Source organism: Mesocricetus auratus, unplaced genomic scaffold (genome assembly GCF_017639785.1).
Source record: "Mesocricetus auratus isolate SY011 unplaced genomic scaffold, BCM_Maur_2.0 Super-Scaffold_100011, whole genome shotgun sequence".
Classification (NCBI taxonomy): domain Eukaryota; kingdom Metazoa; phylum Chordata; class Mammalia; order Rodentia; family Cricetidae; genus Mesocricetus; species Mesocricetus auratus.
In genome coordinates, this window is record NW_024429195.1 from 76,629,222 (window position 1) to 76,763,468 (window position 134,247).

The 134,247-nt window shown below is 42.3% G+C and overlaps 3 protein-coding genes, 1 non-coding gene and 1 pseudogene across 8 annotated transcripts; 3 read left to right on the forward strand and 2 right to left on the reverse strand.

Annotated features, from left to right (window-relative positions):
• Positions 1–3,513: 3,513 nt before the first annotated feature.
• On the forward strand, positions 3,514–10,981 carry Slc25a3 (solute carrier family 25 member 3). Of its 2 annotated transcripts, none has more exons than XM_040755065.1 (8): positions 3,514–3,650; positions 3,880–4,028; positions 5,105–5,229; positions 7,946–8,125; positions 9,029–9,210; positions 9,690–9,862; positions 10,450–10,560; positions 10,642–10,981. In XM_040755065.1, exons 2-8 carry the CDS (start codon positions 3,884–3,886, stop codon positions 10,800–10,802), a joined length of 1,077 nt encoding a protein of 358 aa, XP_040610999.1. In that variant the 5' UTR covers positions 3,514–3,650; positions 3,880–3,883; the 3' UTR covers positions 10,803–10,981. The 2 variants fall into 2 exon arrangements, with proteins under 2 accessions (XP_040610999.1, XP_040611000.1); XM_040755066.1 differs by lacking the exon at positions 5,105–5,229 and adding an exon at positions 5,404–5,525 and having other exon boundaries at positions 3,515–3,650.
• Positions 9,376–9,620, forward strand: LOC121143385. The gene has a single exon (XR_005880588.1). It is a non-coding gene; the product is annotated as a small nucleolar RNA SNORA53 (small nucleolar RNA).
• A 12,720-nt stretch (positions 10,982–23,701) lies between the features above and the next one.
• LOC101829778 (IKBKB interacting protein) lies at positions 23,702–40,916 on the reverse strand. Of its 2 annotated transcripts, none has more exons than XM_005067995.4 (3): positions 40,639–40,913; positions 33,153–33,270; positions 23,702–24,558 (listed from the first exon to the last, which is right to left on the reverse strand). In XM_005067995.4, the coding sequence occupies exons 1-3, from the start codon at positions 40,806–40,808 to the stop codon at positions 23,809–23,811; spliced, it is 1,038 nt and encodes a 345-aa protein (XP_005068052.1). In that variant the 5' UTR covers positions 40,809–40,913; the 3' UTR covers positions 23,702–23,808. The 2 variants fall into 2 exon arrangements, with proteins under 2 accessions (XP_005068052.1, XP_040611001.1); XM_040755067.1 differs by lacking the exon at positions 23,702–24,558 and adding an exon at positions 30,217–31,369 and having other exon boundaries at positions 40,639–40,916.
• Positions 40,917–41,167: 251 nt separating this feature from the next.
• On the forward strand, positions 41,168–119,540 carry Apaf1 (apoptotic peptidase activating factor 1). 3 transcript variants are annotated; one of them, XM_040755070.1, is made up of 27 exons: positions 41,168–41,264; positions 43,572–43,750; positions 43,877–44,066; positions 45,408–45,605; positions 54,308–54,491; positions 58,240–58,352; positions 58,479–58,610; positions 60,017–60,255; positions 61,080–61,247; positions 62,387–62,518; positions 65,956–66,069; positions 67,651–67,835; positions 72,855–72,981; positions 73,974–74,099; positions 77,833–77,964; positions 80,355–80,480; positions 84,988–85,149; positions 89,752–89,880; positions 93,245–93,370; positions 95,041–95,160; positions 98,220–98,336; positions 100,864–100,989; positions 108,486–108,605; positions 109,821–109,946; positions 111,521–111,646; positions 113,441–113,587; positions 116,946–119,540. In XM_040755070.1, the coding sequence occupies exons 2-27, from the start codon at positions 43,613–43,615 to the stop codon at positions 117,090–117,092; spliced, it is 3,750 nt and encodes a 1,249-aa protein (XP_040611004.1). In that variant the 5' UTR covers positions 41,168–41,264; positions 43,572–43,612; the 3' UTR covers positions 117,093–119,540. The 3 variants fall into 3 exon arrangements, with proteins under 3 accessions (XP_040611004.1, XP_040611002.1, XP_040611003.1); XM_040755068.1 differs by lacking the exon at positions 41,168–41,264 and adding an exon at positions 41,271–41,732; XM_040755069.1 differs by lacking the exon at positions 41,168–41,264 and having other exon boundaries at positions 43,476–43,750.
• On the reverse strand, positions 103,914–104,007 carry LOC121143428 (annotated as a pseudogene).
• Positions 119,541–134,247: the final 14,707 nt, after the last annotated feature.

The window sequence follows — 134,247 nt, forward strand, 5'->3', positions numbered from 1 at the left end:
GTATTCGTTTACTATTAAATGAAGGAAAAGAAAAGTAAAACCCTCCAAACATTACTAGGTGCTGTCTCAGAATTGAATATAGGTCACTAGCCTAAAAGGAGACTCCAGGAGTCTGGAAATCAGTAGCCTGTAGATGAAATCCATCTCATTGGGCCTCACCCCACAAACCTTGTAAAGCACATTTGGAATGTATGAACTCAACATTCGCAGAGTCTCTACATTGGGCCTCTGGTCTGTAGAATGAGGACTGTTGTCACATGAAAGCACTAGAAGTTTCAAAGAGTTAGACCAAAGCAGTGGAGATTAATGCCATGATCAAGGACTTTATTATTTATTTATTGTTTGTTTGTTTGTTGAGAATAAGTTTCCCTGTGTAGCCCTGGCTGTCCTGGAACTCACTCTTATAGATCAGGTTGGCCTTGAACCTGAAGACCCTCCTGCCTCTGCCTCTTGAGTGCTGGGATTAAGGGTGCCCACCACCACACCTGGCTAAGGACTTTATTTATTTATTTATTAAGATTCGTTTATATTTTTAAGTGTATGAGCGTTTTGTATATATGTATATACTTCATGAATGTCTGGTATTCACAAAGGCCAGAAGAAGGCACTAGATCCCAGGAACTGAGTTAGAGGTGGTTGTAAGACTCGGTGTGGACCCTGGGTACTGAACGCAGGCCCTCTGGAAGAGCAGCCAGAGCTTTTAACCACTAAACTATCTCATCTGCCCACATCAAGGACTTAAAGGATGCAGGGATAACCAGGTATGGTGGTGCATGCCTTAAGTCCAAGCATTCTAGAGTCAGAGGCAGGCTGAGGCCAGACTGCTCTACATAGCGAGTTCAAGGACATCCAAGGCTACGTAATAAAACCTTGTTTCAAAACAAAAATCAGCCGGCCGGTGGTGGCGCACGCCTTTAATCCCAGCACTCGGGAGGCAGAGGCAGGCAGATCTCTGTGAGTACTAGGCCAGGCTGGACTGACAGCCTCCAAAACAATACAGAGAAACCCTGTCTCGTAAAAACAAACAAACAAAAAACAACAAAAATAAAACAAACAACAAAACATCAAAGATGTAGGGAAGAAGAATCCTAGGTTGTCCCTGCACTGCACTGTGTGATCTGTGGTTTATAGTAAAGTAAATAAGGCAGCATATTCTTTGGGTCCTGGTTTGGAGATACTGAGGTGGTGAATATTTTTTCCTTGTTCCTACTATAAAGACCTTTAGAGACACTGTACTTTGATCTAGTAGAGATAACCATGTTTTATCATCATCTCTCTCCAGAGCTAATTAACTCTCCAGCTCTGTGTCATAGTCCTCAGTGACTTCGTTACCTCCCTGTGGTGACGTGTGTGTGTGTGTGTGTGTGTGTGTGTGTGTGTGTGTGTGATGTGTGTGTGTGTGTGTGTGTGTGTGTGTGTGTGTGATGTGTTTATGTGAGAGTGTGTAGAGGTCACAGGACAACTTTATAGAGTTGATTTTCTCCTTCCATCTTTATGTGCATTGTGGGAACTGAACTCAAGTCTTCAGGCTTGCACAGTAGTGCCTTTACCAGCTGAGCTATCTTACCAGTCCTGTGACTTATTGTTTTGTAAAGCTGTAACTGTATTTCCAAGAATTCTTTTCCCTACATGGTTTTGAGTTGGGGCTAATGCTAAGTAAAACCTGTGTCCTACTGGGGAAGCAGAAGTGAGACAGCAGCGCTTACCATATGAAGGGCACCTTGCTGGCAGGACAGATAAGCACACTTCTCTGCCAGCTAGCCATGGATGTCATCCACCAACTTCCGGGCCAGATGCATATATAGCACTGAGGTGAAGGGTGCCAGCCTTATCCAACTATAACAATATTATTTGGTGTTGGGAAAAGGGAGTAGAGGCAGGAATAGAATAAACTTTATAAGCATTTAAAAAATAAAGGTCGATTTATAAACCCTCAAAAATTCCTGTCTGTATGTATGAGATCAAGTTTTGTAGACAAGCTTGGCAATTGGGGGTCCAAGGCAGACAGGTGTCTGGATATGTCTCACCTACTCTGTCGCTACTTTCCTTCCTATACTCTCTCTACTCCTGAGACTTTTGCCGATCAGGAAATGTAGTGTAATGGAGCAGGAGGCGACCAAAGTTGCTAGGAGACAGCAGTGACATTGTGACCTTTCTTTGGCCAATAGAAGTTGCTTGTCTGTTAATTAACTCCCTCTTCCTGGAACGTCAGCTCTCACTATACACTTCCTGAATGTCTAAGTCCTACCTATGGTGTCAAGTTTAGGTCCGGTTGCTGTCACATCTGCGGAGGGACTGACATCACACGTGTGTTTGATGGTAAAACTTGGTTGACAAGCAATCCATTAATCTTGGAAAAATAAGTTCTTTCAATATTTCTTTGAGGCCTTGCTAATAAATAAATTAAAAATTCATATGTGTCTAATTAAGTATCTCTTCCTCATCCTTGTAATTTTTGTATATGGCATTGGACCTTGCTGATAAGTGCCACTTTACCTTAATATACACCCACCTGTAATATTTAGGTGGCAGCGTGTTAAATCAAAGAGTTTAGGAAACTGTTGAGTTGGCTCAGCAAATAAAGGTGTTTGCCACCAAGACTTGCAATCAAGATTCACATGGTAGGGAAAAAATCTACTGAAAGTTGTTCTCTAACCTCTATGTGTACACATGAGCACACACACATGCACATACACATGCACACACAAACATTCAATAATAACAATACATAAAATTTCAAGAAATGGGAGTTTTACTATCTTGCCTAGATAATTTTTTTTTGTTTTTCGAGACAGGGTTTCTCTGTATTGTTTTGGAGGCTGTCGGTCCAGCCCGGCCTTGAACTCACAGAGATCCGCCTGCTTCTGCCTCCCGAGTGCTGAGATTAAAGGCGTGCGCCACCAACGCCCGGCTCTAAAAGTACACATTATCTGTCAGTTACTGTCATTCCAGCGCGCATCCCTGAGCCTCCAGGAATGAAGCATCTATGGATTGTTTCCGTGGGATACGGTGAGGCAGAAGCTGTCTTGTGTAGTGCCTGAGTTCTTCCTGCACATTCTTTCCACCAGAACCTGGTAGAAAATTTAGACAGGCCTATGTCTAAAGTCAGTGAGTGGAATTTTTTATAAAACGTACGATGAAGGCAGGAATTGAGACACGATAAGATCTTGCAGTGATGGCCTAGCTTCAAAATTTAATGTATCACTTACAAATTCCTGCTTTAAAAAGTTTATGCCAGCAATCACTTCGAGACAAGTAAAAATTTCTGACGCCAAGGAGAAATACCTGAAGGTGACCGGACAAAGTGGGTAGGTCACCTGCCAGGCCAAGGCCAAGATTACACACTTACAAAAAAAAAAAAAAAAAGGCATGGCTCGGAATGTGCGCCTGCGCAGTACGAATCCTCCGGCGCACGGGTAGAGCCGGAAGAGCCGGGGGATGGACGGAGGCGGGGATAAGGTTGCTAGGAGGACGCGATGACGCTCGGGCCCCGCGTTCCTCTCCGCCAATGAGCGGCTCCTGGCGCAGTGACGCCGCGCGTGCGTCACGGTGACGCCTCGCGAAGGGCACAGATCTTCGGGCGGGGAGGACATTCGGCCTCTGTGAGCCGCAGCCTTGCCGAGCGAGCGGTTGGGTGTTCGCCATCTTAGGCAAGTGTGCGCCGGGGCCTGGCCGCGGAGGGTGCGGGGCGCGGGGCCCTGGGTCCCTGGTGGCCGCCGCCTTGGCGGTGGGCCCGGCCAGGCGCGGCGTCCCTGGGGAAGGAGCTGTGACCTCCTCAAGGGCGCCGAGCCGGGCGCGTCTCGCGGGGCTCTGGCTACATGGCCCGGGTGCCGGCCGGGTGTCTCACCTCCTCCCTCCATCCCTCCCTCTTCCCCGCAGGAGGATGTTCTCGTCCGTGGCGCACCTGGCCCGGGCGAACCCCTTCAACGCGCCGCACCTGCAGCTGGTGCACGATGGCCTCTCGGGGCCCCGCAGCCCCCCGGGCCAGCCCCAGCGTTCCCGCCACCTGGCCGCCGCCGCTGTGGAAGGTGAGGTCACACCCTGCCCCGTGCGAGCGCTGGGCCCACGGTGCCCCCGGGGCGCTCTGCCTCCCAGGCCGGGGCAGCGGGTGGGCGCGCCGGCCCCGGCTCGTAGGACCGCCCGGTCTCTGTCGCTGACCCTGGGATGTCAGCTCCGACGCCCTAGGCCGCTGTCGGATCCTTGGCCCTCCTCCCTCAAGGGCGTGGAAGGGCCCAGGCCCAGCGCCACTCAGTGACCTCTGTGTCCCCGAGGGAGTAGAGGCAGAGGCGATGACCAACTCCTTTATCACCCCCGTGAGCCCGCTTGGGCAGCCAAGTCTACTGGGCAGCCACAGTTGCAACTCCGTAACCTTTTATTTGGTTTGCCTCTCAGTTAGTTTTCCCCACCTCTGGAAAAAGACTCCTTTGTGATAATATTTTCCAATTATTTTGTTCGCTAATATGAGGTCCTCTTCGTTGGATTGTGTGTGAGGTGATGGGTGGGGGGTCTCTTGTTTTTGCTGCTACTGGTGATGAGGTGACTTGCAGATTATAAGAGGTGGGCGTCCCTGGGAGGTTCTATTCTGAGATTCGAGGTGGTTGATTTAATTTAGTTGTGCCTTAGGTGTGAACTGAAAAAAGTACTTCCACTTTTCCGATTTATTTCCTATCATTTTTCTCTGATTTAAGAAGCTAAAGCAAATGTTTAATGTTTTTGACTGCAGGAATTTGGCATATGGGGTTCATAAGTGGGTAAACGTTAAGTCAGCAGACTTTGTACATGTTAAGTGTTGCTTTTGATTTGTCCTTGGTTCTCATAGCAACTGCATTTAGTTGAAGTTAAACAGCACAGGAAGTTTTAGATAAGTCAAATTAAGAGGCAGTTGATATCTCACAGATACACGTCCTAATTTTTAAGTGATCTGATTTGACAGTGACTTTCTTGTAGTTTACCATGTATAAGAATTCATCTTTCTAACTAACTGGCATTCAAAGCTGCATAGTAGTCATATAGTACTGCTTCAAAAGGATATAGGATTTTCTTCTATTCCCCTGGATTTCCCAGTCGCTGAAGAGATAATTGATTTTTTTCTTCAATCAAACAGAGCAGTATAGTTGTGAGTATGGATCTGGCAGATTCTTTCTCCTTTGTGGAGTTGGAGGAATAATTAGCTGTGGCACAACACATACAGCGTTGGTTCCTCTAGATCTGGTTAAATGCAGAATGCAGGTTTGTGTTGCATGCTGGACTGAAGCATTGCTGAAGCATGGTTGCTTAGTTGAAAGATATAGACTACTACTAACAAGATGTAGGTGTATGGAATCCTAACAACCCAGGAGGTAAGTTGATGAGCACTAATATGTGTTTATATTAAAATGCACGGTGTGTCTTGTCTTATTACAGAATACAGTTGTGAATTTGGCTCCATGAAGTATTATGCACTGTGTGGCTTTGGTGGGGTCTTAAGTTGTGGGCTGACACACACTGCTGTTGTTCCCCTGGATTTAGTAAAATGCCGCATGCAGGTTTGTATTGGCTTGAGTGGTTTTATTCTTATTTTAATAGTGTTATAGTAATTTTTGTATGTGGGTGGGTGTGTATGGGGGTAAACGACAACCTTTGGGAACTGGTTCTCTGTTTACGTCACTTGCAACTTACTTGTTCCAGGTTGTCAGGCTTGCTGGCAAGCACCTGCCATCTTACTGGCCTGGGTGTGTTTTGTATTGAAAATTGTTTTAAACTAAAATATGTCACTTCCCTTTTTCTTGGTCCCAACAACCCCTCCCACTCCCATCCTCTCAAACTGATGGCCTAATTTTTCCCGTGTTACATATTGTGCTGGAGATGGAGCCAAGGACTTGAGTGTGTGCTAGGGCCACCCTCAGCCCCGAGCTGTAGTCTCAGACCTACTTTACTGTGTCTGTATGGCTGCTTTGCCTACAGGTGTGCTTATGTGCCGTGCCGCATGCCTGCCTGATGGCCAAGGAGGCCGGAGGAGGGCATGTGAGTCCTGGAGCCTGAGTTACAGATGGTTGTGAGCTGCCATGGGTGCTGAGAATCAAACCCAGACCCTTAGCTAACTGTGGAGCTGTCTCGCCAGCCCCAATTCCCAGCTTCACCAATGAGAAATGAAGGCATCACAGCTGCTAGAGTCAGGGAAAAGAATCTCAGTTCCTTTGAATTTTCTTTTAAAAATGTTTAAGTATGTGGATGAACAAGGGGTTGAGAAGAGGGTGTCATGTCTCGGAGCTGGAGTTGGCAGTGGTTGTGAGTTGTACAACATGTACAGCTGGGAACTGAACTCTGCTGGAAGAGCAACACAAACTCTTAGCCCTGAGCCGTCTCTCCAGTTTCCTTTGAATGTGCCCCTCACACATGAGGGGAGGTTGCTAATTGTTTCCTCTCTTACTGTAAGTGCATCTTAAATGCAGTATTTAGTTCTGGGCAGAGGTCTTCAAGGTCTACTAGCTTAATATTTTATATATCAGAATGGGCAATCAATCTTCATCTGTCATGTTATGTGAAGTAACTTCCTGTCCCTAAATATTGATAGGCCAAGGCAAAGAACATGTTGATTTCTCAAAGAAGCTCTTACTGTCTTTATAGGAAAATTTTGTGGGAATATTTTTATTATTTGAATATCTTATTAACTATTAAAAGTAATCAAACATTAAAAATTTATTTGTCCCAAACAGGATTAGAAGTCTCCTTACCTAAAAGAGAAAGGAAGGTGAAATATTAGGAGGGAGAGAGAGGAAGGTGATGTATACCAACCCTTCTAGTACTGGCAGAAATAGTGAGATAAGCTCCCCTTCCCCTATTGGTTATTAAGTGAATAGATGTGAATTGTAGCTTCTCTGAAACATGCATGTCTTTGGGAGTGAATATAATTTCTGAAGTAAAAGGGATTTTTGAATGTTGTACCTCTAAAAATTATAGTTTGATTACCTAATGTTCACAAAGGTTCACAGTATAGCATATGCTACATATTTAGGCAATAGTGTTAAGTTGTTTAAAAGTTAGTGTGTTAGGTGTGGTGGTACATGCCTTTAATTCCAGCAGAGGCGGGTGAGTTCAAGGCTAGCTTGATCTACAGAGTTTGATGCCAGCCTGGGCTATATAGTGAGAGAGACCCTGTCTCAAAAAAGAAAAAGGTAGTGAGAATGGTTTTATTTTTTGTTGTTGGAATTTTATAGTTTTGCCTATCCAAGAGTTAAGTATAATTTAAAGGACACTAGACAATGATGTAGAAATTATTTCTACTTACAAAAGCAATCCTAGGTAGAGCCTGGGACATGGTGGCTCATGCTTATAATCCAGCACTTAGGCAGAGGTAGAAGAATAACTATGAGTTTGAAGCCAGCCAGCCCAGGATAGAGAACCTATTTTAACTACTCAGGCTATCCCAGTTTGGCTGGGGAAATGGCTTAGTTGGTAGAGTAGCTAGTGTGAAGAATTTAGGTGATATTCCCAAGTATCTATCTAAAAGTTGGGCATGGCTATTATGCCAGCACCAGAAAGAATACAGAGAGTCCCTGGGGTTTGCTGGCCAGCTAGCCTGAGATACAGGTACAGTGGTGAAGATCCCAAGGTAGAGATGCTCCCAGCATGGACTCTGGCCTCTCCATGCATGTACACACACCACAGATTTGTAAAGGTCATAGGTGTTTAGTTTGTTTATATTAAACTAAGAACTGGTACATACCCTCTTTTGTGTGTTTGTTTATTTTGAGACAGGGTTCCTCTCTCTGTGTGACAGCCTTAGCTGTCCTGGAACTAGCTCTGTAGACCAGGCTGTCTTCGAACCTGCCTCTGCCTCCAGAGTGTTGGGTTTAAAGTTTTATTTTTTTTATAAAATTCATTGTAGAGAACTTGCAAATAGAAAACACTACATAGCTAGATTAACATAGCTCTTTGCATTTTATTAACCTTTCTCTTTTTAAAGGTGGACCCTCAGAAGTACAAGGGCATATTTAATGGATTCTCCGTTACACTGAAAGAAGATGGTGTTCGTGGTTTGGCTAAAGGATGGGCCCCGACTTTTATTGGCTATTCCATGCAAGGGCTCTGCAAGTTTGGCTTTTATGAAGTCTTCAAAGCCTTATACAGCAACATGCTTGGTGAGGTATGGGATTTCACTTTGAAACTGAAAGTTCCAAGAGTTTGGGATCAAAAAGGATCTTGTGTTTTTTATTTGACTTATCTTGCTTTGTAGCTGAAGACATGGCCCCAGAAATAGAGAGCAGCCCGTCTCAAGTCATAGAGATAGATGAGAAACAAAATGTATTCCATAAAATTTCTGTTCTTCTTAGTGTACTATGTTGAATTTCTAAGTAAGTATGGCTGATGTGTGTGTTAGTGTAAGGAAGGGTCAGGGGTTTCTTTTATGTAGTATAGAATTAGCTGTGTGTCACATAGGTATTCAGACCATGTACATTGTATTATGGTTAAACATTTAGTTCACGAGACTGAGACAGTATAAATTCATTCTGATACTGTTTTTTGTTTTGTTTTGTGTTTTGGTTTTAGGAGACAGGGGTTTCTCTGTATTGTTTTGGAGGCTGTCGGTCCAGCCCGGCCTCGAACTCACAGAGATCCGCCTGCCTCTGCCTCCCGAGTGCTGGGATTAAAGGTGTGTGCCATCACTGCCCGGCCTGATACTGTGTGTTATTCATGGACTGTGTAATAAGAATAGTTCAGATAGCCAGGCAGTAAGTTCAAGGCCAGCCTGGTCTACAACATGAGTTCCAGGATAGCCCAGGCTACCCAGAGAAACCCTGTGTCAAAGAAACCAAAAAAAAAAGAATAGTTCAGACAAGTCAGGTAAGGGTAGTATATATCTGTTTTCCTGTCATTCAGGGGTCAGAAACGGGTATATTTAAACTGGGATAGAATGATGAAGTTTGTCTTAAACCAAAAAAAGGGGGAGGAATATCTTTGAAGTATCTGTAGTTGTGTTGTCATGGAAGGTACATTGAAATAGCCAGTATAACAGCAGTTCACATCTGTTTGTGTTTTGATATTTTAGGAAAACACCTATCTGTGGCGCACATCACTGTATTTAGCTGCCTCTGCCAGTGCTGAGTTCTTTGCTGACATTGCCCTGGCTCCTATGGAAGCTGCTAAAGTTCGAATTCAAACCCAGCCTGGCTATGCCAACACATTGAGAGAAGCTGTTCCCAAAATGTATAAAGAAGAAGGCTTAAATGCGTAAGTGAGCATTTTCCTGAAACTAGCCATTGGGGAGAAAGTCAAGCCCATTTGTCAGTCTGAAAATGAGTTGATACTTGCTTAAGTATCTATTGACTTAGGTGGGTTGGGCTTGTTATAACACTTCTAATAGTGTTGACAGGTAATTTGCATGTTACATATACCAACATGCTTCCTTAGATCCACCTTTGTGGATGAATCTTGAATTGAGTTCTACTTGTAAACTTCTTGTTTCTTGTAGTTCCAGTCCAAGAAGCATCCAGCAACTTTGTTGGTTGTATAGTCGAAGGTGCTTGAGTCATTGGCATGTGAGATTAATATACCTGCATGTTAGTCTTTGGTTCTGATGGAAATGACTTGCATTATCCTGTCATATGTTACCGTCAGGACTCGACTGGTGTGCGGACACTTGTGTAGCTAATGGAAATCTCTGCTAGATTAATTTAGCACCTATGTAAACTAGTGTTCTAATTTCCCAGGTTCTACAAGGGTGTTGCTCCTCTGTGGATGAGACAGATTCCATACACCATGATGAAGTTTGCCTGCTTTGAACGTACTGTTGAAGCATTGTACAAATTTGTGGTTCCTAAGCCCCGAAGTGAATGTTCGAAGCCAGAGCAGCTGGTTGTGACATTTGTGGCCGGTTACATAGGTAGGACTTACTTATATACTTAGTTATATACTTAGCTATAGGCAGGGTCTCCCTATATAACCCTGTCTGTGTCTGTCCTGGAACTCACTATGTAGACCAAGATGGTTTTGAACTCAGAGATCCACCTGCCTCTGCCTCCCAAGTGCTGGCATTAATTTAGAGCACGCTTGTTCATGAAGTTAGGGGCAAATTGCGTCACTTCTGTTATCAGTTCCTTTTTTTTTTTTTTTTTTTTTTTTTTTTGGTTTTTCGAGACAGGGTTTCTCTGTGGCTTTGGAGGCTGTCCTGGAACTCGCTCTGTAGACCAGGCTGGCCTCGAACTCACAGAGATCCGCCTGCCTCTGCCATCCGAGTGCTGGGATTAAAGGCGTGCGCCACCAATGCCCAGCCCCGTTATCAGTTCCTTTATGAAGAAAAGTTGCAAAGGTTAAAATGCAGTTTAAAGATTTAAATAGTAGAAGTAGAGAAGCCCGTGTGATGACACGTCTGTAAACCTAGCATTTGGGAGGCTTGAGTGAAGCAGGACTTATCACTGTGAATTTATCTTGTTTTTTTTTTCCCCCTCTATCTCTCCGTCCCCCCTTCAGCTGGAGTCTTCTGTGCAATTGTTTCTCACCCTGCTGATTCTGTGGTCTCTGTACTGAATAAAGAGAAGGGTAGCACTGCTTCTCAGGTCCTGCAGAGACTCGGCTTTAGAGGTAAGACAGGCTTTCCCCATGGAGAAAAAGTGCCACTTGGGTAGACGGTCTCCTTCCATTGACGTTTCCTCTCTGAACCAGGTGTGTGGAAGGGCCTCTTTGCCCGAATCATCATGATCGGCACTTTGACTGCACTACAGTGGTTCATCTATGACTCCGTGAAGGTCTATTTCAGGCTCCCTCGCCCTCCTCCACCTGAGATGCCAGCCTCTCTGAAGAAGAAGCTTGGGTTAGCTGAGTAACTAGTACATCAAAGTAACATGGACTGAATCTGCTTGTTGATCAGTGTTGAAGAAAGTGCAAAGGAACTTTTATATATCTGACATTGTGGGAAATTGTCTGTTCCTGGTATAATTACTGTGGTACCCTTGCTTAAAGCAAGAGTTTCAAACTTACTGCTAAATAAAAACCCATCCACTCATGATGTCTCTGAGTGTGTTTTTTTAAAAACTAGTGTTGAGGCTGGGTGGTGGTGGTGCACGCCTTTAATCCCAGCAGAGGCAGGTGAGTTCAAGGCCAGCCTGGCCTACAGAGCAAGTTCCAGGATAGGCTCCAAAAGCTACACAGAGAAACCCAACAAGAACAAAAAAAAAGATTTAGTCATAAAATAGTTGGAAGAATTAAGATATCTCCCAGGAGAAAATGTAAACTAACCATTGGTATTATTCCTAAATTGTCCCTTTACTCAAGGAGGCCCTGTATTAGAAAATAATCTTAACTTTTCAAAACATGGTTTATTAAATATGGATAAACACTCGTTTATGGTTTTATTTTTACAGGCTAATTTTGCCATGGCAAATTTTTGTCTCCTGTCCAGTTTTCAATGCCTAGTGAGTTTATTGATCCTTATTTGTAAAAGGTTACCCAGATTAGGCTAATTCTTAGGATGATAGTTAAGGAACAAAACAGGATTTTTTTGAAAAAAAATCCTAAGGTAACCTGCTTTGTTTTATTCAGAAACACAAAAACTGATTTCTGAGCCGGGCGTTGGCCTCCAAAGCCACAGAGAAACCCTGTCTCGAAAAACCAAAAAAAAAAAAAACCTGATTTCTGTTATCCTGATTACAGTTTTGCCTTGAAGCCCTTGCTTATTTGGAGAGGGCTGACAGTCTTTTTATAAAATGTGTGTGGGTTGGGGGAGAATTCTGTTTTGAGACAAAATTCTCACTTTTGTATCTGTGGCTTCTGGTCTGGTCTGGAACTTAACTACAATGAGGCCAGTCAGGTGATCCTTTTGTCACAGTTTTCTGGGATTACAGATAAGATCCACTACAGCTTGCTTCTGCAAGAATTTTGATAGAAATGCTTGCATTATAATTGTTTTCTAAGAACATCGAACTAATGTAGGAGCCAGGCATCTAGTTAGTTACCTTTGTAATCACCTTATACCTTTCTGAAGGGAGGAGTGAAGGGTTACTAAGTGTGAAACTTGGGTGTTTTCTGGGTCTAGCCACATAGTCATGTGATGCTTAGCATAGGCAGTATGCATTCATTACTGCTATGTCACAAAACCCAAATTATGGCGCAAAGTCTCAAGCATTTTGAAGCTCTGCTCTGGGTCTTCAGCTTTTAATTCCCCTGGGCTAAAAGGTTTCCTTCCAGTTATTAGTAACTACCTAGAATGGTGGTTCCAGGGCAGCTGGGTTTGGTGGCATTTGAGATTTCCCGTACAGGCAAACATGGAGCTGATTTAGGTCGTGACCTTCAGTCAAAACTTCCACTGCTGACAAATCCCAGATAAGAGGAAAGTGTAACCCGAAGGATTTTTTTGTTTTTGAGTTTCTTTGTGGCTATGGAGGCTGTCCTGGAACTAGTTCTTGTAGACCAGGCTGGTCTCAAAACTCAAAGAGATCTGCTTGCCTCTGACTCTTGAGTGCTGGGATTAAAGGCATGTGCCACCAACACCCAGCCCGAATTTTTTTGAGAAAGGTTCTCCATATATTCTAGCTGGTCTTGATTTGACAGATCTGTTTTTTTTTTTTTTTTTTGAGGGCTGTTGTTGGAAGGTGTGTACTAACATTCCTTGCCTGAGACTGAATTTCTTGCTGGGGGTTGGGGTAATCTGCCAGAATATAAGAACAAGTGGGCTTGGAAATAGAAGTAGATTCGTACAGCCAAACCAAAATAGATAAAGGACCTAAAACTATTGAGGGTACACAATTAACCATTATGGAAGCATTTTTATTGCCAGATGTAGGATTCAAAATCAGGTTTTATTTGTGGTATGGGTACAAAGTATGCTGTGTTCAAGCTGTTGGGAATGGCTCACTCCAGTTAGAGGGTTCAGAGCCATTTCTGATCACTACACATGCATTTGTTCGTCAAGATCCAAGTAAAAGTCTACTTGAAAATTTATTCAATGGCTGGGTGGTGGTGGTGCAAGCCTTTAATTCCAACACTTGGGAGGCAGATCTCTGAATTTGAGGCCTGCCTGGTCTACAGAGCTAGCTCTAAAGCTACAGAGAAACCCTGTCTCAATAAATAAATTAATAAATGATTAAATAAATACTGTTAAATGGTGTGGGCCTGTGATCCCAGCACTTGGGAGATAGAAGCTGATGGATTGCTAGTTTGAGGCCAGTCTAGGCTACTTAGAACCTGTGATTGCAGGTGTACTAATAACAATTATACAAATCTAGTGACTTAATACATATGTTGGAGATTTTTTTTAAACATTTAATCACATGCCTAGTGTCAGTTCTTTAGAGAACATCCATGAGGATGTACCTAAGATTGTCAGGTCACCGTATCTCTGTGACCAGCCTGGTCTATAAAAGCTAGTCCAAAGCCACAGAGAAACTCTGACTTGAAAAACCAAAAAAAAAAAAGGCTGGTTACTAAAGGTGTGTGCCACCACCCTCAAGGCAAGAAACAAACTGATTTTAAATTTAGAGGAATCTATATTTCACAGTTGAGTATTGTGCTTTTTCTGAAATATCAAATATATATTAATAAGTTAGCTTTCTTAGGTTAATACAGTTCATCATGTTGTGTGACTCCCAACGGTTGTTTTTGTTGCTATTTCATAGCTAATTTTGCTACTATTATGAGCTGCAACATCTGTTTTCTAAAGGCGATGACCCCTGAGTTTGGAGTCATGTCCTACAGGTTGAGAACAGATGCCTCTAATGTGACTTGGCAAGTACCTATAGTGTAGCAATGTTAACAGTTTCCTTTTTTTTTTGCCCCAAGACAGGGTTTCTCGGCTTAACAGCCCTGGCTGTCTTAGTACTTGTTTTGTAGACCATGCTGGCCTCTGCCTTCCCACTGATCGCATTAAAGGAGTGTGCTTAGACTGTCAGGTGCTATGCATGCAACAGTCACAATAAAGTTCGAATATACTAAATGAAGTTTGGGTGGATCTTCTACATAAAATACAGTTCCTGTCTAATACTGGACAGGATTGGTGTAGAAATCGGGTGTAGAAATTGCATTGAGGGATGCAGTGAGTTGAAGATGGAACATAATCAATTTGAGAGGCAGTACTATTCCAAAACCCAACCTCACTACCAGGCACTTGCTAGTCAGTGTTAAGACTTGTCTGTCGCCGGGCGGTGATGGCGCACGCCTTTAATCCCAGCACTTGGGAGGCAGAGGCAGGCGGATCTCTGTGAGTTCGAGGCCAGCCTGGTCTACAAAGTGAGTTCCAGGACAGCCTCCAAAGCTACAGATAAACCCTGTCTCGAAAAACCAAAAAAAAAAAAAAAAAAAAAGACTTGTCTGTCTGCTCACCACTCGTGGATAAACTGTCGCTGGTTTTATTGACTGTACATCTGGCTTGATTTGAATTGTTTAAGAAAGGACATGCCACAGAAAGGGAAAGAATCATCAGGAGGGTATTGGTAAATATAGCCAGAGTACATGGTAAACCTGAATGGAATGTTTCTATAACCCACTTTTGTATTCCTTTCATTATGAATATATGCCAGTAAAACGTTTAAAAAGTAGACAAGTGGGGCTGGAGAGATGGCTCAGAGGTTAAGAGCACTGACTGCCCTTCCAGAGGTCCTGAGTTCAATTCCCAGCAACCACATGGTGGCTCACAACCATCTGTAATGAGATCAGGTGTATGCAGACATACATGGAGGCAAGATGTTGTGTTCATAATAAACAAATAAATCTTTTAAAAAAAAAAGTAGACAAGTGAAAAAAAGGCCATCTCTACAATAATTTTATTTTCTGATAGGAACTAGATCTGAAGGTTTTCATTGTCTCTTACTTGTCACAAAAGGTAGTTAACACTCTTTTCTCATATATACACTGATTATAGTATCCCCTTCCTCACTTCCAGTTTCTACCTCACCTCCAGATCATGCCCTTTGTCTCGCTTTGGAAAGGAACAGGCTTCTAAGAAATAACCATCTTAGTCAAAGTTCTATTGCTGTGAAGAGACACCATGACCATGGCAACTCTTACAAGAAAAAACATTTGACTGGGGCTGGCTTACAGGCACACAGGCAGACATGGTGTTGGAGAAGTAGTTGAGAGTTCTACATCTAGATTGGCAGGCAGTAGGAAGAGAAAACAGGACCTCACTTGAGGTTCTGAGACCTCAAAGCCCATCCCCAGTAACACTTTTCTTCCAACAAAGCCACACTTCTTATAGTGCCACTCCCTATGAGCCCATGGAGGCCATTTTCATCACAACTAAACATGACAAAATAAAAGAGCAAGAACCATCATCAAAGTTGACCAACAGGAGGAAAAGAGTTCCAAGACCAGGCACAGGAATCAAACCTACTCTGTCTCACAGTCAGGAGTTCTACAATAATACTAAACTGGAAGCTGTAATATATGCAGAGAGCATGATGCAGGCCCATGCAGGCCCTGTGTGGTGAGATATGATTTTTTAAAGCTTGCCTAAGGGTACAGAAAGCCAAGCTAGTCATAAGCTACAGAGTCAGGCAGTGGTGATACATCGTAGAGCTAGGTGGTGATGGCACACACCTTTAATCGGAGGACTCAGGAGACAGGCAGACAGATCTCTGTTAGCTCAAGGCCATACTGAGCTACATGAAATTGATCCAGTCCTAAAAAGATACAGCTCACACAAAGGTGATCTCAATGCTTGGGATCACACGCCTTTAATCCCAGGGTTTGAGAGGTAGAAAGAAGAAGCAAAGGGTCTCTTGAGAATTTGTCTCCAATCACGTTGAGGAGAGGCAGCAGTCCAGTTTGGTGGAGACAGGATTGCCATTTCAGTCTGAGGTAGAGGTAGGAGCTAGAGGCTTGACTGCTTTGCTTCTCTGATCTTCAGCTTGAAGCTTGAACCCTAATATCAGTCTCTAGGTCTTCTATTACTTGTGTTGCAGCCCTGTGCTTGTGGCTTCCGTCTCTGAGTTCATATGAACCTTGCTTAGTTGATTCAGGCCTTGTTCTCCTTGGTGTCCTCTCATGCTTTCTGCCTTCTCTTCCAAGTGGTTCCCTGAGCTCCTGGGAGGGATTTGATGGAGACCTCTCCTTTAGACTGGCTGTGGGTCACTGCATCTGCTCTCATCTGCTGCCAGAGGAAGCATTTCTGATGATGGCTGAGTAAGGCACCTATCTATGAGTATAGCAGAATATCATTGGGAGTCATTTTATTGATACTTTGCTCTCTTATTTTTTTTTTTCCTTTGGTTTTTCGAGACAGGGTTTCTCTGTGGCTTCGGAGGTTGTCTTGGAACTAGTGCTGATCTCGAACTCACAGAGATCCGCCTGCCTCTGCCTCCCGAGTGCTGGGATTAAAGGCAGACCACCACCCAGCTATTGATACTTTCCTTCCTTTCTTTTCTTTTTTTCTTTCTTTCTTTCTTTCTTTTTTTTTTTTTTGGTTTTTCGAGACAGGGTTTCTCTGTGGCTTTGGAGGCTGTCCTGGAACTCACTTTGTAGACCAGGCTGGCCTCGAACTCACAGAGATCCGCCTGCCTCTGCCATCCGAGTGCTGGAATTAAAGGCGTGCGCCACCAACGCCCAGCTTCTTTTTCTTTTTTTAAGTCAGTAATGCTTGGTTTTACCCTAGGTCTCTGGGCTACCTAGTGTCTGGATCTTGGCCACTCAAGCAGTCTCATGGAGTGGACCTGACATTAAATCAGACATTGGTGGCTACTCCCCCAAGTTCTGTGCTGCCATTGCCCTCACATATTTTGTAGGTGGGTCAAAGGTCTTGTGACTGGCTTGGTGTTTACATCTCTTTTTTGGTAGCCTGCTGAATACCTTCCATGACCAAAGGCACTAAAATGTAAGGGTGAAGGCTCTGTGTAGACACCAGCTGGACTTCTCGATGTTCAATGAGTTTGTGGGTATTGTCCTTGGCCATAGGGCTCCGCTGTCAGTTTGCAGAGATCAGCCTTGTCTTAGCAACAGCCTGGGTGTGTGAAGATTTTCATGTGAACCCCGCCCCTAGAATGCAACCTAGTCCGGCTACTGGAAGTCTTGTTTGGTAACAAGAGATGGCCAGTTGAATCTCTGTCTCCCCCATTATTAGGATACCTCATGAGGATCACCTTCATATATTTTAAGGTTTCTGCTGCACTAGGTTTCCATATCATCCCCCAAAAGCTCCTCAATTCCAGTTGTCTTTTCCAGAAGTTTCTCCCGCTACTGTTTCTCCCCTTCCCCTCCCTGCTTTGGTAGGATAGCTGGACTCTGGTGGAGATATATTACCCTGGCCTATTAATTGTGCTTTCCCCCCCCAAACAATATTTTTATTAATTATTTGGGAATTTCATGTAATGCACCCCAATCATCCTCACTTTCCATTCTTCCCAGACCAACTCCCCCAAAAGGAAAAAAAATCCAATTTATATTGTCTGTGTACTCACTGGAGCAAAGTCAAGGAACTGAGTCCTTCCTCACCCTCCCACCAGAAGCCATCAACTGTGAGGAGCTACTTCAGCATCTTTATCACAACTTTTAAGGACTCTCTTCAATGGTTTCCTATCTGGACTGTTTTTTTGGGGGGACAGGGGAGGTTATCACAGAAGCCTTCAATGTCTGTCATTCTCAGTTATGAGTCTGCAGTCATCAACACCACTGCCAAAGAAGCTTCCTCACCCATAGCAGGTGGCAGCAGCAGGGATTGTGGACATCAACATGGTCTCTGACGGCCACATGGGTGTGGGGACACCAGACCTTGAGCAGAAACCACTTCCCCTTCTCCCCTTCGGCCTGGGAGCAGGCAGCTGTGAGATAATGTTTACTGAAAACAATTCAGTGCTATAAAGCTCTTGATAGGGCTCAGATAAGGGCTTGCTCACTGAAACACCATGACTTTGACACCCCCTACGGCTAGATGTTCCTTCCTGTTCCCCCTGCTGTTTCTCCCCATTCTGGGGCCGGAGATTAAACCACCAGCCAGGAGGGTGAGAAGTCTGGGAGAGTTGTTGGAGAATTGTATGTAGATGGATGGCAGAAGTCCTTAAAAAGGGAAGCATTTTTTCTTGGAGAGACTTCTCTCCTAAGCGGACTTGGGGTCTCCTCCTAAGCTGACTTGGGAAGCATAAAGTTTTCTTAAAGCAACCGAACGGTCTCTGTGTCATCTATCCCGACCATCTCGCTACATTCTCGGATGCAGGCTGCACAGCAGGTGCGACACATGGGCCATTGAAGTCTTTGGAGGAGAACCATTCTCTGATATCTTTTTGCTCGGGCCAGGGTGACTGGACCTTTAGGCAGCATATCCTGGAGCAGTACCTGCTCCAGCTCCAGGCTGCTGTACATCAGTCACCCCTGTCAGCCCACCACTCTGTCAGCACTCAGGCCACGACCAATAAGACCTGCTGTTGTGGAATATCATTTTAACTGTGTAAAGGTGTAGTACACTTGTCTGATTAAATAAAATTAATCCCAGGGTCAGGAGGTTGAGTCAGCAAGTAGCTGACAGGAAGTTGACAGGGAGGAACTAGGTGTAGCAAGGGTTCTTTAGTGGGGGCTGAGCAGGACACCCCTGTGTCAGGAGACAGGAGCAAGAGAGAAGGTCAGCTACTTGTTATTCAGCCTAAGTTAGCTGAGTCCTGAGTTTGATAGAAGGATGGAGATTTAGATAAAGTTTCCTTAAGCTGCTGTGATACAGCCAGTGCCCGAGGGAACAGAACTCCCGCCTGGCTGTGGGCCCATGCTGGTGGCTGCTAAGTTGCAATTGCTGGTTGGTACAGCAATTGCTTAAGGTGCAGTCAACTGTATTGAATGCAAAGCAGCAACCTGCCTTATTTTTAGTTCTGGATATAATGCTCACACTGCAGACGCATCCTTGACCACCCAGTTTCCCTGTGTAGCCTCCATTGATCTCTCAGGGCCTCAGAGGGGCGCGTGGGTACTGGAGCCTACCACCATCTTCAATCAATTGTGTTTTTTCTCAGGCATCTAGGCATCTAGGCTTGGCATGATCATGGATTTATGTGCTGGTTTCTGGAGCTGTCTTTGTTGGGTGGGTGATTTGTTCCTTGCTTTCTGTTTCCTCCCTGGATTTGTGGATCACATGGTGATTGTGTTGCTTGTTTTCCCGGCCTGCTAAGTCGGTGTGCTTACAGTGTTCCTGGAGGCTAGGCTGCTAGGAGAGTTGGGGGTAGGAAGGATGGAGAAGATATTTGCTATGCCTTGGGGTCAGAGAGGAAAGTAAGACCACAACAGGTTTCTGCTACAGAGCTGGGGATGAGTTGGGGGAAGGAGGAGGAGAGGTGTGAGGCTACCTTTGCCTATTTGTTGCCCTGATAGGAGCAGTCCTTGGGTTATAGGAGTGCCTGCTTGAGTTGGTTTGGGAAAGAACAATGAGGAGGGGGAGGGTGGTTACAAGGGGAAGATAAAAACAAGTATTAAAATGCCAACTTTTTTTCTCTATTCTTATTTCATTTGTTTTGTTTTGTTAGATTTATTTACTCAAGCCAAGTAGTGTTGGTGCACTCTTTAATCCCAGCACTTGGCACTCAGGAGGCAGAGGCAGGCAAATCTCTGAATTTGAAGCTAACCTGGTCTACAGAGAGTTTCATGATAGCCAGAGTGACACAGAAACTCCATCTTTAGAAAAAAGGAAGGGGAGCTGGGCATTGGTGGTGCACGCCTTTAATCCCAGCCTGGTCTACAGAGCGAGTTCCAGGACAACCTCCAAAAAAATACAGAGAAACCCTGTCTCGAAAAACCAAAAAAAAAAAAAAAGGAAAAATATTTATTTATTTATTATGTATACAATGTTCTGCCTGCATGTATACCTGCAGGCCAGAAGAGGCACCATATCTCATTATAGATGGCTGTGAGCCACCATGTGGTTGCTGGGAATTGAACTCAGAACCTCTGGAAGAACAGCCAGTGCTCTTAACCTCTGAGTCATCTCTCCAGCCCAACTTTCTTTTTTTCTTGGCTTTTTGAGACAGGGTTTCTCTGTATTGTTTTGGAGGCTGTCCTGGAACTTGCTCTTGTAGACCAGGCTGGCCTCGAACTCTCAGAGATCCGCCTGCCTCTGCCTCCCGGGTGCTGGGATTAAAGGCGTGTGCCACCAACGCCTGGCTCTTTTTTTTTTCTTTAAATGTTTTATTTTTGTTTTATGTCCAAGTAAGTCCTGGGGATTGAACTCAGTCATCAGGCTCAGTGGCAGGTGTCTACTACTAAGCCATTTGGTTGGACCTGATTATCTTTTTATGAGAAAAGGCCTCCTATAACTCATGCTGCCATGTTGCCAAGCCTGAGAGACTTGTTTATTTTTGTTGTTCTTTGTTCTGTTTTGAGATAGGATCTCACTGTGTATTACATGTTGTTTTCCCTCCGTTGGCCAGCAGTTGCACCTGAATGCACTGCTGTTTCAGGCAGTAATTGCAACTCTGCAGTTACAGCCTGCTTCTCAGCAGAGATCTGGCAGAACTTTTATATCCCGCAGATTTACCTCCTGCTGCTGCCACTAATGCAGCTTTTAACTAAATCTCTATTGTTTTGTTGATCAATTAAGACTTTGGAGTCAGAGGCTGGGGTGAAAACCTGCTAGCTCAGAGAGGTTAAGGAGCAAATAGCTGACCTTCCCTCTTTACTGCCCCAAAGACTGCTACACTCAAAGTCCCTCCTTCCTACTTCCTGTGTGTCTCTCTACCTGCCTTCCACAATCCATAGGACTCTCTATGATTGCTTTCTGTCAACTAGTTGCTAGCTCCACCTTCTGACCCAAGGTTGACTTATTTTTTAAAGATTTACTTGTTTTTTATGTATACAATGCTCTGCATGTACACCTGCAGGCCAGAAGGGGGCAGTAGATCTCATAGATGGCTGTGAGCCACCATGTGGGTGCTGGGAATTGAACTCAGGACATCTGGAAGAGCAGCCAGTCTCTCCATCTTCCCCCACCCCACGGTTGATTTTTATTTAATTAATACAAGCACAAAAACGGGGCTCACAGTGTGACTGAATTTCCCACATCTCCTTTTTGTGTAATAAAAAGGAAAGGTTTTAACTCTAACACAGTAAAACTATATACAATAAGAACAATTATCAGGTAAGAATTACATTTACAGTATCCAGTCCATTTGTCTTTGGCAAATTTGGAGAAAATACTCTATTATCTATCTCATCTTTTTTTTTTGTTTGTTTGTTTTTTTCGAGACAGGGTTTTTCTGTGGCTTTGGAGGCTGTCCTGGAACTCACTTTGTAGACCAGGCTGGCCTCGAACTCACAGAGATCCGCCTGCCTCTGCCTCCCGAGTGCTGGAATTAAAGGCATGCTCCACCAATGCCCGGCTTTATCTATCTCATCTTGATGAGCCCAAAGTTTTGTAACTAAGCCATTTTCTGTCACAACTTGTATTACCAGTCTGAAAATATCTTTTTAGACCTTTAAACGTTTTCTTAAACAACTTAAGCTTTTATGTCTCTCAACCTTATAAACTTTACATCTCTTTTGTAAGTTTTTAAAAAAAAATTGGCAGCAAGGAAAACTGTAACTAAACTATCTCTTCTTCTTCTCGTCCCCCTCCTCCTATTATTATTACTATTATTATTATTATTATTAACATCATTAGCCTGTCACCCTCATTTCCTCCTCTAACCATTGTCCTTCCCTAGCCTTCCTGCTCCCACGCTGAAGGGACCAGTATTAGCACAAGACACTCAAGACCAGGTTCTCAGCACAAATAAGATGACAAGGTCAGGGAATAACTCACAAAGACAGGCGACAGAGGACAAGGAGAAGGGGAAGGGTTGTCTGTCCTGGAGGTACGAAGGGCTGCTTCTGATAGAGAGAAGACCGACTGACTTACTATTTTTTAATGCTTTGCCTTACCTTAGCTCTTTTGTGGCCAGCTCTTTTAGCTTAAATTAACCGGTTTCTCTTTATCTATCTTTTGCCTTGGGACTTTTTTTGTTTTTGTTTTTTTGTTTTTAGAGACAGGGTTTCTCTGTATTTTTTTGGTGTCTGTCCTGGAACTCGCTCTGTAGACGAGGCTGGCCTTGAACTCACAGAGATCCACCTGCTTCTGCCTCCTGAGTGCTGGGATTAAAGGTGTGTGCCAATGTCCAGCTATTTCTTATTTTTTACAATTATTTTATTATTATTTCTTTTATGTGTATGGGTATTTTTCTCTGAATGTGTGTCTGAGGCTGGAAGAGAGACTCAGCTGCCCAGGAACTGGAGTGACAGGCAGTGAGTTGTGAACAGCCAGGTGGGAACTAGGAATTAAACCTGGAGTCCTCTGGAAGGGCAGCTGGTGTTTTTACCATTGAACCATCTCTCCAGACCCTTGGTGTTTCTTTTCTCTTTTCTTTTCTTTTCTTTTCTTTTCTTTTCTTTTCTTTTCTTTTCTTTTCTTTTCTTTTCTTTTCTTTTCTGCATGGGTCCCTGCAGGCCAGAAGAGGGCACCAGATCTCACTGCGGGATAGTTGTGAGCCACCACGTGGGTGCTGGGAATCGAACTCAGGACCTCTGGGAGAGCAGCCAGTGCTCTTAACCTCTGAGCCATCTCTCCAGCCCCCCTTGGTGTTTCTTTCATGGCAGTTCACACTATAACAGCAATGTTCCTTTCCCCATCCCTCTAGCTCAGGGGTTCTCCTATGCTTTGACCCCAACCATAAAAGCGTTTCATTGCTACTTCATAATTGTAGTTTTGCTGCTGTAATTAATCATAAATATGTGACATACAACCAAAGGGGTTGCGAGCCACAGGTTGAGAAACCACTGTACCTCTTGGTATTTCTTATACAGCCGTTCACACTAGGGTACTATTGTCCCTTTCCTTATCTCCTGAACTAGGAAGAACTCACTGTTACCAGATTGTTTTCCTGGCTGTCACCTTTCTAGTTTCTTTTCCTCTGATTGGGTAATGTGTGTGATCCCTGAGGGGAGTTCTTCAGCAAGGGTCCCAACCACACATATGCTTCCTGGCTGCCAGAGAGGCAAGGGTCAGAGCTTACCCTGTCCAGCTTCTCATTGCTGGTGGGCAGGGTCAGTTACTCCTTTGACTGCTGTGACAAAAGAACCTGACAAAAAGGGAAGGCAGTTTATTTTGGCTCACGATCTGAGGGTGCAGTCTATCCAGGCAGGAAAGGCATAACCAGCAGAAGTGTGAGGTCCAGAAGCAGAAAGAGAGATGAGTGCTTGGTGTTACACTCACGCCGTTCTTTCTCCTCAGTATAGGACCCAGCCTGTGGATGGCTCATATTCACGGTGGGCCTTCCTACTTCACTTAAGCCTCTCTGGAAATGCCCTCACAGATAGACTCAGAGGTGTGTCTGCCAGGGAGAAGTCACTAGTTCCACCACCATTCTTCTGTATTCAAATGCTCAGTCTGTCTGCGTTTATTACTGGAGGTTGGAGAGATGATGGCTCTGCAGTTAAGGGCGCTTGCCACTCTTGCCAAGGGCCCACTCGTTTCCCAACACCCACATCAGGCAGCTCACAAACTTCTGTAACTCTAGCTCCAGGGATCCAGTACACTTTCTGGCCTGCACGGGCACCCACCCACACAGCCACACATACATATAGATAAGTTAAAAAAAAAAAAACCAACAGGAGGCCAGGCGTTGGTGGTGCATGTCTTTAATCCCAGCACTCGGGAGGCAGAGGCAGGCAGATCTCTCTGAGTTCAAGGCCGGGTTGGACTGACAGCCTCCAAAACAATACAGAGAGAAACCCTGTCTCATAAAACCAAAAAAACCCTACAAAAACAAAAAACAAAAAAAACTGGGTAAAATAGTATCAAACACAAAATGGAATTTATTCCGAAATATCAGTATTCTCATTATCAGTCTTTACATAACAGAAATATAATTTAAAAAATTACCTCTAAATAATAGCAAACTAATCTGAAATACGTGTTATTTCATCTTTAATATCCTTAATCTCAGCTTGGACTATTGTTAAATTAGATATTTTTTCCTTTAAGAAAGCAATTTCTTTCTCTCTTTGAATTAAGTCAGCACCTAGCCTCCCAATGCGTATTGTTAAATCGTTTACCAGTGGTTCCAGACGCGAAAAGTCCTTCTTCAGATTATATACCTTTGGCTTTAGATCATTGGCAAAAGCCACTGCTTTCAAAACTTTAGCTCTGTCACTTTCCAGGCTTAAAAATCTGTCTGAGTGCTTGTCGAAATCCCCCTGGAGCTCAGCTAGCCTCTTTGTGACTGAGTCGATCCTTCTGGAATTTTCACTTGCAGTCCTTCGGAGCGCCGCTGTTCGGTCGATGCTACTTGAGAGAAGATCACCTATATTCTCGACTGTGGCGGTTTCTACTTTTCTGACTTTGTCTTCCAGTTTTTGCACAGAGTCTGTTAAAGATGCGACTTCGGTTACTAAGCCCGAGATGCGGCGTATCTCTGTCTTCACACTTGTAACCTTGAGACCCACATCTTTCGCTGTGGAAGCTGTGCCTTGGTCTACTTTTGTAATGTCTTGAGAAAGGCTTGTTAACATGTTGTTCAATACACCATGTTTCTCAGTTATTCTGCTAGACCAAATTTTCATGTCATGAACGTCTTCCTGCAGGAGCTGTAGATGAGCTGTTATTTGAAAAACCTTTAGTTGTTCCATGAGAGCTTCACATTTCTGGTACTATAGGGAAATATAATACCACAGTGATTAAATTAGTCAAAAATTGACATTTAAAATTCAACTTACAATTCATTTTTTTTCTTTTCCTCATGACTTACTGCTCTTTGGGAAAGCATAAGGTAAAAGCTTTGAAAGAGCCAGCCTTGGGCTGGGAGACTCTAGGTTTTGAATCACAGCACTGAAAAACCATAAAACAAAAAGTTTCCAAAAAGAATTAGAAAAGAGGATTTAAAATAATTCAACTATGTTGCTAATGAATAAGGAAAATACTCAGGACATTTCATAAGACATTATTGCAAATGACTTCTCTTGATGTTCTTATATCATTGGCCCCCTATATAGTAAGAGAATGGGTTAGTGGAGACAGGGATGTGTTTCTTCATAGCTAGAGAAGGAAAGAACTCTTGGGGTGCGTTTTGGTATTGTTTAGGTCTGAGGAGACAACATAACCTCCTTTTCTTTGTTTTTACCTTTGTCGTTTTTTTGTTTTTTAGACAGGTCTTGCTATGTTGCCCAAGCTGATCTTGAACTTCTGGACTCAAATGATCCTTTTGTCTGTTTTAGCTTTCTGGATAGCCTGAACAGATGAGAGCCATCCCTCCTGGCATTTCTTTCTTTGTGGTGTTGGAGACAGCATCAGGCTGCTTGTTGCCAAGCTGATAACTCCTGGGACCCACATGGTAGAGGGAGAGAGCAGACTCCCCAAAGCTGTCCTCTGACTGTTCCATGCTGCAGCTTTCCACTGAGCCAACAACTTTCCATGTTGCATATTACATGCAAGTAGGATCAGAGCAGTCTCTCATTTGGGGTGTTTGCTATTTAGTTTCGGAAGCAGATTGTCAAGAAACTGATTCTTTAAAACACAGAAAAAAGATATGGGACAAAAAGAAGACATGAAGGCTGAAAACATTTTTCATAAGGTATGCAGTTTAACCTTTAGGCATCAGGTGTTTCTCTAGAGTAACTATACATTTCTTCAATGTTTTGGGGGGGGTCACCATTCTTACATTGTATTGGCTTACTCAGTTACCTTTTGTTGATTATTTTGGCTAACATACATGTAGTTTATCTAAGGAAAACAAAGTAATAAGCTCTGTCTTTTGTGTGTGTAGGTCGGAAGTCAATGTGTGTGTCCAGTGTTTTCTACTATTGCTTTCCACTTCTGCCGGCCTGCCTGCCTGCCTTCTTTTCTTTCTCTTTTGGAGATAGGGTCTCACTATGTAGCTTTGGGCTGAAATGTCCTATGTAGACCAGATCCATCTGCCTTTGTCTCCTGAGAGCTGAGATCAAAGGCTTATGCCACCACACATGGCACTACCTTAGTTTTTGAGACAAGGTCTCTCTGTGACCATGGAGCGCACTGATTGGCTTGACTGACCGGCCAGTAGGCTCCTAGGTCCATCTTGTCTCCATCAAGAGCTGGAAGTACAGACATGCCCTCTGTATGCAATTAAAAATTTTTATTTATTTATTATGCATACGGTGTTCTGTCTGTATGCATGCCTGAATGCCCAAAGAGGGCATCAGATCTCATTATAGATGGTTGTGAGCCACTAAGTGGTTGCTGGGAATTGAACTCAGATCCTCTGGATGAACAGCCAGTGCTCTTAACCTCTGAGCCATCTCTCCAGCCCTCCATTCCCAATATTTGAAAAAAAATTAGAAAAGTTTTTCTTACATGTGTGTATACCTGTGTTAGTTTGGGTACACTACATAAATCAGGAGCCCAGGGCTTCAGAGGCCTTGGAAAAGGAATTACAGGGAGCTGTGAGTCTCTATGTGGGTACGGGGCGCTAAATCTGAATCCTCTGCAAGCTCTCTTAGCCACTGAACCATCTATACCCCTCTACACCCAAATTTTATGTGGGTGGTGGGGATCCAAACTCAGGTTCTCAGCTTTACCCACTGGTCTATATCCTTAGTTCCCAGAATAGTATTTTGAATAGATTTAAAAAGCCGTGACTATAACAGAAGGTTTACAGTGATCTGCTGAAATGAGGTAGACCAGTTAATTCAAGGTAGCAAGTCCCCCTCTTTGCTCAATCACGTTTGGTTTCAGTGTATATTTGACTTTTCTCTTCAGTAGCTTTATGCTCTGCCAATGATTGGCAGAGTAGGTGACCCAGAATGTGTTTTTGATAGAGAAGTCTGCTTGTGATAAGGTTACTTGGAGCACGACATTAATGAGTAGCTACAAACAAGACGGGAATCAAGTAGTAATTGCAAAATGTTTTATTTTTAGGGAATCTCATTTTGCAATACACTTATTTGCTGAGAAGCTTCCCATGGGTGAGAGGACTAGAAGGCTCTCTTTTGTCTATTTTATCACTAGGCTGTCATTAGCTAATGTATCTACTTCTGTGGAGTAAGCATAGCTTTAATAGTATGGCTTGACTAAGACATCTTAGAAAGAGCTCACTTTTAGGAGGCTGGGTCACTAGGGAGCTGCTTTGATTCATTTAGTGGCTTGGAAGAGGATTTATTATGAACTTCTAAAATGGAAACTCAATACAATGTGCTAACAGACTAGAAATGGTGAAGTCCTTTTTTTTTTTCTCTTGCTACGCTCTTGTTTCTCTTCTCTCCATCCCGCCCTTCCTTTTCAGTGCTGGATATGAGTTCAGGACTTTGCATGTGACAGGTCGGTACTCTCCTCTAAGTTACATCCCTAGCTATCCCTTTAAATCGGTGAATGTATGTATGCATGTATGCATGTATGCGTGTGTGTGTGTGTGTGTGTGTGTATACGTATGTGTGTGTGCATGTAGAGACAGTGTTTCAGGCAGCGCTCTATGTAGTTGAAGATGACCTTGAATGTACGATCTCGTTTCCATCTCCCCAGTGTTCAGGCCTCATTTTATGCCGTGCTGGTGACAGAGCCCAGTGCTTCATGAATGTTAGGCAGACACTCATCAGCTGAGGCATATCTCCAGCCCCTCCTGTAATCCAAACAGTTTTTCACTGTACGATGTTTGGGGCGCTTTGTCTGCACGTGTGTCTGTGTACCATGTACCTGTCTGGTGCTTGTGGCGGTCAGAAGGGAGTACTGAATGCCCTGGAACGGGAGTCACATTTGGGAGCCGCCATGTGGCTGCTTGGAGAGGATCCAGGTACTCTGGAAAAGCAGTCGGTGCCTATGGAGGCCAAAGGAGGGCACTGGATCCCCTAGAGTTGTGATTATAGGTGACTGGGAACAGCTTTATGCAGGTGCTGGGAACTGAACTCTGGCTCTCTGCAGGGTTAACAAGCACTCTTTTTTTGGTTTTTTCGAGACAGGGTTTCTCTGTGGCTTTGGAGACTGTCCTGGAACTCCCTTGGTAGTCCAGGCTGGTCTCGAACTCACAGAGATCCGCCTGCCTCTGCCTCCCAAGTGCTGGGATTAAAGGCGTGCGCCACCACCGCCCGGCCTACAAGCACTCTTAAGCACAGAGCTATCTCTCTTTCTGCAAAGCCCTTTGCTGTTAGTGTACTGCTATGTAGCCATGATCTTAGACTCTTCCTGCTTCAACCTGGAGTTACAGACATGCCCCACCATGCCTAGTTGTAAAACTGCTTTATCTGTGCTGAAATTTTTAAATAAATGGACAGTACTCTCTATAAGAAAATTGATATAAAATTTATTACCAATTACAGATATACAAAAATGTGTATTAGAAAATGGTAATTTTCATAAAGCACAACAAAGTGAAGCCTGGGCCATTACATTTACCTGTGACCCTATTACTTGAAATGCAGAAGTAGGAAGATGATGAATTAAGACTAGTCTGGGCTACATATTGAGACCCTGTCTCAAAAATAAAATAAAAGTCTCCAAAACACATAACAACAAAACAAAGCAAGATTTAGTAAATGTATCTAGATCTCTCCAATGACAATTCTGGCAAATAGGAAATGAAAAACATTTATAATTATTTTATGCATATGATCTGTGCACCATACGCATGCCATGCCTGGTGTCTGCAGAAGTCAAAAGAATGTACCAGACACCCTGGAAGCTGAGCTACAGATAGTTGTGAGCCATCATGTGGATGCTGGGAACCAACCCAAGTCTTCTGCAAGAACAGCCAGTGCTCTTTAGCAATGAGGCATCTCTTCTGCCCCAGGGCAAATTTCTTATTTTGGTTTTTCTAGGCAGGGTTTCTTTGTGTTGCTTTGGCTGTCCTGGCATTTGCTCTGGAGACCAGGCTGGCCTCGAATTCACAGAGATCCACCTGCCTCTGCCTCCTGAGTGCTGGGATTAAAGGCGTGCGCCACCAACGCCCAGCTTGGCAAATTTCTTAGCAAAGGAATACAAAGACACGATATTTGACAGCTTTCTCATGAGATATTTGCATCCTTCCCTGTCTTCCAGTGCTGGTATTACAGGCAGCACTGCTAGCCCCAGCCTTTTGTGTCAGTACTGGGTAAAGTCAGGTCCTCACACTTTCACAGCAAGCACTACACGAGCTGTCTCCTAGCCTTATTGTTATTGTTTATCTTTTGAGACACAAGTCTCACGATGTAGGAGAGGGTGACTTGAACTCACAGATCTGCTTGCCTTTGCCTCCTGAGTGCTGGGATTAAAGGCATGTGCCACCATGCCTAGTTCCAGCCACAATTAAAAAAAAAAATCAGTATGTAAAACAAACTTAGGCCGGGCGTTCATGGCGCACGCTTTTAATCCCAGCACTCAGGAGGTAGAGGCAAGCAGGTCTCCGTGAGTTTGAGACCAATCTGGTCTACAGAGCGAGTTCCAGGACAGCCTCCAAAACAATACAGAGAAGCCCTCTCTCGAAAAACCAAACAAAACCCACAAAACAATAAAAAAAAAAACCCTTCGTTTCATAAGTTGGGGAATCTTTAAAATAATGACACAAATATGTCATAATTATCACAATTTATTATGTTGTTTTCATCTTTAAAACAGGCACAGGCTTACCAACATATTTTTAAGTGTCTCTTGGTTGTGTTTAGTAAACGTTAGTGTCACATAGTCAAACTTTAGAAATTAAAGTCCAGGTTCACAAAAGTACTCTGTGAGCTCAAACTTCAAAGCATATCCAGTTAATAGAAAAGGCTATTATTGAGGATAAAGTAAGAACATATTTACTCACATTGTAAACTCCTTCTAAGTATCTGTAACACAGTTTAGAACCTTTGTAAAAAGGAAGATACTTCCCAGGTGCCATAGTTTTCCGGAAGATACTTCCCAGGTGCCATAGTTTTCCGAATGTGGCATTCCCTCACAGAAGAGCCCCCAGGCTCTTCTGCAGGCATATTACCTTTTCTTTGACATAAAATTCCTATGAACTTGGTTGTCTGAATATAAAACCTGGCAGAGGCAGGTGTGCTATCAACTGACTGCGAGAACAGGTGACAGAAAAGGCATGAGAAACAGACACAGCTTTGAAAAGCAGAAAACTTAGGGTCGCATAGGGAAATGCAAATGTCTCAATATTTGCTACAGATATCTATGTATAGATATCTGTATCTCTATACACGTATATCTAGTATAATAAATATAATTCATAATGATGTCTATTAATTATTGTAAAGACATGTAAATATTAAATATATTGCCTAAAATATAAAGCAATATATATTTTAGAACTATCTTTTCATTTTCTTTCTGTCTTCCTTCCTTTCTTCTTTTTTTTTTTTGGTTTTTTGAGACTGTGTTTCTGTGTGTGTGTAACCCTGGCTGGCCTGGAACTCCCTCTGTAGACCAGGTTGGCCTTGAACTCAGAGCTCCACCTGCAGCTGCCTGTGTGTGCTGGGATTAAAGGCATGTGCCACCACCTCCCAACAGAACTTTCTCTTTAAGATGGTGGAAATCAGTTTTAGATCTTGAAAAGATAAACGTTTGATTATGTGTACACTCCATGTGGTCCATCCTCCACTGAGTCTCTAGTAAAGTGAGGCAGGGCAAATGACTGGAGCTGTACAGCTGACCCATCTCCACTCAGTAATAGAGCCCATCAAGAGATAGGCAGCAGACCTAATAATCACCAGTTCCCTCATTTTCTAGGTTATAGTTCTCCAAAGTCTGCCTTTCTCTTGCATTTGAATATGCTATGAAATCATGAACTTTTCCTTTTAGAACAACCAGTTCATTTTGCATCTTTAATATGCTATTATCATACTGAATTCCCTCAAGGGTTTTCTGCATTTCCATTATTTCAGACACTGCCCTTAGCATATCGTCTTCCATGTTAAACATCTGCATAGTAAGGTCTTCCATTTTCTTTTCTGTCCCCATCAGATCCCGGGAGACTCTGAGAACAGAGTGGATCGCATTTTCTATAGTCGGCAAATGTGCCTTGCACTCTTCAACTTTGGGTTCATAGCTGGAAAGTTTATTGGTCAGATCTTCGTCTCTGGCCAGGAGTGAGTGCTGCTCTTCTTCTAGCTTTTCAATTGCTTTTGTGTCAGAGCTGAGCTGTGCCTCTACTTGGAGAAGATCTTCCTCTTCTTGCCTGCTTACTGTTCGGATGTTTCGTAGTGTGCTGTCTTCCAAATCTTTTAGCCGTTCGGTGAGCAATTTCATTTCTTGCTCAGCTGAGTTAATTTCCATGGTAACTTGAGAATGTATATGCTTTGCTTCTGATTTGAAAACGGTTGTATTATCACTCATTTCTGCCAGGGTTCTCTTCCAGAAATCTGTAATGTTCTGGAATTTCTCATTAAGATTTTGCATCTTTTGCGTGAGTATCTCTTCACTATTCTCAATGTCATGTATGGATCTTTGGAGGCCAGATACTTCCTGTTCAAACTGGGTCATCAAAGCCATGGATTCTGTAGCTTCCTGCAGGATACTTTCAGTAGACTCAAGCTGCATTTACAACACAAACAATCCCGAGCTACTTAATCACTTTTATATTAGAGAAACATATTTTAACAATCAGGAGCATAACATATACAAGGTTCAAATTCCAAAATTATTTAACTGCATCAGAATCACATGAACAGAAAATTTATTACTATAGTTTTTGACAAATGTAATAGAGTAATCCTATGTTGAAAAATGTAAACCTGAATTCATAATCCTAGTTATTTAACATATCTTTTTCATGAGGGCATAGTCAAAAGAAATGTTAACATTTTTTGAAGTATACTGGAGTTTCTTTTTTCATGAAAATGGAAAGGAACATGGCTATTTGGCTTTTAGGAAACTGCAAGCTGGGTGTTGGTGGTGCATGCCTTTAATTCCAGCACTCGGGAGGCAGAGGCAGGAGTATTTCCGTGAGTTTGAGGCCAGCCTGGTCTACAGAGCGAGTTCCAGGACAGCCTCCAAAACAATACAGAGAAACCCTGTCTTGAAAAACAAACAAACAAACAAAAACAACAAAAAACCTAACTAAAAAGAAAAAAAAACATACAGAAAACCAAACCTAAACAACAACAACAAAAAAGGAAACTGCAATAGTGTAAAATTTGCTACTTCTCATAAATCCTATGATTTTGGACATTTCTGAGTGAATCATTATTATTATTTTTGCTAACCCCTTCCAGAGAAAGAACTAGATTTGGATGGTAAAAAGGCAAAAATGAATTCTTATAAAAGCAGTGGAGACAAGTTACCTCAAGTGGCAGTGATTATTTGCAGACCAGGATAAGTGTCTAGGACCTCTTAGAATGGACTGGGATATTTGGGCCATGTCATGGACTTCACTAGTCTCCACGCCTCATATGGATGAAAGTTTTAGAGATTGTGAAAAGACCCAGGAATAATTACTGAGCTATCAAATGTTTGCGGCACTGTGTTGAGACAGGACACAGTTCTGCCCTGCAGCAGCTCACTTAGGAAGCAAAGCAATCTGCATGCACTACAGCAAGGGGAGACATATGGAAGGACTCAGGCAGAGTCCTGACCCAGACTTCAGTGACCCAGCACAAGCATTCCAGAAGTACGATGCAATATTCCTTCCAGGAAGAGATCATGTCTTATATTTTTGTTGTGGTTGTTTTTGTCCCAAATATCAAGAGTGCAAAGAACACATTTCTTTTTTTTATTTTAAATTTTATATGCACACATGTGTTGCCTTCAAGTATGTATGTGCACTGTATATATACAGTGCTACAGGTATCAGAGCAAGGCATAGTGGAACTGGAATCATAGATAGCAGTGGGCCACCATGTGGGTGCTGGGAACTGAACACACTTCCTCTGGTAGGGCAGCCAGTGCTCCTAACCACCGAGATGTCTCGGCAGTACCATTTCTTGGTGAACATGGAAGGTGATATTCTGAATCAGTATTTGAAATAATGGAGATGCAGGAATCCCTCAAGGGAATTCAGTATGGCAATAGCTTTCTGTGACCATCTGAACAGAGGCTGGTCTGGAACTTGCTATGTAGACCAGGCTATCCTTGAACTCACAGAGATTTGTCTGCCTCAGCCTATAGAGTGCTGGGATTAAAGGTGTGTACTACATGTCCACCTAGAGCAACCATACTTTCAGTGGTTTCCAGGAATTAACTTGGATTTTGGGGGGGGAGAATGTCAAGAAACAGGAAGTCCACTTAGGAGTTAGAATAATGAGAGTTTAAAGAAGCTTTGACCTGAAATGTGGGCATGGCAGCAGGGAAGACGAGTGCAAATAAATTAATAGATTACCTTGTCTGAAATGAAACTGATTTTATTCTGTAGTCCTTGAAACTCTCTGCTCTCTATTTGCAGTAACTGGTATTGGCTTTCCATCTTCGAAAATTTTTCTGATTGTTGAAATACAAGCCTGGAAAAGAAGAAAATAATGCCCATCACTCTTATAAGAACAATATGCATTCTCGAATGGTTGCTGCAGTGTTTGTCAGCTGACTTTACCATTCATGTGGCCTGCTGAGTGAGAGGGGATGGGATTAACTCAGTGCAAAGATGAGTCAACATTGTTTCTCTTCAGGGTTCATAGCTCAGTGAGTGAGGCAGAGTGGCCTCTGTCTAATAGATGTACAAAAACGAAATATTTTGGAAGAAATCAGGATTGAACTATTTGGAATAAAAACTTTGATCTCAATCCCCAGCACTACTAAACTCTTGCCCCTCAAACTATCATCCAGGCTGTGGTATACTTGCATTGCATGTAATTGTATTATTTAGGGAGCTAGAGGCAGGAGGACCATAAGTTCAAGGCCATCCTCTGTTACATAGTCGAAGCTTAAAGGCCAACTGGGATGACATGAGACTCTATGTCTATAGAAAAGTTATAATGAGATAAAAATACAGAAGAGGGCTTGATGGGGAATGTTCTTCTGTGTATATGTTTGTCTTATTGGTTGATGAATAAAGCACTGTTGGCCAATAGGGAAGCAAGTTAGGTGGGACTAGGAGACAAGGAGGATTCTGGGAAGTATAGGCAGAGGAGTTGTCATGGGATCCCAGGAACGTAACAGGGCAGAATCAGAATATAAGCAGGGAGAAACAGGAAATTGCTCTCTTCTCTTCTCTGTGTACATGCTGAGCAGTCAACATGTAGGATACCAGAGGAGTAACAGGTTCCCGGACCTTTCTTCAGTAAGAGAAGACCATGTGGAAATACTTAGATTAGTAGTTATGGGTTAATAATTAAGTCAGACCTAGCCAAGAAAAAAACCATAGGCAACAGCCAACAGCTTTATAATTAATACAAGTCTTGTGTGTTCATTTGGGACTGACATGCTCTGGGACTAGGCTGGCAGCAAGAAAAGTCACCTAACAAAGGCCATTGTCAAAATGATAGAATATACATGCAAAGCAGGCTGTAAAAACTGTATTTGATTATATCCAACCATGTGCTCACAGGTATACTGTTATTCTAAAACAAGAGCTCAGGGGTGTAGGGAGATGGCTCAGTTGGTAAAGTGCTTGCCATGTAGGCACAAGGACCTGAGCATGAATGATCCCCAGCACCCACATAAAAAGCTGGACTTGGTGAGACCCTGGAATGCCAGAATCAGAGAAGCAGACACAGGAGGACCAGTTAGCCTTAGCAGATCTTAGTGGGAAACCCTGTCTCAAAAAAACAAGGTTGTTGTCTTCTGAAGAGTGATGACAGAGGTTGAGCTCTGGCCTCCACACATATGTACATTCACTCACACGCACACCCACACACAAAGTGAAATCAGGGCAGAGGGTATAGCTCAGTGGTAGAGGAAGGGTGCTTATCTGATATGTCAAAGACCTCAGGTTTGAAGCCAGCACATAAGCAAACAAAATTGGAGTTTTCTCCTCATCTGGTAAATAGCAAACAGTAGAAGCAAAAAAGAAAAAACAAAAAATAAAAAAAACAAAGCTATCCGTGGGATGGAGAGATTGCTCAGTGGATAAGGGCACCAGGCTGCTCTTCTGGAGGAATTATAATGTGCATGGTCATATGTACCACTCATGGTGAGGAGAGGTCAGAGGACAACTTTTGGATGTTGGTTCTTTCCTTCCCCCATGTAAGTCCCCGAGGTTGTACTTACCACATTTGGTGGCAAATACCCCTGGGCCATTTCACATGCCTTAATTCTAACATTTTAAGTTTCTGAAAGCACACTATTATTTATTTGTGTATGTGGGTATGATAGCTAATATTGGTTGTCAACTTGCCTGCATCTGGAATCAACTAAACCCAAGCTTCTGTTACTCCTGTGATGGGTTTTCTTAATCAGATCATTTGAAGGAGGGAGACTCACCCTAAGTCTGGGCTACTCCTGGTGGCAGTCCACATAAAAGGTCATAGAAGATGGAAACTTTGCTTTCTGCCTGCTTGTCCTCACTCTCACTGGCAAGTTTATCTCTTCTGCTGCTGAGGCTGGCGTTAAGTTCAGCTTCCTCAGGGTTCCAATGTAGACTGAAGACCAGCATCTCTCCAGGAGTCCTCCAGTGCTTCAGTGCCACATTTAGACTACTGAGATACCAGTCTCATGGACTAACAACCACTGTATTCTCAGCCTCTCTGTTGTGAGGCAGACATTGAACTACTCTGAACACAATCCATAAGCCAGTCTAACAATTCTGTGCTCTAGAGAACCCTGATTGTGTGTGTGTGTGTGTGTGTGTGTGTGTGTGTGTGTGTGTGTGTGTGTTTTGTCATTGGGACAGAGTTTCTTTGGTAGCCCTGGCTGTTCTGGAATGAACTCATTCTATAGACCACATTTTCCGTTGTTATGGATTTCTGTATATTGATACAAATTTACAAATTTAAGGTTATTTTTGTTAGGACATACTAATGATTTAATAATGCTTGCATTAGGGTTCAGGATGCAAAGGCAGCAATGTATTATAGAGATCAGGCAGTGGTGATACACACCTTTAATCCTATCCACTATACTAGCTAGCCATAGGGTTGGTGGCACACATTTTTTTAAAAAAAGATTTATTTATTATGTATACAGTATTCTCCTTGCATATATGCCTGCAGGCCAGAGAGAACACCAGATCTCATTATAGATGGTTGTGAGCCACCATGTGGTTGCTGGAAATTGAACTCAGGACCTCTGGAAGAGCAGTCTGTGCTCTTAACCTCTGAGCCATCTCTCCAGCCCCGTGGCACACATTCTTAAACCCAGGACTCAGGAGACAGGCAGACTGATCTAACTGAGCTACACAAAACTGACCCAGTCCTAAAGAGAAACAGCTCACACAAAGGTGATCTCAGCAGTTGGGATCACATGCCTTTAATCCCAGCACTAAGGAGGTATAAAAGGAAGAAAAGAGTCTCATGAGAGAATTTGTCTCTAGCCGTGTTGAGGAGAGGCCTTCAAACTTCTTGCTTCACAGAAAAGTCTGTCAAATATTCTAGGCCTGTAGGCTGAGCCATCTCTCCAGCTGATAATTGTTCTTACTGTATATAGTTTCACTATATTAGAATTAACCCCTTTTTTAAAAAACGATTTTATTTATTACTATGCATACAGTGTTCTGCCTGCATGCCAGTCAGAAGAGGGCACCAGATTTCATTATAGATGCTTGTGAGCCACTATGCGGTTGCTGGGAATTGAAATCAGGACCTCTGGAAGAGCAGTCAGTGCTCTTAACCTCTGAGCCATCTCTCCAGTCTGAGAATTAAACCCTTTTTATTTAGACAAAAAGGGGAATTGTGGAAAATGTGTTTGCCTTGCAAAGATGTGTCTTTATTAAGGCACCTTCCGACTGGTTTAATAAAGAGCTAAATAGCCAATAGCTAGACAGGAAGAGATCCAGTAGGACTTCCAAGGACAGACAGGACTCTGGGAAGAAGCAAGGTGGAGACTCCACTAGACACTGAGGGGAAACAGGAGGTGCAAGACAGAAAAGAGGTAACACCACATGATAGAACGTAGATTAATATAAATGGGTTAATTTGTTAGGAACAAGCCTAAGCTAAAGGCTGAGCTTTCCTAATTAATAAGAAGTCTCTGTATTGATATTTGTGACCTGGTTGCCCAATGAAAAGTCCAATTACAACCTTGTTGGAAGAGGGGTGTCACTTGGGGAGCTTTGAGGTTTCAAAGTCCTTGCCATTTCCCAGTTAGCATACTCTCTCTCTCTGTTTCTTGCTTGGGGATCAGATTTAAGTACTCCACTATTGCTCCAATGACATGCCTGCTTGCCATTATGCTCTCCTCCATGATGGTCATGAACTAGCCCTCTGGAACCATGAGCCCTGATGGTCACCGGCCAACCCTCTGGAACCATGAGCCCTGACCATGGGCCAACCTTCTTGGAACCATGAGCCCTGATGGTCGTGGGCCAATAATATGGAACCATGAGCCCTGAATTAAATGCTTTTATAAGTTGCCTTTGTCATAGTGTTTTGCCATGGCAATAGAAAAAAAAGTAACTAAAACAGAAAAGGAATCTAGACTTTAACAGAAAGATGAAAATAATATACTTTGAGGTTTGTTATGGATTTTGTACTTCCCAAACAAGCTTCCAAACAGTTTCTGAAGACATACTGTCATCAGTGCAGGGGTTTGAGATCTTTGCCCCTTACCTAGCTTGAGCATGCAAAGCATGAGACAGAAAGCAGTTTATATTGATACATTTATTCTCTGTTTTAACAATGAGATAGACCAAATATACTATTTAATAAAGATTTGGTGGGCCAATTTCTAGATCCTGAAGTATGTGTTAGATGCTTATCTGTGGTATGTAAAGAGACCAATGACTGTTATAATTCCAGTGTGCCATTAGCAATTTTATGAGATGAGACATATTTGAGACACACTTGCAAATACCATGCTAGGTTAAAGTCTGTCCCCAAATTTACCATAAATAATTTGTTTATATATAAACAGCCGTATATATATTCTGTTCTAGGGGTAAAATAGTTACCAAGAGCAAGAAATCATTAACTGTCTTAGTAACAATCATAGGCCCCACCATTTTAAAGAATGTGTAACTTTTTTGTGTAATGCTGGGGACAGAACCAAGGCCTCACGCACCTTAGGCAAGAGCCTTCCCACTGAGCTACACTCTAGCTTTATCATTTTGATTTGGCATTAAAAAAACATTTTGCAAAGACAGAGCTCAGCTTATACAAAAACTTTCCAATCAGTAACATGTTTTGTCTTCTATTCCCTAATACGGAGTTCATGAAATGAAGCTTGACTTTCCAAATTTTAGTCTTTTTTTTTTTTTTTTTTTTTTTTTTTTTTTGGTTTTTGGAGACAGGGTTTCTTTGTATTGTTTTGGAGGCTGTCCTGGAACTAGCTCTTATAAGACCAGGCTGGCCTCGAACTCACAGAGATCCACCTGCCTCTGCCTCCCGAGTGCTGGGATTAAAGGCGTGTGCCACCAGCGCCCTCAAATTTTAGTCTTTTGGTTTCCCTCTACAGCTTGAGTGTGCCTGTGTGTGTGTGTGTGTGCGTGTATGTGCCTGTGTGTGCATGTGTGAGTGTGCCTGTGCGTGTGCATGTGTGCCTGTGTGTGTACCTGTGTGTGCGTGTGCCTGTGTGTGCGTGTGCCTGTGTGCCTGTGTGCCTGTGCCTCTGTGTGTGTGTGTGCCTGTGTGTATGTGTGCGTGTATGTGCCTGTGTGTGCATGTGTGAGTGTGCCTGTGCGTGTGCCTGTGTGCCTGTGTGTGTGTGTGCCTGTGTGAGTGTGCCTGTGTGTGTGTGCCTGTGTGAGTGTGCCTGTGTGTGAGTGTGCCTGTGTGAGTGTGCCTGTGCGTGTGTATGTGTGCGTGTATGTGCCTGTGTGTGCATGTGTGAGTGTGCCTGTGCGTGTGCATGTGCGCCTGTGCATGTGTGTATGTGTGTGTACCTGTGTGCGAGTGTGCCTGTGTGTGTGTATATACCTGTGTGCCTGTGTGTGTGTGAGTGTGCCTGTGTGTGTGTGTGTGTGTGCCTGTGTGTGTGTGTAGGTCAGAGGTGGGTGTTGGTCGTCTTTCTCACTTGCCCCCCATCTTATTACTAATTTTTATTTGTGTGTGGGGTCACAGGTGTTTCATTAAGCATGTATGGAGGTCAGAGGATAACAGGGCAAGTGCCTTTACCTGATAAACTGTCTTGCTGGCCCTACTGAACAATTTTTTTGAACTCTAATAGAATTAGTGAAAAGCTGAATGTTTTGTGATATAGTTTACTTTATGAACTATGAGGCTTTCTCTAACTAATGGGAACTACACTCATAAATTTAGCAGCTAAAACCATTTTTATTAAGACCTAGAGTGCTAGTTCTCAACCTTCCTAATGCTGAGACCCTTTAATACAGTTCCTTATGTTGTAGGGACCCCAACCATAAAATTAATTTCAATGCTACTTTATAACTATAGCTTTGCTACTGTTAGTAATAATAATTTAAATATCTAATATGTGACCCCCAAAGGGTTGTGACCTACAGGTTGAGAACCACTGCCCTAGAGTGAACCAACTCAGTTACATTCTTTTCCAATCCAAAATGTAACAAGCCCTCTTTTACCTAAAAAAGCTCACACATTTTTAAGGCATGAGTAGTTTATTTAAATTGCAAGTCCAACACATTTATTCTCTTCAGATCAAAATTAATATATTCCACAAATATTATCATTAAGTAATATTCTTTTAATAAGAGAACAGTGATCCCCATTTCATTTTCACAAGTTTTTATTAACTGAAAAAAAAAAAAAAACAACAGCCCAGTATTCAAGCAGGGTATGGTGGCCAATGCCTGTAATCCTAGCACTTGGGGGGTGGAGGCAGGAGGATCAGGGGTTCAATATCATCCATAGCTACAGAGAGTTCCAGTCCAGCCTAGACTACTACCTATGACCATGTCTCAAAAAAACCAACTACTCAACCATACACCCTCCAAAAACCCCAGGATTTGGAGTATCACCAGTAAAATGGAAATGTACTAGCATCCAAAATATTCTAGCCTGGAGGATATCCGGAGGCTTTTATGAATTTTTCTTACTAAATTATCCATGATGAAAAATGTATTAAGATATCAGTCTTGTTATGAGGATGAAGTAGGTTATTCCTAAAACATGAAAGAATACAATCGGTCTTACTTTGAGATTATTTCATATTACACTAAAGCATCACCAATATATGCTTGGCTTGAAAACTATGAATATTTAGGCTTAAGTGAGAACAAGTGTCCTACATACCATTCAACCTGTCACTTAGGAATAAGATTACAGTCTCCGGGCTAGGGATGGCTTGGCTGTTAAGAGCATGCATGTCTGTGGCTTACAACCATTTGCAACCTCCGCTCCTGGGATCTGACACCCTCCCGTGGGCTTCTTGCGCACCTCCACACACGTGTACATACACACAGACACACTCATATACATAAATAAAAATAAATCTTTAAAAAAGGGCCATAGTTTAAATGTAGGAGAAAGACTCATCAGCATTGTTGCTCACCAACAACAAACTTTTTTTTAAGGCTCCAGACATTTCCCTTGTGCGCTTTTTTGGGGGAGGGGGCAAACTCAGCCACAAAGCTGCAGAGTGGACGGGAAGTAGCGGTTTTTAGCTATGTGCAAACTTGTGACTTGTGTGTACAGTAGGCGCGGAATAAAGTGTGGGCCAAGTCTCGGGTGACTCGTTCCCATACTTTCGGGGGCAGCGACAGGAGCATGCTGGCAGAACAGAGTTAAATGAGTGCATTCAAGCGAGACTGGGTTGGCGCCCACGCCAGGCTCGACCCACGGCCTGGGGCATCGAGCACTTACCAGGCCAGGCCCAGGCACGCCGCCAGCGACAGCAGGCTGAGCCCGGTGCGGGGGTCCGCCCAGCTCGCGCCGCCCCGCGCCTCGGGGTTCTTCCTGCCGTCGCTCCGCTTCTCGGGCTCAGCGGGAGGCCCCTTGGGCCCCGGCTTCTTCCGGCTCTTCACCTCGGACATATCTGGAACCCTGAAGATCTCCAAGCCGAGCGGGTTCACCGGGGTACCGACGGACGTGGCTGCGGCGCGGCTGCAGGAGCCTCGCCCCCTTCCCAGGCTGGGCTCCGCCCACCAGCCGGCTCCGCCCCTCGGTTCGCCCCGCCTCCCGCCTACGGGTTCCGCTACCAGACCGAGTAAGGGAACGCAAGCTCGCGGGCGCGCGCCGGCTGCAGGGTTGCGACGAGAGAGGGGCGGGGCCGAGAGTGCCACGTTCGTCTGGGCGTGCCCCCTCGTCTTAGCCCCGCCCCATGGCGCATGCGGAGACGCTCTCCCAGGCCTTGCGGGCACGCGCCGGGCGGGGTGCGCGCGGCGGCCGGCCCTCCGGCTGTGCATTTGCGTGCGCGGGCGCGCGCTGCCCGGACTGGGCGGGCCCGGCGGTGTTTGAGCGCTCCGCGGGCCTGAGGCGGAGACTGGGAGGTAACGAGTGGACCAGACGGCTTTCTCCGCGCTCAGAAGGGTGTGGGAGGGTGTCCGGTAGCGTGAGGTGGGTGCAGCCAGCTACCGGCGACGATCGCAGACAATCGCGGCAGCGTTCCGAGCGGCGCCCGCTTCCCGCCCGGGCAGCTCCCGCCGGAGGGGAGAAGCGGCGACCGGACTGACCGTGCTATTGTGTTCTGGGTCGAGATACCTCGGGCGCGGCCCGAGGCTAGCGGCGGGGTCAGCCCGCCGAGGTGAGCGCCCCTCGCCACCGCTCGGAAGTCCCGGGCATCCCCCTGCGCCCCGAGCGGCCGATGCCCAGGTGAGGCACCTGAGGTGTCAGGACCTGCCCGGGGCGCGGGGTCGCTGGACGATCGGCCGGGAGACCCGGCTGCCTGAGGCGAGCGATTATCAGCTCTGACCCACCCGGGGCTGCTGGTCCCAACACAACCCAGTGCCAAGGCTTGGGTGAGTTTACCTCTCCCCTGGCTCCTCCCCACCCCCTCAGACAGCTTTTTTGCTAGTTCTGTTGTAGATCTCAGGGACCGAAGATCAGGGCACTCGGGATATTTGATAACCATCCTGTACCAGGAAGAGAAATTATCTAAGGAGGAAGTAGACCACTGTTGCTACTGTTTTCCTGGACAGACAGCCTTTATTTTGTGTTCTGTATCTCCGAACAGTTTGACTTTCTCTTTTGATGTGGCCTCAAGAGGTGTGGCACTGAGAATTTGCCCATAGCATTTCAGTTTGTGCAAAGTTTAAAGAAAGTGTTTAAGGGTAACATACTTGAGTTTAATAAGGCTAGAGAAAATTGGAAATTAGTTGCCAAAGTGTGGTTTTGCTTAACTGTTTGGCATAACCTAATATCCTTTGTCAGAATGAATTTCACAATTGTCAGTTGAGACTAAAAATGTTAACATTGAAAGTGAGAGTTTTGTTTCTAATTCTTTTTATTTCTTTTCTTCAGTTAATTTCATTCCACTCCTTTTTGTGAACCTTGACAAGCACAAATAGGTGCCTTTTTTATTTTTGCAAGTGCTACATTTGATGACTGTAAATAAAAGTTTTTTTTTTTAGATGAATGATACCCTTCTGCCGAGCTTTCTAATTACTCTGCGCCTATCTCTGGTTTTGCATTTAGGACAGTCACATTCCTATTACCTTTCTTTTTGTTCTACTAGATTAATTCAGGGATGAGTTAGTCTTCTGTAGTCTCGGGAAGGACTCCATATGTATTGAAAGACGGCTGGAATTCTGTAGCACTAGTAGTAGATTGTTTGCCCACCATGTAAAATAAGGCAGTGGGTTCAATCCCCAGCACCACACACACACACACACACACACACACACACACACACACACACACACACCTTGTATTGAAGGAATGATTAAGACTATTTAAGACATTCATACTTTAATACATTGGATGGAGTTCTGTTAAATGTTTTTAGAACTTGCAAACATTCAGAACTGGCTTTCATGGAATAGTTTTCATTATATTTTTGGGAAGTTGTTAAGAAATGAAAATAATCTTTCAGTAAAGAATATTATTTTTTGTTACCGTAGTTGAAGAAATGACGTCAGAGGGTATTTCCTGTGGCTCTGTGAGTATGTGCTTACTAATTAAGATCTGGGGCTGATGTCTACTTTGAGAACTCAGATCAGCAATGCCACTTGGTTGTAGGCTGGATAAAGCAAACAAGTTTTAAAATGTGAGGAATTAGGTATGGTAACTTTTACAGAACCTGAACTTAACAAAAGGAACAATTTTTACTGTAAAAAAATGGCTATTGAAAAAAAGGACACTATAAAATTACAGAAAAAGAAAGTCAAAATCTTACTACTCAGTCTTCCAAACACTTTGATGAACGAGCTTTTAAGCATATTCTTATACATTTATGAGATATAACACATTTTGTGTTATTTGGGGTTCTGTTTCTCTTTTAAATCAGCAGTGTCAGAAACATCTTTCCTTGTCAGTATGTATACTGCGCAGAGATTCGTGCCATCTAATTTTAAGTGGCTATGTAGTATTCCATTTTAAGTATGAGCATAATTAAAAATAATAAAGACACACCTTTAATCCCAGCACTTGAGAAGCAGAGGCAGGTGGATCTCTGAGAATCCTGAGTTTGAGGCCAGCCTGGTCTACAGAGCTAGTTCCAGGACAACTAAGGCTACACAGAAACCCTGTCTTGAAAAGCAAAAAAAAAAAAAAAAAAAAAAAAAAGCAAACCAAACCAAACTTTTCTTGACATTTCTTGATTCCTTGTCATGACAAATGTGTTGACACTTTGCCTGTAGCTCATGCTTGACAGCGAAGAGAGAAAAAAACCTGAAGGACAATGGATGCAAAGGCCCGGAATTGTTTGCTTCAACACAGAGAAGCTCTGGAGAAGGACATCAAAACTTCCTACATCATGGATCACATGATCAGTGACAATGTTTTAACAGTAGCAGAGGAGGAAGCAGTGAGAAGTCAGGTAAAGCCCTGGACCGTCTGTGCGTCTTGAAAATTTCCAGTCCTCTCAGAACTTGCAGCAGTCTCCACTAATTTGTGCTGCAAACATATTCCCCGCCATATTCTTACACTGTCTAATTTTTTTCAGACCACTCAATATCAGCGAGCAGCTCTTTTACTGAAGACGATACTTAATAAAGATAACTGTGCCTACATTTCATTCTACAATGCTCTGCTCCATGAGGGGTATAAAGACCTTGCTGCTCTTCTTCACAGTGGCCTTCCTCTCCTTTCTTCCTCCAGTGGCAAAGACACAGACGGTGGAGTGACTTCATTTGGTTTGTATCCCTGGTTCATTGCCGTTATCGTGGCTGTATTGCCTGAAGGCTTGATTGTGGTTAAACTGATAGAAAGTGTATTTTAGTTCATTGAAGGATGCATGTGCAAAAATATTTTAAGTTCAGATCTGAGTATTTATTTGTGTCCATGTTATACATCTTTCTTGTGCAGTGAACTGCTTACTGATGAGGTAGTAGCATATGAACTCTAAATTTTAGAGCTATTAAGAGCATTTGTAGGGCCTTAATTATTTTCTTTATTTGTGTATTATATGGCAAGTTTATAGGACAGGAAAAGAAGTTTTAGAAATTTACATTTTTTAAAACTTTCATCGTATGTGTCTGCATATTTACCTGCATGTATGCTGTGTACCATGTGTATGCCTGGTGTCCTCAGAGGCCAGAAGAGGCCACTGGATCGTCTAGAACTGGAGTTACAGACAGTTGTGAGCTGCCATGTGGGTACTGGGAATGGAATTCAGGTCCTCGAGAAGAGCAGCCAGTGCTCTTAACCTCTGAACCATCTCTCCAGCCCAGAAGTCTATATTTTTGAAAGGAACTCCAGAAACATTGTTCTCTCTATATTCTTTCCAGTGTTAAAAATGGTTTTTTTTTTTTTTTTTTTGGTTTTTCGAGACAGGGTTTCTCTGTGGCTTTGGAGGCTGTCCTGGAACTCACTTTGTAGACCAGGCTGGCCTCGAACTCACAGAGATCCGCCTGCCTCTGCCTCCCAAGTGCTGGGATTAAAGGCGTGCGCCACCAACGCCTGGCTCTTTTTTTTTTTTTTAACACATATATTTACACATTTATTTATAGTCTGAGGTATGGGGCACAAGAAGAGGTCAGAGGACAGCTTGCAGGAGCTGAACTCAGTTCATCATACTTGGCAGCAAGTGCCTTTCTTTGTCAGTTGAAACATTTTGTTGCCCTCATCCTTTCCCCGTTTTCTTTTTTGTGGTGCTTGGGGTCAAACCCACAACCTTGGCCTTGCACATGCTAAGCAAACTCAGCCAGTGAACTATAAATATACCCTTTGTCTTTCACAGTATTCAACATAGACAGAAGAGGCTAGAGGGTCAGGGAATAATAGTGTGTATAAGGTGGGGATAGATGGAGACTTCCATGGTGTGTATAAGGTGACGGTGAAGAATCCATGCTTACTCTTGTTCTTTGTGTTATGAGACATTGGAAGGGTGAAGTTCATATTATAGTCATATTTTGCTATTTGTCTTGGAAGTTTTGAGGCTAAGTGTCAGTCTTGCTTATCTGGGTTCTACAGGAGGATTACTCACAAGTGGTCACTTTGAAGTTTTGTTCACTTATTTTCGCTTTGGATTTCAGTAAGGACTGTGCTGTGTGAAGGTGGAGTTCCACAGAGGCCAGTTATTTTCGTTACTAGAAAGAAGCTGGTAAATGCAATTCAACAGAAACTTTGGAAATTGAATGGTGAAGCAGGGTGGGTCACCATATATGGAATGGCAGGCTGTGGGAAGTCTGTATTAGCTGCGGAAGCTGTTCGAGATCATTCCCTCTTAGAAGGTACGTTTGATACTGCAACATTGTTTTTCAAGATTTTGTTTTATTTGAACACTGGAATTCTTTAGTTATTGCTGCTTTTAGGCTTTCTTGTTGCTGCTGATAATAAACTACCACAAATTTAGAGACTTAATAACATGCATTTCTTGTCTTAAGTTTTTTTTTTCTTCTTCTTTTAAACTAGGTTGGAATCAAAGTGTTAGGACTGAATTCCTTTTGGAAGTACTTGGGAAAATTTCTGTCCTTGATTTTTCTATCTCCACGAGGGAGCCTACATTTCCTTACCTCATAGTTCCTCTTCAAAGCTAGCATAGCATCAAGTCTTTCTCTTTTTGCCTGTATTTCTTTGGTATTGATTTGCTTTTGTCTTCCATTTCATTTTCTGAGTTTTTGAGGGTGAGTCATAGGTGCTAGGGATCAAGTCCAGGGCAGACATTCTAACATTGAGTTACATCTCTTTTTTTTTTTTTTTTGGTTTTTCGAGACAGGGTTTCTCTGTGGCTTTGGAGGCTGTCCTGGAACTCACTTTGTAGACCAGGCTGGCCTTGAACTCAGAGATCTGCCTGCCTCTGCCTCCCGAGTGCTGGGATTAAAGGCGTGCACCACCAACGCCCGGCAAGTTACATCTCTTGTTCCTACTTTTTCTTTTGAGACAGGGTTCTCTGTGTAGCCCCAGCTGTCCTGGAACTCTCTCTGTAGATCAGGCTGGCCTTGAACTCACAGAGATCTACCTGCCTCTGCCTCTCAGGTGCTGGGATTAAAGGTGGGCACCACTAGAGCCCGTTCTTTTTGTTTGTCTGTTATGAGACAATGTCTCTCTCTACAGAGCCCTGGCTGTTCTGGAACTTGCTATGTAGACCAGACTGAAGAGATCTACTTGTTTCTCTGCCTCCCGAGTGCTGGGATTAAAGGCATTCACCACCACCACCTTCTGACCACATTGTTTTCTGACTTTCTTGCTCCCCTCTTTATGAAGGCCCTGTGATCATACTGGGCTTACTATATAATCCAGGATAATTTCACCCCCTAATCCTTAAATATCAGACCTACTAACTCCCTTTTACTCTGTACAGTAAATTACCATTTTGTGGACATCTTTAGGGGACCATGATTCTACCCAACAAGGGTGTATGAAATTAGGTCTGTGCAGCTTGCTTGTCTCCCAAAGGTGTCAGAAGATACAGTGTCACTGGAATAAGCTAGTTATCTAGCATTGTAAAGGTACTGGGTTGTAGGACTAAGAAAGGCTTGAAAGGTTGTCCTTTCAGGCAGGAATATACTTAGCAGTTTTTATTCTGGCATGCAGTGCTATAGGAGAAGAGTGTCTTAGAAACTCATTTCTGAAGGTGACTCGCCTGGTGAATGCTTTTCAAATGTATTTGGTAGCATGTATTAATTTAAACAGTTAATTCAGTTATTAAAAAAATAAAAATTGTATTATTTGTGTATGCAAAATCATATGGGTGTGTGCCACAGCATGTGTTTGGAAGCCTGAGGATACTGTGTGGGAATTGGTTCTCTCCTTCTGCCATGTGGGTTCCCAGGATCAAACTCAAGTCCTCAGGTTTGGCAGCATGCACCTTTACCTTCTGATCTCTCTCACCTGTTCTTCCATTTCTGTAATTATTCCTTTTTCCTTTTCCTTTTCATGCATTGTGCTGGTTAGGGTTACTACTGCTGTGATGAAACACCATGACCAAAAGCAGCTTTGGGAGGAAGGGCTTATTTGGCTTACACTTAGTGTTCACCATTGAAGGAAGTCAGGACAGGAACTCAACTGGGCAGGATCCTGAAGGCAGGAGCTGATGCAGAGGTCATGGAGGGGAGCTGTTTACCAGCTAGATCATCGTGGCTTGTTCAGCCTGCTTTCTGTTTTCTTTTTTCTTTTTTTTCAAGACAGGGTTTCTCTGTATTGTTTTGGAGGTTGTCTAGGAAGTTGCTCTGTAGACCAGGCTGGCCTCTGTAACTCACAGAGATCCGCCTGCCTCTGCCTCTTGAGTGCTGGGATTAAAGGCATGCGCCACCAACGCTGGCTCAGTCTGCTTTCTTATAGAACTCAGGACCATCAGCCCAGGGATGATACTGTCCACATTGACTGGGCTCTTCCATTAATCACTAATTAAGAAACTGCTCTACAGGCTTGCCTACAGCCCCATCTTATGAAGTGTTTTCTTAATTGAGGTTCCCTCCTCTGGAGTGACTTTAGCTTGTATCAAGTTGACATAAAACTATCCAGCACATGTTTATATTTGTGCTACATATATATATATATATATATATGTTTGTATATATATATGTTTGTATATGTAGATACATAATGCATGTGTACTCACCCATTCAAGTGTATACATGTATGTGAAAGCTAGAGATTGACATTGGTTGCTTTCTTTTGATCAGTTTCTACTTTATATGTTGAGGCAGGGTCTCTGATTTGAATCCAGAGCTCATTGGTTAAGTGGATATAAATAGCCACTTTGCTCTGGGGATCCTGTCTGTGCCTCTTGGGTGCTGGGGTTATAAATGAGCCACTTGGACCACCTGGTATTTACATGGTGCTGGGGATCTGAATTCAGATCCTCCTGCTGTAGCAAGTGCTTTATCCCTGAGCCATCTCAGCCCCCTTTTTTCTATAATTCTTTGTTAGTTACTTACCTTTTTTTCCCCCTTCCTTTTCTTTGGGGATGGGGTGGGGTGGGATGGAGTTCAGAGGAGAGACAGATCTCATGTAACCCAGGCTAGTCTTGAATTCTCTGTGTAGCTGAGGATCACCTTAAATTTCTGAACCCTGTGTGATTCTACCTTCTGAGTGCTGACACTAGGCATTTGCCACCACATCCGGTTTATGCAGGGTTGGCAGAGCTCAGTTCCTGATAGCCAAACACTATTAACTGAGCTGCATTTCCCAGCTGTACTTATTTATAATTAATAAAAACTCTGGGGCTAGAGAGTTGACTGTTGGTCTTCCAGAGAAGCCGAGGTTAGTCCCCAGCACCCATGTCAGGTGACTCAGAATTGCGTGAAACTGCAACTCCAGGGCATCTGGTGACCTCTTCTGTTCTTGGCACCACATTCACACCCATAAATCCACAATCAGACACCCACATATACACATAACAATGAAAAATAAAAATTAACTCTACTGTGTATTTCCAAGAAGGAAACCTGAGAATTGCCTACAACCAGTGGAGTTTTTTCTTAAGGGTGGCTTTATAGCTCTATTTATCATCTAATGATTGACTTTCCTTTTCTTAGGTATTCATGTATACAGTAAATATTTGAGTGCCTGCTATGTGACTGACAGTTTTGGGCATGGGAGAGCAACAAAAGAAGGCTGTGCACTTGAGGGATTCATTCACAGTCTAGTAGGGGAACAGACAGCATACAGATAATTGTATATGTGAAAAATCGGGTGGTAGAAGAAAGTACAGGGTATGTGATGGCTATATTTGTTGTCACCTTGACTACATCTGGAATGAACTAAAACCCAGGCAGCTGGGTTTACCTCTGAGGGATAAAAGACCCTCTTTTAACCCAGATCTTTTGAGAAGGGAAGAGTCACCTTTAATCCAGATCTCTTGAGGTGGAGAGGTCCACTTCTAATCTGGGCACGGCTCTGCTGGCAGCCTGTGTGAAGGACGTGGAAGAAGGAAGCTTGCTCTCTTTGCTGGCTTGCTCTCCCTCTCACTGGCAAGTCACTCCTTCCCTGGCACTGGAGCCTACTTCTTTGGTATTCTGGTGTATACTGAAGACAGCTGAGACCTCCAGCTTCAGGGACAGAGCAGCTACAGGATTCTTGGCCCTTCCGCTGGTAGACAGCCATTGTATAATGAAAAAAATATTTAATTCTGTAAGTTCTTTTCCTCTAGAGAGCCCTAGCTAATACAGGGTACAAAGTTAGAAGGAAGGTACTCACTTCCTAGAGGAAGAGGATAAACAGTGTGGGTTTCCTGAATGAGATGGCATTCAGTTGAATTTTAGGGAAAGAATAAAAGTTTGCTAGGCATACTAAGGGTAGCAGAGTAGGGAAGTAGGAAGGGCAGTGAATGGTTAGTAAGTGGTAAAAGACATACTGGGCAGAAGAGGGTCTCAGATATGCTTGCAGGGTTCTGGTGATACTCACCAGGAGTGAATACACAACTACCCCAGTGGTTGACTTCCTCCATTCTTTTGTAATTCCTAAAATACTTACTTTTTATGTGTGTGCACTTGAGTGTGTGTTCACATGTGAGTGCACATGCCATGACACTTGTGTGAAGTTCAGAGCACAGTTAGTGACACAGTTGGTTCTTTTCTTTCCATCATGTAGATTCTGGGGAATCTAGACTCAGACTTCCAGGTTTGACTGTAAATGCCTGTGTGTCTCACTAGTACCTTCGTTTTTTAGTGAGCTCTGTTGGTCTATCACGTGTAGGAATCCAGACACAGTTTCTGACTTCTTGATCATTTAGAAATCCAAGTCTTCCTCCAACACATTTCCTCCCAACCTGTTACCCCTTTGTTTCAACTGGCTGAGCCCAGCTTTTAACATACAAAAAGGGTGTAAATCCATTCATTGTCATTCGGGCAAGCTACCAGGAACCACATCAGTGAACAATACTGGTTCTTACTCCACCAGAAACCAACATCTGCAAGTAGCTTCTCTGTGGAGGTGGGACCCCAAGACCCTACCCCTAGCCTGGAATTTTGACTGGCTTGATCTTGTCCTTGCCTCATGAAGGCAAAAGCAGTTGCTGTGAGCTAAAAGAAAATGCACCTGTCATAACACAAAATAATAAAAGACCCAGTGACTGGTATTGGGGTTCAAGCTTCAAGCTGAAGATCAGAAAAGCAAAGCAGCTGGCCACTAGCTCACCTCAGCTGAGACCAAAGGTGTGATCCTCAAACTGCTCCTGACTTCTCTGCTCCTCATATTCACTCAGACTGCTATGCTGGAGAATTCTGAGACTTCAATGTCTTCCTATCCTCAATGTGGCTGGAGAATGAATGCAAGTTCTTAGACTCTGTTCTTGTGTTAAATGCCTCTTATGAGTACTGGGATTAAAGTGGTCCCAAGTGCTAAAAAGAAAAAAAGAAAAAAAGAAAAAGAAATCCAAGTCTTAATCAGTCATCAGGCAGTTTAATAGGCCTGTAAGAGATTAGAAAGATAGAATCTAGGGTACATCTTTGTGCACAAGGTTCTAGTTTCGAACTTCTTAACGTTTCTTAACACTATTGATGGCAGTTTTGACAGGATGCTCAGTCTTAGCTCTTAGTTTTTTTTTTTTTTTCCTGTTATAAGAGAAGTTTCTCAGGACTTACTAGCTCTTTGAAAGTCTCTAGAGCCTGGGAATGATTTTTAAAATCTCTTTGGCTACCTGGAAGTGGTGCTGCATGCCATTAATTCCAGCACATGGGAGGTAGAGGTCTATAGATTTCTGAGTTCAAGGCCAGCCTGAGCTACATAGTGAGTTCCTGAATAGCCAAGGCTGTACATCGAGAGTGTCTAAAACAAGATGAAACAAAACCCTAAACAAACTACTATAGAATTGGTCACTAAAGATATTTCAGGATAAAATGGACCCAAGTTCTTTTAGTGTTAAGAAATATCATTTCATTTCAGTTTTATGATAAACTTTCTTTAAAATATATATGTAAAGAATATCTCATTTAAGTTGCTCTGTATTATGATGAACTTTTGATTTTAGGGACTAACAGTGAATAAAAACTTAGAGGGTTATTGGCTCAGGAAACATTGTGTAACATAACCACTGTGTGTGTGTGCCTATGTGCTTATGGAGGCCAGAGGTCAACATAAAGTTTTCCTCCTCAGTTGTTCTCTGCTTTGAATTTGAGACAGGGCGTCTCACTGAACCTAGAACTCAATGTCTGAGCTAGCTGGCCACCCAGTCATAGAGATCTGCCTTTCTTATCTGGCTTTTTAAAAAACGTTGCTGTTAGTGATTAAATTTAGGCCCCCTTGCTCGATGGTTGAGTAAGCACTTGACCGATAGAGCCATCTCCCCAGTCCCTAACCAATTTACTTTGAGAAAAATCCCAGATACACTGGTAAATCTTTCTTACATGTGAACTTAATATATTCCTCCTTTACTTCTGTGAGATCCAGGTGATCAGATTTTCACTGCCTGTCTATACATTTTTAAAGAAACTAGTTTTCTTTTGAAAGTTTACCTCTGTTTCATACACGACACGCACTCACAAACACACATGGAAAATGTCAGTGTATCTTTAGAACAGTTGCAGTACTGAACAGTGTGTGTATGTATTTTTTATTTGCACGTGTGCAGATGTGTGTGCCATGGCCATCACTTCTCTCCTTCCACCATGAGGATTGAACTGAGGTTGTCAGTTTTGGTTTTTACTCATTGAGCCATCTTGCCAGCCCTATGCTGTGTCTTTACAACATGGGAGATTTTCCCATAGGCTGCCTGCTTACTTGTTTCTGTCTTTTTTATGATTTACTTGATGCTACTAGATTATTAACTGCTGTCAGGAAAAACCTTATGTGAAAATAGAATTGAGCCCTTTTTCTCCTTTGAATAAAGGCAGTTTTTCTTTGAATGAGTTAGAAGTATAAACTTCATTCAAGGCTAAATTGCTCCCTCTTGTGCCCATAGTTCAGATGTTTAGATTCTTGCTAAAATACATTTAACTAAACGCTGTACTGTAGTGGTAGATTTTTGTAGGTTAGTTGATCACTTAATATATTTGTCTAGTTTTCTTTTTTTTTTTTTTGGTTTTTTCGAGACAGGGTTTCTCTGTGGCTTTGGAGGCTGTCTTGGAACTCACTTGGTAGTCCAGCCTGGTCTCGAACTCACAGAGATCCGCCTGCCTCTGCCTCCCGAGTGCTGGGATTAAAGGCGTGCGTCACCAACCCCCGGCTCATTTTGGTTTTTTAGAGACAGGGTTTCTCTGTATAGCCCTGGTGTCCTAAAACTCACTCTGTAGACCAGGTTGGCCTCGAACTCAGAGATCCACCCGCCTCTACCTCTCAAGTGCTGCGATTAAAAGTGCACCACCACTGCCTGACTAAAAATTGTTTTTAATGAGTTATTTATTTTGAGGCAGAGTCTCACTGTGTAGACCAGGCTGACCTTGAGTTTAGAGATCGTGCCTCTGCCTCATGAGTGCTGGGATTAAAGGTGTGGCCCACTATGCCTCATAGTTAAAAACAGTTATTTATTAGTGTGTGCATGTGTGCTTGGGGGTGTGCATGTTTCACAGTCCACCTGTGGAGGTCTGAAAACAGCTTTGGAGTCCACTCTCTCCTTCCACCTTTCCGTGGTCCAGGGATCAAGTTCAGGTTGTCAGGTTTGTGTGGCAATCATATTTACTTCTGTACCATTGCACCAGCTCAAAACAATGAGCCTCACTGTGTATTTTCATATTTATACCCTGATAGTCTGTGTTTGTTCTCACAGTCTTTGTCCTTAGCCTCTCTGTCTCTTTGCTTGTCCTTTTGTTTTCCACAAATAGTACTCTTTCTCTTTTTTTATGATTTATTTAGTCTTTTAAATTTCATTTACATTCCAACCACGGTTTTCCCACCTCTCCTCCCACCTCCCTCGCCTCCCCGCAGCCCATCCCCAGTCCACTCCTCCTCACGGGTAAGGGCTCCCATGAGGAGTCAACATAGGCTGGTGTAATAGGTTGGGGCAGGGCCTGGCCCCACTCCCATGCATTAAGACTGAGCATGGCATCCCACCATAGGCAGTGGGCTCCAACAAGCTAGCTCATGGGCCAGGATTATATCATGGTCCTACTGCCTCCGAGCATGCATCTCACCCAAAGGAATGGGTCCCCTTTCTCTTTCTTTTTCCTCCACGTATATTCCATTGCTGTTTTATTCTTCCTGTTCCCTCTCTTTAGATATCTTCCCCTGGCTTAGTCCCCTTTCTGTTTTACACACACACACACACACACACACACACACACACACACACTCACACTCTGATGGAACTGAAAAATTATTTCATTTCTTTGTGTGTGTGTGTGTGTGTGTGTGTGTGTGTGTGTGTGTGTGTGTGCCTGTGTGTGTATGTGGATGGTGCATGTGGAGGTCAGATGACAGCTTGTAGGAATTTATTCTTTTTCTTCCTTGTGGTACCTAAGGACTGAACTCAAGTCACCAGATTTGTGGCATGTCTCTTTACCATTGAGCCATCTCATCAGCCCTATACATTTAAATCTACTTTTTGTATGTTGCAGAAAAATGTAGTATTCTTCTTTCATCCTCTATAGGGGCATTTCACAGTGCTTGGAGATAGTTTTGTTGACAGTACTGATAGGGAGAATCCTACTAGCATTCTAGAGTAGGTGTCAGGAGGTTGTTAATCATCCTAGTATACATGGGAAAATCCCTCACAACAAAGAATAACTAGCCCCATATGTCAAGAGCACTGACACTGAGAAATGACTCTTATAAGAAACCTGGGAATGAAGATTATGAAAATTTGCTTGGTAAAGCAAAAATATCCCTGAAAGCCTTAGATACTGTCCTAACTTAAATCTTTAGTGTCTCTTAGATTTAGGTTTGTAGTTCAGCAATAAATGCCTATTAAGATTTGTATCTTGACTCCAGAGAAGGTAAAGATAGGAGATTGAAGGTTGGCATGCATTTGATAATTAACAGTAAAGCAATTCAGAGAGGGCTGTCTGTGTTCAGAGGCCTTACAATTATACATTTATTCTTTTTTTTTCCTGATTAGGTTGTTTCCCAGGGGGTGTACATTGGGTTTCAGTTGGAAAACAAGACAAATCTGGGCTTCTGATGAAACTGCAGAATCTTTGCACACGGTTGGATCAAGAGGAGAGTTTTTCTCAGAGGCTTCCACTTAATATTGAGGAGGCTAAAGACCGTCTCCGTGTTCTGATGCTCCGCAAACACCCAAGGTACAGACAATCAAATGTGATTAGTGTATGATCCTTTACTGACATCCTGAGAATACCATGCCATTTTCAGAGAGCCATTGCTTTCCTGCTGTTCTTTCTTCTAATTTTAAAAAAGAAAGTGTCTATCACTTGATCTAAATTGCTCATTTTTTGCATCTTATTTATCATATTGCCTCCTATATGCCATTGTAGGGTTTTGAGAAATACAATTTGTAGTTGGTGAGTGGTTTTTGTTAGAAAATACAAGCTTCCTTTTCTTTTTCTTTTTTTTTCTTTTTTGGTTTTTCGAGACAGGGTTTCTCTGTATTGTTTTGGAGCCTGTCCTGGAACTCGCTTGGTAGACCAGGCTGGTCTCAAACTCACAGAGATCCACCTGCCTCTGCCTCCCGAGTACTGGGATTAAAGGCGTGTGCCACCAACAGCCGGCTGAAAATACAAACTTCTTGGTTTGGATAAATTGTTTCTATTGGATAAACATAGAATAAGAAAAAAAAAACAATCTAAGTAACTAAGGTAAAGCTGAGAAAGGAAAGAAGGGAGGATTTCTTATTTTTGTATGGTTGTGGATTGAACTCAAGGCTTCATTCATGTTAGGCAAGTGTTCTATCACTTTGCTGTATTCCTTAGCTAAAATGATTTATTTTAAAATTCATTTTTTTGGCGTGTATGTGTGTGTGTGTGTGTGTGTGTGTGTGTGTGTGTGTGTGTGTGTAGCTTGTATATAGGTTAGGTTAGAAGACAGCTTTCAGGAGTTGGTTCTTTATTTCTGTCATGGATTATGGGAATTGAACTCAGGCCTGAGTCATCCCTCTGGCCTGAGAACTGTGTGTGGTGTATGTATGTATGTGCATATGCACCCATGTGTGCACCTGAGGAGGTCAGAGACCTGTAGCTTGTCTGTTTGGCTAGGCTAGTATCCAGCAGATTCCAAATGGTCGTATCCCTTCTACTACATCTCACTTGGTAGAACAACCACACAAACCTCTTGTCTTAGTTACTTTTCTATGTGATAAAACAACGTGACCAAGCCTATTTATGAAGAAAGTTTGGGCTTAAAAGTTTCAGAGAGTTAGAGTCTGTGATGGTAGATAAAGGCATGGCAGCAGGAGCAGCCAGGGGCACACCTGGTGAACCACAAACAGGAAGCAGAGGCACACTGAGATTTACTATTTGAAACCTCACAGGTGTCTTCCAGTGATCACCCGCCCAAGGCCACACCTCCTAATCCTTCACAAACAGTTCCACCAAGTGGGTATCAAGTCTGCAAACATATGAGCCTATGGGGACTATTCTCATTCAAATCACCATACCCTTATAACCTTTGTTATAGAGATACCACAGATTTTGTCCAGATTGTGAATATAGCTGAAGAAATTATACATACATTATGTTATTGCACCCACATGGAACCAGAGTCAACATAGCCTACCTGGTTAGCACTGACAAGAAAGTCTTTTATTGCGATAGTAGAGGCAGCTGAACTCCTGGAGGCACAAATGTCAGCTTAGGGACACAAAAAACCATGAAAGGGCATGGTAACATGATGTTTCCTAAGGGATATAACAGCTTTTTAGCAACAGACCTAGAAGAAAAGTAAATTGATAAATTCTTGAAAATGATTAAAAATAATGATTTTTAAGGGAACTCTTTGAGATATGAGCGAATACAGAGTAAAATTAAGAAATTAAAAAAAAGTACATTATCTGAATGAGAAATTTAATATGATAGGAGATGATAGTACTGAACCCAGTGAAGTCAATAAAATGATTAAAACTATTATTGAGAATCTCTAACTGGATCAAGAAGAAGGAAGAATTTCTGGGCTTAAAGCTCAATCTTTTGGAATAACTCAGCCAGGTCCAGGTGTTGTGATGCACATGTGTAATCCCAGGAGTTAGGAGCAGAGGAAGGAGGAATGGGAGTTTGGGAATACTGTAGACTACACAGTGAAACTCTGTCTCAAAACAAAGACAAATGTAACACAGGCAGGGGTTTTGGCCCAGTGGGAAAGGCAGCTGCCTGCTGACAACCTGAGTTTGAGCCCTAGATCCCACATGCTGGAAGGAGAGAACTGACTCCTGCAAGTTGTCCTCTGACTTGTATGTGCATGCTGTGGCATGTGCATGTGATGTACGCATGCACATAACTAATATATTTAAAAATGTACAGACAGCTAAAATAAACAAACAAATAAATAAATGGACAGAACTGATTTCAGAAAGTATCAAGAAGCCGTACGTGGTGGTACATGCCTTTAATCCTAACACTTTGTGTTAACCTGTTTTTCTGTTGGTTAAAAAAAACTATTTGTGGTGCATTGGTGGTGCACACCTTTAATCCCAGCATTTGGGAGGCAGAGGCAGGGGGATCTCTGTGAGTTCGAGGCCAGCCTGGTCTATAGAGCTACACAGAGAAACCCTGTCTCTAAAAACAAAAAAACAAAAACCAAAAAAAAAAAAAACCCAACCAATTTAAACATTGTTTTTGTGTATTAATATTTTGTCTGTAATATGTATGTACAGCATATCTGTACTTGGTGCCTGTGGAAGCTAGAAGAGAGCACTGGATTCCCTGGAACTGGAATTCCAGACTGTTGTTAGCCACCCAATGAGTTCTGGGAGTCAAACCTGACTCCTCTGTAAGAGTGACCAGTTCTTCTAATGCAGAGTCTTTTTTTTGTTGTTGTTAAATTTATTTTGTGTATGCATGTGCATAAATACTTTTATTTACTTATTTTTGTATTGTTGCCAACCTTGACTTCTTAGTTACTATTCTATGTAGATGGAGTTTCTTTCCCACCTCATCCCATAGGCGTTTAGCCCAAATAAATACACAGAGACTTGCAATTAGAAACTGTTGGCCAATGGCTTAGGCTTCTTACTGGCTACTTCTCTCTTAATTATTAACCCATTTCTATTAAACTATGTATTGCCACGAGGCTGTGCTTACCCATAATCCGGCATGATACTCCTTCTGCAGCATGGCGTCCTCCCTGAAGCCTCTTTCTGTGTCCTCTCCCCAGAATTCTCCCTGTCTTGTAGCCCCGCTTACACTTCCTGCCTGGCTGTGAAGAGACATCATGACATCATAACCAATGCAGCTCTTATGAAAGAAACCATTTAATTGGAGGCTTACTTCCAGTTTCAGAGGGTTAGTCCATTATCATCATGGCAGGAAGCAGACAGGCATGGTGCTGAAGGAGTAGCTAAGAGCGTTGCATCCTGAGCCACAGGCAGCAGGCAGAGAACAAGTCACTTGCCCTGGCATGGGCTTTTGAAACCTCAAAGTCCACTCCTAGTGACACACCTCCACCGAAGATCACACCTCCTAATCCTTCTAAACAGTTTAACTGGGGACTAAACATGCAAATTCATGGAGTCCTGTGGGGGTCGTTTTTACTCAAACCACAATTTCTCATGCCTTTCCTTTCTTTTTGTCTTGGAACTATAGTTTCTCCTTTGCTACCCTGACACTTCTTGTACATGGAGACACACGGAAAAAACTTCTAGTCTGCCATCTTACTCTTGTCTTAGAATTTCTTTTTAAAGGAAGTGTAAAACAAGAGTCATTATTGATTTGTTTTGTTTTGTTTTTTGAGGCACAGTTTTTCCGTAGCCCGGCTGTCCTGGAGCTTGTTTTGTGGGTCAGGCTGGCCTCAAATTCAGAGTTCCATCTGCCTCTGCCTTCTGAGTGTTGAGATTAAAGGCATGCACCACCACGCCCAGCATGATTTTATTTTTTCACTTAGGTCTCTGTTGATCTTGGATGATGTTTGGGATCCTTGGGTGTTGAAAGCTTTTGACAATCAGTGTCGTATTCTTCTCACAACCAGAGATAAGAGTGTTACAGACTCAGTAATGGGTAAGGCTTTTTGATTTCCTTTTTAATACCATAGTAAAGACATTACATTAAAAGGCATTGTTTCCTTCAGTACATGTGCATATGTGTTATAACAAATTGCTAACTTTGTGTTACATTTTGCTTCAGGTCCTAAGTATGTTGTCTCTGTGGAGAGTGGTCTGGGGAAAGAGAAAGGACTTGAAATCTTATCACTTTTTGTTAACATGAAGAAAGAGGATTTACCAGTGGAGGCTCACAGTATTATAAAAGAGTGCAAAGGTATGACTGCTGACTGTATGTGGGGAGGGTGTGGAAATACTAATGTTCTTTTTTTTTTTTTTTTGGAGGCAGGGTTTCTCTGTATTGTTTTGGAGGCTGTCCTGGCACTCGCTCTGTAGATCAGGCTGGCCTTGAACTCATAGAGATCCGCCTGTTTCTGCCTCCGGAGTGCTGGCATTGATGTTCTTCTTATAAAGTAAGCTGGGGAATATGCTAACTTAGCACACGAACACCGCAACCTGTTTTGTGGCATTTAATATTTTAGGTACCTCTCATACCTCAAGTGAATACACTTGGTATTTATTAATTCTTTTAATAATAGTATTTGTACTCACCATGTGTTAACGAGTATGTTAATGAGAAAGAGGAGATGAAGTTAAGACTTTTACTGTCCAACAGTGAAAAATATTATGAACATCATTTAAAATTTATTTTGTTTGGAATTTTATAAAATTAATGTTTCGGTTTGGTAAGTAAATACTGTTGTCCGCCATCTTCAAGTTTTTATTTGCTCCGAGAACATAGAGGGAAACAAAAACTACAGTCTCAGACTTCGTTTCTCTTACTGAACTTTGATCACTCTGTCACCACATGTCCTTTTATTTAATTCTTAAATGGTTTGCATGGGAAAAGTGTCCATCCTATAAGTTGAAGGATCGATTCCCATGACTACCTCTCTCTACTTCCAACTTGAGATGCCAGTTACCAGTCTCCAGGTTGTTGTAGCTATGCTCCTGACCAGCAGCTGCAACCCCTTCTCAGATGTGGTCAGGGACATAGATTTAGTGCCTCATAGAGGGTGACAGAAAGACACAGAGGAGAGGGCATGGGTGCGTTTCCGGGACAGTGCTACTCTCACTGTGGCACCTTTGAGGAGGTCTTCCATGTGTTCAGCCTCTGCAGTCCTTTCTGAACTTCACTGCATAGGTATGGCGAAGTGTGGACAGCCATGTAGCAAAGGGATTGGACAAAAAGAATAATGCAGATAAACAGAGCAAATGTTTTAGTGCGTATCTGTAAGTGAAATCTGTCTTACGCTAATGATTTCTTTAGAGCACATACATTGAAGTAAAGTGAACCAGGAGTTAGAAAACTGTTTCTTTTGCTGGTGAGACGGTTGAGTTGGTAATGATGCTTGCTGTCCAGCCTGGCGGCCTGAGTTTCATCTTCAGAGTCTGCATGGAAGGACAGAACTGGCTTCTACCAGTTGTCCTCTGACTTTCACATCTCACACCCACCACACCCATCCACACACCCCTCACTCCTCACTCCCCCACTACTCCACCCGCACCCACACACATATCCATACTTGCCTCCATACACACACTTGGAGAAAGACTGAAAAAACTTTAAATTGTTGAGTGGTGACTTTAAAATAAGATATTAACATAATCACTTTCCCCCAGGTTCTCCTCTTGTAGTGTCTTTAATTGGTGCACTTTTACGTGATTTTCCAAATCGCTGGGCGTACTACCTCAGACAACTTCAGAATAAGCAGTTTAAGAGAATAAGGAAATCTTCCTCTTACGATTATGAGGCTCTGGATGAAGCCATGTCTATAAGTGTTGAAATGCTCAGAGAAGATATCAAGGATTATTATACAGACCTTTCCATCCTGCAGAAGGATGTCAAGGTCCCTACAAAGGTAACTGACTGACCAGCACTCCGTATCGTTGGCTATTTATGGCCTGTGAACTTTGATAATTGTACTGAGGTGATGGTACCAAAGTCCCTTTGCTCTTAGTCTCCATTAAAGACTCGATGTTGAGCTTGTGAGTTACTTAATTCTCAGTGGTTCTAGAGAAGTCAGAGAGGCTTCCAGTTTCACCGTTTGTCTTGAGAACTAACTGAACTTCTTAAGACATGGAGACATTCTTTTTTAAAACTTATGTTTTCTCATATATTACATCCTGACTGAAGTTTCTCCTCCCTCCTATCCTCCCAGCCCCTCCCACCCCACCTCCCTTCTCCCCCAGATCCACTCCTCCTCCATTTCTCTTCAGAAATCCCAGGGATTTCAACCAAACAGGGCATATCAAGTTACAATAAGGCTAGATACAAACAATAATATCAAGACTGAACAAGGAAACTCAGTAGGAGGCAAAGGGTCCCTAGAGCAGGCAAAAGAGTCAGAGATACCTCCTGCTTCCTACAAGAACACTAAGCTCCACAACCATTATTTATATGCAGAACCTAGGTCAGCTCCATGCAGGCTCCCTGGTTGTCAGTTCAGTCTCTGTGAACTCGTGGTTAGTTGATTCTGTGGGCCTTGTTCTTGTGGTGCCCTTGACCCTTCTGGCTCCTTCAATCCTTCCTCCTCTTCGACAGGATTCCCCAAGCTCTGCCTAGATGTGGAGACATTCTTATTTAGGGCCTTAAAGTCATATGTCTTGGTTAAAATACTCTATCTATAGTACTTACTACTCATTTTACTTTTGTGGTATATTAAATGCTTAAAATGGTTCCTAGGTGTTATGTGTTCTCTGGGACTTGGAAACTGAAGAAGTTGAAGACATACTTCAGGAGTTTGTTAACAAGTCTCTGTTATTCTGTGATCGGAATGGAAAGTCATTTTGTTATTACTTACATGACCTTCAAGTAGATTTTCTTACAGAGAAGAATCGAAGTCAGCTTCAGGTACTTACATCTCCTCACATGTATTACTTTTTATTTTGAAACATTTTTAGACTTGATATACAAAGATGCACAAAATATACCACAAGCTTCCTTTGTGTAAACTTTTGCTCTATTTCCCTTATTGCTAACATCTTTTTTGCTTGCTTATTTGTTTGTTTTCTGAGACAGGGTTTCTCTGTATTGCTTTGGAGCCTGTCCTGGAACTCACTCTGTAAACCAGGCTGGCCTCGAAGTCACAGAGATCCGCCTGCCTCTGCCTCCTGAGTGCTGGGATTAAAGGTGTGCACCACCAATGCCCTGCTGCATATCGCTAATTCTTACACAGCTATAATATCAAAGAGGAAATTGCCATTAGTGCACTATTATTAGCTAGTCCACAAGCTTTCAAAATTGTGCCTCCTTCTTTACTAATGTTCTTTCTGTGGTCCAGATCCAGTTCAGGGTCCCATGAAGTGTTTGATGATGACATCATCTTTTCTCTCTTTGTCATCTCCCTAATGTCCTCAAACCTGTGACAATTCCTCAGTTAATTTAAGCAGGGTTTCCACATTTGATGTTGACTGCTGTCTTCTGAGTGGGTTGAGGTTACACCTATTTGGCAAGAATAGCACAGGTGCGGAGAGATGGCTCAGTGATTAGGAGCACTTGCTGTTCTTCGAGAGAATCCAAGTTCCGTTCCAAGCACCCATGTTAGGCAGCTCACAACCGCCTGTAATTCTAGTTTTAGAGGATATGACAACCCCTTCTGGCCCCTGCAGGCACCTGTAGTCAATGTGCACAATTTTTTGTTTTTAAAGACAGGTTTCTCTGTGTAGCCTTGGCTGTCCTGGAACTCACTCTGTAGACCAGGCTGGCCTCAAACTCACAGAGATCCGCCTGCTTCTGCCTCCTGAGTGTGCCACCATAACCTGACTCATTTTTTTTTTAAAGGAATTACACAGAATTGATGCTGTGCTTTTCTCATACCCTATCAGGGATTGAGGTTGATGTGTCTTACGGATAATGTAGATGTTGATTATTTGGCTAAAGGGGTATTTACTTGATTTCTCCATTGTAAAACTACTAACTTTCCCCTTGGTTGCTAGTTTGTCAGGGGGATTTTCTTTTGTGTTTTCTGACATGCTTGATTTATGTTTCAGGATCTACATAGGAAGATGGTCACTCAGTTTCAGAGGTATTACCAGCCAAATACTCTATCTCCAGATCAGGAGGATGGCATGTATTGGTACAACTTCCTAGCTTATCACATGGCCAGTGCCAATATGCACAAAGTAAGATGGCAATTTAAAAATTCTCTTATTTCATTTCACTTTTCCATATGAGTAAATGCTTTTTTTCTCTCTTGGGTTTATGTATTTGTCTTTCTTAAATATTTTATTTTTATTTTGTGTGTATTAGTGTTTTGGCTACATGTATGTATGTATACCTCATGTGTGCAGTATACAGGGATGCCAGGAGACGGTGCCAGGCCCCTGGAACTGGAGTTACAAATGGTTGTGAGCTGCCTGATGTGGAAGCTGGGAGCAGACCCTGGGTCTTTTGCAGGAACAGCAAGTTCTTTTAACCACTGAGCCATTTCTCTTAACTCTCCCTTGAGTTATTTCTTAATATTTATTGATATTACTTTCTATTTCACTGAATATTTGAATTTTACATAGTGAAATGCTATGTAAAATTTTTCTTTGGTGTCGTGCTTTATCCTACTAGAATTAAAAAAATCACCTTTACTCATTTATGTTGTGTGCTTATGTGTGGGTGTGTGCATGGCATGCAGCGGAAGCCAGGATGGCTTGTGGGAGCTGAATCTTTGCTTCTGTGAAACTGTGCTTTAGGGAGTGGATTCAGGTTGGCAGGTTGGCGGCAAGCACCTTTCTCCTCTGAGCCATCATGCCAGCCCTAAACTTTTTTTTTTAAGTAGTGAAAATATGTCTTATGTAAGATTTTTTCCATTTTTTCTTGTGATTTTAAAAAATGGGGTATCTTAGTGACTGCAGCAAATGAATCAGTTTATCCTCTTAGCTGTAGCTCCTCTTTGTTTGCAGTGTGGATTTGTTTATAAGCTTTATGTAGAAATGAAGGAAAGGATAGACATTCATTCATCGGGTACTTATTGAGTACTTGTTAGACAAAGGTATCGTTCTTCATTATGAGTCTAAACCATAGACTCATTTAGCAGACAATGGTGAAGAGAAGCAATACATTCACAGTAAGACAATGAGTAAATCATAGAAAGAGAAGGAAGGGAAACTAGAGGGAACCCATGATTTGCTGATGGATTTGATATGCGTTATAACAACAGAAAGAAGAACCAAAGATGACTGCAGGCGTGTGCAGTGGAAAGGCTGCAGTTGTTGTGACATGGAATACACAATTGAAAAGGAGATGGTAGCCGGGCCGTGGTGGCACACGCCTTTAATCACAGTACTAGGAGGCAGAGGCAGGCGGATCTCTGTGAGTTTAAGGCTAGTCTGGTCTACAGAGTGAGTTCCAGGACAGTCTCCAGAGCAATACAGAGAAACCCTGACTTGAAAAACCAATTAAAAAAAAAGGAGATGGTTAGGAATTGACATTGATTATCTTAATCCTAATATACCTACCTACTAACATATCTGATTGCAGATATTGAGTAAGCTGTTAGATAAATAGATGTGGAATTCTGAGCATTATGGACAAAAGATAAAAATTGGGAATGTAAACACAGATGGGATTTGAAGCCATGACTACCAGCTACACTATGTAATGCTGTCTGTTAGATATGACATGACTGTTGCCTGCATAAAGCCTGCATAGATCAAGCTATTTAAAAATTCCAGCCCAGGGCTGGTGGTGGTGCACACCTTTAATCCCAGTGCTTGGGAGGCAGAGGCAGGCAGATCTCTGGGAGTTTGAAGCCAGCCTGGTCTAAAGAGCTAGTTCCAGGACATCTAGGGCTGTTGCAAAGAAACAAAACAAAAGAAAATCCAGAATGGGGAGGATCTGATGAGGTCCCACTCCTAATTGAGGAGCTATTGATAGTTGATGACCGCTTTCTCTTTGGGGGTTCTGCCATTGGTAGGTTGCCTTTTCCCCTAGTGGGCTGCCCATAATCATACCCTTACCCATGTGGACAGAACTAATTGGATTTAGTGTGTTATTTGGAAAAAAAGGATAGAAGTTAGGAAGAAAATGTGTTTATGAACACCTAAAGGGAGGGGAAGTGGAGATGGACAAGATACATTGCTTAGATGTAGGAAAATTTAAAAGAGTAAATGAGATACATTATTAAAAAAGAAGCATTTGGAAACCAGTTTGTTAATTTTTCTTTCTTTCTTTTTTCTTGCTACTTACTTATTTATTTATGTCTGTCCTGGAACTCTCTCTGTAGACCAGGCTGGCCTTGAATTCAAGAGATCTACCTGCCTCTGCCTTCCGAGAGCTAAGATTAAAGGTATGCACCACAACATCTGTCTCAGTGCATTCTCTTAAAGGTTTTGTTAGATATAATAGTGTGACAGAATTTTTTTCTTTAGCCTTTATTCTGATTGTAAAGATAGAAATTTGATTTCTTTGGAAGAATTCAGAAGACATCTACAATAAAGACAGTGAGGACCACAGTAATTGCCAACGATTTTATATATTGTTTTCTAGATCATTTTCTGCTTAGACACTTGTTTTAAAATGAAGAGGGATCATAATAGAAATAATATATTATATATTGCTTTTTACCACTTAGTGGTATTGGTAGTTTCTTTTCGTGTCACTTTTAAAGCTGCATACTGCTTTTGTGTACTCATGTGTGCATGTATGTGTGTGTTCAAATGCTTGTGCACGTGTGTTCATGTGGAGAGCAGGTGTTGTTTGGGTGTTATTTCTCAGTGTCTATGTTGTGTATTTAGTTGAGGTAGGATTTCATGGGCCTGAGACTTAACAAGTAGGTTAGGTTGGATGGCCAACAAGTCCTGGCGCTCTGCCCTCTTCTGTTTTCCCAGTACTAGAATCCCAAGCACTCTACCCCACTCTGACTTTTCCCTATGACCTCTGGATCAAACTCAGGTCCTCATGCTTGCACAGGACGCTTTACTACTGAGTCATCTCCCCTAGCTCCCATACTGTGTCATTGTAGAGCTATACTGAAACTGGGAAACTGGTTGAGGAACAGATTGTTTAATATACAACATATACTGGACAAGTCCAGATTGCCAAACCACTCTGTTGAAGAATGCTCTCTACTGTATCGTGGATGAGAGTATTCATTTTGTCTCATAGTAACCAATATTCTTTTTTGTTTGTTTGTTTTGTTTTTCAAGACAGGATTTCTCTGTGTAGTCCTGGCTGTCCTGGAACTCACTCTGTAGACCAGGCTGGCCTCAAACTCAGAGATCCATCTGTCTGCCTCTGCTTCCTGAGTGCTGGGATTAAAGGTACATGGGAGTTCCAGGACAGGTTCCAAAGCAATATAGAGAATCCCTGTCTCAAAAAACAACAACAACAACAACAAAAGATTTCTGTTTTATATTTAAATCCTTTATACAACTGAAGTTTATTTTGGGTTAAAAAGTGGGACCCATTATATTTCTTTGGAATTATGTGTTCATTTTACTATCTTTCCTCTGGTCTTAAATTTTATGTATCTGTCAACTGTTTCTCAGTTGTCTTAGGATAATGATGCGATAACCGAATTTTTTTTTGAAGCAGTACCCCATCTTACTATGTTTTCTTTATTTTTAAGGAACTTTGTGCTTTAATGTTTTCCCTGGATTGGATTAAAGCAAAAACAGAACTTGTTGGCCCTGCCCATCTCATTCATGAATTTGTGGAATACAGACATATATTGGATGAAAAGGTATATATTAGTTTGAAAACAGTATTTATTTTTTTGTTTTTGTTTTCTTGATTTTTTTCAAGATAGGGTTTCTCTGTGTAGCCCTAGCCTTGGAACTCACTCTGTAGATCAGACTGGCATCAAACTCAGAGTACTGGGATCAAAGGCATGTGATATTGCCACCAAGAAAACTTAGTATTTAAAGGATGTCTCATTTTGACATTTAGCTCTAAGTTTAATGGTGGGAATGAGCACAATAGAGAGAACATTTTCTTGCTGTGACTTTTGATTTTATTTAATTCCTGCCCTCAGAGAATACAGGTGGAATTGAAGTTTGGAAATTGGGGAAGAATGGTTTTCAGTGTTTGTTTATTTATTTAAAATTGAGACAAGGTCTTACTATGTAGCTCTGGTTGTCCAGGAACTCCAGGCTGGCCTCAAACTCACAGAGCTATACCTCCACCTCTTGGGTGCTGGGATTAACAGTGTGGAAACACCATACCCCATGATAATGAGATTTATTTATTTATTATGTATAGTGTTCTGTCTGCATGTATCCCTGCAGACCAGAAGTGGGTACCAGATTTTATTACAGATGGTTGTGAGCCACCATGTAGATGCTGGGAATTGAACTCAGATCCTCTGGAAGACCAGCTAGCTAGTGTTCTTAACCACTGAGCCATCTCTCCAGCTCCCAATAGTGAGATTTTTACTCTGAGTCTAAAGTCAATAGAGGATCATTGCATTAGAGGACCATTGCATATTTATTTATTTTTGGCTCCAGTATTTCTTTTTGCCCTGCTTTCTTTTGAAGTCTCTGTCATTGAAACTAGTCCAAAATTCTTCAATTTAGCCCCAGGCAGATTCATAGGACAAGACAAGAAAACAGCTTGCCAGAATTTTGCCAGAATATCACAAAAATAGTCTCTAACCCAGTTGCTAATATTGTTTTACTCTGAGACCTCTTGAGATGGGCCCCTGTAGTCCACACTGCTCTCAGCACTACTGTCTTCCAAGCTTCTGCTAGGATGGGCAGTTAAGCCCCACTTATGGCAATCATCTGCTTTTCTAGTTCAGAGTCCCATTGTCTTCCATATTTCTTCCAAACTAGTATGGGCAGGCTTATCCTGCAATACCTCAGTCCCTGGTAGCAACTTCTGTCTTGAGTACTTTTCTGTTCCTGTGTAGAGACACTAAGGCAACTTATAAAATAAAGCAATTAATTGTGGGCTTTTATACAGTTTCAGTAAGTCGTGTCCATGACTGTCATGGCAAGGAGCATGCAGACATGTAGGTAGGCACAGCACTGAAGCAGTGACTGTTAGCTAACATGTTGACGTGTTGACATGTTGAGACAATGAGCTTAGACACTGAGTAACAGCCAGGAGAGAGAGAGAGGAGGGGAAAGAGGGAGGGAGGGAGGGAGAGAGAGGGAGGGAGAGAGAGGGAGGGAGAGAGAGGGAGGGAGAGAGGGTGAATATGTATGCTTATCATGTAACTGTATTTATTGCCTAGTGGTTGGTTGTTATATTTTAGTTCATGTAGGGAATATTTCATTTAAGGTTCTGGCTATGTGTCTAACAGATTTCAGTTTATTCATAGGACTGTGCAGTCTGTGAGAATTTTCAAGAGTTTTTATCTTTAAATGGACACCTTCTTGGACGGCAGCCATTTCCCAATATTGTACAGCTGGGCCTCTGTGAACCAGAAACTTCGGAAGTTTATCAACAAGCAAAGCTGAAGGCCAAGCAGGAGGTGGATAGTGGGAGGCTTTACCTCGAGTGGATGTGAGTTGCTGGAGAGACCAGACTCCATTATTAATTGTTCTTTTCTTGGTGGTGAATAAACGTACTCTGAGATTTAACTACTTTTAGAAACTTACTAAGTGTTCCTGGTTGGTGGAAAGTTCCAGAGAACTAAGCATAGGAAAAAATAATTACATCATCACAGTTCCTAGAAACAGACAAACTAATCATCCTGAATATTAATATCAAATGCTACTATAATCTGATATGGTAGTGATATGGTAGTGATGTCCATAGACTTGGAGCCACAGACCTAGGTTTGAGTCTCCGTACTGAAACATTGACGTTTTATGATTTCTGAACATACCATCCTTTACTTTCTTTCTTTCTTTCTTTTTTTTTTTTTTTTTTTGGTTTTTCGAGACAGGGTTTCTCTGTGGCTTTGGAGGCTGTCCTGGAACTAGCTCTTGTAGACCAGGCAGGCCTCGAACTCACAGAGATCCACCTACCTCTGCCTCCCAAGTGCTGGGATTAAAGGCGTGCGCCACCAACGCCCGGCTCTTTCTTTCTTTCTTTCCTTTCTTTTTTTTTTTTTTTTTCAAGTCAGGGTTTCTCTGTATTGTTTTGGATCCTGTCCTAGAACTCTCTTGGTAGACCAGGCTGGCCTTGAACTCACAGAGATCCGCCTGCCTCTGCCTCCTGTGTGCTAGGATTAAAGGTGTGAGCCACCACCACCCGGCCATACTTTACTTTCTTATGTGTGAAATGGAGATAATGACCCTTTGAGGTAAATGCTACTTTTATGAAGATTTCAATGAGATAGAACCTGTAAAGTCACCTTTACTTTTCTTTGCCATAGAGACTGTATTTAATGAACTTAACTGAATTCTTCCATAGCTTTTTAAAAAAGCATTTCCAGTCTTTTTCTTTTCATATTTATATGTGTATGGTGTGCATCCATGAATGTGTGCATGCTTGTAAGTATGTGTCTGTAGTGTGTATGTGTGTGTGAGCATGTGGATGTGGAAGACCTGGGTTTAAGTCAGGAATGCTCCATGGTTGCTCTTTGAGGCAGCGTATCTCAGTCAAAGCAAGGGCTCTGTGATATGGCTGATCCTGCCCGCAGCTTGCTCTGGAAATCTTCTGTTTGTCTCTGCCTTCTGAGGCTGGGATTATAGGTGAGCTGCCACCCAGCATTTAGATAGACTTTGGATCCTGTCATCTAGGTGAGGCATTTTTTCTCAGCCTGATTCTTTATCTTCTTCTTCTTTTTTTTTTAAGATGTGTTTTTTAGCTGGGTGTGGTGGCGCATGAGTTTGATGCCAACCTGGTCTACAAAGTGAGTTCCAAGACAGCCAGGACTGCTACACAGAGAAACCTTGTCTGGAAAAGAAGAAAAAAAGGGTTATTTATTTTTGTTTATGTATAGTGTGTGTCTGATTAAGTTTATATGCACTGGGGCTGGAGGAATGCCTCAGTGGTTAAGAGCACCAGCTGCTCTTCAGAGGTCTTATGTTCAATTCCCAGCAACCATATGGTGGCTTACAACTGTCTATAGTGGCATCCTGATCTGGCATGCAGGTGAACATGCAGATAGAGCACTCATATACATAAAATAAATAAATAAATCTTTAAAAAAAGAGAAGTTTATGTGCACCATATATATGTAAGTGTCTGGAGAGGCCAGAGAACACTGAACTTACAGGGGATTGTACTTTTGCATTCTTATTAACATTTATATATTTATTATGTATACAGTGTTCCTCCTGCACGTATGCCTGCATGACACCAGATCTCATTACAGATGGCTGTGAGCCACCATGTGGTTACTGGGAATTGAATTCAAAACCTATGAAAGAGGAGCCAGAGCACTTAACCTCTGAGCCACCTCACCAGCCCCCCCCCCCCCACTTACAGGTGATTGTAAGCCATCTGATGTGGCTACTGAGACCCAAACCTGCGTCCTCTGCAAGAGCAGTAAGTGTTCTTATTCACTGAGGCATCTCTCCAGCGCCAGCTCTTCCATGTCTTAGAAAAGGCTGTTCACTGGGTAGGAGAGAGGGCTGTTTTTAAAATCACAGTTATTTATCTGCTTTGAGCATGTGCTTTGTACGTATGTTTTTAGGTGGGTGAATGTGCCACATTACACCTGTGGTGGTCAGAGGACAGCTTGCAGAGGTTGGTTCCCTCTTCACCAGGAGGGGTCCCAGGGACTGAGCTCAGGGGTCTTCAGACTTGGAGTAAGGGTCAGTACCTGGTGAGCCATACTACTGACTCATAGCATGTTTCTTGATGAAAACAACAGCAAATTGAAGAGCTGTAGTGATAGATCAGAGGTTAAGAGTGCTTACTGCTCTTGCAGAGGACTCAAGTGCAGTTCCCAGTGGGGCTCACCACTGCCCATGATCCTAGCATCAGAGGGATTTGATGTTTTTGGCCTTCATGGGCACCACACTCTCAGTCACATACCCACATAGAGACTCACACATAATTAGATTTTTTTAGTTAAAAAACTGAGAGATGTAAAATGGAAATGCATACTCCCTATTCCTCCTTTCTCAGACTCAACCATATTTTAACATTTTCTTCAAAAGTGGAATTTTACTTCCATTAAGGCGAAATTGAAGCGTGGCTTCCACTCATGGTAGAGCTGTTCTAACTTGCTGGAACTCCATTAGATCTGTTAATGTTCTAGAATCCTCCTTGCTTTTTCTCTTCTCCCTTGTCAGCCTTTGTTGTGATTATCTTACTACATGCTTTTCTTCTATATTAGTCCTTCTATTCGGTGGTGAGAATAGTTTGGAGATTAGGATAGAATTCTTTGATGGCCTGGGCTTAAATTGCAGCTTTCAGCATTTATTACTGAATATTCATTCAACTTCTTTTGCCTAATCATACTAATTCATAGCATGGTCATAGCATAGTGAGGACTAAAGGGATGTGTATACATTCCTGCATGCATACAGAGCCTAAAGCCATATCCAGCTTATAGAGAATGCTGAGTAGATGTTAGGAGGAGCATTTAACACCTGCCTGCTCCTTACCATTGTATTCAATAGGAACTCAGGAATGTTTAATAGATTTCATTAGTGACTAGATGAAATCTTTTTAAAAAAATGTGTATACACATTTGGATGTGTATATGGAGGCCTAAGGTTGACATCTGAGGTCTCCCTTCATCTCTCCATCTTATTCATTGAGACAGGTCTCTCTGTTGAAGTCAGAGCTGGCCACCAGGGTCAATCTGGCTAGCCAGTGTCCTCTAAGGAAACTCCTGCCTCCACCTTGCCTCCTGAGTGCAGGAATACAGGCAGGCTGCCACACACACTTAGCAATGTGTACGTTCTGGGGTCCTGACCGTGGTGTTAAGCACTTTAGCAACCAAACCATATCTCCAACTCTTAAATGGATTCTTAACACTTGATCTGATCAAATGGACAGAGATTCAGTACTTTCTCCCTTAGGAGTTGTTGAGACATTTAGCTTTTACTGTGCTTTTCTGCTTTCCCCCATACACTAGGTACATTCCAGGCTGTGACACACTATCATAGTCAGTTGTAGCTGTGTTTTTCTTTACCTAGATCGGACCAGGCCATTTTCAAAGAACACTTCATATCAGTACTAGAAACCTTTTCTTTTTCACTTGTACAGGGTTTGCATTGGCATAAGCTTAAACTTGAGTTAAGTTTTCAGAGAAGTAGTTTGTTCATGTTATCTTTGTACTCTGTGTCTGTCACTGTGAAGGTCACTGTCTTATTTTTGAGGACCTGTAGATTACCAAAGGAAAGGCAGGGTTTTGTTTTGTTTTGTTTTGTTTTGTTTTGAAGACAGAGTCTAGATGTTCAGCATAGGCTTAACACTGGGTCCTTCTACTTTAGGCTTCCAAGTATCTGAAATTACAAGTGTGTGCCATTGCATTCAACTGGAAAGATTATATTCTTAATCTAGTCCTCCTAATTTTCCAAGTAGTTTATATGAATTCTCATAATATACTTACCACTTCTGGTGAAGTATAATTGTTTTCTACACAAACTTGTAGTCTGGCTTTTCTCTAATACTTGATCCTATTTTAAGTGTACATATACTCTTTATTCCTGAGCTTGTGGGCAGTAATATCCCTACTAGTGACATAGTTGGCATTCTGTAGACTTAAGATAGAAAGAAGATGACATTGCTTTATCTGTCCCCACCTCCCACCCCCATTGAGAGTGGGGTTAGAGGAAAACATTTTAAAAGTATATCATCACAATGGTGGGTGGAGTGTCATATGTAGTGTGAATTTCATTCTGCAGTGCTTTCTTTAATTTTAAAAGTGTTTTTTAAAAAAGATATGCTTACATATATTACATTAATGTATCAGAAGAAAATAGAGGGGCTGGAGAGATGGGTCCGTGACTAAGGGCACTTGCTGCAGAGGGCTTGGTTTAGTTCCTTGCACCCACACGGTGGCTGACAACCATGTGTAACTTTGGTTCCTGGGGATAGGATGCCGTTTTCTGACCTTAGTGTTCACTGCATGTACATGGTGCTCAGATGTACATGCAAGCAAAACACAGGCAAGTAAAGTCCTTTTTTTAAAGGGAGAATATAAAGTGGCATGTGTTTGATTGTGAGATTTCTCTTAAGTCAGTGACATTTGTAACATATGCCAGGTGGTGTGATTTAAGATAGTGTTTCTCTTAGAAATGCCACTTTTGGCCAGGCGTTGGTGGCACACTCCTTTAACCCCAGCACTCGGGAGGCAGAGACAGGCGGATCTCTGTGAGTTTGAGGCCAGCCTGGTCTACAGAGCAAGTGCCAGGACAGCCTCCAAAGCTACACAGAGAAACCCTGTCTCAAAAACCAAAAAGAAAAAAAAAAAAAAAAAGAAAAGAAATGTCACGTTTGTTAGTTAGATTACCTTTTTCTTTAGGTGTTCTGTACTGTCATTTGCATGGAAATAATTCAAGAATTTTGTAGTTGGGAGAAATACAACCATGTTAAGAGACACTTATTATTGAAAGGGAACATTGCTTTTATCCTTAGTCATTGAATTTCGCTTCGTTTTTCACTTGTATTCAGAAACAAGAAAACTATCAAGAATCTTTCCCGCTTAGTTGTCCGCCCCCACACAGATGCTGTTTACCACGCATGCTTTTCTCAGGATGGCCAGAGAATAGCTTCTTGTGGAGCTGATAAAACCTTACAGGTAAGGTGCACCTCTTGGAAAAAACTGGAAGAGGCATGTGGCCTACTTGTACAGATTAGGATATGTTTAAATACTAAAATTTAGGAAAATGGCAATTCAGAAGTAAAGAAATATAAAACTCTGAACATCTATATCTTTATGCTTCAAAGCATAAAGATGTAGATGTCTTTAGTAGTTTCAGGCTAGCCAGGGATGTTGAGGAACTCTTTACCTTGGTAGTTACTGTCCATCCATTTGCCAGTTATGAGTAATGAGAAAACAACATTTCTTAACAGATAGGCAGATGCCATTAGCAAATAGAACTCTACTGGAGAAACACTGGTTAAACAAATCATCAAAGGTTAAGACATAGACATCTAACTGTAAATGGGAATTATATTAGATTATTTCTAAAGGTGCTTTTATTTCTTATTTTGTTTTTGGAAAATATGATGAGGGCTTCCCCGCCCAGCATTTGTTCTCCAACTGCATATTTATGAAAACAGAATCAAGTTAGTACAGCTTTTATATTTAGAATAATTTGAATCTTTCCAAGATCATAACGGTATGAGTATATAGAAATGAGTTTTCTGTAGTACTTGATTACTAGTTATATTAATTTTGGACTTAAAAAAGTTTCTCTGATAGTGCTGGGGATTGAACTCAGGGTCTTGTGCCTGTTGGGCAATCAATCACTCTACTACTAAACGAGATCTGCAGCTTTTTTTTTTTTTTTGAGCCCCTAAAGAAAGCATGCTTGATTGTTTAGGATTTGTCAGTATAATCCCAAGAACCGAAGCTATATTTCACCACTTCTTTTTAGTGATATTTAGCAACACTTAACAATGGATACTTTTCTGTTTATGCTTATGCTTCGGAATTCTGACGAATTCTGATTTTTGAGTCATTTTGTTAAGTTTCATTTCTGCTTTGAAAATAACGGTGATTACGAATGGTGCTCTATAGATAAGTGGTTTACAGTAAAAAGAAAAAACCTTACTGTTGTTATGCAGGTGTTCAAAGCTGAGACAGGAGAGAAGCTTCTTGAGGTCAAAGCTCACGAAGATGAAGTGCTGTGCTGTGCATTCTCTTCAGATGACAGTTACATAGCAACTTGCTCAGTGGATAAAAAAGTTAAGGTATGGTGCTGGGGCAGTGGCTCAGGCTAAAGAGCACCCACGTGGCAGCTCATAAGCCCGTAACTCCAGTTCCAGGGGACCTGACACACACCTCCAACCGCTACGGACACTGCATGTACCTATGCTGCACATACATGCATTCAGGCAAAATACCCAATACATAAAAATAAATTGAGGTAGAAAAACATTTTCATCTTGAGTTGAAATTGCAACAGTCCATCTTCTTTTTCTGACTTATTTTTGTTTAGTCATGTGTACATGTGTATCTGTACAAATGTAAATGCAATGCCTGAAGAGTCCAGAAAAGGTGTTTGGTCCCATGGAGGTGGAGTTAATAGATGCTTATCAGCCTCTTAAAGTGGGTGCTGGGAACTGAACTTGTATCTTTTGGAGTAGCACTGTGTACTCTTAACTATTAACCCCAAATCTTTCTTCCTTTTTATTCTATTTTTATTATTTAAAGAATATTTTCCTTTTATTAAAAATAGATTTATATAAAAATATTCTCACGCAATATATCCTGGTTACAGTTTCCCCTCCCTCTACTCCACCTACTTCTTTCCCACCTCCTCTTTCATCTGGATCCACGCCCTTTCTATAGCTCGTTAGAAAAGAACAGGTTTCTAAGATAGCAACAAAACACAGCAAATAAAATATAATAAGGTACAACAAAATCTGTCACATCAGAGTTAGACAAGGCAAACCAACAGAAAGAAAGGAGCCCCAAGAGAAGGCACAAGAAACAGTCCAGTTCTTGTTCACACACTCAGTATTTAGAAATACTAAACAGAAAGCTCTAGTATATACACACAGGGCTGGCACAGACCTGTGTAGACCCTGTGCTTGTGCTTCTGTCTCTGTGAGTTCTTATGTGCCTGGCTTAATCGATTTGGAAGGCCTTGTTCTCCGGTGTCCTCTTTCCCCTCTGCTCCCGCACCCTTTCCACCTCTTCTCCTGAGGGCTTCACTGACCTCTGAGGGGTGGATTTGATGGAGACATCCCATTTAGAGCTCTCTCTGCGTAATGTCTGTTGTGGGTCTCTGTAAGCTTCTCTGATGACTGAATAAGGCACTGATCATTAAGTATAGTAGAATATCAGTAGGAGTCATTTTACTATCACGTTTTGTTTTTATACCAATAGTATTTGGTTTTACCCTGAGTCTCTGGGCTATCTAGCCTCTGGTTCGTGGTCATCCAGGTCGTGTCAGGTATGGGTTCCACCTCTAAGTGGGTCTAAGTCAAACCAGACATTGGTTGGTTACTCCTATAAACTCTGTGCCACCATTGCCCTAGCATATTTTGCAGACTGGACAGATTTTAGGTCATAGGTTTTGTGGCCGGGCTGGTGTTTATGTTTCTGTTTTGGTATCCTGTAGGGTATTTTCCTGTACCAAAGACTAGAACATGGATGTGAATGTTGTGTGTCATATGGGAGGAAATTTTCTGTGGACCTCTTTCCCTGGCCTCCTCAGCTGGTGTGTTCCCAGGGAATTCTTTCTGGTGTTGGAGGCAGGGATGATTGATTGAGTTGGATGAAGGAAGGTTGGAGGAGGAGATCTTTGTTATCTGTTGGGGATGGGGTCAGAGAGGAAAGAGACCACAGCAGGTGGTCTTCTGCAGAGCTGGGGAGGAGAATGAATGGGTTGGATCTGGGCATTGAAGGTCTGTAGTCAGCCTACCTGGTTCCCTGGCAGGAGTCCCATATCCTTAGTTGTAAGTACCCAAGTGAAAGTACTTAGGTTGGTCAGCTTCAAGTATTTCAAGTATTTAGCCAATGGTGAGGAAAAATCATGTAAGTTAGTGAATTTGCCTATTATCAATAGATATATTTATGGATTAAATACCTGTTGGCATCTTTGATTAGAAGTATTATCTTAAAAATGATTGCCTGAGATCTATATCATTTGCGAAATTTAGCCTGATTCTGTTTTTAACCTTATAGGCTGATTATATAATCACTGCAAAGCTAGACATGAATACACTAACAGGTTGCTGGTATAATAAAATAATCAAGGAAGAAAAAGTACTTTTATTAGTTATTTTCTTTGGTCTTTCCTCTAAAATTTAGTTTTTGTCTGGGGCATTTATGCTAATAAGTAATTTAAGAGCATCTGAAAACCAAGGAGATGTTTTGTCACTAATATGTAGAGGGGAGACTTTACTTCAGGATGTGTGTGTGTGTGTGTTTTATATTTTCAAGTGTTGAGACAGGGTCTGAGTTTGTAACCCAGGCTGGCGATGAGCTCATGTAAAAACCTTCCTGTGGTAGCATCCCAAGTGCTGGTATTAGTCATATGCTACCATGTCCCACTTCATTTAAGTTTTGTCAGACTTGTAGAGTTGTGAATCTGGGTAATTGCAGTGGGCAGGAAAGACTGCTTGGAGGTTTTTCATCCCATGACGAGGACAATGAGATGTCTAGACAAAAATCGAGATGTTGATAAAACTTTTTTTTTTTTGGTTTTCCAAGACAGGGTTTCTCTGTATTGTTTTGGAGGCTGTCCTGGAACTCACTCTGTAGACCAGGCTGGCCTCAAACTCACAGAGATCCGCCTGCCTCTTAAAACCTTATTTTTTATTAGCATACATTAACTGTACAATACTGATTTTCATCATGAAATTTTCATGTTTGTACATAATCTGCCTTCCTTTCTCCATATTCTGTTTTTATTCTAACCCCCACTTTCCATTCTTCCTGATCCCCTGCCCTTTCCCTCTTTCCTTGGTAGGCTCAGTGGTGTTCCAGTCAACAGTTATTAATCTGTAACTTCTACTTTGTGGGATTTGAGATTAGCCATGCTGGGCAGTTCCAAGTTCTACAGTCAGATTGATATAGAGTGAAAGAGAATACACCAAGTTTCAGTTTCTCAGGACTGAAAACACAAAGAAGGAAATACTCACCACTTCTGTGCTGTTATCGTTTATATAAACATGGGAAATCTTGTGGTTAACATTTGTTGTTTTTTGATAGGGTCTTACAATGTAGCCCTGGCTGTCCTGGACTCACTGTGTAGAGCAGGTTAGCATGCAATTCACAGGTATTTGCCTGTCTCTGACTCCCGAGTGCTGGGATTAGTTGTGCACTATGCCTCTCTTTGTACTTAACTTTTTAAAGTAAGGCAGAATTTTGCCGTATTTAGAGAATAGGAAGTAGATTCACATTAGTGTCATGCTCAGTGGGGATGTCTGTCCTCACAGGAGATGGAGCATCTGCAGAGTGACATACATTTGCTCATTCTTGCTGTGTTCCCCTTGAAAATAATAGGTGTTTATACATTTTGTTTTCTTTGTAACACAATAAATAAAAGACCCAGAGACTGATATTGGGGTTCAAGCTTCAAGCTGAAGATCAGAGAAACAAAGCAGCCAAGCCAGTAGATCTAAACTCTACCAAGCTGACGTGGCAAGCCTGTTTCCATGAATTCTCAGGGGCAAAAAAACTCTCAAATCCTGTTTCCTCTTCCTTGTATTCCTTTTTCCACTCAGCCATATCCTCCTGTCTCCACCTCCCTAGTGCTGGGATCAAAGGCCTGAGCTCTGTTACACTTCACTCTTTTGTAGGCTAGGGTGGCCTTGAATTTAGAGAGATCCATCTGCCCTGTCTCCTGAGTCCTGGGATTAAAGGTGTGCACCACCACTGCTTGACCTCTATAGCTTGTGACTGGCTTTACTTTCTGAATCCTCAAGTTTTGATAAATCATAAATACTATATCACCTCATTTGTTCTCTTCAGATTTGGGATTCTGCGACTGGAAAGCTTATACACACCTATGATGAGCACTCAGAGCAAGTCAATTGCTGCCATTTCACCAATAAAAGTAATCACCTTCTCCTGGCCACTGGTTCAAACGACTTCTTCCTCAAAGTAAGTGTGGGCATTGAGAGTGATGCAGATAAACTCAATATGCCAGACCATCTCCTTTGATTTTCTCATGTGTACTCTATTTTCAAGTGGTTTTCTTTTTTCTTTTCTCTTTTTTTGAGAAAAGAGCTCTGGCTGTCCTGGAACTCACTTTGTAGACCAGGCTGGCCTCAAACTCACAGAAATCCGCCTGCCTCTTCCTCCCAAATGCTGGGATTATAGGCATGCACTACCACTGCACACAGATGTTTATTTCATTTATTAGTTTTTAATTCTACTGCAAGAGATTGGCCCAGATCCTCCTAATGCGCTAAGCAGGTACTCTCACTGGGCTGCATCCCAGCTCCTTCCAGGTTTATTGTTGCAATGTAGAAATGTCCGTATTCTGAGTTTCGTAAGGTAACTGAAAAGTGCCATGAGCATGGATTGCAGTGTTGGCTTTCCAGATTTGTCACTGTGTTCTCAGGTCCTCCCTCCCGGTCTCTGCTCTCTGCCCTCTTTGGTGGACCAGTCATACTGTTTTTATATGACAGAAAATACCTCAGCTGCAGGTTTGCTTCCCTTTGTCTCAAAGTTCCTAATCACAGAGGAAGAGAAGCTTGTCCTAGATCCTGTAGATGTAACTTTAGGGAAGTCGTACTTCACCCCACTTGGTTCAGGTTCATTGTTGTGTAGCTGCAGTGCTGGCAGGGAGAAGTCCTTGGGTTATAGAGGACTGTAACTTGTATTCTCTTTAAGCATATGAATATAGGTAGATTAAATATTCTGGGGTTCTAGAAAGATGCTGTCTTCTTTTGGATTTTTTTCAAATATTAATTTTGTTTCAAACCTTTCGTCCACAGTGTGTCATATCATTTTTACAATGGGACAAGAGAGTTTAAGGAGGTGAGGGTAAAACATTTTAGAAAACCTCAGGCTCTTGAGTGTAGTGACACAGCCCTGTAATCTCAGCACTTGGGATGGTGAGGCAGGAGGAGCCTGGGTTCCATAGCCCGGGCTGCAGGGTAGAACTGTGTCTCAAACAGCTACTATTTTACAACCTTTCAGAAGGATAAGGTGAACCTTCATGATAGAGTGTACCCCATGACGTTTGCAGGGCCCCAGCTTCCATCTTTAGCACCACAAAAAATAAAAAAAATTTCCTGTCTTATTTTATACAGGCTTATCTATATCCTACACTTGACTTTTTATTTAGAGCAATTTACAACAAATCCTATATATGTCATTTCACCCAGAATATTTCAGTTTTACTGTTAGATTAAGTGCTATGCCATGTCCACACCTAACAGAGCGCTATGGTTTTGTTACATACCTATTCTGTGTTAATTTTCTCATATGTGGTCTCAAACCCATGCTTTCTGCTGTAGGTTTATTAGAATCAGAATCCAAATAAACTTGACAATTTTTGGTTGTCCATTTTATTCTGTTCAAAATTCTGTTTTCTTGCTTTTCCTTTTAATGCTGTTGGTTTACTAGATGAATAGAATTACTGTATCACTCTGATTTCTTGACTGGTTTACTCAAGTGTTAATTGACTTGACCTTCCAATCCCTGTAGTTCCTATATTCTGGTATCATTGAAGGTTTTGATGTGTTTAAGGCCATTAATAGCTTTTAGTCTAGTTAGTAATCTCAGGGTTTGAGAAGTCTTAGAAATAAGTACACTTTGCTTAGACCATTTTTGTAACCTAGCATTTAAAAGTATGACTATATTTTACACAGTACTTATGGATTTTGTAGCTAATTAAATATGATGATTCTAAACCACACTGTTAAAAAAAAAGCAACAGTTGTTCAGTTAATTTCGTGTTCAGTCCCATAGTGGATTGAGATGTTGATTCTAAGGTTGCCCTGTTATTAATCAAAGTTTATCTTTGTATTTGACACCTTTGTATTACTATGAATTGAACATCATTCTACCACCAAAAAGCTCAAATGAAAAGGAAGAATTTAGTATGGTTATTTACTTTCCCCCATTTAGCTTAGATTACTTTTTCTCTTTTGTGCGGGCGCCCATGGAAGCCAGAGAAGAGTGCCCTGAATTCTCTGAGGCTGGAGTTACATGCTGTTGTGAGCTACCAATGTGGATGCTAGGAACTGAACTTGGGTCTTCTGGGAGAGCAGCAAATGCTCTCTAGCACCCATTTAGTATAGATTTCAGAATCTATGCTTTGACATTTGATTCACATATACAGACGCAGTCTCCCCTCACTCTCCCTGGAACCACCGTTCCCAGTCTCCACTTCCTCCTTTCCTCTTGCTTGGCTGTTCTAGAACTTTTGAGATCCAAGTGACCCATCGGTTTCAGCCTTCAAAGTAGTTGGAACTATAGGTGTATTCACCACACCAGGCTCCAGTACTAACTAGTTTTTCCCCATCTTTCTTTCCAAATAGCTGTGGGATTTGAATCAAAAAGAATGTCGAAACACTATGTTTGGTCACACAAATTCAGTCAACCACTGCAGATTCTCACCAGATGACGAGCTCCTGGCTAGTTGTTCAGCTGATGGAACATTAAAGGTAAGCTTTTGCACATCGTTAGAGGGTCTTAATTGTAAGGAGAGCCTTATGATGTCTCTGTTGGTGTTAGTAGTATTCCAAAACTGAGACACAATATCTGAGATAAACAACCTGTAAAGGAGGGAAAGGCCTATCTTTGCTTACAGTTTCAGAGGTTTTAATCTGATCCTGTTGTCTCTGTGCCTATGCCAAGGCAAGTGACAGGGAGTGTGTGGTGAAAGAAATTGTGTCTCGGAAGCAAAGAGGGAACCAAGAAGGGGCTAGGGTCCCACTGTCCCCTTCCTAATTTGGTTTCCTCTAAGACCCCCCCTCTTTTTTAATTCTTTAAAAAAAAAAAACCTCATTTATTTTATGCATGAGTGCTATCTGCATGTACACCTTTATGCCAGAAGAGGGCACTGTGTAGTTGCTAGGAATTGAACTCATGACCTCCTGGAGGTCAGGCACTGCTCTTTACTGTTGAGCCATCTTTCCAGCACCTAATCCCCTCTACTCCCCACCCCCCTCCGTTCTTAAGGCTTTGAAACCTCTGGTATCAGTGTCATAGATTGGGAACTGCACCTTCAGCTCATAAGCCTTTTTCAGAGTTTCTATATCTAAGCCATGGCTCCATTTTTATCTATCTGTGAAAAAGAGCCTTCCCCTTCAGCTTCTAAGAATCTCTGACATACCGTTATTTTTGAATGGTTAATGGTTTATAATCCAGTGCTTAAATCCTTAGCTTTGGGCATGTATTACATCTTAAGCACTATGTGCTGGATGCTATACTAGGCCTTTGGGTTGTAAATGCTAGAAGGAAAATGGTGTGCTCCTTGGTCTGCTTATGCAGAATAAAGTTTGGGGAGGAGGTACGTGGATAAACTGAAAATGACAATTCTACGCAAGGCGGATCTCTCTTGTTTTTATTTTAAAGACTTGTTTTCTAAAGTTATGTGTGTATTTTGTGTGTAGGTGTGCTTGTGGGTCACCGGTGGGTATAGACCAAAAGCAATGTTTCCTCCTCCCTCTGAACCCATCAGCATCAAATAGTTGAGCTGTGAGGGGTACGGCCCCCTAAGTCTCTTCTCAATCCATGCTAGGGTACTGCCCACATGGATTACAATACTGTTACGTTTATTATGTGTGTGTGTGTGTGTGTGTGTGTGTGTGCCACAGCACAAACATGAGGCCAGAGGCCAGCTTGCAGGAGTTGTTTCTCTGCTTGTCCCATAGTTACTCCAGAGAATGAGCGCAGGTCCCCAGGTTTGTTGGCCCGCAGGTCCATTCTTTTTTTTTTTTTTTTTAAAATATTTTTTTATTTTAATTTTAAATAGCTTGTTTTACATGTCAATCCCAGTTCCCTCTCCCTCCCCTTCTCCCGCACCTCCCCACCATCTCCTCTACCCTCCCACCTATTGCCAATTCCTTCCACATAGGGGATATCTAGAGTCTGTCATTTCACTCAGGGTAGGGTCCAGGCACTCCCCTAAGAGTCCAGGCTGAGAGAGCATCCCTCTTTGTGTTATGGACACACGATGTCTGTTTGTATTCCAGGGATAGACACTGATCCACTGCCCAGGGCCCCATAGGTTGCCCAGGCCTCCTCACTGACTCTCACATTTAGGGGGTCTGGATCAGTCCCATGCTGGCCTCCCAGCTGTCGGTCTGGGGTCCAAGAGCTCTCCCCTGTTCAGATCAGCTGTCTCTGCTGGTTTTGCCAGCCCATTCTTTGCCAATTTGCTCATTGCTCCTCTCTCTGTCACTGGGTTCCTTGGGTTCAGTTCAGTGTTTAACTGTGGGTGTTTGCCTCTGCTTCCATCAGTCACTGGATGAAGGCTCCAGGATGGTTACAGACATCAAGTTCATTATCAGGAATGGGCATTCGAGGTGGTCTCTCCACTAATGCTTAGCTTGCCAATTGGTGTCATCCCTCCGCAGGTCCGTTCTTGTGCACACTCAGTGTTGGCGTTTGCAGCAGGTCTGAGTTTGTGATGCTGGCTGCTGTCTCTTGCCCATAAGATGGCATTTTGCTGCCTTTCCCCTGTCTTCTGGCTGTCCTGTTCTTTCCACTCCCTCGTCTGCTGTGTTCCCTGGGCCTTAGAGGGAGTGGTGTGAATGTCCTGGGTAGGATGACCTATTCCCAGCACTTGTCAGTCTCGAGTCTTCGCACTCACTACCACTTCATTGCGAATATGTACTACCTTTCTGTTCCCAGTCATCAGGTGACAGACACGCAGGCTGGTTCCATGGTGTGGTCAGTGCAAAACCCTGGGCTGAGAGGTTTGTATGTCATGTTGCTCAAAGACAGGTGTTTGATCTCTGTATTCATTGTGAATGTCACTGGCAGTGGGGACACACACCACTACGCTCTTGGGGAGAACCGCCTGTGATGATGACGGCTCTCCCACAGTGCTATTAAGGCAGTGTTACTGGCTGGTTTACACAGTGACATGTGGAAAGCAGAGGTCCTGCCAAATGATGTTAGATGACAGTGTGTCAAGGCCAAAGCCTTGTGAAGCTTTTATCATCTGAGAGAATAAGAGCTGTAAAATTACTTTATGCCCCAAAGACTCTGTGATTTTTCTAAGTCTGTTGTAGGGTATCATGTTGACAAGCATGTGGTTTTTCTTTTTGGACCTTAATGAGAAAATATTTTTTAAAAAAATATTTTCAGGGAAGTATTCTGTTTACAGAAATACTTCACACAAAACAGAGTTCTTTTCTTTTTTTTTAAAAGATTTATTTATTTATTATGTATACAGTGTTCTGTCTGCGTATATTCCTGCAGGCCAGAAGAGGGCACCATATCTCATTAGATGGTTGTAAACCACCACGTGGGTACTGGGAATTGAACTCAGGACCTCTGGAAGAGCAGCCAGTGCTCTTAACCTCTGAGCCATCTCTCCAGCCCAATGAGAAAATATTTCAAAATGTTTTATTGAAAGATTGGTATTTAAAGTGCACAAGGGCTTAGGTTGCACAGGGACCCTGGGTACAGTGCAGTGAAGTTTTGGTAGATATGATTGAATTAAACTGTGTCAACTTTTAAAACTTTCCTAAACCTAAGCAATGGTTTCCTTGTTTGTCCTACTCACAGTATGATTTCTCATCGGTTCTGTATGATGTAACCAAAACTTCTGGCACTTAATTTTTTTAAAACCTTTTAAAAATTACTCAAGTGTGTGTGTGTGTGTGTGTGTGTGTGTGTGTGTGTGTAGGTCAGAGGACAGCTGGGGGAGTCAGCTCTCTCCCTTCATCATGAGGGTCCTAGAGCTCGAACTCAGGTTGCCAGGCTTGGCAGCAGGTGCTTTTACCCCACTGAGCCATGTCACCTGTCATCTTTGGTATGTGTTAGGGGCTAACCTCGTTAGTGCCTGTTGTCTCTTTTGTTTTATTCTACACAGTGGAGCTGCAGTTGGCCCAGAGGAAAGTGTTAGCTTAGGGTTTGGCTGGTGTGTGTGTGTGTGTGTGTGTGTGTGTGTGTGTGTGTGTGTGTGTGTCCAAGCCTTGTTCTGGGACATGGTAGGCCTTCTGAAGACAGGAGGGAATTGACTGCTCTAAGTCAGAGAGAGTAACTATCTGTCTTTTCAGAGGCCTTTGCTCTTTGTTCTAGTTGTATGGCTGCTCTAGAACAAGGCTTAGTGTAGTCCATACCCCATTTGTCAGGAGCTGTTAGCTCTGCAGCACTGCACTGCCCCACCAAACCCAGCGGAAGCCCTTGCTTCCTCTCTGTGTAGCTGTTTCTCCTTTCAGGGGTCTCCTTATCTCTGGACACCCAGCTGTGCTTGTGGTAGATGTGAAGCACATCTCCTGCTGTCCCAGCAGGGGGCAGCAGTGACCAGCCATGAGTCTCTCCTATGCTTGCTCTTCCTGTGAACACTAGTCTTTAGCCATTTCCGCTTCGTGCCCTTACCTGCTGAGCCATCTTGTTGGCCCGCAGGTCTGTTCTTGTGCACACTCAGTGTTGGCGTTTGCAGCAGGTCTGAGTTTGTGATGCTGGCTGCTGTCTCTTGCCCATAAGATGGCATTTTGCTGCCTTTCCCCTGTCTTCTGGCTGTCCTGTTCTTTCCACTCCCTCGTCTGCTGTGTTCCCTGGGCCTTAGAGGGAGTGGTGTGAATGTCCTGGGTAGGATGACCTATTCCCAGCACTTGCCAGTTTCGAATCTGCCCATGTTACCTTTTTTTCCCATTGAGATGAGATCTCATGTAGCCCAGGCTAGCTTCAAACACATGATCCTCCTGCCTCAGCTGCAAAGAACTAGCATTATAGGTGTGCCAGACTGTGTGCAGCTCAGGTAACTTTTAATCTAATTTTATAGACTGCCTTTCCCCCCACCTATGTGTGTGTGTGTGTGTGTGTGTGTGTGTGTGTGAAATAGAAGCTGGAATTCTTAACTTAAAACCTCATTAAAAGCCAGACGTTTGTAAAAACTTTGATTATGTAGAGTACGTTTGTATGACAAGTGATCCAGTTGGATTTCCAGAGGTGTGGGTTGGAAGTAAAGCAGTTTTGTTTGCTTGGAAACAGCTTTGGGACGTGAGGTCAGCGAATGAGAAGAAGAGCATTAACGTGAAGCGCTTCTTCCTGAGTTCCGAAGACCCTCAAGAGGATGTGGAGGTGATGGTGAAATGCTGTTCCTGGTCCGCAGATGGCACTGCCATAATAGTGGCAGCAAAAAACAGAATCCTCGTAAGTCGTACTTTCCTAATTCCCTCTGATGTAAAGGTCCAACTTCTGTTACAGTTTTCACTTTCCAGTTTCCCTCCATGATTTGGGGCAGGCTTCCTAACTGCTCGTAATTCTTGGGAGCCCCCTTTCTGGGGATATGAAAGGCCAGAAATACTTTTTACTTTTCCAGGAAACACGCTGAAGCCAAACACTACAAGAACAGTTTGTAATGTCAAGTCAGTCTTCCTTCCAGTTTATTATTTTTTACTTTTCTATTTTATGTGCACGAGAGCTTTGGTTTTGTGTGTTTTTGTACCATGTGTTTGCAATGCCTATGAAGGCCAGAAGATGGCGCTAAATACCCTGGAACTGTAGTTTTAGATGCTTTTCAGCTGCCATGTAGGTGCTTGGAATTGAACCAAGGTCCTTTGGAAGAGTAGCCTTTGCTCCATTGCTTTTTACTGCTGAGCCATTTTTTTTTTTAGCCCCACTTCAATTTATTTGAAACAGAATATTTTCTTTATTACTTAAAAAAAATTAAGAAACCCACTGTTGTTAAGAGTCTTAGCTGGGGTCATCCTTGTAGATTCCTGTAAGGTTCCTGCACCAGGTTTTTGCCTGCCCCCCAAAATGCCCCCCCTTTCCAGTAGTCTCTTTCAGTACTCCCTGTCCCCCAATCTGTTCCCATCCTCACCTACCCTTAGTACACTCAAGAAATCTCTTCTGTTTCCCCTTCCCAAGAAGATCTGGGCCCCCCATGAACCCTCTTTGTAGCTTGGTCCTCTTGTGGGACTCTTAATAGTGGGAACTTCTTGTACTGGGTCCCCTTGCCCAGCCTTAATACTGGAGGAGGTTCTTAGTCTTACTGCAGTTTGATGTGCCCTGCTTTGTTGATGTCCATGGGAGGCCTGCCCCTTCTGTACAGATAAGGAGGGGGAGTGCATTGGGGGTGGTAACAGTAGAGGTGGCGGGAGGGGCTGGGAGGAGAAGGGGGAGGGGAAACTGCTGCTGAGATATAAAAAGAAATAAATTTATTTTAAAAATTAAAATAAAAACCAAAACAATTAAAATAGATTGATTTTGGTGATTTTCAAAGCACTTAAAATATTTTATTTTAAATTATGTGTATGTGTTGTGTGTTTGTGTGTGTCTATATATGTGAATACGTGGAGTTATCTACTGAAGTCAGAGGCATTGGGTCCCAGAAGGAACCAAACTTGTGTCCTTTTGAAGGACAGTGAGTGCTCTTAATTGCTGAGCCATCTCTCTAGCTTCTTAGAGTTTTTGTTTGTTTTTATCTCTTTTGCAACTTGATGAGTCCGAGGAGAGAAATACTCCTTAGAACTGAATAAGACAGTGAGATTTTCATAGAGATATACAGAAAAAGTAAATGGCAAGAAAATGACTTTCTTTTTTCAGATCTCATGAGAGCATCATGTTCTGAGTACTCATCAGCAATACGTAACTTAAAATATACTTACACCCGAGATGGGGCAGATTGCTGTAGTGCTGTGGTCATAATGGGGGTCGAGGCTCCGAGTGGTCGGTCACATGGTTTGTCCAAAGTTGGATTGTGAGGAGGGCCACATCTTCCATTTTTGATTCATGGATAGTATGCCCTAATACCAATTTTAGAAGACATGACTGGTAGGTTTTCCTGTTTTAGGCAATGTAAGCCCATGCTACGATATACTTCTGTATAAACTCACTGGGAAACTTGGTGCTTGTTTTACTGATGTAGCAGTTGTGACCCTGGGTCCTTGATTGCTTGTGGATTTATATCCCTCTAGCAGGAAACCAAGGAGAACAATATTTCCTTTTTTTGTCTCAAGTGTGTTAACAATCTTAAAAACAGAAAACAGTCATTGCATTTGTAAAATTTGATGATTGAAAATTTGATTTTTGTTGTGATAAAAATATATGATGTAAAATTTGCCATTTTAAACTTTTTTTTCTGATAACTAGGGTATGAATTTGGGGGTCTTGAAGATATAGGCAAGCACTTCATCACTGAGCTACAATTTCAGCTCTTTTTCGTTTTTATTTTGAGGTAGCATCTTGCTAAGTTGCACAGGCTGACCTTGAACACACTAGTATAACCTAGGCTTGCCCCAGACTTATAATCTTCTTGCTTCAGCGTCCTGAGTAGTTGGAATTAAAGGTGCTTCCAAACTATTTTTAAATGTGTACATCATTGACATCATAATTATATTCATAATGTAGTACAGCTATCACCACTATACCTTCCTTCCTTCCTTCCTTCCTTCCTTCCTTCCTTCCTTCCTTCCTTCCTTCCTTCCTTCCTTCCTCTTTTCTTTTAATAGCATTTCTCTGTGCAGGCCTGGCTGTCCTAGAACTCATTCTGTAGACCAGGCTGACCTCAAACTCAGAGATTTGTCTGCCTCCTGAGTGCTGGGATTAAAGGCTTGCACCACCACTGCCCAGCTATCACTGTATGTTTCTAAAGGTTTCCTCGCTCAAACAGAAACTCCATTACCACTAATTAGCTAATAATTCTCCATTTTCTATCCCCACTCCCTGGTGACTAATAACATGACACATGAATTCATCTGTTCTGGAAATTGTGCAAGTAGAATTATATAATACTTAGTTTATTTATGCTTGATTCATTTCATTGAGCACAATGTTTTTAAAACTTATTTGTGTTATAGAATGTATCAGACCTAAACAGACAGCCTGTCAGTCAGTCTCTGTATCTGTCTCTGTCTCTCTGTCTCTGTCTCTGTCTCTGTCTCTGTCTCTGTCTCTCTCTCTCTCTCTCTAGGTGTATATTCACTACATTTTGTTTTTAAACTCATTCCTCTGTAAAGGTACCTGGCTTCCTTCCACCTCTTAGGTACTGTGAATGACGACGCTGGAGAGCGAGCATCTGCTTGGGACCCTACTTTTTTTTTATTTTTTGGTTTTTTTCGAGACTGGGTTTCTCTGTGGCTTTGGAGGCTGTCCTGGAACTCGCTTGGTAGTCCAGGCTGGTCTCGAACTCACAGAGATCCGCCTGCCTCTGCCTCCCGAGTGCTGGGATTAAAGGCGTGCGCCACCAACGCCCGGCTGGGACCCTACTTTTAATAACGTTTTTGTACAGTCCTAACAGTGCAATTGTTCAATCACAGTGGTAATTTCATTTTTTTTGTTTTTGAGGAGGGAGACTTTCCCACAGTGGCTGCCTCCTTTACATTTCTGCTAGCAGTCTGCAAGGGTGTTAACTTCTCCACATCTCAATAACACCTGCTGCTGTTTTTCCCTTTAAATTTTTATTTATTTTCCATTAAAAATTTAGAGCCATTCAAGTAGGTGTGAGATGGTAGCTTGATTTACATTATCCAGATAACCAGTGATGTTAAAGAAAAAAAGCTTCTCTCTCACTCCCTGGCTGATCCTGGGAATGGAACCCAGTGCTAGGCAAGCTCCCTACCACTTTAAAGTGTTTAGAAGATCTGTTCTAGTGTGGAAGGGAAAAAGATATATACTGTGTAAAACACCTTGTTTTAAAGCCCTATTTACCTTAGGGTTGCCTGTACCTGTGAGTTTCTCACCCTTGTATTCTCCTGTCTCCATTTCTTTCAGATTCTCGTATTAGTCTACTCCTGCTGTCAGTCCTTTTCTCTTTTTTCATTCCCCGATTGGGACAGTTTCCTATCTCCCAGTTGGGACAGTTTCCTATCTCCCAGTTGGGACAGTTTCCTATCTCCCAAATGGGACAGTTTCCTATCTCCCAGTTGGGACAGTTTCCTATCTCCCAGTTGGGACAGTTTGCTACCTCACATTTGCCATTTCCCCCTATTACTCTTAGCCACTAATGTTTAAGAGCAGGCTGCTCTGGGAAACATTTAAATATGATCTCCCGTCCTGTGTGTCTGGCCTTCCCTGCTGTGCTACTTGGCATCTGCATGTGTCCTGTGCTGCGGATTCACTAAGCCTCTTTCTGGCTCCCACTGGAAGCTTTTGTTTCCTTCCTGAGGACTGTCTGTCTGGCTCTTAATTGACTAGACTGTGTCAGCATACTGAATGTGTGTATGAAGTATGCATAGTCTTACCGTTTGGCAAAACCTTTGGAAGAATAAATTCAAAATATGAAAATCTTTCAAGAATTGAAATGAATGTTGTTACTACTTTTTGGTTCAAAAATGGGAAAATGATTAATTGTAACCGAATAATTTGGAGTTCTGGAAAGAATTGATAGAGGTTATTTCATTTTTGCAGGCCTTTGCTCTATATTATTTTGACCGTCTTTGCTAACAGGTTTATATTTCCTGTCTTGAGTCAGTAGTGTTAGGGAGAACTGCTTTTTGTGGTAACTTGACTGGTCTGTTCACACATTCACAAAGGGCTTGTTTTTCCCTAGGCCAGTTTGAGAGGTTATCTGTGATGAATCTTTCTCTAGAGAAGGTAGCTTTCCAGATGAGCTATATTTTAAAATATAGCAATCTATGTCTTATTTATAGTTACCAGCATTTATGCCAGTCATCAGTAACTAACTATAAGTCTTCAGGGCTTATATTTTACATTTGAGATATGAGGAACATCTTTTAAAAATAAATTTAGATTCAGTATGGGTGTAATTTAAGATATTTTATTTTTATAGATACCTCTTTATTTTGACAGCTTTTTGATATTCATACTAGTGACCTGTTGACAGAGATCCATACAAGCCATCACAGCACCATCCAATACTGTGACTTCTCCCCCTATGACCATTTGGCAGTGGTTGCCCTGTCCCAGTACTGTGTGGAGGTGAGTAGTTGAAATTTTTTAATGGAATCTGGGTCTCTAGATATCCAAGGATAACAAAGATCAGGCTGCCTAAACCTTTAACTGTTGAGGATGCTTTCTTGTAAAATTGTGTTTTCTTTATAGCCTATCTTTGGGATATTCAATTATATGATATTAGCTTTATTATTTTAACGTGATTGAAGACACTATTTTACAGAGATGGAATGACAGGATCATTTACCAAGCATTTATTGAATATCTAGTGTATGCTCGGGACTGGTGAATCAATGGAATGATCATTGGTTTCCTAGGTTAAGATAGGGTTTCTCTTTTAGTTTTACCGTGTGTGTGTGTGTGTGTGTGTGTGTGTGTGTGTGTGCATGCACGCGTGCGTGTGTGCATGTGTATGTGCGCCTGTTCAAACACATAACAGAGGCCTTAATCCCTTTTCTCTTTATTTCTTTTTTTTTTTTTTTTTTTTTTGGTTTTTATGAGACAGGGTTTCTCTGTATTGTTTCGGAGGCTATCGGTCCAGCCCGGCCTCGAACTCACAGAGATCCGCCTGCCTCTGCCTCCCGAGTGCTGGGATTAAAGGCGTGCGCCACCACCGCCCGGCTTCTCTTTATTTCTTTAAGAAAATATCCCTCACTAGCTGGTGGCTGGCCATGAAACTTTGGGATTTGCCTGCCATCACCCCTAATGTTGGCTTGAAAGGCACACACAGCCATGCTTGACTTTTTATGTGGTGCTGGGGATTTGAACCTGGGTCCTCAAGCTTGCACAGAAAATGCTCTTACCCGTTGAACCCTCTTCCTAGTCCCTCAATGTTTTAAAATCAGCATATAAAATAATAATGTATTGGATAAAATAATAGGATTTGCTAATTTTCATACACGCATATAATGTACTTTGCTCACATGCAATTCTTAAATAGTATAGACACGTATCTTGTAAGCGATGTAGAAACAGACTGTATTCTTGCATATCTGTTTGGTATATGTGTGTGTGGTATGTATATGTGACGGGGTGCACACGTAGAGACCACAGAATGCCGTCCTCCATCACCCACTTCCTTATTGCCCTGAGACAGTCTTTCACTGAACAAACACTCACTGTTTTGATGAGGCTGGCTGGTCAGGGAACTCTCTAGACCTGCCTGTTTCTGCCCCTTAGTGCTGGGGTTACACACATTTGTCTGGCTTTTTACATGGGTGCTAGGATTTCAAACTCAGGTTCTCATGCCTACAGAGCAAGCATTCTTACCCACTGAGTTGTCTCCCCAGGCCCAGATGCTATTCTTTTTAAAATAAATGAGTTAGTTCAGATTTTTAGATAATTTGAGTAGGGTAAGATGGAAGTCATATATCTAATTGGTTAAGATAGCATCATCATTGCCAAGCACAAATACAGTAATTCTTACAAATTGCATGTTTATATTTACAATTTTGTATTTTCTGGTGAATTTTATAGTCAGCCTTCTCTATCATTTCTAAGATCTTTACCTCTATTCGTCTTAGAAAGCTCCAGAAAACAATGAATGTCTTAGGGCTCTGCCGTGGAAGCTCCAAGTGACAAATGAGGGAAATCGAAGTTAAAGAAAGAAGGGAGGGGGATCTTGAGAGTTCAGAGGTGGGATTGCCTTAATTTCTGTCCTTCATTGCTGCATTTCCCAGTTTGGACTCTAGAGATAAGGCAGGCTTTTCATGTAATCATTTTGTAACTGGAACTCAGCGAGTGAAAACCATTGGGCATGTGATGAAGTACTTGTTTTGCCCATGCTAATGCTGAAGTCATGAAGTAGCTCTAATTCAAAGTGTAATGAGGGGAACTCAGGCACATATGGCCCTTCATTAGACTGGGATATATTTGAGGAAAGTACAGCAGAACCCAGGACAAAATGCAGCCAGATAGTGGCAGACAATTTGTAATAAGCATGGGTAAACAGAGAAATGTGTCCATTGTAGAGAGAAGCCTTTTCCTTGCCAGCTGCTTGGTTTTTCCCTACCAGTCGCCTGGGCTCTGCTGCGTTGTAGTCCCCAAATAACACACAAGACGCTGTATTAATTATGAAGCTGTTGGCCTTGCTTGTTTCTTACTGGCTAGCTTTGACTTAAGTATTTAACCCATCTAAGTATTTCTCTTACTGGACAGACATCTTACTTCTCTGGCGGGCTACATGATGACTCCGTGTTTCTCCTACCCAGAGTCCTCCTCGACACCTAGTCCCACCTATCTTGCTTCCCTATTGGCCAACAGTGCTTTATTGACATATACACAGGACTTCCCCATCAGTCCATGCTACAATAGTGTACTCATTTGTTGTAGGGTTTTGCAGCCAGTTCAAATGAAGGTTAGATGACAGTATTAGAGAGAAATATTCTTATATGGAAGCTGCTTATGTTCATCCTGTTATTTTTAGATTGATTTTAAAAAAGATAAAACATGTATGATTCCAGATTCAAACTTTATAGTAAGTTATATTCAGAGAAATCTCACTATTATTTTATCCCTTCTCTCATTTTCCATCTCATAGGCACCATCTTTTTGCATGTCTAAGCAGATTTCAGTATACATGTGCATGCATATCTATATCCATCTACATGTTTACATGTTTTGTTTTTTTAAGGACAGGATCTCATGTAGTCTAGGCTGGCCTCAAATTCACTATGTAGCCAAGGATGACCCTGAGCTTCTGATCTTTCTGCCATCATGTTGGGTATTGGGGACTGAACCCAAGGCTATTGGTGCATGGTAGGCCAATACTTGACCAACCAAACCACATCCCCAGACTTTATAATTCTTTTAAAACAATGCTTTATAAAATTCTTTAAACATTTCATACATCTAATTCTGAAGTAAAAGATAATATATATTCTTCATTTTTTTTCTATTAACAGTGTATCATAGAGCTTAATTATTGTGGTATTTTTCTCATTACATTTTGCATAGCATTCCACTATTAATTATAACATATTCAGTTAGTCTCTCTGCTGTTTTTAAGGTGTTTTCAGGTGTTTTCCTTATGTACAATATATTTGTGATGTTGTGTGTGTGTGTGTGTGTGTGTGTGTGTGTGTGTGTGTGTGTGTGTGTGTGTGTGTGTGTTGTGGAGTGAACCCAGGACCTGGTATTCACTAAATGTGAGATGTATCAACTGACCTATACCTACATGGCAATTTATGTTATTTCTGTTATTTATTATTTAAAATATAGTTGTATAATTAATCATCTTATGCATAGACCAATTTTAAATTTTGATAATGTGTTTTGGGGCTTTATTTGTGGAAATAGTATTGCTGAATCATTCTTATTTATTTTTAGTATTCTTGTTAGTTTTAGTGTTCTTGGTATATTAAATTTCCTGTGTTCTTTGTTTATTCTGTAGTTGTGGAATATAGATTCACACTTAAAGGTAGCTGATTGCAGAGGACATTTAAGCTGGGTTCATGGTGTGATGTTTTCTCCTGACGGTTCATCATTTTTGACTGCTTCTGATGACCAAACAATACGGGTGAGAAATATTGAGATTTTAAATACTTACTTGCTTTTTGTTTTGTTTTTTTCAAGACAGGGTTTCTTTGAGTAGCCGTAGCTGTTCTGAAATGCACTCTACAGACCAGGCTGGCCTCAAACTCAGAGTGCTGGACACCACTGCCCAGCAACATTTAAACTAAATTTATAGAGAAATAGATTGTTGGTAAGGAAAGGAGGTAAATTAAGAAGTTACTAGGTACTTACTTATCCTAGAATAGTAAATGCTTGTTACATAGATTATATCAGTCTTGTTCTTTCAGACATATCATTGAATATTACTATGGACCAGTTACTGGGCAAAGTCCAGTGAGTAAAGTGTTTACACACACTACATACAATTCCTGGGAAGACTTTTGACTTTTTCCTCTTTAGTTCTCATATCTAATTATGTGATAATTCTCATTGCTCATATGTTTTACCTTTTAATTTAATTGCTATTTATCTCTACTTTTCCACTCCTCTGTCTATATTCAGATCCTCATCATCTGTTGTCTCTGCTATGTTTTCTATGTTTTCTTCCTTACTGTATTATATGAAATGTCTGAGACATTTTCCTTATATACAATGTAGTCTCACTGTTACTTTGAGACACCCACATCTGGCTACATTATTTTTGCTCTTTTGTTCATCTAAGTAACAGATACTTCTAAGTCCCATTCAGCTTCTCAACAGAATGATCTCGTTTGGCCTCAGTCGTCCTTTAGTTTATTCCCATAGGTAGCGTTTCCCCAATGCTCTGCTTCTTCGCAACCCCTTAAGTGGTCTCTTATGCGTGGAAAACCTTACTTGGTTGGGTCTCTGCTGAAATCTTTGCCGTCCTAAGATCTGCCCAGCCTCTGTGTTTGGGAATCATCTGCCTTCTTTAAGGTTGTATAAGTCTGCGTCTCTTTGGAGTGATGCCTATCAAATTCTGACTTAAATATAGATATCATTTATTCTATATCTCCAGTGTCCCATTGCACCCTGATTTATTTATATATTTTAGACTTGCATCTAGCTGTTTGAGTCCAGGAATCCTAGTTGGTACTGGTAACATCCTTTACAGTGCTTTATACAAATCATAGCTGAAATTTATTTGATGCTACTGTGTGTCAGACATCGTGCAAAGTACTGTATATGTACTGATTTATCTCCCACTAGGAAAAGAGCATGAAATATTAGGTTCAGAAAAAGCCTAGAGAGGCCTGTGCTACTTAGTGTGCCATCTTCCTAGACTTGAGCTAGAATATAAGTCAACTCAGTGCTTCCTTTTGTAAAAGGAAAGAAAACTGTAACAAAGCCATCTATTCATCACATTCTGCTGTAAGCTCTGTGTCTTATTGTAGATGGGTGTCAACCAGTCCTTACCTTCAAGTAGCACTGGGTTGACCTCCCTAATGTCACAGTTTTTTGTTAAAGTAGAACTCCCAGAGACATTTTGACTGCAGAACCCACAACTCATATAATAGTAACTATTTCTTACTTTAGGATGTTTTAATAAATATTTATTGTTTTATAGCCTAATAGGTGAATTTTTAAAAATATCCTGGGCATTTTAGTTGTGAGTCATAATTTGCTATCTTGCTGTAAGACTAAGAGTTGTCTTTTTAGTATCTCAGAGGGAGTTCTGATAACACAGTTATTTTATTTCCTTTGTCTCTTACTTAGGTCTGGGAGACCAAGAAGGTATGCAAGAACTCTGCTGTAGTGTTAAAGCAGGAGATAGATGTTGTGTTTCAAGAAAATGAAATGATGGTCCTTGCAGTTGACAACATCAGAGGCCTACAAGTGAGTGAATTTTAGAAAATGTTGGGAGCATTGTTTTGGTTGAGCTCATCCTTTTTTCCTGTTAGTTTTTTGGGTACAGGATCAGGCATAATTGTATGGTTCTAATAGTTGCCTGCTAGGCATTAGTTGAATAAATACATGGCTCCTGAGTTGAGTTTTGGATATGCCAGTATTTAGAATTAAATTAGATGCTAATTTTTAAAATAACCTCCTCTTGTTTAACCTTGCTTACTTTCTGTGATCACTTCTCTTGAGAATACCACAAAGACAAATTTGAATTTGTTCACCATAGTGATTTGGATGTGTCTGATAGGGTGAACTTACTAACTGCAGGGTTTTTTTCTTCAGGAGATAGAAAATAGGGTCTTTGAAAGAACAAAACTTGTCTTAAGTGGGGCAATCTCGGTCATTAGAGCTGGGGTGGAGAGAGCTGGACTTCACATACTGAAGTGTTAATGCTCACTAATTCACTTACTCACACATTTGTGCAGTCACCTTTGAATACTTACTAGTTCTGGGGAAGGAAGGGGTTGTGTTGATAATATTAGAATAACTGCATTGTTAGGGATCTCAACAGCTTACCTTAGACTGATCTCCATTTGGTTAAAAACAATAGACCCAGAGGTCCAGTGACAGAGAATGGCATTTATGAGCCTCTGAGTGGTTGTGACAGAGCTAGTAGATAACCTAGGAATGTTGTCATCCAGCAGGTCAGTGCCACTGAGCTGAAGTAAAATGCCCTCTGCATGGAAATTCAGTGCAGTTGGCACTACCTTGACAGAGATCCCTGGGAATGGGGGTGGCATTGCAGGTGTTGGCACCATTTCTCATGCTTACATTTTTTAAAATTAAATCTGTGCAATCTTTCATAGCAGTTGTCATAACCAAAAGATGATGAGGTTACCTGACTATAAAAATGTTTTCTTACTATATGTCATAATCTGTGAGAGTTTAGAGGACAGTTTAACTGACAAATAGTAGTTCCATTAAAGTAAATGTTGACTTTTTAAATTATCAATTAAAAGTGTTGAACTTGATTTTGGCAGAGGAAGATACTTAGTTTTCAGTAGTTTAGTCTTTAAAAAAATACTGCTTAACAGTTTTTGTTTTTTTGTTTTTTGTTTTCTTTTGGTTTTTACAAGACAGGGTTTCTCTGTATTGTTTTGGAGGCTGTCGGTCCAGCTCGGCCTCGAACTCACGGAGATCCGCCTGCCTCTGCCTCCCGAGTGCTGGGATTAAAGGCGTGCACCACCACCGCCCAGCTACTGCTTGACGGTTTTATACATGTGTATTTTGATGTATACCCCATTACCCTCTCTTGTTTCTTTCCCACTCCCATTGAACCCACCCTTTTCCAGCAAGTTTCTTGTGTGTGTGTGTGTGTGTGTGTGTGTGTGTGTGTGTGTGTGTGTGTGTGTGCCCTATGCCCTACTGAGTTAAGATTGCTTTCATGAACAGGAATGGGGGTTAGTTACTGGAACGTGGCAATCAGTCAGTGAATGACTTCTCCCCACATGGAGGGGTAGTACCTTCTAAGCCCCCCACCCATTAATAATGGAGTTGTTAAAGGGCTTAATCTCATGTAGATATTATGGAGGTAACCATAGTTACTGTAATTTCATGCATGCAATGGTCATGTCATATCTAGGAGACAGTGTTTCACAACGCACTTCTTTATTATTTTACATTCTTTTGGCCTCCTGTGATGTTCTTTGAGCCTTAGAGGGGGTGATATAGATGTCCTACATGGGGCTCACACTCGATAATCACTTAATTCTCAGCAGTGTTATTGTTGTGTGTCTCTGCATTAACTGCTTCCCACTGCAAAAAAGACTCTTTGACCAAGGCTGAAAGCAGCATTAATTAGTCTATGGGCATAAAAATAGATATTTAGATTATCTAGAAAGCAGTTGACAACACACATGTTTAGCAGTAGTAGGGTCTCTACTTAGGGCCTATGACCTCCTTAGCTATGGACTTTTGGCCACCAGGTTCACAGTTCCAGGCATGAATTCCCTTTCTGGGGCAAGCACAATCCAATCAAAAAGAGGCTAGTTATCCCCACAGCAGTCATGCCGTTGTTGCTCAGTCTACTTCACAGGTAGTGCCAAGTGGTCCCAGCTAGGTGAGAGTATTGCCGACTTTTCTTCCCCAGCAGCCTGCAGTAATTTAATCTTGATTTAAGTATCTAATAGGCCAGAGAATTTTGGGCAAACTGTTACAAAGGAAAAGCTACATATTAATTAATTAACCCTATAGTCAGTATAGCCGAGACAGTTTGATTGCATGTGCCATACTGAGAAGTAATTCAGACTTTCGGATCATAACACTGCTAGAAAGGAATCTGATATTGAAGCTTGAGAAGTATTTCCTTGCCTTTTAATTGAGGTGCTAAGACACTTCATTTTTTTTTTTTTAGGCTTTCAAAAAAAAATCCTTAGCCTTAGGTAGAGGTTATACAATTGGATAATCGTAGTTTAAATATTGCAAGTCCAGTGACACAAGTTGTGGTTTCCAGTTTCTTCTGTAAGATCTATCTCCGCACCCTAAGGAAGGGCAGAATCTTAATTTACCCTGATTTGTGAGTGACTCGGAGTATATAAATTTCAGTTTTGACTTATCATTGTGTAATGTCTGTCTCAGTGCTGTTTCACAGTCCCTTTGAAGATTTCAGAGAAGGGTATTATAACAAATGATAACCCTATTAAAAACAGGCTTTGTGAAAAAATAAAAGACAGGATATGGGGCTGGCTGGGAGACTGCATATCAGACAGATGTGTCTCAGGTGGTGGGCACAGCAGCTGCTTTCCAAACCCTTTTAAAGCTTGTTTCATTTTATGAAAATGTGTTTGAGCCACATAAGTGAAACAAAATGAAAGCATCAGATGCTAAATACAGCTCCTGAGTCTGGGATCAGTCTTTGTTGCTTCCCTGAGAACTCTTGGTTATTTCCATGCTTTCTTTCATTTTTCAATTGAAGTCTCTCTTCTGAAGAATAGCAACAACAACAACAAAAAAATGTACACACAAGCTAATGACTGTGCCGTCTCTTTCATTAGCTCATTGCCGGGAAAACAGGCCAGATCGATTACCTGCCTGAAACTCAAGTTAGTTGCTGTTGCCTAAGCCCACATCTTGAGTATGTTGCATTTGGAGATGAAGATGGAGCCATTAAGGTATTCAGTTCTCGTCTTCAGAGCTGTGACTAGAGTTGTTAACTGAAAACTAGCCGTATGCCTGGCATTGCACACCTACATACCAAATAGATCTTTCTGGTAGTCCTCATTCCATAGTCTGAGCATCTTAACTTGGTTAGTGTTTCCTCACATGACCTTTACCATTGCTTCTCAAGCTTTCTGTGTTTCTTATTCTCTGTCCTGTTGTTCTGTTGTTTTATACATGTTTAAGAAACTAAACAGGTTTGACCAATTATACAAACAACATTTTCCCCTCTTAGAAATAGCCATGGGGTGATACCATTTCCAGATTCTAAAGATGTGAGTCCAGGGCCCCCTGTGCCCACTGTCCCATCTCCATTTCTTATTTGATGTTGGCTGCATACCTCTTCACCACCAGACCCTGAACTTACCCAGCAAGAGCAAATAAATAAAAAGAAGCAGGTACTGACACAGAGAAGGTATTATAATTAAAATCATTTTGTGTAAAAATATTCTCAGCTTTATCCCATGCACAACTCATCACAAAGGCATTTGTTATCTAGTTACATAACTTCTAGAGAACACTGATCTTTCTCGTTCTTTCTTACCTAGGCATTTGGGGGTCATTCCCTAATTTAATGAGACTGGCATTAGCCACATTTATTTTGCCATGGGTTCTTTTTCATAAGGGATTGTACAAATGTTCTTTGGGTCAAATTATCCCATAAGAGGAGAACACACAGTGGAGAGGAAGTGACGTCAGACTGCTAGGTCTCCCTTAGCAGCTCCAGTGGTCTGCATTCAGTTAAGATTGTAAAGTCTTTGCTAACATGGGTAGTCAGGCAAGTGTCTGACAGTTGTTTGTTAAGCACAGGATTATTGTGTAGTTACAGGTTTCCTTAGTTTTCTCAGTTTTGTATTGCTGTGTAGAATTAATTTTGAATGGGTCTGTGATTTCCTTTTTATTGTATTGCCAACTCAGCATCTTACTCTTTCTGTTATTACCATTGTAGTTCATGGAAACTGCCTTTCAGGTAGTTAAAAAAGAGGAAGAAAAAACACCTCATAAAATGTGCATGTTAGCTGGGTGGTAGTGGCACACATCTTTTATCCCAGCACTCGGGAGACAGAGGCAGGTGGATCTCTGTGAGTTTAAGGACAGCCTCATCTACAAAGCTACACAGAGAAACCTTGTCTTGAAAAAAAAGTGCATGCTCTGGGGCTGGAGATATGGTCCAGTGTTTAAGAACACTGATGCTCTTTCAGAGGACTTGGGTTGATTCCTGGTACCCACATGATGACTAACAACTGCCTATCACTCTATTCCCAGGGCATGTAAGGCTGTCTTTTGACCTCCACAGGCATCAGGCATACATGTAGTACACTTGCATGTATGCATGCAAACACTCATATTTGTAAAATAAAAGCAAACCTTTCAAAACTTTAAAAAAAATCCATTCATCTTTTCTACATTCTTAACTTCCTTACAGTCCTCACATAATATAAATTATGAACCATGTGAAAATGCCAACATCTGGCTATTTTAATTGATTTCTAATGTTCAAAATGGCAATTCCAAATGGTCCTGCCCAGCAGCTACTTTTTACTGTCCCAGACGTTCTCAGACAGCCGACATGGATGTCAGACACAGTCATTCTTGTTTTACAGATGTCTGATCTCCTAACCCCCACAGCTTTCCTAAGCGGCAGAGCCTAGTATTCCGGTGTAAGTCTCTGAATGAATTGCTCAGCAGTCAGTGCTACCCTGCCTCCTCTGTTGGAACACTGACTATCCTACTTGTGAGAGGACCCCAGTCACACAGTTCCTCTTTGCTTCATTTCCCCCCAACATATGGGTTAGCGTTAAAACATCATCTAGTATATCTAGATACACACATGCACACACACCCATGAGGTCATTTGAAAGCATTTTTGGTATAGATGCCATGTTGTGAGCATTTTTTATGTGTGTGTTTGCAGGCCACAGTATGGTGTGGAGATCTGAGGCTAGCTTTGTGGGGACATCAGTTCCTTCCTTCCACCCTGTGAATCAGGGGTCAGACTCGGGGTCTCATGCTTATGCAGCAAGCACTTTATGCACTGGTCCCTCTCAGCAGCTCCCCTACTACTCTCCAAGTCTCTGTATTTGACCTTTTAAAGGCTTGTTACCATCGCACTGTTCCCCAGACTCCCTGTATCCCTGTCTCCCTTGTCATCCTTTCTGTCCTCATTTCTAGTTTCTAACAAAGAGCTTGCCTTGTGTCATCTGGGATTTTTATCCTTTCTTCTTTCTCATTCTTCATAAATTGCCATTTTTATTTTGGAGGCTGAGCTCAGACTGTCACTTGGTTGATGACTCAGGTAGTTGAGCACTCAAAAGAACCTTTGGTTCCTACAGCTGTGTGGCCATTCTAGTGTATACTTGATGAGGGCTGGGGGCAGGGGCACAGGTGTGCATGGCATTTACATGTATGCATTGTGGGGATATAGTGCCTAAGTATTGTTAATTTCTTTGTATTAATTCTGTGTGGTTTTCTGCTTTGAAGATTATAGAACTCCCAAACAACAGAGTTTTCAGTTCTAGGATTGGACACAAGGCAGCTGTACGGCACATGCAGTTCACAGCTGATGGGAAGACACTTATTTCCAGTTCTGAAGATTCCGTAATTCAGGTGAGGAGATAATGAGCTAACATTGGTACTGTTAGAGAGAGGAACGAAAGGACACACTGTGTGCTGAGGCTCGTTCACTTAAGTGGACTATTTTGGGTGTACATTCCTCCTGTTTCGTATTTTTTTTGTGAGTTGTAGCATGGTGGCAGTTCACCGAGAAGCTTACTTATTTTGAGTTAAGTATTCATTTGAATTCTTTCTATCTTGATATTCATATTTATATGTGTAAATAGATTTTTGCCACTTTCATGTAATTTCTTTAATTTTATTGACTGAATTTTGACTTAAATTTTTTTGTTTGTTCGTTCTTTTTTTCCTGAGATAGGACCTTGCTCTGTAGACCAGATGGCCTGGCGCTTGCTTTGTGCAGACCAGGCTGTCTTTGAAATTCTGGCAATCATCCTGCCTCTGCCGTGTGGGTGCTGGGAATACAGACGTGTACCACCATGCCCAGCTCCAATTTATATGATGTTATTTATTGAAGTTTGCCATAATTTTATAGATTGAGACTTTGAGCTTACTCTATATTCCTTTAGAATTCACCTTTATTAAGTTCTAGTACACATTCATCAACACTACTGTGGTATTACAAGGCTTTCTGTGGAGGGTAGACCTCCCCATTTCTTATTCTTCAGAACTGCCACTGGTGGCTTTCAGATACTCAGGTATTTTTAGATCTTTGAGATCTTGTCTTTGGATGTTTACCTTCATGCCTCCATATGGCATGCTTAGAGTGCTATTTTTAATTTTCCACTTGGGGAATTGCTGACTTCCCAATAGTGAGGATTTAGCATTTGTTCTCCTCCCCCCCTCCCGTCTTCAGCACATGTGCATGCACACGTGCACCTGGGGCCGCTTGTGAGACGTTTATCAGTCACCAAGCAGACTGTGTGCTAAAGGGTATCATGAATGCGATCCCTGTCTTGCTTGTCTGTCTGCCTGTCCGTCCGTCCATTTTTGGTTTTTCAGAACAAGGTTTCTCTGTGTGTAGCTTTGGAACCTGTCCTGGAACTCATTCTTTAGACCAGGATGGCCTTGAACTCACAGAGATCTGCCTGCCTCCAGAGTGCTGGGATTAAAGGTGTGCGCCACCACTGCCTGGCTTACCTGTTCTTTTTTTTTTTTTTTTTTAAGGTAGGTTTTTACTGCGTAGCCAGGCTGTCCTGTCCTGGAACTCCCTGTGGAGCATACGCTTACTGGTTTTGAACTCAATATTCTCTTGCCTCAACTTCTTGAATGCTGGAATTACAGGCATATGCACCTCATGGTTGCAACTCCTATCATAATATAGTTAGAAAGAATATAGTATTTGATTACATGTGGCTGGAAATTATTTCTCCTTAAAACTTTAAAGATATTACATCATTTTTTTCCTGCTAAGTTTAGTTTGAGAAATCTAAAGTCATTCTGTTTTCTTTTTTTTTTGGTTTGTTACTGAGACAGGATCTCACTATGTAGCTCTGCCAGGCCTAGAACTTGCTGTGTAGACCAGGCTAGCCTTGAACTCACAGAATCCACCTGCCTCTGCCTCCCAATGCTGGGATTAAATGCATGTACCACCATTCTAGGTTTTAAATCTTTTTGGAAGATTTTGAAATCTTCTCTGTTGCCTCAGAATTTTGAAATTTCATTCCATTATTTTGTTCATTTTGGTATTTTCTTTCAAGGAAACTTATTCTTAGATTCAGACTTTACTTGAATTATTTCTTCTTTTCCCCTTTTTTCTTTTCTGGTCCAATCTGATTCTCTTTTTGTAAAACCCATTATCCAAATACTGGCTCCTGGGCCAGTCCTCTTGTACTTATTTTTGGTTTATTGTGTAAGACAGGGTTTTATAGCCCAGGCTGGATTTGAACTTATCATGTAGCTGAGGATGACCTTTCTGGTTTTTCTGCCTCCATTTCCTGGGGTTAGACATGTGCCACAACACTTGGAGTCATCCCCTGCCCCCCTAAACTTTTTACACTGTGTTCTGTATTCTGGAATTTCTTCAGTTTTTACATTTTTAATGCTCAAGAATTTTTTTTTTAAGATAGGGCCTCAGTAGGCAACTCAGGCTCACTTCAGTCTTGTTATGTCGCCTTGGTGGGCCTTGACCTCAGAAAGATCCACCTGCCTCTGCCTCTACCTTTTGAGTGCTGGGATTAAAGGTGTGCTTCATCACTCCCCACCCAAACAAGGGCTCTACTTTTGGGTTACACTCCTAGTTTTATTTAGTACATAGTTTTTTGTGGTGGCAGCATTTAGCTATGCCTTTAAAAACTATTTTTTTAAACCAGTCTCACTTTGTTGCGTCTTTGTGAAGGTGTAGAACTGGAATGAAATTTGGCTTCAATACAAAAACTTTATTATTAGCTCCCATGATGCTTCTTTATTAGCTGTGAAACTCATATAATAGTCATATTTCTTCTTCTCCAGATGTCTTTGAAATGGGGGAAATTTAACTACATCAGATAAATCCTATTGGGACATTGTATGTGGTGTGAACTTAAATTCATAAGGTTTTATGACCTGTTTGTAGATATTCTCAGCCAGAGGGAGAAATAATTTTTAGAATAAGAGTTATTTTTAAAAATCCAAGTTGTATTTCATCTTCTTTTTCTGGACTGCTCAGAATGGTTTTTACATATACATATACAGGACTTTTAAAAGATGTTTTATGTGGGTGCTCATACACTTGTTCATAGTGGAATCATGTGAACTCATGCAGAGGTCAGAGTACAATGTGCAGGGTTCCAGAGATGCAACTCAGGTTGTGAGGCTTAAAAAATAATGGGATACTGCTGGGTGTGGTGATACACACCTTTAATCTAAGCACTTGGGAAGCAGAGGCAGGTGGATCTCAGCAAGTTCAAGGCCGGCCTGGTCTACAAGGTGATTTCCAAGACAGCTGGGACTACATAGAGAGACCTTCTCTAAAAAGAAAAAAAATGGACTGCTTCATGAATTAGCATGTACAGGGTCCATGCTAATCTTCTCTGTTTAGTTCCAGTTTTAACATGTGTGCTGCCAAAGCAAGCATCATTTACAGGGTTTTAGTTGTTCATATAATGAAACTCTTGGTATTTCTAAGAAATGGTGGATTGAGGTGTGTGTGTGTGTGTGTGTGTGTGTGTGTGTGTGTGTGTGTGGTAATCTTTTAAGTCTGGGTCTCATGTAGCTCAGGTTGGTCTTGAACTCATCATATAACCAAGGCTGACTTTGAACTCCTGATCCCTCTGCTTCTTTCTGTCCTAGTGCTAGGAATATAGGTGTATGCTGCCATACCTGGCTTTGTTTTAGTAGATGACTGAATGGAGTTTTGTTTTAATCCTTCCTATCCCCAGCTTGAGACAGGTTTATAGGGAATCTCTGTGAAGTTTAAGTCATTGCTAGCATTAGAAGAATAAACCCACCTGTTGACAGCACTGATTGTTCCTTGTGGGAACTGATTCCTGTTTTGGTAGCTTTTGACTCTACCCTGAGGAAAATGAAGTGCTATGCTTACCTGATGCTTAAAGATACATTGAGTCTCACAGGTGTAAGAAATCTACTACCATTTTTGTGTTTTTCTGTTGGAGTCTTGATGTGTAGTGTGGGTTGGCTTCAAACTTGTGATCCTTTTTCCTCAGCCTCTCCCAGCTCATTGGTTATAGGTATGCCCAGCCAGCTTTTTTTAATTGAATTTTATTTAAGTAGTTGAAAAAAATTCTGTAGTGTGTATAGGCACAAAAATTATTGCTAATGGTATACATCCGCAAGTTCAACTTCAATGCAGTTGATTAATGCTAGTAGAACTTTATCTCTTGTACCAAGGCGATTCAGTTAACACAGTATGTTTGAGTCCAATGAAAAGCTCTGCTGTCATGGCCTTTTCAGAACATGTTTTTGAGACAGCTGTTAACCTCCTTTCGGAGGCTCTTTGTAGCACATATTCAGGAAGGCTCTCTGTTTTCCTCAGTCAGGCTGAGCTTTGCATTATTAGGCAAGCCCAGACTGTGAAGACTGGAAGAGTGTGAAGAGAAGCCATTGATCCTCAAGTCTGCTCAGGCCCAGAAAGAAAGGAGGGACCCAGGACATTCCTAGTGGGGATTGCTTAGAGTATGCCTTGTCATACGGGCCATGACCTTTTGGTGTGATTTGGGGAGCCAGAATAGCTCATGTTACTTCTCCTTACCACAGTCCCCAGTGTATATCACTGAGTTCTTAGAATGCTGAAGTTGCATGCTCCTTTAGAACACTGTCACTTCCGGTTCCCCTTGTGCAGGCACTTGGTTGCACACAGCAGATCCTAATCCTGCTTCTTTGAATGAATGTCCTTAGCTAGAAGGCAGGAAGATCCAGGAGCCAAGGTCTGGTGGGGAAGATGTCTGCTGTGTGGCAGAGCCTAAAGAAAGGGGAATAAGATTCAGCATTGCCTTTCTGGGTCTGGGTTACCTCACTCAGCATGGTTTTTTCTAGTTCCATGCCTTTGCCTGCAAATTTCAAGATGTCATTGTTTTTTTTTTTACCGCTGAGTAGTACTCAACTGTGTAAATGTACCACATTTTCTTTATCCATTCTTTGGTTGAGGAGCATCTTGGTTGTTTCCATGTTCTGGGTATTACGAATAATGCTGTTATGAATATAGTTGAGCAAATGTCCTTGTAGTATGAATGTGCATCCTTTGGGTATATGTCCGAACACAGTATGTACTTACTCACAAGTGGATATTAGACATAAAGCAAAGGATTACCAGCCTACATTCTACAACTCCAGAGAAGCTAGGTAACAAGGGGAATGCTAAGAGAGACATACATGGATCCCCGAAACCGGGCACTAGGAAAATTCCCAGGAATCCACAAGGATGACCCAAGCTAGGATTCTAAGCAGTAGTGGAGAGGGTGCCTGAACTGGCCTTTCACTGTAATCAGATTGATGACTACCCTAATTGTCATCATAGAACCTTCATCCAGTAAGTGATGGAAGCAAATGCAGACATCCACAGATAAGCACTGGGCTGAGCTCCCACAGTCCAGTCAAAGAGAGAGAGAGAGAGAGAGAGCGCGCGAGGGGGAGAGAGAGAGGGAGGGAGGGAGGGAGGGAGGGAGGGAGGGAGGGAGGGAGGGAGGGAGGGAGGAAGGAGCAATAATATGAGCAAAGATGTGAAGACCATGTTGGGGAAACCCACAGAAACAGCTGACCTGAGCTAGTGGTAGTTCACAGGATTGACAGCAGGGAAACCTGCATAGGACCAGCTAGGTCCTCTGAATGTGGGTGACAGTTGTGTGGCTTGGGCAGTTTATGGGGCCACTGGCAGTGGGACCAGGATTTATCCCTAGTGCATGGAGCGCATTTCCTATGATGGCATGCTCTTGCTCAGCCTTGATGCAAGGGGGAGGGGCTTGGTCCTGCCTCAACTCAATGTGCCAGGCCTTGTTGACTCCCCAGGGGAAGCCTTATCCTTTCAGAGGAGTGGATAAGGGGTGGGTTAGGGGGAAGGTGAGGGAAGTGAGAGGAAGAGAGGGAGGGGGAACTGGGATTGGTATGTAAAATAAAAAATGATTATTTAAAAAAAAGGTCTGGCATTGCTTATTGCTTTGCCAGGGAAAGGCTTGAAGTTATGACTCCACTGTTAAATGTCGCTCAGACTGGAGCCAGAATGTTAATAGTGCACCTACCTGTGGTGCTGCTGGCCTCCTCTGAGGCTTCGCGATCTTTTGCAAGCCATCTGATACCTACTGGACAGACTGTTCCTTTCAATACTTCCTTTTTCTTTTTTCTTCTCTCATACAATGCATCCTGACCACAGCCTCCCCTCCCTCCACCCCACCCCAGTCCTCCCTCTCCCACAGATCCACTCCCCCCTTCACTCTCTCTCTTCAGAAAGAAGCAGGCCTCCCAGGGATATCAACTGAACATGGCATAACAAGATGAACTAAGACTAGGGACAGATCCTTATATCTCCGCTGGATGAGGCAATCCAGTAGGAGGAAAAGGGTCCTGAGCACAGGCAAATGAGTCAGAGACACCCACTCTCCCTCTCTTAGGAGTCTCACAAAAACCCCAGGCCAAACAACCACAGCATGTATGCAGAGGCCTGGCACAGGCCCTCACAGGCTGCTTCTGTCTCGGTGAGCCCCTATGAACCCTGCTCAGTTGATTCTGTGGGTCTTTCAATACTTCCCTGACCTTTTAAAAAACTGTTCAGTCATAGCATTTGAAAAGTTCTCAGTTTATGAATCTTTCTTTGTTTTTTAAAAATAATTTATTTTTATTTTATGTGCATTGGTGTTTTGCCTGTATGTGTATCTGTGTGAGGGTGTTGGATCCCCTGGAACTGAAGTTACAGACAATTGTGAGCTGTTATATAGGTACTGGGAATTGAACCCAGGTCCTCTGGAAGAGCAGTTAATTAGTCCAGAACCCCCCGCCCTTTTAAACTTTTAAAAAGAGGTATTTGTTTCATGAGTGCCTGATTTATGTATGTGCATTATGTGTGTGCCTGGTGCCCTTGGAATTAGAAGAGGGTGTTGATCTCGCGCGTGTGCGCATGCGTGCGCGCATGCGTGTTGGGAATGGAGTCTTAACTCCTCCATGACAGCAGCCAATGCTCTGAACTGCAGAGCTCTCTCCCCAGCCCCACCTCCGCTCCATGCTCTGAATGCTGGCCAAATCATTTTGAAGTAATCATTGTTTTGAATTTCTCAATACTTTTACTTCAGTAGTTCAGATTTTTTTTTTCTATGTCTCATTTCTTAGATTTTTCTCATGGTAGATCCTTATTTGATTCACGTTTGCCTTACTTGGAAACATGTTTATTAAATTAATTGAAGTCGGGAATTTAAAAGCACTAAACACTGTTGCTTTGACTTAGTAATGGATGCTCTGCATACTGAAACGACATAGACATTTCTGTTCACTGCTGTGCCTCGGATGTTCATGTTTGCTTATTTTGTCCCAGTTGCTGGCACTGCTTCAGTTTTTCTTTCTCTCTTGTGACCCAGAACCTCTTCCCTAAGCCGTGTGTAAAATAATAGTGCTCATTGCTGCTGCCTTTACTCTGAGAACTGCATTAGGGCTGTCTAAGACTTTGAAGTTTGGTTCGACCCGTGCTTACACTCGTCTGGCTCCCTGGACTTTTTGGGCAGCAGGGTGAGCTTCACTGAAGCCCTAGTCTGCCTTCACCTGATGTGCAGAGATGTAATTGGAATAATTTTCTCTGGAAAATTTAATCAGATGGTGAGCTCACTGACATATCGTAGGTTTTTTCCTATCTTGTGGTTTAATTAACTACTCTCTAAGCAACTGAAGAAAACAAATTTTATTTAGGAGAAAAAGTGTTTTATTTTGCCCCCCATCAAGCTAATTAGCTTCAACTTTTTCTCTTTGTAAAACACAGAGACAGTGTTCTTTGTTGCTTCTCTGTTTGAAATACCATGAAAGATAAAAAGACTTTAGATGAGAGAATATATACCTCTTTCTAGTGAGACATTATTGGGGAATACTTATAACAGACTTATTTCTTTGATATTCAGGTATGGAATTGGCAGTCAGAGGACTATATCTTTCTGCAAGCCCATCAGGAAACAGTGAAGGACTTCAGGCTCCTAAAAAATTCAAGATTGCTTTCTTGGTCATTTGATGGAACAGTGAAGGTAATTTGAATCCCTGATTTTTTTAATGTATTTTTTTGTTTTTTAAATTATTTTGAAAATATTCTTCAAATGTATTTTTATTTCCTTTATTGTGTGCATGGGTGTTTGGCTTGCATGTCTGTCTGTCTACCACATGTGTGGTTGGTGTCCACAGAGGCTGGAAGAGAGCATCAGAGCCTCTAGAACTGGAGTTACGTACAGATACTTGTGAGTTGGGTGCTAAGAATTGAAGAGTAGTTAGGGATCTTAACCACTACGCCTTCTTTCCAGACCTGAGTACTAGATTTCAAAAGAATTCATACATGTATGAATGTATGTATGTATGTATTGTATGTATGTATTTTGAAATAGGGTCTCACTATGTATCCCTGGCTATCTGGAACTTGATATATAGACCAGGCTGGCCTTGAACTCACAGAGATCCACTTGCTTCCTGAGTGTATGGGACTAAAGACTTGTGCACCACCATACCCAGCCCCAAATTGTTTTTTTTAAAGACAACATTGTGATGTTGCAGTCATTATATTGTGACAGCTTTAAAGCACACGAATCTTAAGCAATTAAATGTAGAGAACTTCAGTACTGTGCCTGTTTTCTCTTCACTGCAGTCACCTACATCTGTTGTATGTTTGTAAGCATTTATGCTAAAGGGAACTTAAGAGATCAGAACAGTTACTGTGCGAAAACCTGTTTTACAGATATGTTTTAAAGCTAATTGTGTTCTTTTTAAAATATGTATTTATTTTTTGTGTATGAGTATTTTGCTTGCGTGTATGTCTGTACACCGAATGCATGCAGTACCCACAGAGGCCGAAAGCATTGGATCTCCTGGAACTGGAGTTAGATGGCTGTGAGCCACCTGTGGGTGCTGGAAACCAAACCCAGATCCTTTGGGAAAGCAGCCAGTGCTCTTAACTGCTGAGAAGCCTTTCCAGTCCCCTCTCTCTGTCCCTCACATCTCAAGGTGTCCTTCCTTCCCTTCCCAGGCTCCCCTCCTTGTTTTGTGATTCTAGGAACCAAACCTGGGGCTTCCCACATGCTAAGTGAGCACTTTACCACTGAACTCCACCCCATAGAAGTACCGTGTAGCCCAACTTGGCCTTGAACTTGTAGTCTTCCTGCTCTGCTCCCCCTTACTTGGGTTATAGCTGTATTCCATCATGCATGACAAAAATGTCCTTAAAAGTGTCACCTAATCTTTTCTCCCCCCTTAAGGTATGGAATATCATTACTGGAAGAATAGAAAAAGACTTTACTTGCCATCAGGGTGCAGTACTTTCTTGTGATATTTCTTCTGATGCTACCAAGTTTTCATCTACCTCTGCTGATAAGACTGCAAAGGTCAGTCAGTCACTTGAAATGTCCATATGTAAAACCTGCAGTATTGATTGTGTATTATGAGTCCAAACAATGTTTAAGGAAAGAGAGTGACATTCTGTTTACATATGTGTATCATATGTATTTTTAAAAGATTTATTTATTATGTATACAGTATTCTGCCTGTATTTTGGCTTGCATGCCAGTGGAGGGCCTAATATCTCATTATAGATGGTTGTGTGAGACAACATGTGGTTGCTGGCAATTGAACTCAGGACCTAGAGTAGCCAGTGCTCTTAACCTCTGAGCCATCTCTCCAGCCCCTCATATGTATTTGTTTAGAATTTTATTTATTTATTATTTTGTGTGTGTATGTGATAGAGAGGGAGAGAGGCAGCCTGCGTGAGTCAAAGTGTGTGTGTGTAGGCCAGAGGACGACAGTTGGGAGCGGGTCTAGTGAGAGACCTTGCTGAGGCAGGGCCTCCCATTATCTCTGCAGCTTTTGCTGTGCTGTGCTCTCCAGAGCCAAGAGCTTCCAGATGATTTTCCTGTTTCTACCCCCACCCTGCCAGACGAATGCTGGACCTAAGATGCAGCCCTCTGCATCGGGCTTTTTACTCGAAGTCGGGTCTTTAGGCATGTGAGGCCAGTGCACTGGCTGAGCCATCTGCCTGGTCCCTGTCTCATATTTTAGGACATGTAGTGCTAGGAGTTGCACTCCCTGGAATCTCACTTGATCTTCTTATCAGAGGTGTCATTGTTTCAATTCTGCATATATAGAAACTAAAGCTAGAGGATCATATGAGCTGTCCTGTGCCACAGGCCTTTGGAGGATGCCTGTCCACTCACATTCATTTGGCATTGGATAGATTAAATGAATAACATTTAATAATTCTGATTTTCCTTTATAGAGAATTAAGATTGTAAAAAAGATTCTTAATTTTTCAGATTCTTAATTTCTTAATTCCTAAAGTATTAAGAAATAATCAAATAGAATCTGCAGTATATTATGTTCAGTAAAAGTAATTGAGAGGGGTATAAGTAGACACAATTGTTTTCACTTGGTGTAAGTGGATAATTTGACATTCCAGCTTGGGGACTCTCAGCACTGCATCCTCTTCTCTTCCTCTATCTTTGTTAATGACATCATTGTCCAGCTGTCTTGGTGCTGTTGGTCATTGCCCAGTGTTTCAGTTCTGTCTGCTTTCCCTGGTTTCCAAAGACCATGCTTTCTTCCCTACGGACTGGCGGGCAGCTTCTTGGGCAACGCCTTTCCTTTATCCTTCGTGCTACCCTTTAACGGCCTGTGATTCACCTGTCTGTGATGTTTTACAGGCAAGGTCTTTGGCCCATTACTTTCTTTCTTTCCAGCCATTTCTTCCGTGTCTGCCTACCACCACCTCTGATCTGGTGTGCAAGTTGTGACACGTGATTTTAGAAGTCCCAAGAAACTGACGAGGGTGGAGCTGGGCATCTTGTGAAAGTTTAGGCACCACCAAATGTTGTAACTTGCATGTGATTAACTTTTTGGCTGTGTAGCACTTAGGGCAGGCCTTGTATGTGTTTACCATTCCTAAATAATCCCAATTGCCTTCCAGATCTGGAGTTTTGAACTGCTTTCCCCTCTTCATGAGTTGAAGGGTCATACTGGCTGTGTCCGCTGCTCTGCCTTCTCTCTGGATGGCATCCTGTTGGCAACTGGAGATGACAACGGAGAAATCAGGGTAGGGTTGCTGACTGAGATAGCGTTTACCCTTTAGCGTGGGCTGGCATTCTTCCCACACTGAGGTTGTTTGTTTGATGGTTTTTGATAGTCGTGTAGTATAGCTTAGGCTGACCTGAACTCACTGTTCAACCTTGCCAGGCCTGATTCCAGCTCTTTCTGTTTTAGCCTTCTAAGTCCTGGAATTACAGACAGCAGCTTAACACTGGAGACCTCTTTCAGTGGGATAGGTCCTGGGATTTTGGTTAGATGGAGTTTCCTTTGCTGTTTCTTGTGCTCTCCATATTCATAGCCACCTTCACAGCAGGAAAAAATGCACTTCAGAGTTAGATAAGTCAGGTGGCATGTTGGTGCACACCCTTAACCCAACACTTAGACGGCAGAGACGGGTGTATCTCAGCTTGAAGCCAGCCTGGTCTATATAAAATGAGTTCCAGGCCAGCTGGGGTCTTCATGATAAGACCCTGTCTCAAAAAAATAAAAATAAGCAAATAAAAGAAAAAGTAAAAGTAAATAAGTGTTACACAGATATTTTTCTACATATGTGAATACATATTTACAGTTGGTTCTTTACTGTTTGTGAATGATTTGTCTTGATTTTTAATGTAAACTAAAGGTTTTTTTAAAAAGTGGCAGAATGTAGAGTAATTTTAGAGAATTTTGTAAACCATTGGTTCATAAATTAATTGCAAATTCTTCTCCTCTCATTGTTCAAAGTAGAGATCTTTTTAGAACTTTACCCACTAGTCAGCATTTTCCTGGGTTTGTTACAGTCCTCTTTGGACTATCTGTCTTTGTTAATGAAGCTCTACTGAGGTTCACATTTCTGTCAGGGAGTCCAAACGAGCAGCCAGCTTTTATCACCCTGTACTTCTGAAGGTACACATGTAAACTATGCCAGCTTCTCCTAGGAAACATTTTTCTGAGAGTTATGGCATGCTATTCTTTTGTGTCTGTGAAAATAAAGACTAGTGTCGAAAGTGTTGCATGCTAAAAGATCAGAAACCATAGGAAAGCAACCAGATTACTTTTGGTATTAGAAGAATTGTACAGAAAGTGAAAAACTTGAGCACTGGGATAGCTGCTTTGATAACTAGGTTTTTGTTTTTCTTATGTGTATGGGTATTTGACCTACATCTGTGTCTGTGTATCACATCCATGCCTGGTGACCAAGGCGGTCAGAAGAGAGTGTCTTATCCCCTGGCACTGGAGGTGCTGGGAATTGAACCTGGAAGATTAGCCAGTGCTTTTAATTGCTGAGTCATGTCTGCAGCCTTGGTAACCAGTAATTTTGAAGAGAATGTTTTTATTTCTGGTGGTGGGTTTGTTGTTGTTCTTTGTTGGCTTTTAAGCAGAAGTGTTAAAACTCCAGGAGGAATCTGTGTAATGCAGAGAAAATAGGAGGCTTTAGACTTTCAGGGATCTACCAGCCTTCCAGGAATGTCACGATTCCTTTGCTTTGATCTGTCTTATTCACACATTGCTTAGAATTTCAATGATAAACACCTTTAATTTTCTAGTTCTTGGATACAGAGTCTCACCATGTTGCCCAGGCTTTGAACTCAAAATCTTCCTACTTCAGCCTCCTAAGCAGCTAGAATTAGAGGTGTATGCCACTTTGCCTGCTTTTCTTTCTTAATTCAGTGGAAATTGATAGCATTCTGATCTAGCATGCTATTCTTTTTGTTTGTAAAGAAAGGTTTCCAGAAATATCACAGATGATGTGTATGTGTACTTTGAAACTGGTAAACTTCAGGGTTACCCTATTAATGAACTATGTATGATATTTATGTAGATGTGGAATGTCTCAAGTGGCCAGCTTCTTCATTTGTGTGCTCCGATTTCAGTAGAAGAAGGAACTGCTACCCATGGAGGCTGGGTGACTGATCTTTGCTTCTCTCCTGACAGCAAAATGCTTGTCTCTGCTGGAGGGTATCTGAAGGTAAGAGTTACTCAAAGACGTGAAGAAAGAGCAGTCTGGGTCGTATCTGAGCAGTTTCCACTTAGTGTTCTCCAGTTGGCTTTCCTATAACCCAGCAGAGTAGAGGGGAAGCTGTTGTGAGACAACTTTGCAGTGGTGGCTGACCTCCAGAAGGCTACTTTCTCTAGGCCTCTTAGCGTCTTGGGTGACAGCAGTAGCAATGTGAGAGCTCTCATCTCCCCATCTGAACCTGCATGAGCCTACTTCATCTCTGATGGTACTCAGCAGTAAACATTTGGGTTGGGATTATTTGAAAAATATATTTGTGAAATTTTTCTTGATAATAATAGTAGCAGCATATAATTTATTATCTATAGACTTTGATTTTTATCAACTCACTAATCATTTTTGTAATGCTAAAGTTTTACGCCCTTTAGGTTATAGATGACCAAAACTGATTTTCATGGAGATTATCACTCTCCTAAAACTTTGTGATTAGTAACTACAAGGGCCAAGACTCCTAGCAGGTCCTCTGCTTCTCCTACTGTCTCTAACAAGTTGGCTTGTGCTTACTCAATAGTGACTATTGGCACCAAGGTTTAAGCGTATTATATATAGGGCTCTGACGGCATTTATTGGCCCATTTACCCATTCAGTAAGACTGTGTTTAGTTCCTACCATGTGTTGTGGCATATTTAAGGGTTGTCCTTTCCCAGTGGTGGCTAATATTCCCTACAGGAAGCAAATGGAAAATGAAGTCCTTAAAGTATGGGAGGGGCCTGAGAGAAGTTTGCAGGAGGTAAGTGGAGGCAAAAAGGAGAAGAATGGACAGGTCGGTTGTACAAGGAGCAGAAAGGGATACTACACATCATGCTGACCACTGGGTATTCTGTAAGCTTTGCCATTTACAACTGATCCCATAAGATTTTTGTGAGGTGGCTGAGAACAGCCAAGTGAGGATGATCTCACTACCTCATAACACAGATGTTCATAAGTGTTTGAATAAGGTCTTTGGTTATCAGGGTCTCATATTATTACAGTTTGACTCAACATAAGCATCTAACTTACAACAGATAAATGAGGGGATGTTTTCAATTTGTGAAATGATACCTTTCCAGCCTGCGTTGGAAACAAGTATCTTAATGTTGTATTAGTGGATACCTTTGGGGGCACACTTTCATTTAGTCATCGTGAGCTCCTGGACTATTGCTGCCCCTTGTCCTCCGTTAGTGTAAAGACAGATGACTCAGTTCTGAGGATGATGTGTAGAGGACAGATGCTGCTGTTTTCGTGCTGGAATAGGAAAGTCTTTTCCGTGGGAACGTAGCTGCCCAGCCTTGGCACCAAAGCTTCCAGAATCTCTGAACTCTGTAGAATGCCACTGCATAGCTGTCTGGCTTCCAGGATATTTTGAAGATCAGTGAGCAGCCTTGACATAAAGTAGAAGGATGCTTCTGCTGCTGTACCGTAAAAGTTATGTCTTGAGGCTGGAAGAAGCTGCCTGTCTGTGTAGTCTATGTGTTGACATGACAATCAGCACTTTGCCTTCTGTTTGATTACTAGCATAGTTAAACTAATTATGTTATAACCCAGCCTGCATCTACCCAGCATGTTAATGAGACCATCTAAAGGCACGGAACAAATTAGGAGTAAGAAGAAACAGCTGCTAGAGTGGCCAAGAAATTAGGCATTTTGGGTCTGTTTAAAATCTGAACAATGTAAGTTGAGTGTGAGTAAAATACTAGGTGTCTAGTAACTAAAATGTTCTTAATTCTCAAAATTATTACATAATATTACTTAGCTTTTGCTGGAGTCATACCACAGAAAACAGATTGCTAGAATGACAAGTTCATATTAATTCGTACACTGAAGACAAAGGCTGATATAAGATGTGGAACACAGGGTCACAAATGAGGGGGCTTTATACTCAGAAGAGTATTGTTATGACTGTGGAGTGGGTCTGGGGACAGACTGCCTGAGTTCAGACCTCAGCTCTGCCAGTCACTAGTTTTGTGACTTTTCACAAGGTTGTTTTACCTCTCTTTGCTCCAGTTGTTTTGTCTGTAAGATGGGTATAATGATATATGTGTCATGTTACAGATATTTCTTGTATATCTCTTGCTTCTATATGTACTCAGACTTACTCCACTATCAGCATCAGATATTCATGTTTGTTATAACGATGGACTTAAGCTGATATATCATCAACACCTAAAGTGCATTGTCGATGTAAGGATAAGGTGTGGTGTTACACATTTTATTCTCTTGGATAAATCTCTAATGACGTGTATCTACAACTATAGAGTCATATTGACCAATTCATTACCCTGAAAATTCTGTTTGCTGCTACAAAATCTTGTATTTCCATTCCATATTGAACCATGGCTGCTGTATATTTGCAGGTTAAGAAGTCCTTTTTTAATGGTGTATGTGACAGACGGACACTATATTTGGAAGTCAGAAACTGTTCTACCTCTGCTGTCCACTTCCACTGTCCTCTGAGTCTTAATTCTCTCAGGAACCCAGGTTTCTTATTTTCAAAGTGAGGCAGATGGGTCTAGGAGACGATCTCTACAAGCCCTAGTCACTGCAAGCGGGTCCTCCTGGGCTGGAGTGTGTTCTTTGTGCTTTGGGGTGCTGCTTTTGGAAGTGCATGCTGCTTTACCAAACTCCATGACATACACTACCACGAGGAAAGATAATACTCAAGCCTGACTCATGGCAAGGCAGAGCACATAGGCCAGAATATTGTTGTGTGTTTGTGACACTCAGGCTCTTGGTGCACTATAGGTCTTTTGAAAACATGTTTGAGTGCATTGTCTCTTGCCCTCAGTTTAGCTCTGAGATAGGACAGTAAGTTTTGTGAGTACCACTTGGTGAAAATAGTATTATACTCTTCATGAATTCAGTGAGGAATGTCATTAGAGCACCTGCTGGTATTCAACATAGATTGTCACATAGCAGCCTACATCATCCCCGGAGAAAAGGGTTCTCTAGGAAGACTGTTCTCTTTCCTTGTCTGTACTGTGAGCAGTCTGGGTATCTGTTGGAGTACAGTCTATGCCTCTAGAAGGATGTCTTAGTGTGGAAAAGCTGTCATGTGCCCATTCCATGGAGAAGACATGCAGACACCCCCAACCCTTCCCAACTTTCTAGTGGTCGTTTTTTCTTCAGTGCTGTGCAGTGGCCTTGGGGACAGACATAGCTGTGAGGCCATCACCAGGGTTAACCAACAAAGACTAGTAAACTTCAGGCATCATTCCTGCTCATTGCTTGGCTTAGGAGTCAGTAGTAGTTGGGTAAAGGAGCTAGTTGGCACTACAAATGACCATGCAGTGTGGTTACTAATCTAATGAAAGTTTCATTTTTCTCTAAATAGTGGTGGAATGTTGTCACTGGCGAACCCTCACAGACCTTCTACACAAATGGAACAAACCTCAAGAAAATACATGTGTCCCCTGACTTCCGAACATATGTGACTGTTGATAATCTTGGTATTTTATACATTTTACAGGTTTTAGAGTAAAATAGCTAAGCATAAATGTAGTTCGACTCTTTAATTTTAAATTGGACAAAAATGGAAAGTCTGTATATCAACATTTTATAATACTGTGAATTGTACTTTGGTATTGCATTCATAACAAAAGTGTTTATGGCTGGATGAATAATGTTAGTATAGCCATTTCCACAAATGAACATACTTTTTCACTCCAGTTTTTTTTATAATCATCACTGTTATTAACAATTTGTTCTTAACATGCAAATGAAATGTAAATATGTACCTTGTTATTGGTAAACTTCCTTGATGCATTCAAATTGGTTGGCGTAAATAATGAGAACCATTTGAAGGAATTCTATGTATTGATGCTGTCATTCTTTATGCAGGCTATGCTGCAAGGTAATGGTTTTCTGAGCCACACTTACCCCAGGGGGTATGGTTTTCCAAATAAAATCATGTTGCTTATTTGCACTCTTTAAACTTGCTTTAAAGTATAGTGTCTTTGTGCACAGTCTGCAACATTTCTTTTGATAACTCAGTGAGTGTTGTATTTCAAGTTCTTTCTATGAGCTAAAGTCTTACATGAGAGAGATTTGTCTCTATAGCTGATGACAACCCTGTGAGTAGCTTAACTCTGGGTGTCAGCGTCTTAAGTGAGCACCACTCTGCACTGTTTGTGTGTGTGTGTGTGTGTGTGTGTGTGTGTTTGTACAGACAGGGTTTCTCTGTGTAACAGTCCTACTGTTCTTGAACTCAGACCAGACTGGCCTCAACTCACAGAGATCCTCCTGCCCTGCCTCTCAAGTGCTGGTACTAAAGGTGTGCACCACCACCACCCAGCCCTCTATTTTTTACTTATTACTTGACTAAACGTAACCCTCTGTTCCATAGCTAGCTGTTAGTAAGTCAATGAAATGTGAACTAATAGAACATAACTTCTCCTTTAGTCTGTTTACTTTTATCAGTGCTATTCTCTTTACGACTTTGAAGAGAGTTGTTCATGGTTTCTGTCTCACAGAAATTTCTGAGGCCGGGAAGGTGATGGCTTTCTCTTTGCCCTCACTTCCTGTTTACTGTGCCCCCTCCCCCACCCCCAATTTTCCCTGGGAAATGAGAACTCATATTGTGAAGTGATTGCATTACACAGACTCCTGTGGTCCTCCTGCATCAGACTCCTAAGTAGCTGGGAGAGACTGCTTTTGATGCAGAAAAAACTTTGCAACATCAGTAACTAGTTTTGTTTTTAACCTCCTTTTAGAATCTTTAGTTGAAGCTTACATTTAATTACTTTCTCCAGAAATATTATTTAGGACAATAGAGATTAATTAGTAATAGATGTAGTTTTGTTTGTTTGTTTGTTTTTGTTTTTGTGTGTCTTGAGACAGGATTTCTCTGTAACATCCTAGCTATCCTGGAACTTGCTCTGTAGACAGGCTGGCCTTGAATTTACAGAGATTCACCTGTCTCTGCCTCCTGAGTGCTGGGATTAAAGGTGTGTGCCATCACTGCCCAACAATAATAGATAGTTTTTATAAAATAAAAAATCAAATATCTTCATTTTGCAATAGGAATTAATGAGTACTAACATTAATAGTAGACGGACCGTGAAGCTGTTTCTGCTGTCAGTGCATAGTACTAGCTGTGGGGTGGGCAGAGGGAATAAACCACTCATGTGTTCTAGCTTTTATTTCTTTGTGGTGCTAGAGATTGAAACCAGGGCCTTGACCATGTTAGACAAGCGGGCTGCTACTGGATGCCCTCTGGCTGTAGATGGATTTTAGATTAGAGACCCACATGGCATTTGCAGGAGCTGATTAGAGTGAACAAGAACTTGGACAGAGTTAAGGTTGTTTCTTTTTTACCTTTTTTGGCTGGTAGGTTGAGGAATTTACACCCTTGCTGTGATTAAGCGGATATGATAAGTGAAAAAAATCTTAATTTTTATAAAAATAAGTATCTGAGTAGTATGTGTTGCTTAGAATTTGCTGAGAATGACTCAAACTTTGCTTTTCAGATAACGTTCGTGGCTTATCTGTTCTGTAGCTGGGTTACTGAAGTGAAATAGTAAGCACCAGCTTGTGAGAAGTCTTGGTCTTTGTCTTACACATAAAATGGAGAGGGAGACAGAGTAACACACGGAAGGAGACAGCTTAGCTTACATTGCAGCTCTCAGGGCTGGCCCAGAGGAAGACAGAGTAAAGCTCTGAAGGAGACAGCTTAGCTTACATTGCAGCTCTCAGGGCTGGCCCAGAGGGCTTGGCTTGTGGGCTGCAGATGAGCGCTTTGAATCCTTTCCTTGTTTCTATGTGAGAAATTCCATTGGACTTTGTATATGTAAAGATGGTTTGTATCATGGGTTTTATGTACTTTGAAGACTTTTGTATTTATAATTTACATGTGTTATTTTTTTTGCCTTGGAATACTGTTTAAAAATGAATTTTAAAAACAAATAAAATTCCTGAAATTTTTTGAGAAGCATCTTGATTGAGACTTATTGCTTGCCTTTTCTCTAATAGGAGACTGATTAAACAGCTTTCAGGGGTGGCCTGGGAGACGGGCTCAGTTATTGCAAAGACTTAAGTTTGATTCTCAGAACCCACACAACGCCTATGATTTCAGCACTGGGAAGGGGGAGACAGGGAGATCCCTAGGATTTGCTGACCAGCCAGTGTGGCTGACTGGAACTCCAGGTTGACAGAGAGACACTGTCTCCAAAAGTAAGGTGGAAAGCAATGCAGACCACCACCTGATACTGGCCTCAGGCCTCCACACACATATGTACATTTGTGCATGCGGGTGCACGCGCGCACACACACACACGCAAGCGCACGCACGCACACACACATGCACGTGTACACACACGCACGCACGCACGTGCACGCGCGCGAGCACACACGCACACACTCACACTCACACACACACTCCTGAGTGGTGGCCATGAATTGCTTTAGTTTGTGCTTCTTTTGAAATGTCCCTATTCTCTGTCAGTTTTTAAAGACAGCTTTGCTGGATATAGCAGTCTGGCTTTTCAGGGCTCTTTTTGAGAGGTGATCTTATTCTGATTTGGTTCCCTGTGTGAGTTGTTTTTTTCTCACAGCAGTTCAGATTGTGTCTTTGTTCTTTTAGCATCTTTAATGTTGTGGAGAGGTTGTTCTGTGGTCATGTCTATTTAGAATTCTGAATGCCTTTTGTACTTGAATGTCATTTCTTTCCTTAAATTTGGGGAACTTTCTATATATAAAATGTATGTTTTAAATACTTTTATTTTGTTTGTTTGCTTTTAATCTCAACTTGAACTCCATATATTCTTAGATTGGTCTCTTGGTCATATTCCAGAGTTCTTGGAAATTGTGGCCATATTTGTTTTTTATTACTATTACATTTTTATTATATGTATTCATTGCACATGATACTGTGTTATATAAGGATTTTTTATATAGTATCTACAATATTGAGCATTTACCATACCCTTTACCACTCACTGTTCTCTCATGTTTGTTTCCTTTATTCTCCTACGAAATTTCTTTTCTAGAACTTCCATGCCATTTATAAATGTGTGATTTGATCTTTCTATAAAAAATCTAGATGAGAGAAAGTATGTTTGTCGAGACTGACTTAATTCACTTAGTATGATTATGTCCAGTTACAATAGGTTTTTCTGTAAACATAATCTCCTTCTTTGGTGCTGAGAATAATTCCATTATGTATACATAACCTCATTTTCTTTATCCACTCTGTTTTTGGACACTTAGGATAGGTCCATAGCTTATCTACTATTTTAGTTTTTTGAGGCACTTCCATAGAGGTTGGTTTAGTTACATCCCCTCCAGCCATGTAGAAAGTTCCCTTTTGCCCACATTCTCAGCAGGATATGTTGTTTTGTGTAGTTTAGATTGAGACTATGGTCTCACTATGTAGCCCTAAAACTGGATGTTTTCTAGACTTGATTTACTTGCCTCTGCCTCTCACACGCTGGAGTTAAAGGTATACACCACCACATCTGCTGTGTTGTTTGTTTTCTACATAACTGCTGTTCTGACTGGGATGAGATGGAATCTCATTGTAATTCCAATTCTTATTTCTCTGATGGCTAGTGAGGCTGAGTCACCACTCTAGAGGTGGTGGGACCTGGGAGAATGGAACCAATAAATGAGGCAGACTAAAGTCTCATGCAATAGCCAGCTTTATTCAGAGCATCAGACAGTTTATACCCTGAGGGTTAAGAAGAGTCACACGAGTAAGGTGTTCAATCACATGGACAAGCTGCATGTGACAAAAACTTTGTTTTTCCATGGAGACATGTAAATAAGTAACAACAGCCAGTTACAATGAATAATCTGAAGTAAGTGCCCTCATGTTTGCTACACCTGGCACATTCCAAGAACAATTCCATGTTTTTGAGGAAACTAAGGTCCTAAGCATCCTGACTTGTTTTCCTAGAGATTTCTCACAAGCACTCAGAATTCTCCTCGCATGACTCCATTCTTGGACCGTGTTCTGACAAGCTTGAACATTCTTATATGTTTATTGTGGTTATTTATATCTCATTGTCTGAAAACTGTTCATTAGTCTATTTACTGTCTATTATAAGGCAGTTGTGAATGGGAATTATTCCATGATTTCTTTCTCAAAATGTTTGTTATTTGTATATAGGAAGGTTACTGAAGGTGTTTATTAGATATAAGAATTTTCTGGCCGGGCATTGGTGGCGCATGCCTTTAATCCCAGCACTCGGGAGGCAGAGTCAGGCGGATCTCTGTGAGTTTGAGGCCAGCCTGGTCTACAGAACGAGTTCCAGGACAGCCTCCAAAGCCACAGAGAAACCCTGTCTCGAAAAACCAAAAAAAAAAAAAAAAATAGAATTTTCTGGAGAAATTCCATCTTCAAATAAGAACACTGACTTTTTTCCCCCATTTGTCTCCCTTTCATTTCCTTTTCTTGTCTTTACTGCTCCAGCCAAGACTCCGAGCACCACAGCGAATAAGAGAGGACAGAGTGGACATTCTTGTTCTCTTCTCAGTTTTATCAGATTATCCTTTGAGTTTTCTCCCATCAATATAATGCTGTGTTAACATGTCATACTGTGCTGAGATCTGGTCCCTCTGCTCCTATTCTGTCAGGGCTTTTATTATGAAGAAAGATGTTGAGTTTTCATCAGATGCCTTTCTGAAATATTGAGTTGATTGTATGATTTCTGTCTCTCTTTGCCCCACTTTGTGTTTACTTTAAACATGTTTTCACTATTATTTTGACTTAATTTTTTGTTAGCATGCTTGTTCTTTGACAATTTTAAACATGTATGTATATGCATTCTGATTGTTCTCACTCTCCATCTTTTCTTTTCTCCTCTTCCCCTCTTTCACCCCGCCTCCTACAAATAACCTTTCTCAGATTCATGTCGTTTTAAGAAATTTTGTTATCAGGGCCATCTGTTGACTTATTTAAAAAACGCTGCATAAGGGAAATGAGGTTTACTATGCAAAGGTGGACCATTGCATCATAGCCTGTGACGTAGGGGGTGGTACCCTGAGCCACCCCAAGCTGTACGTAAATTTGGATAAAGAAATAAAAACAAGGACGTGTGCCTACTGTGGCCTTCTGTTCAAGCAGCACCATCACCAGTGCAGGCTGTGTGGTCCTCTGACACCTGTCGAACATCTCCATGTCAGGTGTTTCAGTGTGAGGTCACTGCTCTGTGAACAGTTGTCCCTTCGTATGAATAAAAGACGCTGCCAACATGGGGAAAAAAAACAAACCACACAGGACTCTCAGTTCCTCCAGCACCACATCTGCCTGCACACTGCCACGCTCCCTGCTATGACGATAGTGGACTGAACCTCTGAAAATGTAAGCCACCACAATGAAATGTTTTCTTTATAAGAGTTGCCATGGTCATGGTGTCTTATCACAGCAATAAAAACTGAACTAAGACATATCCAATCCTTATTGTGCAAACTTTTTATTTCTCTTGCATTTTTCTCTTTGCAACATTACTGTTCCTTATCATCTCTTTCTCAGTGGTGTGTGACCCTGTTAGCCGTACTGCATCTTGAGCTCTGTCTCTTTCTTTGGCTGCTTATTCTGTCTCATTGGGGATACTTCTTGCTCAATTTCCCCATAACAATGATGTTATTAAGGTCTTTCCTGTTGTATGAATTTTCCTTTGGTATCTTCATATTATTTCTGAGATTTCAAATGTATATCATGAAATTGCCAGAAATAATACTAATGATATTTCTGTCATCAAGTATCTTAATACTTTAAAAGCCAAACATGTAAAGGTAATGACATGTATTTCTTGGCATTATTATTGCTGGAGATCTAGATGGCAGCCAGAATCTGATTTTCAGATAAATAATTTATACAGTTAAAAAGATAGTCCACATTCCCAAGAAAATGCTTTAAATCATACCTTTAAAAAAAAACCCAAAAAGAAGCATTGTCCTTGCTTAGTCATATTAGTAAATTATGAAGCCATTTTCTGTATTAATTAAAACATTTTTATTTAATACTTGATGAACTATATAAACCAATAAAATTACCTTAGTAAAAATAGAGCACAACTTTGGGAACAATTGTAACTTTTTTACATAAGTTTGCTTTATAGAAGTTACAGTAATATATCTCCTTCCCCAACAAGAAACCCAAATCAGTAGAGAGGTTTACAAAACCCTAAACATATTAATCTCTGTGAGTCCACCCTAGGTACTTTTTAAAAATCCTTTGAAAATTCCATACATTCATACATGTCCCTTACTCAAAGCTACTCCCACTCCCTCCCATCCAGCTCCTACCAGAGCCTCCCTACCCTGTCCCTCTCCTAACTTACTATTTGTTTCTTTTAGAGACAGGGTCTCTATCTTGGAACTTGCTCTGTAGACCAGGTGGGCTTTGAATTCACAGAGATCTGCCTGCCTCTGCTTCCCAAGTTCTGAGATTTAAGGCATGTGCCACCATGTTTAGCTTTAGGGATTTTTTTTTTAGCCCATCAAGTCTAGCTAGTGCTGCTCATATGTGATTGGGGGAAGGGCCATGCCTTGGAACATAGTCAATTTACCAGGGGCCACATTCCAGAAAGATACTGACTTTCTCTCCCTTAGCAACAGTCAACTGCCAATAGCACTTCAACACCGGGTGAGGTTTTGTGAGCCCCTCTTGTGTCCATGCAAGGATTTTGACTGGCTTGATCTCCTGCAGGTCTTGCACATGCAACTGTTGTGAATTCATGTGTGCAAATGCTGTAAGCATTTCAATGGATCTGATGGGATGGATGGGGATGGATTATGGCACTCAGGAGCCAAAGAATACTGAGTGTTACAGCTTGGATGGAAAGATATGCTGGCAATCAGGAGCCAAGGAATACCACAGGTTACAATAGGGCATAGCAGCTTATAGCCCTGCTTCAGGGAGAGGCTTCCCAGTGTATCAGCTCTGCTCCAGCAGGACAGGGTCTTCCAGCTTGGGATGTTCGCCCAGTGTAGCAGTTTTGCTCCAGCAGGAAAAGGTTTCCTGGGCAAAGTTGCTATAGTTCAGCTCTGCTCCTGGGAGAGCGGTAACAACTCCACTCTGTCTTCCAGGGGAAGGTTTCCCCCGGCAAAAGTGTTACAGCCCTGCTTGCTCTGCTCTGCCCAGGGTCGTCTCTGCTCCGCTGCAAAAGAAGGTCTTCACCCAAAGCTCATCCAAGGGGTTTATTGGGAGTGAAGAATCCAGGAGAGTGGCTGTCCTCTGCCAAAGGTAGCACCAACAGCCACAAGCTGAACAGACACTGGGTTTCCAGAGTGGGGATTGGTCAGATTTTAATCTCCTGCTCAGGAATTGGATAGTTTTTTGCACAGGGTTAGGGTCTGATTTGGCTTTGGCTTCAGGGCCAAAGTGTGTTTCTTTCTCTGGTCCTTTTTAGCCTTTTGGCTCTAATTTTAGGGCCAGGGTGCATTTCTTTCACTGACTCTGATTCCAGGGCCAAAGTGTGTTTCTTTGGCACTGGTTTCAGGGTCAGGGTACATTTCTTTGGTTCTGGTTGCAGGGCCAAAGTGTGTTTCTTTGGCTCTGCTCAGGGTGTGTTTCTTTGGCTTGACCCTTTTCCCTACAAATGCCCTGTCATGTCTAGAAGAGTTTGCAGCAATTCTCTCCAACCTCTGGTTCTTACAGTCTTTCCTCCCACTCAGATCCAAATTTGAGTCTTATGGGTAGTTGAGTGGTATTCCACTCAAGGCTGAACACTCTATGGTCACTTACATTCTCTGTACTTTGACCAGTTGTCTCTGTATTAAACACCATCCACCCCTACAAGAAGCTTCTCTGAAGGTGAGAATGTAATGACATCACTAAAACTAAGATAAATGATAAATGAGTGTTTATCGGGGAACAACTAGACAGAAAATACAAAGAACCGCTTTGCCTGTCCTTCCTACCAGATCCACTGAGCCACCAGAAAGGACCTGCGCAAGCGAGACCACGACTTACACCTTATGCTTCCCTATTTCAGCTCCCATCCACCTGAAGCCACACTCAAAGGAGTTGGCCACCGTTACAGGTTCACAGACCAGACTCCTACACTTCTCTAATGAGAGTTGAGAACTGTACTAACATGGATATTGAGAGAAGTTTCTAGAAGGCAGTCTGATTAATTTAGCAAAATAGTGGTAGGATCTCTTCCTAGGGTCCGTGATCTACCTAGCCAAGGGTTCTTAGCTCAGTTAACAGTACCAAGAATGAATTCTGCCTTGTGAAATAGACCTTAAATCCAATTAGAAAGCAGTTGCCCCCCCCAACATTCATGTCACTATGGTACCAATAAGCATGTTTTGTCAGATCAGTTATTATTGTGTGGTCATTACTGTAGTTTGCAGTTCACAACTTGGTAAGGCTGTTGATGACTTTTCTCCCCCAAGCTACCTGCATGGCACCTCCCAGTACTGTGAACACTTACTTGTAGGGAGGAAGCTTCCAGGTCAGTGCAAGTTTGATTTTTTTTCCCTCTCCTGTGACTGGATGGAGTAGGTGGTCTTAACCAAAAAGTCCTGATGATAGGTGACCAAGAACAATGTTTATAGCCTATACTGTGCTGTGTGGGGGATCTGTGGGATCCCCTGGACCACCAACCCCAAGGGAAGCCACCCACACCCAGTGCTGGACTTTTTGTTTGATAGCCTGTAACATCTGAAAGAGGCATCACTACCCCTCCATATATCTTTCCTGTTTTCTGTCCTCTCTCCTTTCAAAGCTAGGATCCACTTATGAGAGAACATGTGGCGTTTGTCTTTCTGGGTCTGGGTTACCTGACTCAAAATGATTATTTCCAGCTCCAACCACTTACTGTGAGTTTAATAATTTCATTTTTCTGTATACTGAATAAAATTCCATTGTGCAGATAAAAAGATGGCTTATCGGCTATGATCACTTGTCCTTGCAGAAGACCCAAGCTTGAGTGCCCACACTCATACCTCCAGGGGACCCAGAGTTCTCTTCTGACTTCCGTGGGCACCAGGTGTGCACATGATGTGCAGACTTACATGCAGATAAAACACTCAATACACATAAAATGGAATTTTAAAACAAAAATGAAAAAAATTCCATTGCGTGTATATATGAACTACATTTTCATGATGGATCTCTAGGCTGTTTCTGTTTCTTCACTATTGTGAGCAGGGCAGCAGCAAAGGGCATGGGCTAGCAAGTATCTCTGTAGAAGGATCTAGAGTCCTTTGGGTATATGCCCAGAAGTGGTAAATCTGGGTCATATGGTAGTTCTATTTATAGTTTTTCGAGAAACCCCACATTGATTTCCTTAGTGGCTTTATCAGTTTGCATCCTCACAAACAATGAATGAGGGCTGTCCTCCCGCCCCCCCCCCCAGTCCTCACTAGCATTTGCTCTTATTTGTTTCCTTGAATTTGGCTCTTCTGGCTGAGGTAAGAACTAATGTAATTTAAATTTGCATTTCCATGATGGCTAAGGATGTTGAACGTTCAAAAACGATTTCTTAGCCATTTTCCTATTCTGTCTGTTGTTGAGATACTTTTGAGGACCAGGGATGCTCACATCACTGACAGTAGAGAAAAAGGCCAAATCCTGTAGTGAAATAAAAGCCCACACTTTGTTTGTGTGTGTGTGTGTGTGTGTGTGTGTGTGTGTGTGCGCGCGCGCGCGTGCGCGTGTGTGCGTCCTGTCTTCCATCTTTGGCTTAGTGTTTTACGTCCACATCGTGCATTGAACTCTGGTGGTTCATCTGCTTTCTCAGTCACCTCTCAGTTCTTCTGTTTGCATGAGGTGGTCCATTAGCTTCTTCTTCCCGAGCACTCTCTCTGGGAGCCTCTGCCTACCACCAGCACACTGCCCACACCCTTCATTGACACAAGTCTTAATCCAGAAATCTGCATCCATTTTGGGGATTGCTATTACTCCTTCTTCCCCTGAATCCTTTCTTACCGAATCTAGCTTCTATTGGTTACTTTTCCTGGTGTTGTGATAGAACATGGACAAAACCAACCGGGGGGAGATGGTTTCATTTGGCTCACAGCTCAGTCCACCATGGTGAGAATGTTAAGGCAGCAGGAGGTTGAAGACTCTGGCCACATACCCACAGTGAGAAGACAGCAAAGGATGCCTGCTCTCCGTGGACCCATCCACCCAGCTGTCACGGGCGCGGGAACCAAACATCATCTGGTAGAGCAGTCTGCACTCTTAACCGCTGAGCCATCTCTCCCGGCGTCCGTTTGCACTCTTGTTCGTGGCATTACCTAGTCTTCATTTTGACCATCTCTGTATAAGCTCTAATCTGTGTACCCCGGGTCTGCATGCTGAGTGCTTCAGTGGCTTTCTTTCTCCAGTGGCTTTGCGTGAGCTGTTTTCTTCTCTAATACCTTCCAAACCCCTAATTTTACTTTTTCCTAACTTCATCTTTTATATATCCTTGGAAACAACCTTCAGAGGCTGACGGTCTGTACTGCCTCCCTTGGACCGTCTGCTTTTCCTGTTGGCACTTCTTTTTCTTTATCCTGACATTGCTTATTTGTAACATCCCCCTCCCCATCCCGTCCCCGTTAGAATGCATGCCCTTGAGAGGAGGGTATACTTTAACACCAGAATCTCCTGTAGCTCGTCCTGCCATTAGAGCCCCAGTGAATGTTGAATGACTGAAGTTTCCAAGCGCCTCGATGCTCACGGGATTCTGTCTCTCCCATCCATAAGGTTATTGCAAAGCTGCTGAATCACATTGTAATCTAGTACTAGTGTTCTTTATGGTCCTGTTTTTATCATTTTTCTGCGACACATCATTAGGGAAATGTAAAACTTTACTTGGATAAAAGAGGTTTGCTACTAAATTATAGGGAATGAATAAACATATCCCCGGAGTGTTGAAGCCTGCAAGAGAGGCCGTCTATTATTCAACAAACGCGTTCTATTATAATTTTCCTAGTGACCTTTAGAGAAGGAGGACTGACTTTCTAGTAATTCCTAGTCTCTGAAGATTGTCGCCGGAAAAGATTGCTTGCTCACATCTCCCTGCAGGACTGTGTGTATGTTAAGCAGTTATTAATATGCCCGAATGAGAACCTCAGTTACTCTTGGGCTAGGAGGTTAACTGCAAATGGAAAATCCTTCCAGGCGTCTGTTCACATGGAAGGGGCTGAAGAATAGGATCAAATGTGGTGTCCACCAGAGACCAGGCCTTTGAAGTTACTTAGCATTGATGACAGTTTGCTCCTGGGTCTTCTGCTGGTATGAGAAGACTAAAACTTGGGCAGTTTTCATTTCTGCTTCCAGAAAGTAAGTTGCCAGTGTTCATTGTAAATTCATTTATGAGGCCAGAACTCCAGGACTGGGAATGCAGCTGATCACACAAAGTGAAGAGGTGAATAGTGAATGCACCCCTGACATTTCCCTTCATCTTGGACGAGGGGCATCCAAGGCCTGGGTCTGGGTGTGTGGTCTGAGCTGCCTAGCGGCTTCCAGGGCTCTCAGTAGCTGAGAAGGACTTGACCACGGCTGGGAGATATTCTGAGGGGTTAGAGACCATGACATCACTCACCCTCAGAAGCACTTCCTGTCTGCTCAAGCATGGGCCACTCTCACTCATCTCCACAGCGCTGGAGATTTGCAGACTAGGCATCCACAGTCTTTAAATGAAAATGTATTCACTTATTCAGTGTGTGTGTGTGTGTGTGTGTGTGTGTGTGTGTGTGTGTGCACGTGCGCGCGCATTGCTGATGCCACAGCATGAGTGTGGAGGTCAGAGGACGGGAGCCAGCCTACCATGTGGGTCCTGGGGATTGCAGGGTTTGTGGCAAGTGTTTTGACTCACTGAACCGTCTTGCTGTTGTCTATCTGACCCTCTTTTTTTTCCCGACAAGGACTCATCTCAGGCTTGCCTTGAATTCCCAATCCTCTCGCTTCACTCTTCCAAATGTTGGAATTATATTTGTGCACCACCTAGTTTTGGAAGAACTAACCCCCAGGCACCGGTGACAAAGCTGGGGCTGGCATCCAACCTTGGTTTTCCTTTTGTTGGGAAGCCCAGGCCCACCGGACTGGTATCAGACTAGTATACCTATGGTTTTGGGTGGGACATGACTGTGTTTCATGGAGATGAACACCCTGGGGGCACAGGCTTGAGTTTCAGTATTTGGGGAAGATTATCCACCAGCCTTTGCAGTGAATTTTGAGATAGTCTTTCTGGCCCCTTGGCTTGACAGTGAGATGCCAGTGGCTCTCCTCTCCTCATCTTGAACTTGTCCACTAATGTATTTTTTAAAGACGAGTTCCTGGAAACCAGAAGCCCAGGCTGGCCTTGAACTTGTGATCCTCCTGCCGCAGTGCCGGGATTACAAGTGTGTATCCTTATGTGTGTTTCATGCAGTGCTGGAGATAATACAAACAAACAAACAAAACCCTGGGGCTCTTTTCATAACAGCTAAGCCCTCAACCCCAGCGCGTGTGCATTAACTCCCGAGACTAACAAACACAGTTTAGGAAGAAGGAATGGAGAGCTGGAGTTTTGAGAATGCTTTCAATGCCCAGCTGTGGGCAGAGTGCTCTCCACACACGATCTAACTGGATCTCAAGACAGTGCTGCAAGATGTTAGTTACCTGCCTGGAAACACGCACACACGCACGCACGCACACTCGCACAACCCTCTTAAATTTCCAGGCTATAGACAAGTGGGGAACAGGAGCTTGGCAATCTACCTGCCTCCCATGGTAACTCAGCCAGGCCCTGCTGTGGAAGCCTGGGGGAGGGGTCTGAAAGCATCCTCTCAAGTCTGTTCGCTTCATGAGTCTGCTTCAGGCAGCAGTGAGCGGTACATCAGCTCCCAGCTCCCACAGTAAGCACTGGAAGATGTTTTCTGCCCCTGGTCCTCAGAGTCCTGGTCTTGGTGCTTACTGGGAGACTCTCAGCCATTCAGGAGCCTGGTGGGCAGCGGAGGTGGGGGTGTAACGACACACGAACAGACTAACAAGGGTGCTCTGCGTTTGCAAGCACTTGACACCCACCGGTCTGTTCTTGGTTCTCATGGGCTGCAGCACTGAGTGTAGGAAGTTGTTAGCAGTAGCCTTGACTCTCCTTTAGAGGGCCTGTTGCTACTTTGAAATGTGTGTCTGTGTGTGTGTACGAGTGCATTCGTGTGTATGCAGTGTATATGCACATGTGCATGTGTGTTTGGACATGCAGGCCCTAGGACAATATCAGATGCTGTTTCTAGATTCCATCTATCTTTTTTTTTTTTCTTTTTTAAAAGGTCTCTCGCTAGGCTGGCTGGTCAGTGACCTCCTGCCTCTGCCTCTTCAACACTGGGATTACAGGCTACTCCACCGTGTCTGGCCTTTTACGTAGTTCTGGGGCTCAAACTCGGGTCCTCAGAGCTTTCAAGGGAAGCACTCTGGATTGAGGCCTCTCCCCAGTCCCTGCTTTGGAACTCCTTAAGGATTTATTTCAAGTTGGTGTCAGGCTGGGGTCATCTGCCTTGCTGATTCCTTTCTCCTTTCCCTTCCATCTGCGGCCTTTCGGATGGTTTCCTCATCTGTCAGATAGGACATGCGCCAAGGTTAGTGTTAGTGTTAGCCTTAAGGTTAGGGCTAGGGTTGGGGTGGGGTTAGGGTTAGTGTTAGTGGCAGGATTAGGGTTAGGTTAGGGTTAGTGTTAGTGGCCGGGTTAGGGTTAGCGTTACGGTTGTTAGTGGTGGAGTTAGGGCGATGGGAGGCAAAGGAATTGAATATGCCAGGCATGTGACATAGGCCAGAGTAAATGACCCAGTAACTCTTCGTCTCTGTCACAAAGATCATTCCTGGGTTCCTCGCTCATCACTTAGGCTCCCATTGCTCCTGCACCAGGGAAAACAGCATCATCCGAGCAGCTTGCGCCTCTCCTCCCTGTGGCTGTCAGCTTGCACGAGCGCCTTTGCTTGGCGGGGTCCAGACTTCATTCCCTTTGGACTGTGTGTGCACCACTGGGGCAGTCCGGGAGGACTGGGAATGAGGGGCGCTTAGGCCTGTGGGCTAACCTGACCTGTGGCCTGGGCATGCTGGCACAGGTTGGCATGGTTGGCCAATGAACTAAGAGCAAGTGTTGACTGTACTAACGCTCTAGCTGTGTGGCCCCCGCAAATGGTTTAGTATTCCCAAGGATCTGCTTTGGAGGGAACCACTGGCGTGGGTAGTTCTGGGGGACTTCCCTGCTTCACACTTTTCTCACCACAGTGGCTAGATTCCCACAACCCCGACAGACCTCGCCCTCTCCAAGGAGATGGGACCCAGGCAATAGTTTTAAAGTTCCCATGTGATTCCAGGCTGTAGTGGAGATCAAGGCGGATCGAGTCCTCTGCCCTTGGCCATGATGCCCAGCTAGGCCGGTTCCCTCGGCACTACAGCTAAATGCCTCTGTGTTGTGTGAGCTGCTCACTCTGCCACCATGGTCTCTGCAAGCAGGCAGCACAGGTGTGTACTAGTACAACTGTAGGACTTGTCCCTAGTTGGGTTTGGGGGATAATCCTTGGAGCAACTCTGCCAGGGTCATTACCAGCACCCCTTCAGGCTCTGCCTTCTCCCACCTGTGTGAGCTTGCTTTTGCCTTTTACCTATTTCTGTGGTGACTGCCCTCAAATCCAGCCTCACTATTCCTTCAATAACAACCTTTACTTTGTTGGGAGTTTCAGTGTGCTCTGTTAAAAATAACAATAACCACCACATCTTTTGGTCTCATAGTATGGAGGAGTGGCCAGGGGGCTTTATGAAGTTGTAGGGTGGAGCTTTCTGGAAAGCTCTCAAAATCTTGGTCACCCAGGCAACAATAACATCTTCAGTCCTTACCATCTTTTCTCCTGTCTGGAATGTGAACACTCAGGACTCAGGACAGTGTTCTGGCAGCCACATTGAGAAGATGAGGTCGTAAGGCGGGGCGGTGGTGGTGCACGCCTTTAGTCCAGCATTCGGGAGGCAGAGGCAGGCAGAACTCTGTTAGTTCAAGGCCAGCCTGATCTACAGAGCTAGTGCCATGACAGCCTCCAAAGCTATACAGAGAAACCCTGTCTCAAAAAAAAAAAAAACAAAGAAAGAGAGAAAGAAAGAAAGAAAGAAAGGAGACCATGAGGTCTTAACCTTGATAACAGAAGCCACATGCTACAGCTGGCAGTGTAGGAATCTAGATGAGCCCTGGGATTAGGATGACAGACAGCTACCATCACAGCCTGTACCACCTGTGTCCAAAATTCATGTTGCATGAAGGAAAATTCAACCACTCCCTAGTTGAAGCCATGGCTATGTCTGGTCTTCTAGTCACTGGATTCAGTATGTAACTCTTATAAAGTAATAAAGTATCAAGTCACTGGATTCAGTATGTAACTCTTATAAAGTAATAAAGTATCAAGTCACTGGATTCAGTATGTAACTCTTATAAAGTAATAAAGTATCAAGTCACTGGATTCAGTATGTAACTCTTATAAAGTAATGAAGCATCAAGCGAGCAGAGTCAACAGCCTCTAACCTCCACCTTCCCCACCCTGACTGCCCTGCACAAGTGGAAGTCAGAGGACGACTCTATGGAGTTGGTTCTCTTCTCCCACCTTTAGGTGGGGTCTAGGAACGGAATTCAGGTTTTCCTGGCAAGAGCTTTTCCTGATGAGCCATCTCATCAACCCCACGCTTAGCTCCTAAACAGTGGTCTAGTGGCTAACATTTCAAAACGCGTTGCTTTCCCATGAGAGCCCAGCTTCCTTAGAAAGCTTGTGGAGGCAGGGTCTTCCTTTCTACTCTTGACTATCAGTGGGAGCTCAGGCACACTTGTCTCTTACAGGCTCCTCGGCAAGGGTTTCTGAAGATAGCACACCCTGGAAATGCTGGTAAGACATGCTAGAAATGTCTTTCTTCTCCTCAGCCTCGCACTCAACATTCAGCACATTGGAATGCCCTCCCCTCACTCCTCTCAAAACAAAACAAAACAAAAATGGGGCTTTGAGAAATGCGGAGAAATCAGTCTCTCGAATGTCAGGAAAAGGTGGCGTAGCACCTTCCTGGGGCTGTCTCAACTTTTCCTCAGTGCTGCCTTGGGGCCTCCTGTGAGGGAGAGTAGCGTGCTCTGCCCCTGTGGGGACAGCTTGATTGAGTCATGGAGTCCTCAGAGGACAGTTATATTGGGTGTTGGGTATGGATTGCTTCAATAGCGTTTATGACCACACTGTGAGCTGACTTTGACTGTAAGCCTGGCTTGTCTCAGCTCTTGCACTAGGTCAGTAAGACAACGTAGAGATTTTCTGAATGGTGAACTCTGGGCACCCTGAACAGCAGATGCACCTGATGTCTTTCACCGATTCCACCGTTCTCTACTTGACTGAATCAAGTAGGGCCTCTTGTGAGGCCTCAGCTGCTACAGCTGCTGCAGACAGCTTGGTGACCCCACTGGAGGTGAGCAGCCGGGGACTGCTCAGCCTCTTTCCCCCTTCCCCCTGCCCCCATCATGGCCCTCTCCAGTGAAGTTCAAGGATCAGACAGCTTTTGTAAACACCAGTCTCTGAGGGCTTGGAGAAGAAAGACAAAAACTGTTTTGACAATGATAAAGAGCTATGGGTCTCTGAGTTACACACTGAGGACAATATGCTGGGCCTAGAGTCATCTACCAAAGCAGGTAGAAGGGAAATGGTGGGAATTCTCAGTAGGTAGATGGTCTTGAGCGGAAACCTGGAAGGTACAA

Excerpts from the sequence above, each read along its gene's own strand:
- LOC101829778 (XM_040755067.1), bottom strand. The coding sequence starts at position 40,808 with ATGTCCGAGGTGAAGAGCCGGAAGAAGCCGGGGCCCAAGGGGCCTCCC. Across the intron at positions 33,271-40,638 it reads GCGTGCCTGGGCCTGGCCTG|GCTTGTATTTCAACAATCAG; the intron begins GTAAGTGCTCGA and ends CTTCTTTTCCAG. Across the intron at positions 31,370-33,152 it reads TCAGTTTCATTTCAGACAAG|CTTGAGTCTACTGAAAGTAT; the intron begins GTAATCTATTAA and ends TTGTAAATGCAG.
- Apaf1 (XM_040755070.1), top strand. The coding sequence starts at position 43,613 with ATGGATGCAAAGGCCCGGAATTGTTTGCTTCAACACAGAGAAGCTCTG. Across the intron at positions 80,481-84,987 it reads CAGCTGATGGAACATTAAAG|CTTTGGGACGTGAGGTCAGC; the intron begins GTAAGCTTTTGC and ends GCTTGGAAACAG. Across the intron at positions 85,150-89,751 it reads CAGCAAAAAACAGAATCCTC|CTTTTTGATATTCATACTAG; the intron begins GTAAGTCGTACT and ends TTATTTTGACAG.
- Slc25a3 (XM_040755065.1), top strand. The coding sequence starts at position 3,884 with ATGTTCTCGTCCGTGGCGCACCTGGCCCGGGCGAACCCCTTCAACGCG. Across the intron at positions 5,230-7,945 it reads TGGTTAAATGCAGAATGCAG|GTGGACCCTCAGAAGTACAA; the intron begins GTTTGTGTTGCA and ends CTCTTTTTAAAG. Across the intron at positions 10,561-10,641 it reads GCAGAGACTCGGCTTTAGAG|GTGTGTGGAAGGGCCTCTTT; the intron begins GTAAGACAGGCT and ends TCTCTGAACCAG.